At 41.9% G+C, this 127,284-nt stretch overlaps 3 protein-coding genes across 3 annotated transcripts; all 3 read right to left on the bottom strand.

Annotated features, from left to right (window-relative positions):
• Window positions 1-27,946: 27,946 nt before the first annotated feature.
• LOC308290275 (protein NLRC3-like) lies at window positions 27,947-67,068 on the bottom strand (the record flags this gene model as incomplete). Its single annotated transcript, XM_080732061.1, has 2 exons — window positions 27,947-29,629; window positions 67,027-67,068. 2 exons carry the CDS (start codon window positions 67,066-67,068, stop codon window positions 27,947-27,949), a joined length of 1,725 nt encoding a protein of 574 aa, XP_080588187.1.
• Window positions 67,069-71,759: 4,691 nt separating this feature from the next.
• LOC308290264 (protein NLRC3-like) lies at window positions 71,760-75,788 on the bottom strand (the record flags this gene model as incomplete). The annotated part of the gene is made up of 3 exons (XM_080732050.1): window positions 71,760-73,516; window positions 74,544-74,737; window positions 75,778-75,788. 3 exons carry the CDS (start codon window positions 75,786-75,788, stop codon window positions 71,760-71,762), a joined length of 1,962 nt encoding a protein of 653 aa, XP_080588176.1.
• Window positions 75,789-75,934: 146 nt separating this feature from the next.
• Window positions 75,935-80,182, bottom strand: LOC308290253 (uncharacterized protein; the record flags this gene model as incomplete). Its single annotated transcript, XM_080732039.1, has 4 exons — window positions 80,098-80,182; window positions 77,929-78,042; window positions 76,197-76,310; window positions 75,935-76,037 (listed from the first exon to the last, which is right to left on the bottom strand). The coding sequence occupies exons 1-4, from the start codon at window positions 80,163-80,165 to the stop codon at window positions 75,935-75,937; spliced, it is 399 nt and encodes a 132-aa protein (XP_080588165.1). The 5' UTR covers window positions 80,166-80,182.
• Between the last annotated feature and the right edge of the window lie 47,102 nt (window positions 80,183-127,284).

The raw sequence follows: 127,284 nt of genomic DNA, 5'->3' as shown, positions 1-127,284 counted from the left end.
CACACACACACACACACACACACACACACACACACACACACACACACAGTACAGTAAACAGTATACAGCAGGCTGTAAGTCATATTGAATCATTGTCTCACCTAGTGTAGAAGTAAACGCCTGTTCTTGCGTCCTGCACATACATCCACAATCTTCTCAGGCGACAACCTTGCTGTTAAGTCATCCTCAATGTTCAGAATGGCAAGTGTTGTTGAGCGCAGCCAACATGGAATCCTCCTCATGGCAGAGAAACTCCTCTCTGTGGTAGCAGATCCAATTGGCAGAGTCAGTGCCAACTGTAGCATCTTGAACAGATTGGGATAGCTGTCCTTTTTAACTGTCTTTTTAAGATGGTCAAGGTCAAGTGAAACTGTTGTGCTTGACGAGGCAGCCGAGGCTTTCACCAGATCCATCTCTGCTCCAAGCAGGACAGGATGGATTTTCAGTGGCTGTGCATATCTTTCTAGGAGAGGTTGGACTCCGTTCTTGTCACATTTAAACACTGCTACACATGCCTGTGCAAGTTCTATTGACTCCCCCGTGAACCGCCTGTCAAGTTCGGCGATCAGAGAATCCAATACGGGCAGATAAAGGTGTTGGTGTTCACACTCTGACTCACTTCTGTGACTGTCTCACTTTCATCATCCATTTGGCGTTGGCCCAAAGTAGACGTTATCAGGAAACCCGACAGGGAGGAGGGGGGTGGAGTCACTGGAGTGGTCTGCAGTTGGGCCAGGGGCAGGGGCTGCTGCTGCTTCAGCATCCTCCTCAGTTACAGTCACCGCCGCCACGTCTTTCACCTTGTCCTCGCTGAACCTTTTCTCTGATTCCCACACCGTGCTCCACGTATCAGTGTTTGCCTGCCTCAGAGATTTGAAGTGAGCTTTTAGATTTTCTGCAGCCTGGCAGAGCGTGGAGTTGCTGGACTGCAGGGCCTTGTGTGTAACGTGGATCACACGCAGTATATCCTCAGATAAAACCAGACATGCAATGAATGACATTCTTGTCATGTGTTCATTTAGGCCAGTGGCATCAACAGCCCATCTCCCTCCCTCATCACTAATGTCTTTTAGGCACCCAGTGATAGCAGAGTAGTGGGTTTTAACTGCATGCACGGCCCTCCACTTGCATGCCCATCTCGTCTCACTGGGCTGTACGATTTACTTTTTTTCATGTGCAGCTGTGATTTCTGGATTTCAATACATTTATGGTGATTTGACGGTTGTGCAAATACAGAGAACAGTTTATCAATAACGTTCAGGAATGTTTTCACGCTGCGATTGACAGTGCAACACTCTACAAGCACCAGATTTAGTTTGTGTGCCAAGCAGTGAATATAAGCTGCGTAGGGACAGGTCTCTTTGATGCGCTGCTGTACTCCTGACAGGTGCCCCGACATTACAAAGGCACCATCGTAACTCTGTGCAACAATTGGGATGTTTTTGAGACCACCCATCTCCAGTCCTGTGTTTATAGCGTCCACGATCCCAGCCGCATCACGAGATGCTGAACAGTCAAGGAAACACAGAAAACGCTCCTTGATTTCAAGCTGCTCTGTATATCTTAAACAAATCGACAACGGTTCCGTTTTGGAGGACCTGGCCTCGTCTGCCATAATAGAAAAAAAAAAACGTATCCTGCACAGTTTTTGCAATGTCTGCATGAACCAAATTAGCACATATTTCAATTATTTCATTCTGGAATTTTGGACTTTGTAGAATTAAAATAATTTGACTGCATGCTTTCAAAATCAGAATCATATTTAGAATACCAGCTGCAAAAATCACGAAAATTGCCCTGTGAGTCTGACTCTTTCCCCTCCCTGTGTCCACGGAAAGGCAATCCAAGTTTAGACAACAGACAACAGACATCAACCACTTTGCACAAATAAGATCTGTTCTTCTCAACAGTAGCTTTATGACTATCTGATAGTTTAGCTGCAATAGAGCCTGTAGATGCACTCTTTTTAAAGTTGTCCCATTTAATGATGCAGTTCTTATGGCCTTCAGATATTGCGTTTTTGTCCAGTTTAGAGCCCAGCTTACTCCAGTCACTCACTCCATCCTTACAAAATGAATCCTTGACGCTGCTGTCATTCTGGAACTGCCGGCAGGGAAAACAAAAGACGGCGTCCTTTGCAATAGAATATTCCATCCATGGGTGCTTATCTATCTATAAATGCGAGAAGTCTCTGTCTGTCTGTGTGAGTGTGTATGTATGTATGTAATCCGGGTATCTCGAGAACCGTTCAAAAATCTCTGTGAGTGTGTATGTATGTATGTAATCCGGGTATCTCGAGAACCGTTCGTCCCACGGGCACGCGCGTTCTCCATATATGGGCATAAAATGAATGCCCCCATATATGGGCATAAAATGGATTGCAGACAGACAGATACAGATACCTCCATATATGGACATAAATGGACAGAGGCAAACAGATGGTCAAAGATCTCCATATATGGGCATAAAATGGACGCAGACAGACAGATACAGATATCTCCATATATGGGCATAAATGGACACAGGCAAACAGATGTTCAAAACGGGTCCTATGACAACAGGTATAATGAGGTTTGCATTAAAGGGGGAACCGGCACTGTGTCTGCAACACAGTTGGAGGCACAGACAGATACTCCATATATGGGCATAAAATGGACGCAGATAGACAGATATCTCCATATATGGGCATAAAATGGACCCAGAACTATAACTGCAGTGATCTCCATATATGGACATAAAATGGACGCCGACAGACAGACAGACAGATACAGATATCTCCATATATAGTCAGGTTCACTATGTTAATAAAGGTTTATTCGTTGGAATTTTGTGGGGATTTGTAAAACTATACATTTTTGGAATCTTCAGAGCATGGGGAATCCAAAAATCTTTGTTTGCATTTGCACAGACACCTGCAAAGCCGCCATTTTGGACGTTCAAAATGGCCGACATGAAATACATCATTTGTGTTATCTTGGCTTCTAGACAACCTAGAAACCTAACTAGAAAAATATTGTTCCTTCGAAACAATTGTGGGCTCGCTTCAAGCCAGAAAAAAATGGCTATAAAAGCACAAAATGTCAAGATCGCAGGCAGTGCTCTCTTTGACGTTACTGACGTCAAAGATTGGTCCATTTTGTTCCAAAAATGTGTTGTGCAAAAGTTGACCCGCTGGTGGCGCTATAACAGGCCAATGTGAGAAGGTTGGTATCTGTTCCTTGACCTATTGGGAATGTGCTTGCAAGATTTCACGCACATCCCAGGCTGTGTTCATGATTTGAGGTGTTTTTGGCTTTGGCCACTTTATCGCTGCTTGCAGCTATATTTATTATTATTATTTTATAATTTTTTTGTGTGCACTTCATAGGCATGTTAGATAAAGGTCCTTAGATTGCGTGTAGAATGTTTCATGCAAATTGCAAAAAAAATCCTAGAATAAAAACGGGTTTAAGCGTTTTACAAACTGCTCAAAATTATATAGCGCCCCCCTTTGGCCATTTGGGGTAAGATTGGTTTCAGTGATATTTGAACTAAACCTCTACACTATTTTGTCATGAAAATGTGACTTTGCTTGTATGTTTTAGAGGCAGAAGAATAATTTGCATAAAAATGCAATATTGTTTGAATTATTTAAAATAGCATGTTTCAATGTTAAAGAAATCCGATCTGACAGATCTTTAGATATCGGTCCAAAGTTCACGTAAAAAAAGTTTTGTGCACGTGACGCGAAAATTCCAGAATAAAAGCGGGTTTACGCGTTTTACAAACTGCTCAAAGTGGCGGAAAATCGAAGGGCGGAGCTTACTTAACAACGACACAGATGTCTTCCGCTCGAGTCAAAGCACGCGTGTAACAAGTTGCATGTCTTCAAACGAAACGAGTCATGACTTATGCCCGTTTGAAGTTTGAATTTTCAAACGCTTCGTATAGCGCCCCCCTTTGGCCGATTGGAATAAAATTGGTTTCAGTGATACTTTGACTAACCCTCCACATCTTTGCCAAATGCCATGAACGTGTAACTTTGCATGTATGTTTTAGAGGCAGAAGAATAATTTGCATAAAACCGCAATATTGATAGAATTATTAAAAAATTATATTTCACTTTAAAAGAAATCCGCCGAGATAAATCTGACCGTATTGGTCCAAAGTTCATGTAAAAAAAGTTTTGTGCGCGTAACGAAAAAAACCCAGGAGGAGATAGATTTTTACTGTTTTTCATATTATTCTGAATTGTGGGAGACCTAAAGGTCAGAGGTCAAAAGTTAGAGGGTAAAAGTTGTTCGGCATGAGGAGACGCATAAGTGTATACAGGTTTCATGGCTGTACCTAAAACACAGCATGAGCTCTACCTGTTCAAAGTTCGCACTTTCGAAGGCTTCCTACAGCGCCACCATTTGGCCGATTGCTATAGAAAATAATAGCACACTTCGCCACTGTAAACTGAACACATTGATGTTTTTATTTTCATTTTCTCACTAAGCATGTAGGAGTAGAAAGGAACCGAAGTTTTTTGATACTTGCACTGACTGCCTGCCTAGTATAGAAATAACTAGAAAAATATTGTTCCTTCGAAACAATTGTGGGCTCGCTTCAAGCCGGAAAACAATGGCTATAAAAGCACAAAATGTCAAGATCGCAGGCAGTGCTCTCTTTGACGTTACTGACGTCAAAGATTGGTCCATTTTGTTCCAAAAATGTGTTGTGCAAAAGTTGACCCGCTGGTGGCGCTATAACAGGCCAATGTGAGAAGGTTGGTATCTGTTCCTTGACCTATTGGGAATGTGCTTGCAAGATTTCACGCACATCCCAGGCTGTGTTCATGATTTGAGGTGTTTTTGGCTTTGGACACTTTATCGCTGCTTGCAGCTATATTTATTATTATTATTTTATAATTTTTTTGTGTGCACTTCATAGGCATGTTAGATAAAGGTCCTTAGATTGCGTGTAGAATGTTTCATGCAAATTGCAAAAAAAATCCTAGAATAAAAACGTGTTTAAGCGTTTTACAAACTGCTCAAAATTATATAGCGCCCCCCTTTGGCCATTTGGGGTAAGATTGGTTTCAGTGATATTTGAACTAACCCTCTACACTATTTTGTCTTGAAAATGTGACTTTGCTTGTATGTTTTAGAGGCAGAAGAATAATTTGCATAAAACTGCAATATTGTTTGAATTATTTAAAAAAGCATGTTTCAATGTTAAAGAAATCCGATCTGACAGATCTTTAGATATCGGTCCAAAGTTCACGTAAAAAAAGTTTTGTGCACGTGACGCGAAAATTCCAGAATAAAAGCGGGTTTACGCGTTTTACAAACTGCTCAAAGTGGCGGAAAATCGAAGGGCGGAGCTTACTTAACAACGACACAGATGTCTTCCGCTCGAGTCAAAGCACACGTGTAACAAGTTGCGTGTCTTCAAACGAAACGAGTCATGACTTATGCCCGTTTGAAGTTTGAATTTTCAAACGCTTCGTATAGCGCCCCCCTTTGGCCGATTGGAATAAAATCGGTTTCAGTGATACTTTGACTAACCCTCCACATCTTTGCCAAATGCCATGAACGTGTAACTTTGCATGTATGATTTAGAGGGCGAAGAATAATTTGCATAAAACCGCAATATTGATTGAATTATTAAAAAATGATATTTCACTTTAAAAGAAATCCACCGAGATAAATCTGACCGTATTGGTCCAAAGTTCATGTGAAAAAAGTTTTGTGCGCGTAACAAAAAAAACCCAGGAGGAGATAGATTTTTACTGTTTTTCATATAATTCCGAATTGTGGGAGACCTAAAGGTCAGAGGTCAAAAGTTAGAGGGTAAAAGTTGTTCGGCATGAGGAGACGCATAAGTGTATACAGGTTTCATGGCTGTATGTATAACACAGCATGAGCTATACCTGTTCAAAGTTCGCACTTTCGAAGGCTTCCTACAGCGCCACCATTTGGCCGATTGCTGTAAAAAGTAATAGCACACTTCGCCACTGTAAACTGAACACATTGATGTTTTTATTTTCATTTTCTCACTAAGTATGTAGGAGTAGAAAGGAACCGAAGTTTTTTGATACTTGATATGCCTGCCTGATAGATAAATAAATAAATAAATAATGACAATATCTAAAGTGTGCTCGCCTTATAGGCGAGCCCACAATGACAATATCTAAAGTGTGCTCGCCTTATAGGCGAGCCCACAATTAAACATGCTAATCCTATGTTTTCTGGGTCAAGGAATCGACTGAGTAAATGATGGGTGTAAAATGTTCTGGACCCCCACCCCCTTTCTGGGGGTTATCTATTTTGAGACCTCCCAGAACAGTACGCCAGCCAGTTAATGTCTGATTTTCATAATATTTGAGTTATTTTGTGGGTTTTAAAACATCCTGAGTTCATTCATCAGACTTTTAAAGCAGCCAGAATAACCGTTCTGACTTTTGGTTGGGGTATTTCCTCACCTGGGACCCCCTATACAGACCCCTGAGCCTATCTCAGTAATCGCTCTGCTCCTGCTCCAGAACAATGTTAAATTAGATCATAATTGAAGCATAAAAGTTGTTGTAGCTGGGCTCTGAAAACAAAAATGAGTAGTAGCAAATACCAGGGGTCTTCCTCAGGGGGTCCGGGACCCCTGCTGGGTCCTCAGAGTTACTACAGGGGGCCCGCCAAATCTTGATGGGATCTTCTTTTTTTTCACATTTGAAACTGAAACGTTGAATTTTTTATGTATACTGGGTTTACTGGTCGCAGTTTGCGACCATACAGTAGGTCGCAGTTTACTATCACTCTGACATCCCGCTCTGACGTGATGTCAGGGGAACCAAATCCCCTTTATGCCCATATATGGAGATCCCTGTGATGCCAGGGGAACCAAATCCCTTTTATGGACAACTAGGTAGTCATCCGGCAACAGCTCACGGCTGTGAAGCCGGGAGGAGTTCAGATTTACAATCAGGCTCACAGGAGAGGAGGGCGCGAGCAAAGTGTGGTAGAACAGGGGAAGGGCAAGGGCCAGACCCAGAATTTGACATAATGATAGTATTGCACTCTTCTCACTTTGAGAGTACAGAACATCGTGTCCATTTATTGCACTGCACTCACACTGACAACACAACACACACACACACACACACACACCACACACACACACACACACACACACACACACACACACACACACACACACACACACACACACACACACACACACCTCTTTGTTATTGTCACCCCAAAACCCTAACCCTATGCTCTTAAAGAGCCCATGGTCAATTATGCCCAAAAAGATTCCCTACAATGCAGTCATTTCAGACATGCAGGATCTATTGTCTTCATCATTATCATCTTCATTGTCCAACCTAATAGTGTTGACACAGTCCACCATGGAGTGAAAGGCAGGTTATTTGAGCAGCTGCACAGTCCCTTGCAACCTGCTTTGCAGCCATATTTGATGAGCTCAAGTACTGCCTTTTGAGCAGGGAGGGCAAGACACCTGACTGGAACATACCCTTCACTCTCTTCACTCTCTGAAGTCGATCTATTTTCTTCGATTGGTGGAAGCTCAGGGCAATTTGTCAGGTATGATTTATCCCGCATTGTGACGTAGTTGGCGCAAAGGATATGTGGTAGCAGTGCAGCACGAGTTGGAGGTAGCATCTCACCCTCAAAGTTCTTTGACAGAAATAGTTCCCATCTGAGTAATCTCAGGGTTGTTGGACCTTTTGAACTGTAAACATGGCATGCAAAATGCTCCAATGAATGAATGAATTAATGCAATGTTGATGGAAGCTCACCAATAATAAGCTCAGGAGCAATGGAACGCTTGCCAAGGTCCTTGAAGTGGTTAATGACTTGGTCATTATCATCAGGCTTCAAGTAGGCATTGACCCATGTCTTTTTGGAGATTCCAACAAATGCTCTTCCCCAGCCAGCACCAGAAAAATTGTGTAGGCCAAGGAACCCTTGACATTTGTGACATCCAATAACTTGAACTTGCTTGAATATATCTATTTCCATCGGTGGAGGACATCGGTCTTGCAAAGCACCATAAGCCGCAGAGGCAAGGACCTGATGAGGAATCAGGGTATCAGCCTCTTCATGTGTGTGCACTTCCACAAAACCATGTCCCTTTATGAAGGTATCGTATTATGATGCCTACTTTGTCATACCTGACAAATTGCCCCAAGTTTACAGTTTACAGTTTAGGCATTTAGCAGACGCTTTTAATCCGAAAGCGACTTACAATAAGCAGATAATACATCACTATAATAAACAAGATAACATGTCAGAACATCATAAACAATATAGCAATTGCATATGAATATCAAAAAACAATATAAACAGTAAAGAAAAGGATGCTAAAAAAAACTAAAAACAAATAACTAGCTTCATGTATGGTCATTGAGTGTTTCGGTAGTGCTATGGGTTTAGGTGGAGTCTTCAGTCCACGGCGAAAGCTAGCGAGTGAGTCCGTTGTTCTAAGTGTGACAGGGAGTTTATTCCACAGCTTGGTGGCCAGGAGGGCAAACTGTCTCGGACAAGTGGATTTGTGTGTGTGTGTGTGTGTGTGTGTGTGTGTGTGTGTGTGTGTGTGTGTGTGTGTGTGTGTGTGTGTGTGTGTGTGTGTGCAGTGCAATAAATGGACATGTTAGTCTGCACACCCAAAGTGAGAAGTTGCAATACCTTAATCCCTGCAGTAACACCTGTCAACCATAACTGTCTAACACAAAAAATATATAAATAATACTGAGAATACTAATAAATCATCAAAGTACAATACATAAACCCAGAATACATAAACATAAAGTTTCAAATGTAAAAAAGAAAAACCTTTCCCATCAAGATTTGGTGGGCCCCTGTAGTAACTCTGAGGACCCCCCAGGGGTCCTGGACCCCCCGAGGAAGACCCCTGGTATTTTGCTTACTCATTTTTGTTTTCAGAGCCCAGCTACAACAACTTTTATGCTTCAATTATGATCTAATTTAACATTGTTCTGGAGCAGGAGCAGAGCGATTACTGAGATAGGCTCAGGGGTCTGTCTAGGGGGTCCCAGGTGAGGAAAGACCCCAACCAAAAGTCAGAATGGTTATTCTGGCTGCTTTAAAAGTCTGATGAATGAACTCAGGATGTTTTAAAACCCACAAAATAACTAAAATATTATGAAAATCAGACATTAACTGGCTGGCGTACTGTTCTGGGAGGTCCCAAAATAGATAACCCCCAGAAAGGGGGTGGGGGTCCGGAACATTTTACACCCATCATTTACTCAGTCGGTTCCTTGACCCAGAAAACATAGGATTAGCATGTTTAATTAGGTTTCTAGGTTGTCTAGAAGCCAAGATAGCACAAATTATGTATTTTATATCGGCCATTTTGAACGTCCAAAATGGTGGCTTTGCAGGTGTCTGTGCAAATGCAAACAAAGATTTTTGGATTCCCCATGCTCTGAAGATTCCAAAAATGTATAGTTTTACAAATCCCCACAAAATTCCAACAAAAATACATAGTGGACCTGACTAATATGGGCATAAATGGACACAGGCAGACAGATGGTCAAAACGGGTCCTATGAAAACAGGTATAATGGGGTTTGCATTAAAGGGCGGGGCATTCATTCCCTATTTACATTGTTCCGAGTTGGCCAGGTCGCCGACTAGACGCGCTTCTAGTTGTAATAAATGGTGGAAAAAGATCTTCTGCTTTTTCCAATCATTTTTTGGGGGAATTCAGATAGAACAGGTTGCTTGTGTTTTTCCCCAAGATCATCCACCGAAGGCCCCGCGGCCTCATCTGGGTGGTGGTTCTGGGGCCTCATCCACTCTAACTGATGGCCCCAGGCTGGGTGGTGGTTCTGGGGCCTCATCCACTCTAACTGACGGCCCCGGGCTGGGTGGTGGTTCTGGGGCCTCATCCACTCTAACTGATGGCCCCGGGCTGGGTGGTGGTTCTGGGGCCTCATCCACTCTAACTGATGGCCCCGGGCTGGGTGGTGGTTCTGGGGCCTCATCCACTCTAACTGATGGCCCCGGGCTGGGTGGTGGTTCTGGGGCCTCATCCACTCTTAAACACTTTGTAAGCCGTCCGCACTTGCCCGTACTTGTCTGGACCACCCAGTGCGCCAGGTCGTACATTCCCGTACTTTTGATATAAATGATAATAATCAAAAAAAAAAAAACGATCGGCCGTTCTTCTCTGTGTCTTTTTGGAGCCATCTGAAAGGGTTAACATCCCCTCTCACACATTTTCTGGACGTGGGTGTGCTACTCGTAGCATCCAGCAGGCCACGCCGTTCACTTACATTCTGGCTGCATGCATGCCTGCCTGCTTACTCCCTCACTCCACGGAGAAGACACTCAACAGCAACAGCAGACAAAATGGCTGGATTACAAGCATCTATGTTTCTGTACTTGGATCGCGGACTCAATCACGCTCGGGCACCGCTTCCCTATCGATGTTTTCCCCGTATCGCTCCATGTTAATGACCGGACGAGAACAGACTTCTGGACCATGAAAAAAGGTTGGCCAAACAAAAAAAACCCGTTTGCTGGCTTGCACGGAGCGATCCGATTGTGTTGTTATGATTACGTGCTTTACTTTTTTAAAACATGTTTATAAATAAATAGGATATTTGCTCGGCAGTACCATAGGTAAAGGGGGTTCTGGGGGGGCTGGCAAAGAGTTAACTGATGGCCCCGGGCTAGGTGGTGGTTCTGGGGCCTCATCCACTCTAACTGATGGCCCCGGGCTGGGTGGTGGTTCTGGGGCCTCATCCACTGTAACTGATGGCCCCGGGCTGGGTGGTGGTTCTGGGGCCTCATCCACTCTAACTGATGGCCCCGGGCTGGGTGGTGGTTCTGGGGCCTCATCCACTGTAACTGATGGCCCCGGGCTGGGTGGTGGTTCTGGGGCCTCATCCACTCTAACTGATGGCCCCGGGCTGGGTGGTGGTTCTGGGGCCTCATCCACTGTAACTGATGGCCCCGGGCTGGGTGGTGGTTCTGGGGCCTCATCCACTCTAACTGATGGCCCCAGGCTGGGTGGTGGTTCTGGGGCTGCTGCTAGCGGCTGCGGGCTTGGCGGCTCTGCTGGGGCCGCTGGTATCTCGGCAGAATCTGCTGCTATGGTCGGGACCGGCTGCTGTTGGCTGCCGTCGTCAGGCGGCTGCGGCTCCTGTGTTGGCGTTTTACGCTTCAGAAATGGACGGATATCCATGTTTGCTGCTGAATTTGTTTGAGCTATCAGTCACGCTACAGGTACACACCACAGATATAAAAAGCTAGATACCTCGTCCACCCACTGCAGTTGATTGGAGCGACCCGTCTCGCCTTGGTGGGCTCAAAAGAGGAAGTGTCGAGGGCAGGCTGCCACTCAAAAACACTACTGGCCAATCACAACGGGTCTTTTCCGGGACTTTTCCATTCAAACCTGCCCACCGACCTTACGCACACAGAAGCCTGTCAATCAAAAATGCCCACCAAGGCGAGACGGGTACCAGAGAGCCGGAAGAGGCGTCTACCTTTTTATGTCTGTGGGTTCAGGTAGGAAGAGGGCAGACTCACTTACTTCCGTCTTCCATTCCATCGCATGTGAATGCCAAAAGAAAATCATGTCACATGACATGACTAGGCCTACTCTTAAATTAAATTATTACAAAACAACTAAACATAATAGAATTCATATGTATTTCCCACAATTGTTTTATTTGTATTGATAGTTAAAAAGTGCACGCAAACAATATATATTTTATTGAACATGTTTTGTCTAAAGTGCACAAGTCTGCCCGCCTGTCCCCCTGGCCATTTGGAGTGCTCTCCTTTTTTTCATTGGTTGAACAAATGTATTTAATTTAAGGTATTTGTTTTGTAGAAAGCAATGTATTTTTTTCTAAATTAAGAGATGCTTATAAAATTTGGTATTTTTCCTTCTTTGATGTGATGCTATACACTATTAATATGAAGACTAATTTAGCTGTGGACCTCCTTGAACCCCCTCAAGGACCCCTGGGGGTCCTCGGAACCCCACTTTGAGAACCACTGGCCTTTAAATAAAGACAAAAAGTAGTAGGATGAAAGATTAGACCTGCACACTGCCTCTTGCTAGTTCAAGACAATCATGTATTAGAGCAACATTACAATTTACTGCAATCCCTAACTTTTTGTCTCCACCAGCCGAAAGGCATAGGGAGAGACTCAGTTTTCGACCCTGTCCGTCCGTCCGTGTGTGAGTGTCTGTGTGTCTGTGCGTCCGTCCATCAGGTTTGACCAGCTAATCTCTGGCGCCGTTGGCCTGGTCACTGCCAAACGGTGCACACACACTCCCTGGATACCAATTCAGAACCTCTGCCCCACGTTTTTAATTCACATGGGCCTGTTCTAGCGCCACCATGAAGCAGACCTTTGCGAAACTAACTTTTGCCAGTACTCCTGCAGATTTTGTCCAAAAATCACACAAATCGGTAGACAGTATCTCTACAGGCAGCTTGTGATTACAGAGACATTCTGCATGCACATTCCCACTAGCTCAAGGAACAGCCACTCTTTTCACATTGGCCTGTTATAGTGCCACCAGCAGGTCGACTTTTGCCAAACACATTTTTGGATCAAAATGTCTCAAATCATGCATGCAATCATGTCACATTGCCGTTAAAGGCCAAAGAAAACATGACACCCTTTTCACATTTAGCGACGCGGCGGACGCGCCACCAGGACCAACCTGACCTGGTGGAGACCTGTGCTCGGAAGAGCACTGCTTCTAGTTTTTTTCTTTTGTGAATAGGACATTATTTTGACCACTCTGGAGTAGAGAGTATGTTATGTTATGTTCCTGTGGTCAGGTAGGACACCTACAGGTTGAAGAGGGGTACTTATTATGTCCAACAATGTGGACTTTCTTATGATCACCGAGTCATGGATGAAGCCCCAGCACCTGGCCCCTCTTATAGAGGCCTGCCCGCCTGACTACTCCTATTTTAATCAACCAAGACTGACCCGTGGTGGCGGTCTTGCTGTTATTTATAGAAATAATTTTAAATGCTCCCAATTAAGTTTTGGCAGCTTTTCCTCCTTTGAAAGTTTTAGTTTCTTAATCAACGGTAAGTCCCCCCTCCTATGTGTATTAATCTATAGACCTCCTAACTACAACGCAAAGTTTATAGATGAATTTTCAGAACTTTTATCACTTATTATGCCTCAATATGACAGGGTTCAAATTCTCGGGGACTTCAACTTGCATGTCTGCTGTCCCTCTGAATCTGTGTTAGCTGCTGATTTTATCAAACTCTATGAATCTTTTAATCTTTTGCAATCGGTCACTGGTCCCACCCACATTAAGGGCCATACACTGGATCTGGTGCTTTCATTTGGCTTTTCTCTAAATAATGTGGTTATTAGAGAGTTTCCGCCATCTGATCACAAAGCAGTGATCTTTCAAACCCTGCTCCCCTGTCCCGCTCCTAAGCCCCTGTCATCCTCTTATTCCCGTGTTTTCAATGTGAACTCAGCCTCTCGATTCCAGCAGGCCTTCCTGGCTGCTCCCTCCATCTCCTCTCAGTCTCAACATTCTGTTGATGACCTTGTAGGGTATTTTAACAGTATTAGCACAAATATACTTAACAAAATTGCACCTTTTAAAACCAAATATCAAAAACCAAATGCCCTCCACTGGCTGAATGATCACACACGGGAAATTAAACAACAGTGTAGAAGAGCTGAACGGAGATGGCATAAAGATAAGCTAGATTCATCCCTGAACATACTTAGAAATTGCATGGCCACTTATCAGAATGCCGTCAAGGAGGCAAGAAACCTATATTTCTCTAAGTTAATCAGCTCTCAGAGTCACAACCCCAGAGTTCTATTTCAAACCATAGACTCAGCAATCGGCCCACCACCTAGTCAGCCTCTGGAAGCTTCACCAGAAAAATGTGAGGAACTACTCAACCACTTTATAACAAAATTGCAGTTATCAGACAACAGATAATTCCAGAGCCCAAAGTATTTGGATTTTGTCCTGCTCCCTCAGTTATTTTAACCACCTTTAATCAGGTCCCTTCACTCAGCCTAGAAAAAATAATTTCCCAGATGAAATCGTCGACCTGCGCTCTGGATACTATCCCCACCAGATTTTTTAAGGACATTTTACAGACAATTGGACCCAATATTTTAAACATTGTGAACTGCTCCCTGTCTAGTGGCATTTTTCCCTCCACCCTTAAAGCTGCTCTAGTTCAACCTCTCCTAAAGAAACCCTCTCTCGACCCCCTGATTTTAAGTAATTTTAGGCCTATCTCAAAACTGCCTTTTTTAGCAAAGATTTTAGAAAAGATTGTGTCCAATCAGCTGATATCTTTTATGAATTTTAACAGCATTTTTGATTACTTCCAATCCGGTTTCCGCGCATTCCACAGCACAGAAACAACCCTTTTAAAAGTTACCAACGACCTTTTACTTGCAGCTGATGTTGGTGACTGCTCTATTTTAATACTTTTAGATCTCAGCTCGGCTTTTGACACCATAGAACACTCTATTTTAATTGACCGCTTGGAAAAATGGGTGGGTGTCAGGGGCACAGCATTAAATTGGCTGCGCTCCTACCTTACTGACAGGAGCTTCTCAGTAGTGATTGGGGAGGCGTCATCTTCTCAGGTCCCTCTGTCCTGTGGTGTCCCCCAGGGATCAATTCTGGGCCCACTCCTCTTCTCAATATACATGCTCCCACTCGGCCATATTATCAGAAACCACAACATCAATTTCCACTGTTATGCAGACGACTCCCAATTATACATACCACTTAACCTGTTAACAATCCTGTATAATTTGCAAAAAACGCCTATACACAGCGTACCCAAAGTAAATTGATTGTTGTTTTTAAACCATTTGGAGTAATGCATTGGGCATGGTCTCATTTTGAAGAAAACATTTTGAAGTTTTACCCAGAAATAAATAATCACTCTGTGTGCAACTGACATTGAGTAATGCAAGTTTTAACTTACTGGAATAGCAGGTTTTTAATCCTCGCCTAAATATTTTCAGTAAATAGATGCCTGCATAACACTGTTATTATCATATAGGAGCTGAAAAACACAATGTGGACACATTTTGAAGCCTTACCTAGCCCAATTTCAAAGGACATGATAAAACTACAAAATATGAATATTTTACACATGTTTTACTAAGTGTATGTTTACGCGTTTTCATTTGGAGACATTTGCATATATCATATAAAAAGGTCAAAAAAGGGCTAATAGACTGGATTTTTTTTATTTATTTTTTTTATTTTTTTTATATATTTATTATTATTATTATTTAATTTATTTATTTTAATGACAGCCCTAACACTCTTGGTCTGACGTTCGGCGCGCTGCTGCGCATTTACGCACGTCCAGTAGAGCTGTTACGCAGGGGTTTTTGGGTATTGTAGTTCACATCAGCCATGGATTTTATCATGTTTACCCTTCCTCTACACAAGAACATCATTGTTGTGGAAATATATGATGTTGTTGGAGTACAATCCAACTCTAAACGTGAGTAGCAGCAGATTTATGAATATTTGTTTGTTTGTTTATGTCGGACTTCTGCGTTGTTTGCGGCGTGAGTTTCGGGGCTATAATCAAATGGTTTGCAGATTCGGAATCACAAGAATCTTAGCTTTAAAATGGTATACAGCTTGGCAATGCAAGTGAAACAGAGACTTGTCTAAACGTGATTGTTTGTCAAAATACGGCCGGGTTCGGCGCGCTGCTGCGCATTTACGCACGTCCAGTAGAGCTGTTACGCAGGGGTTTTTGGGTATTGTAGTTCACTTCAGCCATGGATTTTATCATGTTTACCCTTCCTCTACACAAGAACATCATTGTTGTGGAAATATATGATGTTGTTGGAGTACAATCCAACTCTAAACGTGAGTAGCAGCAGATTTATGAATATTTGTTTGTTTGTTTATGTCGGACTTCTGCGTTGTTTGCGGCGTGAGTTTTGGGGCTATAATCAAATGGTTTGCAGATTCGGAATCACAAGAATCTTAGCTTTAAAATGGTATACAGCTTGGCAATGCAAGTGAAACAGAGGCTTGTCTAAACGTGATTGTTTGTCAAAATACGGCAGGCGGGCCCGCCGGCGGGCCCAGACCTGTTAAGAGGTTAAACACAACGACGCAGGCAATATATCCAGGATCCTTGCCTGCCTTTCAGATATAAAGTGCTGGATGTCCCAAAACTTCCTCCAACTCAACGAGTCAAAATCTGAGATCCTCCTATTCGGCCCACCAGATTCCACCTCTCTCATTCAGACACAGCTGGGCAGCTTATCAAATAATGTCAAAAACACAGCCCGCAACCTGGGGGTGTGGTTCGATTCCGAACTGTCCTTCGATGGCCAAGTGACCAAAGTAGTTCAGTCCTGCTTCTTCCAGTTGAGAAACATCTCCAGAATTAAGTCATTCCTCACCTTCACAGACCTTGAAAAAGTAATCAATGCATTCATCACTTCACGTCTAGACTATTGTAACTCCCTGTATTCCGGACTCCCCAAAAAGACCATCTCTCGCCTCCAACGAATACAAAATTCAGCAGCTAGACTACTCACCAACACCAGGAGGCGTGACCACATCACACCAGTCCTGGCCTCCCTGCACTGGCTGCCAGTGAGTTTTAGAATTGATTTTAAAATTTTACTTACAACTTTTAAAGCCCTGCGAGGTTTGGCCCCCAGTTACATTTTAGACATGCTGAATCCATATGAGCCTGTGCGTCCTCTTAGGTCGTCGGATAGGGGTCTCCTGACCCCATACACTGCTAACCTCGTCACCAGGGGTGATCGGGCCTTCACAGCCCAGGCACCTCGCCTCTGGAATGCCCTACCCCAGGAACTGAGGGATGCAAACTCTATAGCATCTTTTAAAACACAAGGCCTTCCCTTAGACTACTTGTTTATTGTTTTTATTGTTATTTTTATTATTCTTTTGTTGTAATGATCTTATTGCTGCTTATTTGATGCACTGTATTTTTGCTACTGTAAAGCACTTTGTAACGTTGTTTTAAAAAAGCGCTTTATAAATAAAGTTTATTATTATTATTATTATTACTGCAGTAACTAAAAACAGAAGGTGATAAATCCATGCTGGAACATGAACGTTAATCTGATTGTATTGAATGTTTCCATTTCCCACAAAAGAATATTAAAAACTAAATGTGTTAGTAGGACAGTATGAGTCACCAGAAAAAAGGATGTTTTTGATGACTTTATCCTGGTTAAAATGGAGTTTGAAGTTACAATGGGCGTGTATGGGGACGGGCCCAGACAGCATAATGCATTTCATATTAATCACACAGCTGATTAGACTTAATGAGCTTGACCTGAGGATTTAAAGTACACCACTATAAAGGAAACTGCAAAGATTTGGTTGTATTCAACATTTATTTTTTTATAAAAGTAGAAAAAAGGTCCACAGTAAATTGGAATTGTCTGATGGATATAAACATATTTGGTAAAATAATTTGTGACTCTCCCTCTGGCAGAGTCACCTTCCTTTGTTGCAAAGAACAAAAACAAATCACGCAACAAATGCTCCACACAAAATTAAAATAATGCATAAGTAAAAGCAAAAACATAGCTATAATAATAATAAAAAACAGTAATAGACACATTTAATGATGTGTGTATTTGGCTTTGGACATTGGAACATTTAAATCAGACTTGCCTTTTAGGCTTTGTAAATAAAAGTTGCATAGAACATAAAAAGGTAAATGGTGCATTTATACAGCGCCACCTACTGCTCATCAGGAGCAACTGGGGGTTCAGAGTCTTGACTTAAATATACAAATAAATGACTGACAGTGACTGCGACCAATCATCAACATACATAATGGACTACGTCCAAAAATACAACAACCTCTTAACAGACACACGTCCATGAAGATGTCACATGACTCCTTACAGCAAGGGTCTTCAACAGGAGGTCTGGGACACGTAGGGGGTCCTCAGAGTTACTACAGGGGGTCCTCCAAATCTTTGTGTGATAGAAGCTTTTTTTTCTCCTTTTTTATATTAATCACTTCTTGAACCCTAGCGTACATATTCTGATAACTTTAGCCAAAAATAGCAGATCTACAAGCTCACAACGCCTCGCGCTGCGAGGCGTTGTGAGCTTGTAGATCGGCTATTTTCGGCAAAGAGCTTTGGTGTAGAAGAGAAAAAGAGCAGACTAAGTACAGAGCGAAAGGTCAAGTTTATTAAGTATTGACAGGTCAAGTGGTTAAATATCTGAAAACACAAATTGTCATGAAACCAAAACACACTGATGATTGTGCCGTCAAACAATGAAACTATATGGAATCTATGGGTTGTGGGGGTCCCTGCTTCATCTCTCTCTCAACTAAGGGGTCCTTGGCCTGAAAACGTTGAAGACCCCTGCCTTGCAGGGTATTGTTTGGACAAGAAATTGATTTGCCAGTGGATGTTATGCTAAACATAAGCAACAACGGCACATGCAATATAAACATGGAATGCATTTTTAAAGGTGAGTGCAGTGACCACTTATCCATTGCATCATATGGGCGGTGGGGTTCATTTGGTGCAGACCTGCGCCTGCATTGTTAAGGCATCTATAGAGACACACGGGAACCTACAAATTCACACCCACAATTGAGACAGTGACACCACTTGGGGTAAGGGAGAACGGTGCACTGCAAGCCAGCCCATAGAAGTCAAATTGCAATTCAACTGTAGTTAGCCTACTTTTAAAATAATCCTACATGAACTGAAGACAATATTGAAGTAAAAATATGTTTCCAAATGTATGGACTGTCTTAGTCAACATACCTTCTTGTTTTCTAAATAGATGAAGTGTTTAACATTTAATTTGATACTTGAATGTGTTAGCCATACAGAGCAGAGGGGAGACAGTAGACAGAGAACATGTCTAGAGCACCGCAGTGTGACATTACATTGCTTTGATAATGTAAACATATGTTTTCTCATGCCAATAAAGTTCTTTGAATTGAAATTGAACATTGATTCTATAGAGACACACGGACGCCTACACATTCCGGCCCACGATTGAGACACTGCCACCACTTTGGGTAAGGGAGAACTGTGTACTGCAGCTGCATCCTTATGAGACAGCCCCCCTACCCCCCATTTAGTTTGAGTCATATTTTTGTCATCTGATTTTATTTTAGTTTTAGTCGACTAAAATGTTATTTGGCGGCCATGATGGCATGCCTGATTTTATACTTGGTTGTGTGCTGAAAATAGCAGATCTACAAGCTCACAACCTGTCGCGCTGCATCACGTTGTGAGCTTGTAGATCGTCTATTTTCAGAGAGCAACACCCGAGCGCAACCAAACATAAAATGACTTGTCTTTTAGTTCTACTGGATCTCTTCTCCACTAATAGTCCCTCCCTGACATTTTACGAAATTGACAATTCTATATTTAGTCTTAGTTTTAGTCATCATAGCTCAGTGTTTGTTTAGCTTTTATTTAGTCAGTGAAAAAAGGAAGTCGACAGACATTTTTCATCATATTTTTAGTCGGTGAAATCAACACAACTTTAAGTACATTTTGATGCCAATACTTTTGCACTTTTACTTGGAATTCTGGACTTTTACTTTTATCAGAGTATTTCTATGTTGCAGTATTGACTGTACTGTAGACATATAAAATATAAATATATACATAAACTATGTTGCTGTTGGCTGGAAACCTTGGATGTCCAAAATGCTTCCTGTGTTCAAACACATCCATAACAACCATATTGGTTGATGTCAACTCATCAGAGACATTATCTGTCCTCACAAAGACACACTGAGGAGTAGGAGGAGGAGGAGGAGTCATAAGGAAGCCTAAACCCAGGGTAGAGTGGTTCAGTGAATGTGGACTGGAAGGTATAAAGGTGTTTCAGTGAGTCAGACGACACGTTATAGAAGGACAGAGTCCCAGCAGCATGGTCTACATACACTGCTACTCTGGCAGAGTGATCAACAGGGAGGAGAGTGAGCCTACTATTGTGAGACACAGTAACCGCCTACCCAACAGCGCAGACTCCAGGACAGATTAAGTCCATTAGGACCCTCTCCTCTCCTGCTGATTCCTCTGTAAGCCACTCCTATCTCAACCCTTCCACTCGTCTCTACCTCCCAGTAACAGCGTCCAGTCAGACCCTCTGTACACAGAACCTGATCACACTTATCATCAAATCTGTCCTGATGATCAGGGTATGACTGAAGCTCCCCCCCCCTTGTCCAAGTCACCTTCCTCTTGCTCTCAGACAGACAGAGTGTTCTGCTCGCTGTGTTTGGATCCAGTGTGAGACGATGGAAGTCTGATGAGAGAACAAGACAGGAAACATTACAAATATTTAATATTTAAAAAGTATTAAAATATTCACACAGAGAGAGAGAGAGAGAGAGAGAGAGAGAGAGAGAGAGAGAGAGAGAGAGAGAGAGAGACATTGGTTTACAGTAACTGAGTACACAATAAGTTAATGTTGTGTAGTTAAGGTACTAATACCTGAGTATTTGTATTACTGGATACTTGTGACTTTCACTACATTTCAAAGACACATATTGTACTTTTAACTCCACTACATTTGTAGGAAGAGAAAACATTTATTTATTATGAATTATTATGCCCTGTTTTTAAGTAAAAATTGCTCGTAAGAACGTCTATTTTCATTATGATTGATAGGCTATTAGTGTTGATTTTGTCTAAACTAAAACTATGACGAAAAATGGTCGTCAACTTTTTTCACTGTGGAAAACTAAATAAAAACTAAACACACATTTAAGATAATATGGCTAAAACTAAGACTAAATTTACTGACAATTTTGTAAAAATAAATAAAAGTAGACTAAAATGTTAGGGAGGGACTAGTGGAGACGAGATCCAGTAGAACTAAAAGACAAGTCATTTTATGTTTGGTTGCGCTCGGGTGTTGTGCTCTGAAAATAGCTACCATTTACCAGTAAGACTCCCTAATGTGGAGATAATTGACCGTCAGGTCACATATATACACCAGGGGCCGTGGAGTGGAGCAGTAGCTTGTAGATCGGCTACCTTAGACTATTTTCCCATATGTTTTTCCAAGCGGCGTGGGGGTCTGCGGGGTCCGCCTGGGTACCCCCTAGATGCCGGCCCCGTTTCTCGCTGGGGGCCCCGAGTTACGGCCTTTTTAGCGGGCTGCAGTGGCGGGGGTCCACAGGTAGGTGGCGGGGGTCTGCCGGTAGGTGGTGGGGGTCCGCCGGTAGGTGGTGGGGGTCCGCCGGTAGGTGGCGGGGGTCCACAGGTAGGTGGTGGGGGTCTACTGGTAGGTGGCGGGGGTCTACAGGTAGGTGGCGGGGGTCTACAGGTAGGTGGTGGGGGTCTACAGGTAGGTGTTGGGGGTCTACAGGTAGGTGGCGGTGGTCTACAGGTAGGTGGGGGGGTCTACAGGTAGATGGTGGGGGTCTACAGGTAGGTGTTGGGAGTCTACAGGTAGGTGTTGGGGGTCTACAGGTAGGTGGGGGGGTCTACAGGTAGGTGGGGGGGTCTACAGGTAGGTGGCGGGGGTCTACAGGTAGGTGGGGGGGGTCTACAGGTAGGTGTTGGGGGTCTACAGGTAGGTGTTGGGGGTCTACAGGTAGGTGTTGGGGGTCTACAGGTAGGTGTTGGGGGTCTACAGGTAGGTGGTGGGGGTCTACAGGTAGGTGGGGGGGTCTACAGGTAGGTGGCGGGGGTCTACAGGTAGGTGGGGGGGGTCTACAGGTAGGTGGGGGGGTCTACAGGTAGGTGGGGGGGGTCTACAGGTAGGTGGCGGGGGTCTACAGGTAGGTGGTGGGGGTCTACAGGTAGGTGGCGGCGGACGGCCCCGACTTTACGGCCAGAACAAGTGGAATACGTCCTAACAACAGGGCTCGGGCTGAATTTTTAAGCTCAAACACACACTCTCACACAGACACACACAAACACACACACACACACACACACACACACACACACACACACACACACACACACACACACACACACACACACACAACTAGGCTTGGAACAGCAGCATTTTGGTTTACACAGCAGTCTTTGACAGTGGGAATGTGGGATTAACCAACGCTACAATCTTTGACAAGGAGGCTATAGCACTGCAGCTGACATGAATGACACAAGTCACTGCCATGAATACTTTGGGATATTAATTTAAACCATATCCGTGCGCGTTCATTTGGTTACAAGCAATAATTCCCCATGGCCATGATCTCACAGGCTCGCCACATTAATGACAGATATCCTGGAAACTAAAGGTCATCTGAATGCAGTGGTTGCAGAATGAATGAGGCTCTAAGCATTGATGGATGAAGGCTGGCTGGTGTTGAGTGATCTCCAGGTGGCATAAATAAATCCACGGCGCCCACGGGGAAGATGGTGCGCTGTGGGCACAGGTGGAGCGTCGGGTTTCATCATTAACTCCAGCATAGTGTACAGTAGCTACTGTATACATTGAGAGACCCCACGGTTATGTTTGGATATAATTTAACCCAATATCGGCGACGACCGCAATGCACGTTTGAGAGCTTAAACTAGCAATCATGTACCGGTATATACATTTCCCGCACTGGCTGGCCATCTCCCCGGTGGGCCGTGGACCCTCAAATAAATCATCCACAGTGTGCACTGGGCTGGGCACAGCCAGGTTTGGACCTTCAGGTTTTATCCTTAATAAAGGATTCACGTCACTATAAATTGGAGGCTCACAGTTCCCGAAAATGCTCTCGCATGCGTTCGTATCTATGCTTGTTCTGAGCCAGATCTGCAATAGACTGTTAGTGTTAAAGCACTTAATGTAGATTGCTTCCATATCGCTAGATTTTGATTGCTTGTCATTGTAACTTGGAAATAAAATCAGCGTACATGTCCATGATGTAGCTGGTTATATATTTTTATAAAATGTTATATTTTCACAGGATTATTTATTAGTGTGTTAGATATGCATTTCCGAGTGAATACATGTGTCCATTGCCTGTCAGATAGTTAGACAATGCTGCCCTGCATGTCTACAATGGAATAAGAGGTGTAAGATGAATCCTACACCACCTCTGAACTTGATGTGAGATTTGATCCCGCCCTACACCAACGTCAAAGTCACATTGAAATGATAAATGCAGAGACTTGCCTAAATGTCGGTGTACGCCAACATTTTGATCTGCACCACGTTGATAAATGAGGGCCAGTGTGTTTGGGGGACATTAAGCAGAATGTGTGGCAGAAGGAGGGTTGAACATTGCAGAAGGTGTGTCAGGTAGAGGGAGTGTTTTGTAAACAAGCATCAGCTGGTGTGAAGGACCAGGCCAAGAGCAGAGAAACCTCCTGCATTCACTGGAAGCTCTACTGAAGAGCTTTCAGGACAGCATCCAGGGAGGGAGGGGCCAACAGAGGATAAGACACTGTATACAAATACAGACAGACAGACAGACAGACAGACAGACAGACAGACAGACAGACAGACAGACAGACAGACAGACTCACATCTTGTAAGGAGTTGAGGATTAGGGTTAGAATTCCAGAGTTCTCCTCCATGTTTCACTCTGTAGGAAGTAGAACAACAATGCATCAATGTCTGACTGTCTAACACAACGTCTCCACTACCTGACACTACAGTGTTTCTGCTACCAGTGAAATTATGGGAATTTGCTAAAATTGTGGGAACTTGCAAAAGAAAAATATGTGTTTTGATTAGAAAAGGTGATTGAAAAGGTGACTCACCCTTTCCTTACTAGGCTACTGTAGTATAACTTTATGAACGTGGCAAAGCTCAGTTTACAAGGAGTGCAATGAATGTTGCATCGAGGTGGATTAATTTAAATTGTCATTATTTGAATTTTAACGGAGCAAATAATATAGACATTATGTTTTATTGAGCAAGGGAAGAGATTATACCGTATCTTCTGCCCTGCACAGAGTCGGTGCGCGCACACACACACACGCACGCACGCACGCACGCACACACACACACACACACACACACACACACACACACACACACACACACACACACACACAGGAGCACTGTTTTCTTTTTTTTTCTTTTTTTGCGGCACGGCAGTTTTGCTTCTGTGTGAACGTGAACAACGGTTGAGGATGACTTCATAAGCTTTATGTGGAAAAATGCAGTGGTGGAAAAAGCACTCACATTTTCTACTTAAGTAAAAGTATCAATACTGCATTGTAGAAGTACTCTATTACAAGTAGCAGTCCAGAATTCAACATTTACTTGAGTAAAAGTACAAAAGTATTGGCATCAAAATGTACTTAAATACTAAAAGCAAAAGTCCAAAATGTTTGAAAATCTAAAAGTAAAAGTCCGAAATGTTTGAAAATAGCAGATCTACAAGCTCACAACACGTCGCGATGTGACGCGTTATGAGCTTGTAGCTTGTTTCAAATAGCCTTTGTATAAAATAGGGCTAAAGTGGTTTATGTATGTTTTAACATATTTAATTTAGATCAGCAAAGTAACTAGTAACTATAGTTTTAGTATTGGAATTTGGAAATACAAATACCTCAAAACTATAAATAAGAACAGTACTTAAGTAAAAGTACTTAGTTACTTTACACCACTGGTAAAATGCAGGGTTAATAAAATCATGCAAGCCCAGCTTATTTTGTGTATTTTTGCCTGGATATTTTACTGCAACAGATTATACACATACACATGAATCTTCAGCAGGTGTATGACTGTATAAATGGGGTGGGAGGAGGGGATTGTTGGGGCAGACTAGCACAATAGACGTTATGCCATTGGAACATGAAACAAGGGAATCACTGCACTAACCAACATGGACACAGTCCAAGTCTACTCACTGCAGAGACTCCAGTCCAGAGAAGTTCTTCAGTCCAGACACCGGCAACACGTTGAAGTTCAAGTCTAATTCTCTCAAATGAGAAGGATTAGATCTGAGAGCTGAGGCCAGAACTTCACAGCTTCTCTCTGACAACCAGCAGTTCATCAGTCTAAATGAGAAATAAAACACATAATGTTTGATTGTCTGCTATAAAATACATTATTCTAAGAACCTGCTTACAACCACCTATTAAAGGACCTGGTCTGGATGGACTGTCTGGGTTTTAGAGTAGAAAACCAGACAGTATGAACTAAATAATCTTTACTTAATCTCCCAACAGACAGGAAACAGCAACAGGTTGAAAACAGATGATCCAGCAAAGAGACTGAAAACAGAGTTTATAAAATGGTTAGTTCCAATACTTGATTCTGATTGGCTGGTTTCTGATTAAACCAGTGTCTAAATGACACAATAATCCACACCTTGAATCAGTTTATATCAAACCCAGGTGCGTTATTTCTTTCCACAGTGTTGTGAAGCTGAACTAGAGAAGGGAGCGCTTGATTTTCTCTCATATCCTGCCGTGCGGGGCTTCTAAGCACCGCCCACACACATAGGACAGTAACTGAGTGACTCTGGGCGGGGCTTTTTAAACTTTAGTAATTTACTTCAGATCTGATTTAGATTATTGCAATATACATAAACCAGCAAGTTTATCACCTATTATACACTTTTTTATTTCGACAAATTTTGAAAACATAAAAAGGGGGCATTCTGCCTAATGAGTATTTGGTAATAAAGTGTATTTATTACTTTTACTAGTAACAGAGCTGCATTGTGATATTGCCACTTTTTACCCTGATACAGACAGACAGTCTTTGAGTGGTTTGAGTGAATTTAGTGAACATGTTACTGTAGTTACTGTACCTCCTCATTATCCCAGTCAATGTGTTACTATGATATCAACATTATTCATGCCACAATATTCATATTATAATCACATGATAAATCACTGATGGAAATAATGATTGTAAATGAATCTCACCGTAGAGTCTCCAGTCTACAATGAGGACTTTTCAGTGCAGTACAGAGTAGATCCAGTAGATACTGGTGGTTCAGTGGGTTGGAACTTAAGTCCAGGTGTCTCAGATGGGATGGATTAGAACTGAGAGCTGAAGACACAACTTCCATGTCTTCCTTCTGGAGTTTAGCACCAAAGCCAACAAGTCTGTAATTAGAGGTGGTCAATCAGACCACACACACACACACACACACACACACACACACACACACACACACACACACACACACACACACACACACACACACACACACACACACACACACACAACACAACACAACACAACACAACACAACACACACACACACACACACACACACACACACAGTCAAGTCCATTTATTTATAAAGCACATTTAAAAACAACCAGGTTGACCAAAGTGCTGTACATCATGAGAACGCAGTAAAAACAAAAACAATACAAAGCAAAAACAATAGAAACATTTGTAAACATTTAAAACCTTGTAAGTACAGCTATAAAAACAAAACATTTAAGATATAAAACAATGACAGATAAAAGGCACAGGGAGGGAGGGGTCTAGGGCTCAAATGCTAGGGTGAAGAGGTGTGTTTTAAGTCGGATGGAATGCTGTTCCAGAGAGCTGGGCCAGCCACAGAAAAAGCTCTGTGGTCCCATCTATGGGTGCCAGTCAGCAGCTTTCTGTACCAGCTGAAGGCGGGAGAGGGTGGAGTTTGCAACCCCTATGTAAAGGGAGTTGCACTAATCCAGCCTTGACGAGACATGGGCATGGATTACTTTCTCTAGGTCGTGGGCCGAAAGAAAATATTTTATTTGTGCTACACACACAACCACACACACACACACACACACACACACACACACACACGCACGCACACACACACACACACACAGTTTGTATCAATTAAACGTTGAATTTATTCTAGCACTCTCTACCCAATATTCTACCCAGCCTGTGTGTGTGTGTGTGTGTGTGTGTGTGTGTGTGTGTGTGTGTGTGTGTGTGTGTGTGTGTGTGTGTGTTTGTGTGGGTGGGTGTTTGTGTGGGTGGGTGTTTGTTTGTGTGCGTGCGTGCGTGCGTGCGTGCGTGCGTATCACTGTAGGGCTGTAATCTAGCCCTGTTTTAGGGATTCGAACTTCGGGGGGATTTTCCGAACGAACCATCGAACCTTCGATGGTTCGTTCAATTGAATAAAAACAGAACGTTCGGACGTTCGAACCATCGAACGTACTGTACCTTTAACCAGCTAAAACAGTGTAGGAAATGTTTTAAATGCGCTGTTTTATCCATTGAAAACGCGTGGATGCGTGGCCGCATTAACACCTAGGCTAACACTTGGAAAATCCAACCCAATCGGAGAAAATGTTGCACAGTTTGTTGACGAACAGGCTCAATATATAGCAGAGTTGCACGGATGATGATTAGACTTGGTGACTGCGTCGGAGCACGTCGCATTCGGGCTAAACTGGTCTCGATGTAACAACCCCAGACATCGCATTATAGATCCTTTAGGGGGTTGCAATGAAATCCATCTTTGCTCATGCTTAGGAGAAAGGCTGTTTAATCTTTGGGTGCGTGGATGGCTGGGTGTTCGCTGTTCAAAGCACACACGTCTGTCTCTGCCCAGGTCAGCTGCTCTCACTCACTCTACTCAGTCTACTGTCAACAAGCGTGTGTCAGCGAGGCGCTGTAATGGTTCGCGGCCCCAAACAGGAGCGGAACGGTCCTTGATCGCTCCAAGCTGTTCTGGTGCATTTTATAACTACGGTCACCATTAACTGTTAGTGTTTACCGGTAGGCCTAACTTATTTCGTATTTGGCTATCTCTACTACTGTGATATTCTGAATATAGGCCTATCACTATCACATTCTGATAATTATTTTTTGTGTAAAAAAAAAGAAGAAAAAAAAAAGAAAAAAACCTGAACCCATTAATTTCGAACTTCGATTACCAACGTAACGAACGAACGTTCGAATCTCCGAAGGTTCGCTTGCAGCCCTATATCACTGTTGATTTAACTATCATGTTTAGTTATAGTGTAGTGGTGTGAAGGTACAGTACATTGTTTCTGTTCTAAGTTTTCTATTCACATGACTACTAACCGAGCCTTTCTGCTGTTCCTCACAGCTGGGATGAGTCTGCGTCGGCCCTGCTCTGATGTGTTGTATTTGTCCAGGTCCAACTCCTCCAGAACATCCTCTGACATCTGCAGCATGTGGGCCAGAACTGAACACTGGGTTGAAGACAGTTTTGTCTTTGATCTGTCCCCTGACTTCAGGTACTGTTGGATCTCCTGATGCACTGAGTGGTCGTTCATCTCCATCAAACAGTGGAAGATGTTGATACATCTGTCAGGAGAGGAAAAGGGATCATTCATCTTCTTCAGGTTGTTGATGGCTCTCTGGATGCTCTCTGGACTGTTCTGTGTCTGAACCAGTAGACCTCCTAACAGACTCTGGTTGGACGGCAGTGAGAGACCATGAAGGAAGCGGAGAAACAGGTCCAGGTGACCATTCTTACTCTTTATGGCTTTACGGTTGGCTGCGTCCAGGAAGTCCTCCAAGGACATGTCACTGGTGTAATCATTTCCCCTTCTGTCACGTCCCAGGAATGTCTTCAGTACCTCCATGTTCTTCTGTGTGAAACAGTGGAACAGGTAGACTGCAGCCAGAAACTCCTGGATGATCAGATGAACAAAGCAGTAGACTGCTCTCTGGAAGAGCACGCCCTCTCTTTTGAAGATCTCTGTGCACACTCCTGAGTACAGCGAGGCGTCTTTCACATCCAGACCACACTCTTCCAGGTCTTCTTGGTAGAACATGATGCTGCCTTTCTCCAGATGTTCAAACGCCAGCCTACCCAGCTTCAGAAGAACCTCCCTGTCCCTCTCCATGATCTGCTGTTGATTCTCTCTCTCTTTTCTGTTTCTTTGCTTGTTTATTTTTTTCCCCTCATGAGGCTCATCATACTTCAGCTCCTTCCTCTTTGTCTGGACCAACAGGAAGTGGCAGCACATGGCAGTCAGGGTCGTGGGCAGCTGTCCTGTCTCGTCTGTCTTCACCATGTCCTCCAGAACGGTAGCGCTGATCCAACAGAAGACTGGGATGTGACACATGATGTGGAGGCTCTTTGACGTCTTCATGTGTGAGATGATTCTGCTGGCCAGCTCCTCATCACTGAATCTCTTCCTGAAGTACTCCTCCTTCTGGGGGTCTGTGAACCCTCGTACTTCTGTCACCAGGTCAACGTATGCAGGAGGGATCTGATTGGCTGCTGCAGGTCTGGTGGTTATCCAGATGAGAGCCAATGGGAGCAGATTCCCCTCGATGAGGTTTGTCAACAGCCCGTCCACTGATGATGTCACTGTGACATCAGTGATGATGTCATTGTTGAAGTTGAAGGACAACCTGCTTTCATCCAAACCATCAAAGATGAGGCCAACCTTCCAGACAGCGAGCTGCTCTGCTGTGACCTTCTTCAACGTTGGATGGAAAACATGGATCAATGAGAGAAGACTGTGCTGCTCATCTCTGACCAAGTTCAGCTCCCGGAATGAGAAGGGAACCAGGAGAATGACATCTTGATTTTCCAAACCCTTTGCCCAGTCCAGAGCGACCTTACGCACAGAGAAGGTTTTTCCAATGCCAGCGACTCCCTTGGTCAGAACTCTTCTGATTGGTGTCTCTCTGCCAAGGAGGAGGGGCTTAAAGATGTCACGGCAGTTGATTGGTTGGTCTTGGAGGGTGTTCTTCTTGGAGAGTGTCTCAAGCTGGTAGACCTCATGTTGGTTATTAACCCCTTCACTCTCTCCCACTGTGATGTAGAGCGCTGTGAAGATGCTGCTGAGGGAGGGCACTTCAGTGACGTCTGTCACACCATCCAGACTGTTCAAAGTGATCTTATAAACCTTTAAATCCTCCTGCACACTGACACCTGCTATGAGAAGACAATGAAGACATTTTAAACATTCAGCTTCATTTATAACTTTACATTCTTACAACTGTTTAAACACATTATTAATGTGTTAAATATCATACATTAGGGAACAATAACCAATATAAAACAAGTAAGACTCCCTAATCGGGAGATAAGTGACCGTCAGGTCGCATACACAAACTTTAGAAGGCAATCGTAGCCAATCAGGAGGGAATATGGGAAATGGGACAGATCCTTTTTGATGACATGACTTTAGAGATACTGTGTACCCGCCGCTTTGCGTGAATTTAGGGCAGAATCTGTAGGAGCAGTGTTAAAAAAAATGTTTTGCAAAAATCGTCCTGATGGTGGCACTAGAAGAGGGTCATGTGAGAAATCAAAAGTGGCAAAAGTGTGACATGACGTTACAGCCTGACAGACAGAAAGACTGACAGCCGGTGGAGTTTTGATAGTAACTGCGACCTGACGGTCGCAATAATAATGTTGAATTGGGCGATTGATGTTCCCTTGTGAGATAATAAAGATATTTATCTGAATTGTTTTGGTACAGAGTTGATATTTGACAATGTTTATTTTATTTATTTGTATTTGTTGCTATTTAAATATTGTAAATTGTGTCCAGTCTTACTGTGTCCACTGTTGGTCTGAGTGGATGTCTTCAGTCCAGGTGTGGTTGTGAATGTCTCTCCTGAACATCTGGACGTCTGCTCAGTCCTCTTCCTCTCTCTGTGGAGATGAATAACTTTATTAGGACTATATGCCCCATCTTAGCTGCTCTCCGTAGTGGGACTGAGTTACCAGGGCCCAAGGTGGAGGGGCCTTCATTATTTTATACTTTAGCTATTGAAAAATAGCAGATATACAAGCTCACAGCGAGGCACCAAGTGCCGCGCTGCGAGCTTGTAGATCTGCTATTTTTGAAAAGTTGTGAACATGTGTGCAAATCTTTGAATATACTGTAAGTATTTTTAAGCGAACATTTGAAATAAAATGTAGCTTTTTTTGCTAAATATTTTTAGATGGGTGGTCCATGGCCAAATACATATCATTTTGGGGGTCCTTCACATGAAACAGTTTGAGCACCGCTGACAGAAACATAGTTTTTAAAGAAACTATTGACAGACTTGCACAAATGTTCATGATTATAAGAAAATAGAAGTTCTACAAGCTTGCAGCACGGCACTCTGTGCTGCACTTGAGCTTGTATACAGTATCTGCTATTTTTCAACAGTCAATAGCACAACATAACGTGTAATAATGTGTTCCCAGTCTAAATGGGTTAAACCCCCTCCCCTGAAGAACATTCATGGGGGGCCCACAGTGAATGCTTGAACCCAGGGCACAGGATGTGGTGCAACACCCCTGCTCACAGCACAGCTTGTCTCAAAGGGTGGCAGGGCTTTCACAGTCTGGGCCCCTCAGCTGTGGAACTCCCTACCTGTTGACCTACGACGTGTGAATTCAGTGTCATCTTTTAAAGCCCTTTAAAACCCACCTCTATGTTCAAACCTTTTCTAAAATTGTTCCTGCCATTTTTTATATATGTATATATATATATATATATATATATATATATATATATATATATATATATATATATATATATATATATCTGCATGTGTCTATTTTAAAATGTGTGCCTACTTTTTATTCACTGATCGTGTGTTGTAGATTGTCAATAAATGCATATCATGTTGTTCTTTTACCCTGCTCTGTAAATCACATTGTGATGTCTGGAAATATGCTTTATAAATACAATCATTATCAATTATCATAATCATTCTTCACTGATAGATGGATGTTTCTGTACTGTTTGGTGTTGCTATAAATATACAATAACAGGGTCCACTCTGTCATGTCCTTATATTATTGTGCAGTCTTTGTTTGACTGGTTTAGACATTTATGTTTTTGTTTATTGGTCTGTAACTGTAAGTTCTAACACCATCTTATAATCTCCAGACAATGAAGTCCTGTTTGTTCTTTTCATTGCTTATTGTTGGAATTCTGCCCAATTCTTGACCTTTTGTGCTTTTGGATAGTAGAGATGTATGAACAATAAGACCATCACATGCTTAGCACTCAGTAATAAATGACACTGATCATCCTCTGTATCAATAACTATATCAATAACACTGATCATCCTCTGTATCAATAACTATATCAGCAATTAATGGCACTGATCATCCTCTGTATCTCTACTTCCACCTCATACCATCAGGGTGAAGATACAGAACCCTGAAGTGGTACAAGGTTGGTTTATCATTAGTTTTGTTTCCTCAGCCATCGCTGCACTAAACAAACTGCTTCGCCCCTGTCGATAGGATGGTTTTCTGTGTACAGTGTGGACCTGATGATCTGTCTTGTGATATGTTTGTGTCGTGTTATGTGTTGTTTTTTTGTTTGAAAAGACAACGACAAATTTCACTTAGGGGACAATAAAGATTATTTGTATTATCATTAGTATAAAGTAGTAGTTACTGTGGTCACAGCAGTAACTTTATTTATTTATTGTTAAATAATATAAGAGGAAGGATTTTTTTTTTGTGTGTGTGTGTGTGTGTGTTAAATAGCCGATCTACAAGATCACAACAACCCACATCTCAAAGCGTTGTGAGCTTGTATATCTAAAATGAATGCCTCAACTACTATACATTCCAAGTGCTTGTCAGGATGGGGGGGTTCCCGATTCAAATATAATTATTTTGGGGGGTTCCCAGTTCAAATATGATTATTGTGGGGGTCAGGGCCTGAAAAGGATGAGAACAACTGCTATGAATAAAGCGTGAAAGGGGGGGATATTCTTATTAGACTGTGTATTGTTTTTATCCATTGTTTGCACATTATCATGATATTAGTTTGTTTTGTGTGTGTGTGTGTGTGTGTGTGTGTGTGTGTGTGTGTGTGTGTGTGTGTGTGTGTGTGTGTGTGTGTGTGTCGCGCGCACGCGCGCGTGTGTGTGTGTGTGTGTGTGTGTGTGTGTGTGTGTGTGTGTGTGTGTGTGTGTGTGTGTGTGTGTGTGTGTGTAATAGGAGGATTGACATACTGTGTGTGTGGAGGTCCAGGTTCACTGAAGACAGGAGGTATTCCCATAGACCGGTCACTCTTCATAGACACACAGCTGGGTGTTGGAGACTCTGCTCTGTGGTCAACACTTCTGGAATCACAACAATATTCATACAATGATCATTGTGAAGTCAATGTGTTCATGATCATTTATGTTTTTGTCCCGTTACAGAGCAATATCATAACACAACATCTCAGGGTTAATCTCCTCTACATTGTTGCATAGTTGAACTTTATTGTCAAAGGTTAACAGGGTTAAAAAAAATAATAATAATAAAGTATCTTTTCCAGTTTTCATGAAAGAAACTATCTATAGATTGTTGAGAAGACAGACAGCAAATCATATATATCTGAGCATAGATCAGAGTCCTGCTACGGGCCGGGTAGGGGAGAACGGGGTAAGTCATGAGTTGTCATTTGAGCTTAAAATAAGAACGCAAACATCATTTCCACCTGGCTGTGGAGTTGACAGACACATGGGCAAAGTGGAAAGCACATTTCTACCCCAAAAAGTGTGTTTTGCTGGTCGAAGTATTTTTTTTACTTTTATGGTATAATGATTTTTATGTTAAAGCAAATGTACTAAACTTATATATCATATACAACTGTGTGAATCATTTAGCTAAAGATGAGCCTGAAGTATTAAGCTAGACAGATTTTGTCAAAATGCGTTATTAAAATATTTCTGATAAGTAAATACATTCTTTGTTCAATTTTAAACTGTTAACGTTTAGAATATCATGTGGGTCAACTTAGGGTGTGTATTGTATAATAGGAGGATTGACATACTGTGTGTGTGGAGGTCCAGGTTCACTGAAGTCTGGAGGTATTCCCATAGACCAGTCACTCTTCATAGACACACAGCTGGGTGTTGGAGACTCTGCTCTGTGGTCAATACTTCTGGAATCACAACAATATTCATACAATGATCATGTGAATGAAAGAGTCTGTTTGTTATAGATTCTGCATTGTTACATTGCATTTGACAAGAGAGTAAAACTCCATGTTGAAGTAAATAGGAAAAACATTATGATTGATTATTTTATTAGACACAAATGGAGAACAGTAAAAGTATAGTCAATACAATATAAATGTAGTACAGTACAAGTACAGTTAAACACCCTGCCTAAAAGGAACATCTCAAATAAGACTTTTAACTGTCTTTTTAGGATGAAAGCCCTCTGTATTTAATTCATGGACATAATGAATAGCAAGCAAAGAAAACATTCAATAATATCACAGTTATAAAAACACTATATGTACAGGATTGGGGAAACAAGGGGGTGGGGCTAAGGTAAAGGTGGGGGTGCTCACTTCTGGCCTGTCTATGGGAGAAGTGACAACTACCTCCTTCTCTGGCCTCCTGAAAGGTGAGTTTTCACCTGTCTATGGGAGAAGTGACAACTACCTCCTTCTCTGGCCTCCTGAAAGGTGAGTTTTCACCTGTCTATGGGAGAAGTGATAACTACCTCCTTCTCTGGCCTCCTGAAAGGTGAGTTTTCACCTGTCTATGGGAGAAGTGACAACTACCTCCTTCTCTGGCCTCCTGAAAGGTGAGTTTTCAGGGCAGTTTTGAAGGATGCCAGCGAGCTACATGTTTTAAGGGAGGTAGTCAAGGAAGTCCACACCTGGGTGGCAGTGTTGTAGAAGGAGAATTTACCCATATTTGTCTTATGGGTTTGTGTTATCGGATCATTGTGTGCGCTCCCTCTGGTGTTGTGGTTGTGGGTGTCGCTAACCTTTTGGAGATGTTTGGTCAGATATGCAGGTACTTAGGGGATGGAGGGCAGATTTGCGTTGACTATTTTTAAAGTCACTCCCATTTTTAGTTGTTTAACTCTGTCTTCAACGCAGAGCCATCTTAGGCTAGCAAACTGTGTGGGAGAAACATGGGTCATGGGCCCCAGGTCGAGAAGTAGCCCAATCAGTTTGTTTTGGGAGGTTTGGAGCTTAGTCTTTAGTGATTCTTTGATGTTGGAGTACCATGAGGTGCAAGCGTAGTCAAAGTGGGACTGAATGAGGGCCCCAGCAAGAGTCCCGAGGGCACTTTTGTTGACAAAAGTGGAGATTCTGCCCAGGAATCTTGTTCTTGTTCTCTGATAAAATATCACTAGAAATGGGAGTGTTTCTCTTCACCCGCGGCTCCCACATACAGTAAGCTACAGTTTAAGAAGCTCAGGAGGATTGACATACTGTGTGTGTGGAGGTCCAGGTTCACTGAAGACAGGAGGTATTCCCATAGAAGCGTCACTCTTCATAGACACACAGCTGGGTGTTGGAGACTCTGCTCTGTGGTCAACACTTCTGGAATCACAACAATATTCATACAATGATCATGTGAATGAAAGAGTCTGTTTGTTATAGATTCTGTATTGTTACATTGTATTTTACAAGAGAGTAAAACTCCATGTTGAAGTAACAGGAAAAACATTGTGATAAAATATCACTAGAAAGCAGTAAAATGTACTAAAATGGAGCCGTAGATCAACATGGAACACTGAGTGTACATAATATCAGGGTTGTAGCCGAACGCGCTCATTGAACGATCGTTCATGAACATGTTCATATTTTGGGCGAATGTGAACTGAACGTTCTTTGTTTCCGTTTGATGAACGTTATTGTCATACGTGTTCATTCTGACGCTGTGAACGGTAATCAACAAACTATACAAAAAAGGAAGAAATGGTAAAATTAGCCAGATTGTCAAATAGAAGCAAAGATGTTGAAAACAGCCGATCTACAAGCTCACAACACCTCACATCTCAAGGCATTGTAAGCTTGTAGATCTTCTATGTTCACTCTATTTACCGTATATGGAACCAAGTGAAACTAAATGTAATGCCTCAACTACTTCATTCCAAGTCAGGGTATGGGGGTCCCCGATTCAAATACGATTATTTTGGGCGTCTCCAGTTCAAATATGATTATTTTGGGGGTCTCCAGTTCAAATATGATTATTTGGGGGGTCTCCAGTTCAAATATGATTATTTTGGGGGTCTCCAGTTCAAATATGATTATTTTGGGGGTCAAGGCCTGAAAAGGTTGAGAACCACTGCTATGAATACAGCATGAAAGGGGAGGATACTGTTATTAGACTCTGTGTCTTGTTTTTATCCATTATCGTGATATTACTTTGTTGTGTTATAGCGTTGTGTATATTGTATAGTCTTATAGTGTGTATTGTATAATAGGAGGATTGACATACTGTGTGTGTGGAGGTCCAGGTTCACAGAAGACAGGAGGTATTCCCATAGACGCGTCACTCTTCATAGACACACAGCTGGGTGTTGGAGACTCTGCTCTGTGGTGAAGACTTCTGGAATCACAACAATATTCATACAATGATCATGTGAATGAAAGAGTCTGTTTGTTATAGATTCTGTATTGTTACATTGCATTTTACAAGAGAGTAAAACTCCATGTTGAAGTAATAGGAAAAACATTATGATGATTATTTTATTAGACAAAAATGGAGAACAGTACAAGTATAGTCAATACAATATAAATGTAGTACAGTACAAGTACAGTTAAACACCCTGCCTAAAAGGAACATCTCAAATATGACCTCTTACGGTCTTTTTTAGGATGAAAGCCCTCTGTATTTAATTCATGGACATATGAATAGCAAGCAAAGAAAACATTCAATAATATCACAGTTATAAAAACACTATACGTACAGGATTGGGGAAACAACGGGGTGGGGCTAAGGTAAAGGTGGGGGTGCTCACTTCTGGCCTGTCTATGGGAGAAGTGATAACTACCTCCTTCTCTGGCCTCCTGAAGGTGAGTTTTCAGGGCAGTTTGGAAGGATGCCAGCGAGCTACATGTTTTAAGGGAGGTAGTCAAGGAAGTCCACACCTGGGTGGCAGTGTTGTAGAAGTAGAATTTACCCATATTTGTCTTATGGGTTTGTGTTATCAGATCATTGTGCGCGCTCCCTCTGGTGTTGTGGTTGTGGGTGTCAATAACGTTTTGGAGATGTTTGGTCAGATATGCGGGTACTTAGGGGATGGAGGGCAGATTTGCGTTTACTATTTTTTAAAGTCACTCCCATTTTTAATTGTTTAACTCTGTCTTCAACGCTGAGCCAACCTAGGGTAGCAAAATGTGTGGGAGAAACATGGGTCATGGGCCCCAGGTGGAGAAGTAGCCGAATCAGTTTGTTTTGGGAGGTTTGGAGCTTAGTCTTTAGTGATTCTTTGATGTTGGAGTACCATGAGGTGCAAGCGTAGTCAAAGTGGGACTGAATGAGGGCCCCAGCAAGAGTCCTGAGGGCACTTTTGTTGACAAAAGTGGAGATTCTGCCCAGGAATCGTGTTCTTGTTCTCTGATAAAATATCACTAGAAATGGGAGTGTTTCTCTTCACCCGCGGCTCCCACATACAGTAAGCTACAGTTTAAGAAGCTCAGGAGGATTGACATACTGTGTCTGTGGAGGTCCAGGTTCACTGAAGTGAGGAGGCATTCCCATAGACGCGTCACTCTTCATAGACACACAGCTGGGTGTTGGAGACTCTGCTCTGTGGTCAACACTTCTGGAATCACAACAATATTCATACAATGATCATGTGAATGAAAGAGTCTGTTTGTTATAGATTCTGTATTGTTACATTGTATTTTACAAGAGAGTAAAACTCCATGTTGAAGTAACAGGAAAAACATTGTGATAAAATATCACTGGAAAGCAGTAAAATGTACTAAAATGGATCCATACTGTAGATCTACATGGCAACACTGTGTGTACATATATTGTAGATTACACAACAGGTAGTTCTGACAAAGCAATCTGATTGGTTGAAATAGCTGTGATGATAATGAGCATTATGGAAACAACATGACTGAACATCAACATGAATGAAATAAAATCATATAAACAAAGTAACACGCAGTCAGTCTGTATACTGAACACATTGTGAATTGTACAATTCTTTCACAAACTGCACACATAGAAGCCTACTGTACATTGAATTCCATAGATTAGTGGTTCTCAACCTGTGTGTCGGGACCCCCAGGAGGGTCCCCGTATGAATGTTGGGGAGTCGCCAAATGACAGTGACAATTTTAGTAACCCTTTTCATACCAAAAAAGTTTAAAAAAGAAGAGACCTTTATAACTTCATTGAAAGTAATCAACAAACTATAAAAAAGGAAGAAATGGTTAAATTACCAAGATTGTCAAATAATATAAGAGAGAGGCAAAGATGTTGAAAATAGCCAATCTACAAGCTCACAACAACTCACATCTCAAGGTATTGTCAGCTTGTAGATCTTCTATGTTCACTCTATTTACTGTATATGGAACCAAGTGAAACTAAATGTAATGCCTCAACTACTACATTCCAAGTCAGGGTATGGGGGTCCCAGATTAAAATATGATTATGTCGGGGTCTCCAGTTCAAATATGATTATTTTAGGGTCTCTGATTCAAATATGATTATTTTGGGGGTCTCCGATTCAAATATGATAATTTTGGGGTTCACGGCCTGAAAAGGTTGAGAACCACTGCTATGAATACAGCATGAAAGGGGAGGATACTGTTATTAGACTCTGTGTCTTGTTTTTATCCATATTTGCCCATTATCGTGATATTACTTTGTTGTGTTATGGCGTTGTGTATATTGTATAGTCTTATAGTGTGTATTGTATAATAGGAGGATTGACATACTGTGTGTGTGGAGGTCCAGGTTCACTGAAGACAGGAGGTATTCTCATAGACCAGTCACTCTTCATAGACACACAGCTGGGTGTTGGAGACTCTGCTCTGTGGTCAACACTTCTGGAATCACAACAATATTCATACAATGATCATGTGAATGAAAGAGTCTGTTTGTTATAGATTCTGTATTGTTACATTGCATTTAATAAGAGAGTAAAACTCCATGTTGAAGTAACAGGAAAAACATTGTGATAAAATATCACTGGAAAGCAGTAAAATGTACTAAAATGGAGCCATACTGTAGATCTACATGGCAACACTGGGTGTACATACCGCATGATACCGGTATATTGTAGATTACATAACAGGTAGTTCTAACAAAGCAATCTGATTGGTTGAATTGGCTGTGATGATAATGAGCATTATGGAACAGTCTCGGATACATCATGATGGTTGAAATAAAATCATATAAACAAAGTAACACGCAGTCAGTCTGTATACTGAACACATTGTGAATTGTACACTTCTTTCACAAACAGCACACATAGTACCTTGAATTCTATATACATGTATACCCTCATACCCTGAGATCCTCAGTTACTGGAGTAAGAGAGGAAACATCTGTTTCCACTACCCAGGACGGAGGCGCGAGTGACTAGGAAAGTCCTTTGTGCCGGTCACTCTCAAGCAATACAATGAGACTCATAACGGACGTTTGCCAAGGCCTAATAGGATAACCTAGGATAACCTAGGACAACTGTTACCTTGCACTACTGGAACAAAAGTTGTACTGACTCTGACCTCTACGTACTTTCCCTGAGAGGGTTGCTTGTGGTGTCTTGCTGTAGCACCCTTTCTTGCTTTTTTTATTCTTGGTTTATTTACACTGACTATGGTCACTTATTGTTTGGCCCTGCACTGTTGGGTTGTGTTGGTTGAACTGAGTACTATTGCTGTGTTGATATGGCGGTGAGATACTTGTGTTGCACTGACTAGCATTGACTGTTATGAACACTTTTGTTTGACACTGTTAGACTGTTGGCTCTTTGTTAAACTGTGCTTTGAGTATTGCTTTTTTGTATGCGATGACACTAGTGTAATAGGAGGATTGACATACTGTTTGTGTGGAGGTCCAGGTTCACTGAAGTGAGGAGGTATTCCCATAGACCAGTCACTCTTCATAGACACACAGCTGGGTGTTGGAGACTCTGCTCTGTGGTCAACACTTCTGGAATCACAACAATATTCATACAATGATCATTGTGAAGTCAATGTGTTCATGATCATTTGTTGGCCCACTCAATTCTTTCACTCACAGTAAATTGTACAACAAGAAAGTACATTTGAAAATCGCCGATCTACCAGCTCACAACACCTCACATCTCAAGGCGTTGTGAGCTTGTAGATCTTGATCTATGTTCACTATTTATCTATGGAACGGAGTGAAACTAAATTGAATGCCTCAACTAATACATTCCAAGTCAGGGTGTGGGGGTCCCTGATTGAAATATGATTATTGTGGGGGTCAAGGCCTATAAAGGTTGAGAACCACTGCTATGAATAAAGCTTGAAAGGGGAGGATACTGTTATTAGACTCTGTGTTGTGTTATGATGTTGTGTATATTGTATAGTGTTAATAGGAGGATTGACATACTGTGTGTGTGGAGGTCCAGGTTCACTGAAGTGAGGAGGATTTCCCATAGACCAGTCACTCTTCATAGACACACAGCTGGGTGTTGGAGACTCTGCTCTGTGGTCAACACTTCTGGAATCACAACAATATTCATACAATGATCATTTGAATGAACACATAGACCCCTCTGCCCCCAATTCCCCTGTCCCCGTCTCTTGACCACAGTCCTCCACTTCCAACAATGTGACTGAGCCAAAGCAGAAATGTAAAAGACCTGCTACAGAGCATGCTTTGGAGGCAATGGGCTTTGCTTTGGACTTTCTTAAAAAGCCATAACTAAAATTGCCAAATTATTGTAGTGGAGTAAAAGTACAATATTTGGATCCGAGATGTAGTGGAGTAGAAGTAGAAGTACTGTAAATTGGAAATACGCATAAAGTACAAGTACAGTAGTTAAGTAAATGTACTTAGTTACTTTACACCACTGCCATTGTGTGTATATGGTACAGGAGGATTGTCTTACTTTAAGCGTGGAGGTCCAGGTTCATCTTTAGACCCACAGCTGGCTGTTGGAGACTCTGCTCTGTGGATGAGATGTTTGTCTCTTCCCTCCTCCTCCTCTCTCTCCACACACTCACTCATCTTTGGTCTTTATTTAACCTGTCAAGATTAGCAGAAAATAGGAAATGATTAATGAATGAATGTACAAAACACACACGCACGCACACACGCACGCGCGCACGCACGCACTGCAACGTGTTGTGAGTTTTCGGTGCTTGATACCACACTGAACTAAGCACAATCAAGTGAATACTGAAGATGTGGCATAACAGCATGGATTTCTACACAGATTTCACCATCATAATGCTGAGACTACAGTAGATGAACAACAATATCACCATCATAATGCTGAGACTACAGTAGATGAACAACAATATCACCATCATAATGCTGAGACTACAGTAGATGAACAACAATATCACCATCATAATGATGAGACTACAGTAGATGCAGATGCATGCAGTAGCTCTTGTCAACCAACAGGTGTCCTACTGTACCACAGAATTGAAATATCACAATAGAAGAACAGGGAGACACTCATGTTCCAACAGAACAAGGTAGACCTTTGAATATCATGTTAATAATACTATTGATTAACATACTTTACCCTGGTTAAAATAATGTTTCATTCACTAAACCAAGTCATGGACTGCTGGCAGCTTTGAGATGTCGGCTAGCTCAACAGTTCCTTTGTATTAAAATATTTAAAATATACAGTACATATTTTTCTTGATTGGATTACAATTATTTTGATTCTAAAACTGTTAATTGTAACATTGCTTACTACATTCACAAACACTAAATACTCAAAAGGAAACCAACCAAACCCCACCACACCCTTAAAACAACTTCTCCCTCACATAGTTTACAGTTTACAGTTTAGGCATTTAGCAGACGCTTTTAATCCAAAGCGACTTACAATAAGCAGATAATACATCACTATAATCAGTAAAGAAAAAAAGGATTCTAAAAAAAACCTAAAAACAATGCTAACTAGCTTCATGTATGGTCATTGAGTGTTTCAGTAGTGCTATGGGTTTAGGTAGAGTCTGAAAAGGTGAGTCATAGGCATAGGCAGACATAGGCAGCCTCCTCTTATATTCAAGCAGAGCAGTAGACCATAGAAACTGGGATCAAGTCTATCTGCATGAATTGCACATCTGGTCTGCAACGGAAACGCTCTGTGTTTGCATGTGTGCTCCATTCCACTAGCAGTGTGTGTGTGTGTGTGTGTGTGTGTGTGTGTGTGCGTGTGCGTGTGCGTGTGCGTGTGCGTGTGTGTGTGTGTGTGTGTGTATGTGTGTGTGTGTGTGTGTGTGTGTGTGTGTGTGTGTGTGTGTGTGTGCAAATAACAGGATACAGTAGGCGGGCTCTAGACCGGATGACACTGTTAACTCACAATGAAACCGACAAGGTTTCAGCCGAGTGGGAAAAGACTGCAGAGTGCAACGCTGAAGCAGCAGGTTTACCGTCATAAAAGGTCATAAATAATTATACCAAATGCATGCGTCACTTATATGGTTAAATAATCAACATAATTATGTAATAATGTTCTGCTCCGTCTAAATAAGTATTTTGCTGGTGACATCAATCATAAGATTCATAACCAGATTAACCACAGAGTACAGACAGGCAGACTAGACAACAGGGAGTGGTAGCTTTACTAGACACCAGAAGCATAAAGTAGCCTATAAACTGTTCCTGTGAGAACCAAGTGGTTCTAGTAGTGAATATTAAAACAACAACACTTACTTTACGTAAAGTTGGTTAAGTTTGGTCCATTCTGTTTTGTTTTGTCATCCGCAAAGGCTGTCAAGTTCACAGTTGTTGTCGTGTCTCAAAATGGTTCCCGAGCTGCGCACTTTAATTTCCTTTATAATGTGACTTTGACCCGCCTCTACAGCTCTAGGGCTACAGTCAGTTAGATGATATCTTTATAATGTGACTTTGACCCGCCTCTACAGCTCTAGGGCTACAGTCAGTTAGATGATATCTTTATAATGTGACTTTGACCCGCCTCTACAGCTCTAGGGCTACAGTCAGTTAGATGATATCTTTATAATGTGACTTTGACCCGCCTCTACAGCTCTAGGGCTACAGTCAGTTAGATGATATCGTCATACACAGGTGAACACATGATAGTCAGGGAACGAGTTGGGCAAGTCCCACCATGTCTCATTCCAACTCCAAGTTATTATGTTATGAGTAGCCTATGCTATGACTGTAGTCAGTGTTTAAACACACAATAGAAGATCATTGGGCTGACTGACGTGAGGACAGGGTTCACCCTGCATGAACACAAGCTGAAATACAATTGGCACAACAGCCTATTCACACAACAGACAGACACGGCCGTTTAAGAGCCATTTCGCCTACCCTCTGTCCATGTTTGCATATTATCCCTTTGTAATTTAAATTGACAGTGGTGACACCTGTCAAACCATGACCATTAGTAGGTCTGGTATACACACGGCTATCCTGACCTTATGAACTCCATAGTAATCACACTAATAGTTTTAGGTGAATTTGCCTGACACCAATAAAATAAACAGAAGAAGCAGATTTACAGTGGAAAGGGGAGGTGAGTGTGGGCTTAGATAGATTTTGTTCATATCCAGTCTATATTCTAATCTTATTGTATCTTTATCACTGGCTGTTGCTGCTGTTGTTATATGACACCCAGGTCTCTCTCTCTCTCTCTCTCTCTCTCTCTCTCTCTCTCTCTCTCTCTCTCTCTCTCTCTCTCTCTCTCATGGCCATTGGCCAACTGCTGCTGAAGACACGTGGTTTACAGTAAAGTAGAAAGAGGGATACCCATGTACCTGACAAACTAAAGGTCAAGGATGTCCACGATCACAACACCAGAGGCAGCTCCACTAATCATGTTCAACCTAGATTCATCACTAAACAAGGCTCTAATTCATTCTCCTGCTATACCACCAGCATGTGGAACACCCTACCTCAGGCCTTAAAGGAGAGCGAATCCCTTGCCTCCTTCAAAAATGGTCTGAAAAGTCACCTTCAGGCCTAAATACACTAGACCCATCTGTAGTTTTTATTGCCCTGTTTTTTTTTTTTTTTTTTTCTGCTTTTGTAATTTATGTTATCCTATGCATAGTACTATGTTCTCTCCGTCTGTCTTTCAGTGTTATATGAGATACATGAAGTGGTTCCTGTGTAAATAAGCCGTAAAGCTTATTTGGATCTCCTAATATGTAGTTGAACTTGTACCAGTCATTTGTGCTGTCATGAAACTGTATACTTTATTTCTATTGCAAACTGCTAATAAACTCTTCAATCAATCAAAACCATAGATAAAATAACAGCATTTTTGTTGTGAAAGTCAACATTTTGGAATTGACATGCTTTTGTGAATCCATTGTTAAAGGTTGTAGGTTGTCCCCTGACTGTTCAGATGCTGCTGATGTGCATGGCAGAAATACATGTGCAAAGAGTCCAGGAGGAGTGGCTTCATCTGATTTTATTTTTTTTCGAATGTAGGGTTTTGTTGGTAATGTGTGTTGTTTCTTGTTTACAGGAGGAATGATATAGTACTTGTATGTATGTTTTAAATGCCCTCTCCTAATGTAGGGTTACTGTTTGTTGGTATGTATTGTTTTGTCTTCATGTGGGGACTACGGATGAAATTTAGCATTCTTGCTAATTCCGGTGTATTTACATTGCATTTATGTAGTGTTCATTAATATGCATTGTCCCGTCTAAATAAACAAATAAAGTAAAGTAAAGAAAGGCATTGCTCATCATGAGGGTGAACCTGCATTCACACCACAGAAAGCCATTGCTCATCATGAGGGTGAAGCTGCATTCACACCACAGAAACAAACACACAGTCTAAGCTCATAGGAACTCATTCTGTACTCCTCCAGTCCACCACGGCTGTTGTTGATTGACAGTCACTCTGTGGCAAGGGTCTTCAACAGGGGGTCCGGGACCCCTAGGGGGTCCTCAGAGTTACTACAGGGTGTCCTCCAAATCTTTGTGTGATAGAAGCTTTTTTTCCTCCTTTTTTATATTAACCACTTGAACCCTAGCGTCCATATTCTGATAACTTTAGCCAAAAATAGCCGATCTGAAAGCTCACAACGCCTCGCAGCGCTATTTTTGGTAAAGAGCTTTGGTGTAGAGGAGAAAAAGAGCAGACTAAGTACAGCGTGAAAGGCCAAATGTATTATTGACGGTTCAAGTGGTTAAATATCTGAAAACACAAATTGACATGAATCCAAAATACACTGATGATTGTGCCGTCAAATGATGAAACTATATGGAATCTATGGGTTGTGGGGGTCCCTGCTTCATCTCTCTCTCAACTAAGGGGTCCTTAGCCTTAGAACGTTGAAGACCCCTGCTCTGTGGGATCACTTCCCTGTCATTCCTCACAGCCACACCTACACCTAGCCTCGTAGATGGGAGGAGTCAGTTTACAAGGCTAACCTACACCTGCTACACACAGAGCAGTGCTACTTTAATAAGCCGCTTTCCAATCCGAAGGGTTCAAACACTTTGAAGTGCGCATTTCAAGGGCTATGACATCACTGGTCACAGATCTACAAGCTCACAATGCGTCGCAACGCAACGCATTGTAAGCTTGTAGATTGCTATTTGGCCCAGTGACGTCATAGCCCTTTAAATGCGCACCTCAAAGTGTGAACCCTTCGGATTGGAAAGCGGCTATAGGGTCTGCTTGCTGGTGCCTGCTATATTTGCTTCAACGTACAATGGCCTCGTGCTGGGACAAAAAAGCTAACCTACAAGTCCACACCACGTTATGTCAGCGGTGCGTTGTGGGCTTGCAGATTGACTGGGGCGGAGCTAACTCAACTAAATGTTGTGGTCATAGACAGACGAGTGAAGAGAGCAGGCAGTGAGTCTGGAGTGAAACCAAACCAGTGAGTGACAGAGAGCAGCAGAGAACAGAGAAGCTGCTTACAGCTCCTTTACATTACAGACGGACAAATATTACATTACATTTTCACTGTTGTCATAATTATTACAGTTTCTTAAATGTTTCTTTCAAGAGAAGCTCATGGAGGGAACTTTAAGGAAGAGAGGAGAGCAGTCTTTTCCTGCCTCTCCTCTGTCTGCAGCTGAAACAACGGTGTCGGGTGTCACTAACATACACAGAGCAAAACACAACGTATAACTGTCTTTCTCTGTGTGCAGTCAGTGTGCATGCCCTGGCCACACACTCAATTATTATTAGATACAATTATTATATATATTATTTTAACATTTTGACAGTTCTCCTTTTTACAACTAGACACAAAGAGTCTGCTTTGTTCCCTATGGAGACACAAAGAGCCTGCTTTGTTCCCTATGGAGACACAAAGAGCCTGCTTTGTTCCCTATGGAGACACAAAGAGCCTGCTTTGTTCTCTATGGAGACAGAAAGAGCCTGCTTTGTTCCCTATGGAGAAACAAAGAGCCTGCTTTGTTCTCTATGGAGACACAAAGAGCCTGCTTTGTTCCCTATGGAGACACAAAGAGCCTGCTTTGTTCCCTATGGAGACACAAAGAGCCTGCTTTGTTCCCTATGGAGACACAAAGAGTGCTTTGTTCCCTATGGAGACACAAAGAGCCTGCTTTGTTCCCTATGGAGACACAAATAACCTGCTTTGTTCCCTATTGAGACACAAAGAGCCTGCTTTGTTCCCTATGGAGACACAAAGAGCCTGCTTTGTTCCCTATGGAGACACAAGGAGTCTGCAAAGAGTCTGCTTTGTTCCCTATAGAGACACAAAGAGCCTGCAAAGAGTCTGCTTTGTTCCCTATAGAGACACAAAGAGCCTGCAAAGAGTCTGCTTTGTTCCCTATAGAGACACAAAGAGCCTGCAAAGAGTCTGCTTTGTTCCCTATAGAGACACAAAGAGCCTGCAAAGAGTCTGATTTGTTCCCTATAGAGACACAAAGAGCCTCCTCAAATTATTGTCGCTGGAATGCGATAAAAACAAACAAAGACAAATGTCCATGAATTCATTCTCCATGGGGTGAGTAATGGATAGGAAAAAACACAATTCTGGGGATGAAAAATCCATTTAACACGGTAGTGATTAAAATCACTTACCCTGCAACAATCTTTACGCCTTGGACTCCATTTTGTTTTGCCAAGTAAAACGGATCAGACTCTTCAGGTGAATCAAACTAAATGGAGTCCAGTCTCTTCAGGTGAATCAAACTAAATGGAGTCCAGACTCTACAGGTGAATCAAACTAAATGGAGTCCAGACTCTTCAGGTGAATCAAACTAAATGGAGTCCAGACTCTTCAGGTGAATCAAACTAAATGGAGTCCAGACTCTTCAGGTGAATCAAACTAAATGGAGTCCAGTCTCTTCAGGTGAATCAAACTAAATGGAGTCCAGACTCTTCAGGTGAATCAAACTAAATGGAGTCCAGTCTCTTCAGGTGAACGTGAATCAACTCACTAACAGCTGTGTGTTGTTCTCAATCCTAGAGGACGGACTGCCCCGCCCCATTATGAAACAATGTGGTACATTGACCTGCAGCCATATCACATGCACGCACGCACGCACGCACGCACGCACGCACGCACGCACGCACGCACGCACGCACGCACGCACGCACGCACACACACACACACACACACACACACACACACACACACACACACACACACACACACACACACACACACACACACGGTCAATGTTTAACCATATTGTGTGACTGGTAAGATAAGACACCATGCTTGTTCTCTCTCAGTGATATATGGGTAGAAACAGAGCCAACCTGCAAAGCAAGTTTCAGGGTTCCATTCCAAGCCCCGCTATGTGTCACCATGTCTATGAATTATCTGACCCTCTAACTGTGATAGAGGTCACCTGGGTGGAGCTAAATATTTCCCCAGCAGGATCAACTAGATCTAATCATAATGAATGGGTGGGGGGTGTCTACATTTCAATGTTTTAAAGACAAATTCTTATACAGAATAATGGAGTGTTGGTCTGAATGAATCAGTCAGTTCAGAAAAAGCTGGTCCCATCCTATTTTACAGTACACTTTAAGACATAATAAGACAGAATATATATAATCTTTATTCAGGAAACACACAGGGGGTCCATATCAAAAACACCAATGACAACAACAGCAACAATACATTATACAAAAATACATAAAATACATAAAAGGCACATAACTACCATATGCTGTCAGTGCGCAACAAAAAGGCTTCTGCGCCAATGGCGCCACAGACTTGAGCTATACCTAAGAGAGCTTTTAGTAGGGTCCGTTAGTTTCATTAGAATGTCATTCTCAGATTCATTCAACCGACACATGAATCTGTACATCAAGTTTCTTAATAGAGCTTTAAAAGTAGGTAACCGCAGGCTAACAAATAATTGGCTGGCGCTGTGCCATCTAGGCACACGCAATAGCAGCCGCAGAGCATCATTGTAGGCTACATTCAGTCGCTGTAAGGATTTAGCCATGTACCTGCCCCACAGGTGAGCAGTGTATAAGGGTAAAGCCATAATAAGAAATAATGTGGTGGTAATTAGAGCTAATATATTTTATTAGACAGAAACAAAGACAGAATAGTAGAAAGAGCAAATACATTCTCTGGCACCGGCACCTGCCGCGGAACTGCAGCGGCAGACACTGCCGCACGACTGGCAGTTCGACCAGCAGTCGCACTGCATCACCGGCGATAGGACCAGCATTCCCGCCGCACGGACCAGCAGGTCCCGTAGAGGTAAACTTCCCGTCCGTGTGGTGGTGGCTGCAGCGGCTGTTACCAGCGATGCAGGTCCTACCTACCGTTCCGTGCGGCAGCCGTCGGTCCTACTGCCGGGACTGCTTTATTATCTTATAAAATAATATTAGTTCTAATTACCAACACATTATTTCTTATTATGGCTTTATTCTGTCTTATTATGTCTTATTATGTCTTAAAGTGTACTGTAAAATAGGATGGGACCAAAAGGTATGGCAACATGACTGGTGTCTTGCACACGCGTGAAGCACCAGTCATGTTGCCATACCTTAGCAACAGGTATGATACATTTTTTCCCCTGTTTCTACGGTTTCTTGGGCTGGATATGGCAGCCTGGAACGGTTGTTCAAGTGCAGCTATACAGGAGTGTATAAAACAGAACAGACAATACGGTATGTATTTAAACTAAACAGGAGTGTCTCCACTTTGACGAAATCAGGAGAGAAAGACAAACACAAGTGTGTGCTGTAACAACACCATCCCCACCCTGTGTGTGTGTGTGGGTCAGTGACGTGACGCCCCAAAAAATGTGTTTTTAAAAAAACTTTAAATTGCAGGCATAAAAGTTATTTACTTTTGTTCTACTCACTCTCAACCTTATGGAAATACATTTTGTTTTTAGATATTTTATTGGAATCAGACTTTATTCAGCAGTTTGTTGTACTTGTGCCTAAAATCGTCATATGGTGTGACATGAAAATAATTGTTCATAAAATGAAAATGGAGTACATCTTTCTTAAGTTACTCACTTTATCAAAGTCCTTTATCATAACTAACCAGTGATCCACTATAGTTTTTAGAAAATTAATTATATCTGTATATTTTTTTCATAATCGACACTCTGTGTGAGGCCCATGTTCATGATCTTACAACATATTTTAAATGTATTCTGTCAAAACTTTCTCTAAAATTACACAAATATTTGTGACTCTTCCTGATAATATTCTCTATGTAATCCATAAACATTTTTTTGGTTTAATCATTAATAAAGGTATGATTTTTCACTATTTGGAATGTCACACCAAATGATTTAGTGTCACACCGTATGATCATATCTTCATGTGTCAAAGCAAACTGTGTTTTAACCTACCTATTAGTGAGTACTGAACTTTACTGATTGATTAAACAATTACCCAGGATAACATGGCCTTAATATTTCTGAACAGGATATTATTGTAGGGCTTTAACATGGGATAAGAAAGAATTGTAGTAGTAGATGGATGATGAGGATGTGCACAGGAATGCTACGCACACCTAAGTCTTCTGCCGGCCCACAGCAGAAGGATCCTAAAGAGACAATAAGGCGCATAGCCACACTTGGAGCCAAGGCATTGAAGGCAACATTTTATTAACACCAATTAGTGGAAACAGAACTCAGCATTCAGGTAAATTGCTTTTTTCCGAAGTCTCCTGAACTTGAACACAGCATTTTGTGTTGAACAAATGTAATTAGGAATCATGACATTACACCACATCTCCACTAGCTAAAGAGTGCTGGGTTGCGCAACTCCGAAAATAGCTGATCTACAAGCTCTCGCAGCACAACGTGTTGAGAGCTTGTAGATCAGCTATTTTCGCTAGTTTTGTCTCGGGTCCTACCTTAACACTGTCCACTGTCCAGTCCAGTGAGTGAAAGTACAAAAGTATTAGATCAGATTAGATTATACATTTAGACTGTATTGTACATCAGCCAGTCGTATTTGGTGAGGGTAGCAAACCGGCTGCCTTGTTGCGGTTCTGCTATGCCACAGACAACCTCCTGCTCTTCATAGAAAATGCAGTCTCGCCCCTTTGGCTCCTCTCTCCTTGCTGGGTCATTGTTTAGTTTCTCCCTGTACTTTCTCGTTCTCTCAGCACTTGTCATGGAATGTATAGTTTAAAGGGACTACACCATGCTTTTAAAACTCTATTTTTTGTATAAATATATGCTCAAAATTGAGTCTTAGACAGGTCTTAAACCCCAACACACACCCTGACCATTCCTCTTGTTTCTTATAGCTGTGCAATAATGAGGCCTTCCAGCTGCAATACCAAAACGGCCTTTGTTTGCTCAGTGGCGCATATAGTGGAGTTTTTCCACCCTCCCCCTCCCCCCCCCCTCCCCTCCTCTCCTCCAACGTTGTCGACAACAAATAATGTAATATTGGGCCAATACAAAATAGGATAATGTTGCAGCTCTGATTATAGCCTACTGTAGGCCTATGTTGTATGATATAAGCCTACTGTCAAATGACACAGGGCGACCGTTGCTAGACCAGACATTAGAGAACGTTAATATACATTAGACAATCACCCCCACGCGCATTGTATTTATGTATAATGTATAAAAATGTATGAAATATAACAGCCCATAAGCGAATCACAAATGGGTCCCGACCCAGTGTTTGGGAAACAGAGGGAAGCATCCATTTCATATAATAGTAAAGTACGTTCAGAATCGGCGATCGCTGTTTGGGGACAGTGAGGGGAGAGGAGGCGCTCTCGGCGGCAGCACCCACCTGGCCACCGCGGCTCGGAACTGCTTGTCGCTGCCGGGACCGCGGCTCTGTCCACCGCCGGGTCGGAGCTGCTTGTCGCGGCCTACGTCGGGCACCTACGCTCGGTCTGGTCGCTCGACCCGCTCCTTTTCCTCCTGGTTGGAGCGTTTTCATCTGCAGCGCCGCGGGCAGCAGCGGCCCCGTGTAGCCGTGCTCTTTCTAGCCGGATATAGTGAAGGGAGAGGCGGGGTGGCCAGCTCTCTATAGCCGGGGACAGCGATAGAAGAGGCGGCGAGTAGCCGTGGAGAGAGGAGAGGCGGGGTGTGGAGCTCTTTCTAGCCGGGGACAGCGATAGGAGAGGCGGTCTATCACGGACACGGAGGAGGAGGATGCTTGTCTGCTTGAATCGCGGTGGATTCGGCCACCGTGACTCGCTCCCACCCGGCCACCGCGGAGCTCCCACCCGGCCACCGCGGAAAATTTAGGCCCAGGCTTCAGAAGGCCTCGGATCATTAAAAATAGGTCTTTTGTTTCCTTGGTAGAAGGGACGAAGCTTGGGTCCTCGCAGTCTATAACGTCACATTTATAGTGCAATCCAGGAACGTTAAGACTTCTCCTTGGACATGTTGATAGCAAAAATGTTGATAGAATAAAAGTGAGTGAGAGCACTGAGTGAGCAGCCCCAGAACAGTAAGCCAGCTGCAGATGCAGGTGGAGGCTAAGCAAATTAGAAACAAATGAGGGGGTGGGTTTAGAAGAGTAGCTCTGGTTTGTACCTGAAGGGCGGGGGGGGGGGGGGGGGGGGGGGGGGTTCTGAGAGTTGATCCGTGTGACGTCACACGGATCAACTCTCAGAACAGCACTGTTCTGAGAACCTGTGGAAAGCTTTTCATCTCTGTCTGCCCAAAACCAGAGAAAGACACAACGGTCAGAAATAGGACTTTGTGAAGATAGAAGGTGCCAGTGGGACCCCAAAAAAAGGTTTTAAAATAGAAAAAGTGAAAATTCATGGTGTAGGTCCTTTAAGACAAAGAGAAAATATTGTTTAGTTTGAAACAATATGTTAAGGTTTCTGTGAAGGGGTTTCTGCTCTGTCTGATGAATTTGAAGTATCACTGAATGAAGCTAAATTACATTTTATGTAAAAATGTTTAAAACAAATGTTTAAATGGACAAAAGAAAGATGGGACTTTGTTATTTATTGTTATATCCGTAGGAAAATACAGTATATATCATATGGTGTGACAGTCAAGTCATATGGTGTGACAAGCAGACATGTCACACCATATGATGGCGTGTCACACCATATTACTGTTTTCTCCATTTAGGTTTACCTTGAGGCTACTATGTACACATTAGCATGCTAACAGCATGCTAGCTATAACAAAGCAACCTAGATCTACATGGAAATATGACCAAAACTTCAAATAACTTAAGCTTTTTTTAAAGAAAAGGTGTCACACCAACAGACATCCAGAATGGTGAGTTTGTCAAAGTTTCAACGAGATGGCATTTCATGAAAATGTTAAAATCATAACTCACCTCAGACACCTGTCTTGCAGTTGTGCTGGGAGTGCTGAATAGCCTTACAGAAGAAGGACCTCTCTAGCCAATAGGTGTCCAAATAATTGCCTGTTTATTTTTTTTTTTTTAGTGTCACACCAAATGATTTTGGGTTGGGGGACAAAATGTTTTTGATCAGAAATGACTGAAAACATTATGCTTTGACTTTGAAAAGATATAGGCTCAAAATAGACTTTTTTTTTAGCCTAAATTCATTTTCAAATTATTTTTAGCAATTCTTTTTCTTAGTTTTATTCAAGTTCCCACTTTGAGAAACAAGGTCAGGACAGTCACACCATATGAGTTTTGCCATGTTTGGTTGAAAATTCTGAAGAAATGAGGAATGAAATGTTTTAATCTTGAGTAAGTTCACTTAAAGCTTAATGTCCTGCACAATATTCAGAAGGTTTTTAACAAATATATTTTTTATTTATACATGTTTGACACCGAGGACAGCGAAAACGTTACGTCACGTCACCCACCCGTGTGTGTGTGTGTGTGTGTGTGTGTGTGTGTGTGTGTGTGTGTGTGTGTGTGTGTGTGTGTGTGTGTGTGTGTGTGTGTGTGTGTGTGTGTGTGTGTGTGTGTGTGTGTGTGTGTGTGAGTGTGTGTGTATCCAAGGTGCTTTGCAGAGATTGTGCATTACATTACCATTCACACACTGACACACATTCATTACATTCCCCCATTCACACACACACACACACACACACACACACACACACACACACACACACACACACACACACACACACACACACACACACACCCCTTCTAAACGTCCTCAAGTGCTCTTGGCATGGTGCCAGACTGCACCCATCTCTCTCTGTGAGTCAAACCAGTCCAACAGCAACAGACCAGAGACAAACACACAGAAACACAGGACCAAACACACAGAGACAAACACACAGAAAGACAGGACCAAACACACAGAGACAAACACACAGAAAGACAGGACCAAACACACAGAGACAAACACACAGAAAGACAGGACCAAACACACAGAGACAAACACACAGAAACACAGGACCAAACACAACTCTCTCTAAGGCCTCCCATGCATGACATGGATTCTTGTATAAAAACATTTTACTGCAAAAGTGGTGAAATTGATATAAAGTCATAAGCTAAACCCAAATTAAAAAGGGTGATCACTGATCACTGGCAGAAGAGTGAGAAAATCCTAGTCCACTCACATCTACAGTTTATACAAATGACATCCTGTAAGATGAGGGATGTCCTTTAACCCTTGGATCTCTAACCTTTTCATGCCAAGGACCCCCAAATGTATGTTTGGCCGAGGACCCCCATCTGAAAATGATTTTGAACAGGGACCCCTAGAAGAGAGCATTTGTGTTAAACACTTTTCACAATTATTCTAAATATTCTAAACATTTTCGATATGTTTTTTTTTTTTTTTTTCAAATATTTTCAAACATGTACTGTACAAGCTGTGAGCTTGTAGCTCATGTTATTTTTGAATAGGCAACCTACCAATGGATAAAGTGGTTCAAATGATTATGATGCTATGTTGACTACTTTTCCTGGGGACCACCTGGAACCCCCCCCAAGGACCCCTGGGGGTCCCCAAACCTCACTTTGAGAACCAATGGCTTAGACCATCATTTTATGCCAAATACAGAGCCACAATAATTGTAACCTATTGTATACTTCTTCACAAATAGCAGATGTACACGCTCACAGCACATCAAAAGCGTGTACATGTGCTATGTATATGTGCTTTTTGTATTTTGAAGAACAAAAAAAAAAACATGCACAAACAGGCAAACTAAAAATAATGTTTTTTTGCTACATGATGCTGCACTGAGATGCCACCCTGTGGCCACATTGGGTAACTACACTTCACTGATCACAACAATAATCAGTCAATGATGAAAGTCATGCAAACACCAACACACTGACTGAACTGAGACGGTTGGTTCTGGAGAATGAATAAATGGAAACACATGGACCTGTAAGGGTCCATTTAGAACCCACTGGAGGAACCCTGGGGGTCCCTGGTGTTGTAAGCTTGTAGATCGGCTATTTTTGGCAAAGAGGTTTGTAGAGGGAAAAGAAGAGCAGACTAAAGTATTTGACGGTTCAAGTGGTTAAATGTCTGAAACACATTACTCCAACTAAGGGGTCCCTTGCCTGAAAACATTGAAGACTCCCATGTGGATTAAACCAGGAACAGTGACTTAGATTCATTCCTCGTGGATCTACTGGATCTACATGTGGATTAAAACCCTAACTCTAAGGGGCGGCATCGCTCAGGGGAAGAGAAACCGTTATTAGAGCACGAAGGGTTCCCGAAGGGTTCTCAGTTCGAATCCGGGCTCCCCCTGAGTTAATGTTGAAGAGTCCTTGAGCAAGACTCTGAACCCCTAACTGCTCCCAGTGAGCAGGTTGGTGCCTTGCATGGTTTCCTCCGCCACCGGTGTGAATGTGTGTTTGAATGGGTGAATGTAATGCACAATCTATGTAAAGCGCCTTGGATAAGAGCGCTATATAAATGCACCATTTACCATTTAACCCTAAACAGAAGCAGAACTTGTGTGATTCTAAACAAAACATTTACCTGACACCACTTGTCAGCAGGGTTGATGCGGTTCAGCACAGCCAATGAGAAAGCCGCGTTTTTTCCCCTAACCAGACTATGATTGGATGATCAGATTCTGACGTCTAGAAGTAAAATAAATGGACACATAGAGAAGAGAACATGTAAAAGTTAAAGCCTAAATTATACACAGTAGTTTGACCTGTCATTTGTCACCAATAAATCATTTTCAAGCTAACAACACTTTGCAATGTGAAACATTAAATTAAAGCTTAATACAGTATCTGATAAAGTGTGTAGTGAGTTATTGTAGAGTATTAGTGCTCTAGTTTAAGGGTCTTCAACAGGGGGTCCGGGACCCCTAGGGGGTCCTCAGAGTTACTACAGGGGGTCCTCCAAATCTTTGTGTGACAGAAACTCCTTTTTTATCGTTTTTTATATTAACCACTTGAACCATAGTGCCCATATTCTTTTAGCCGAAAATAGCAGATCTACAAGCTCACAACACCTCGCAGTGAGCTTGTAGATCTGCTATTTTTTTTTGTTAACAAGGTTTGGTGTAGAGGGGAAAAAGAGCAGACTAAGTACAGAGTGAAAGGTCAAGTTTATTAAGTATTGAAGGTTCAAGTGGTTAAATATCTGAAAACACAAATTGACATGAATCCAAAATACACTGATGATTGTGCTGTCAAACAATGAAACTATGGAATCTATGAACAGATTGTGGGGGTCCCTGCTTCATCTCTCTCTCAACTAAGGGGTCCTTGGCCTGAAAACGTTGAAGACCCCTGGTTCTAGCCCACACCGTCTGTAAGTAAGTTTATTACTAAGTTTATTATTACTAATAATCTATATTTTACCTATTGCTGACTGTGCATACCATATGTTATCATAGACTTGGCTAAATCTGGCAACACTGTGATTACCTGCATTACACCTGCAGCCCACTAGGGGGAGAAGGGAACTGAATGAAGCAGCCTTGATTTTTTATTTAAAAATAAACCTACTGTATTCCTGTGTGTGTGTGTGTGTGTGTGTGTGTGTGTGTGTGTGTGTGTGTGTGTGTGTGTGTGTGTGTGTGTGTGTGTGTGTGTGTGTGTGTGTGTGTGTGTGTGTATGTGTGTGTGTTCACATGTTGTGTTCAGATCAGCTATTATTAACAATGAGGCCAGTGAGTGTGGACAGTACAAAAACTTTTTTTGGAAGAAATACATCAACAAATGGAATCAAATCTTACAAGTTACAATGTGATCATTTATCCATCCATCCATCCATCCATCCATCCATCCATCCATCCATCCATCCATCTGATCTCACATTCATACACTGATGTCAGAGGAAACCATGCTTGGCACCAACCTGCTCATCAGGAGCAGTTAGGGGTTCAGAGTCTTGCTCAAGGACTCTTCAACACTAACCCTGGGGGAGCAAAGGATCGAACATCCAGCCACTCTACCCCTGAGCCACTGCTAAAAGGATAACACAAAAAGAACCCAGGGGGCTTGTTTCCACTGTGGTATATTGTACTCAATTCATCAATAATAGCCAGGCCTACATAATAGAAACAATACATACATACATGGAAATCTATGACAAAACATAAGCCTATGTGTAATATTAAATGAAAGAAACCGTGGTATAATTTGTATATTAATATTAGTTTGTTGTTTTTGTATAGACAGAAATGCAATAATGTCTGTATTGTGTCTGTTATTGTATAGGCCTATAAACACTAGTATTATGTCTGTTGTTATGTCTGGCAGTTGTTGACTCACTGCTCTGACGGTCACCAGAACCCTGCAGATGTGGTGTCGGTATGCCCCCTTGTGGACAAACTGTCACATTACAATACATATAGCCTGTATTACATGTTTTACATCATTTGAAATGGAATAGCCTGAATTTAAACCCTAAACACTATCCCAGCCTGTGTAAATAGACAGACAGACAGACAGACAGACAGACAGACAGACAGACAGACAGACAGACAGACAGATATGTATGCATGCACATATTCTGTAATGTAAACCACTGTGATTTTTATAGGCTATATGTTAGGCCAGGAAGGGTTGGTAATTATGATGCATAGAGAGTGGAGTTGGTTGAAAACACAAACCTTTACTGGAGCTTTAAACAGGAACAAAACATAAGACTGAAGGCCCCATTCCCACTGGATCAGATAACAGATTGAAGGCCCATTCCCACTGGGCCAGATAACAGATAACAGATTGAAGGCCCATTCCCACTGGGCCAGATAACAGATAACAGATTGAAGGCCCATTCCCACTGGGCCAGATAACAGATAAACATATCTTTCTCCATTCAAGTGGATGGTAAGACACTGATAAAAACCATTGCACCACTGCTAACCCTAACCCTAACTTGGGGGGCAGGGGCGTCACAAGGGGTAGGAAAGTGGGACTGAGTTACCAGGGCCCAAGGTGGAGGGGCCCTAGTAACTTTATCTATTGAAAAATAGCAGATATACAAGCTCACAGCGCGGCACCGAGTGCCGCGCTGCGAGCTTGTATAGATCTGCTATTTTTGAAAAGTCGTGAAAATGTGTGCAAATCTTTGAATATGTATTTTTTTAAGCGAACATTTGTAACTCAAATTTTGCTTCTGGGGGGGTCCCTGGAACTAAATATTTTGAGTTGGGGGTCCGTGGCCAAATTCATATCATTTTGGGGTCCTTCACATGAAAAGGTTTGTGCATCACTGACATGGAAACATAGGTTTCTTGCACACATTTTTTGAGGGAGGGCGAGTGGCCCTTACTGCATTTTTTCACGATTTTTCTAAAATAGCAGATCTACAAGCTCGCAGCGCGGCACTCAGTGCCACGCTGTGAGCTTGTATATCTGCTATTTTTCAATAGTTAACATTCATGGGGGAACCGCAGTGAATCCTTGTACCCAGGGCCCAGAATTTGGTGTGACGCCCCTGCTGGGGGGGTGCGAGACACCGGCTCAGAAAAGATATGGGTCGCCGGGGGCGCGCGACCCAAGACCACAGCAACACTGTTTGGAAGTGAAATATTTCTATAATGCTTTACCTTATCAAGTAAATTAATCATTTGATTCATACGATTATGATAATATTTTCACGTCAGTTCAAACCAGTGGTTCCCAAACTTTTTAGCTCAAGAGCCAAGCATTATTTTTTTATTTGTTTTATAATTTATCAAATTATTCTATGGGATATTTACTTGAGTTGTGACCCATAAAAACCCACAACTGGGTTAATTGATTTAAAACACTATAGCTTTGGATATGTTAGGACATCTAGTCACCCTTACTCACATATAATACGTTTATACTTCAGGATGCTTTATAATAAAATAAATAAATATTGACTATTTTATAAAAAAAAATCATAGTAGTGTTCATAGAGCATCATCATTAACATCATAATGCATTTATTAAGTAAACACATGATTAGACTTAATGAGCTTAACCTGAGGATTTAAAGTATACCACTATTAAGAAAACTGCAAAGATTCAGGTGTTCATATAAACATTTTATTTTATAGAAATAGAAAAGATTTCCACAGCAAAGGGGAAAAGTCTGATAAAAATATTTGGATGAAATAATTTGTTCTTACAGACTGGCAGCTCATATCTGATTTCAGACTTACATTATTCAGATAAAAGTTGGAGTGGTTTTATGACTGAGACACCGCCACCACTTAAGTATAAGGGAGAACTGAGTACTGCAGCTGCCAATGCAATCCTTATGAGCGACACCCCATTTGGGACACCAGTATACAGTGGCATATACAGTAACTGCCTGAGTATACAAGCTACATTTACACATTGGTATTGCTGGATTCAGTAGAACCACATGTTTCCTACAAGCCATGTGTGTTGTAATGATAATCCATCTCACAGTCACTACAAAGTAAACAATGGAAAGGCTTTATTTTTAGTTTGGGTTTAGCTTAGAACTTTATATCAATTTCACCACTTTTGCAGTAAAATGTTTTTTATAGAAGAATCCATGTCATGCATGGGAGGCCTTAGAGAGAGTTGTGTTTGGTCCTGTCTTTCTGTGTGTTTGTCTCTGTGTGTTTGCGTGGTCCTGTCTTTCTGTGTGTTTGTCTCTGTGTGTTTGGTCCTGTCTTTCTGTGTGTTTGTCTCTGTGTGTTTGGTCCTGTCTTTCTGTGTGTTTGTCTCTGTGTGTTTGGTCCTGTCTTTCTGTGTGTTTGTCTCTGTGTGTTTGGTCCTGTCTTTCTGTGTGTTTGTCTCTGGTCTGTTGCTGTTGGACTGGTTTGACTCACAGAGAGAGATGGGTGCAGTCTGGCACCATGCCAAGAGCACTTGAGGACGTTTAGAAAGTGTGTGTGTGTGTGTGTGTGCGTGTGCGTGTGCGTGTGCGCGTGTGCGTGTGCGTGCGTGCGTGGCCACCCTGTCACGTGTGTACAGGCATGAATGCAGGTCTGATAAAGCATGCTGTGTAGATAATTGTGTTACTGTCAGGCAGAAAACCTTTTCAGCCTGCCAGACTATGTACATTTCAGACATTTGAAAATAACTGAGCTCACAACCTGTCGCGTTGTGAGCTTGTAGATCGTCTATTTTCAGAGAGCAACGCCCGAGCGCGACCAAACATAAAATGACTTCTCCACTATAGTCCCTCCCTGACATTTTACGAAATTGACTATATATTTAGTCTTAGTTTTAGTCATCATAGCTCAGTGATTGTTTAGCTTTTATTTAGTCAGTGAAAAAAGGTAGTCGATGAAATTTTTAGTCGACAAATTCAACACTACTTTAAGTACATTTTGATGCCAATACTTTTGCACTTTTACTCAAGCAAATTTGGAATTCCAGACTTTTACTTTTATCAGAGTATTTCTACGTTGCAGTATTGACTGTACTGTGGACATATAAAATATACATGAACTATATACATAAATATACATACACTATATACATAAATATACATACACTATATACATAAATATACACTATATACATAAATATACATACACTATACATAAATATACATAAACTGTGTTGCTGTCTGCTGGAAACCTTGGATGTCCAAAATACTTCCTGTGTTCAAACACACATCCATAACAACCATATTGGTTGATGTCAACTCATCAGAGACATTATCTGTCCTCACAAAGACACACTGAGGAGGAGGAGTAATAAAACCTAAACCCAGGGTAGAGTGGTTCAGTGAATGTGGCCTGGAAGGTGTAAATGTGTGTCAGTGAATCAGAGGACACATTATAGAAGGACAGAGTACCAGCAGCATGGTCTACATACACTGCTACTCTGTTGGAGCCAGAGGAAGCACCAGGGGGGCAAGTGATCCTACTATTGTGAGAGACTGCATAAAAGCCTTCATCACAGTACAGACTCCAGGACAGATCATTGCCCCCAAGTCTATTAGGACCCTCTCCTCTCCTGCTGATTCCTCTGTAAGCCACTCCTATACTAACACCTCCACTCGTCTCTACCTCCCAGTAACAGCGTCCAGTCAGACCCTCTGTACACAGAACCTGATAACACTCATCATCAAATCTGTCCTGATGATCAGGGTATGACTGAAGCTCCTCCCCCTTTGGCCGAGTCACCTTCCTCTTGCTCTCAGACAGACAGATTGTTCTGCTCGCTGTGTTGGGATCCAGTGTGAGACGATGGACGTCTGATGAAAGAACAAGACAGGAAACAATACAAATATTTTAATATGTAAAATATAATAAAGTATTAAAAAAATATTCACACAGAGAGAGAGAGAGAGAGAGAGAGAGAGAGAGGGAGAGAGAGGGAGAGCGAGAGAGAGAGAGAGAGAGAGAGAGAGAGAGAGATTGGTTTACAGTAACTGAGTACACAATAAGTTAATGTTGTGTAGTTAAGGTACTAATACCTGAGTATTTGTATTACTGGATACTTGTGACTTTCACTACATTTCAAAGACACATATTGTACTTTTAACTCCACTACATTTGTAGGAAGAGAAAACATTTATTTATTATGAATTATTATGCCCTATGTTTTATAGTAAAAATGCTTGTAGATCGGCTATTTCTATTATGATCGATAGGCTATTAGTGTTGATTTTGTCAACTAAAACTGTCGAAAAAACTTTCTTCAATGTGGAAAACTAAATAAAAACTAAACACATTTAAGATAATATGACTAAAACTAAAACTAAATTTACTGACAATTTTGTAAAAATAAATAAAAGTAGACTAAAATGTTAGAGAGGGACTAGTGGAGACGAGATCTAGTAGAACTAAAAGACAAGTCATTTTATGTTTGGTTCTGCTCGGGTGTTGCGCTCTGAAAATAGCAGATCTACCAGTAAGACTCCCTAATCGGGAGATAAGCGACTGTCAGGTCACATGTATACACCAGGGGCCGTGGAGTGGAGCAGTAGCTTGTAGATCGGCTACCTTAGACTATTTTCCCATATTTATTCCCGGCGGCGTGGGGTCCGCCGGGGGCGGCCCTGGTGGTGGCTGGGCCCCCGGGGACCCCCTAGGTGCCGGCCCCGTCTCTCCCGATGGCTGGGGGGCCGAGTTACGGCCTTTTTCTTCTGGAGCACCGTTCTGGAGCACCAGGAGTCGATGGTCCCCGGGAATTCCCCGTGAGCTGCCCTGTTTGGGTGGTCATTTGGTCATTTTTGCACTTTTTGGCAGCGGCGCCAGGGGATCCCTGGAGCTCCGGGGGTCCTGGAGGTTGTGGTTTGGCAGGCAAGGAGTGTGTGTGCAAAGTTTGGCATGGATAGGGTGGCAGAGATATGAGTAGGGCAAAAGTGTGACGTGAAGTGACGTGACGTGACTGACAGCCGGTGGAGGTTTTGATAGTAACTGTGACCTGACGGTCGCAACAAGCTCACAACACGTCACACATGAGGCCAGAGGTGGAAGAACTATTCAAATGTTTTACTTACCAGTAAGACTCCCTAATCGGGAGATAAGCACCGTCAGGTCGCATACACAAACTTTAGAAGGTAATGGTAACCAATCAGGAAGGAATATGGGAAATGGGACAGATCCATGTTGATGACGTGACTTTAGACAGATTGAGTGTGATTTTAGGCCAAAATCTGTAGGAGCAGTGTAGAAAAGAATATACGACCTTATTCGGAGACAATGCAATATGACATCATGATGTGATACATGACATCACAATTGAATCTAAGAAGGACCTACTCTCTCAGACCAGATGAGTTTTGCATTAAACCATATTAGAGATCAGATCAGAGAGAGCTCAAGGAACCAGGCCTGGGCCCCCAAGCCTTATGTAGATGACTGTTGTTGAACGACACATGGCACATGGCTCTTTATTAATAATAATTCAACCTTGGCAGGCGAGTAGCGCGCCTATATTCAATTATAATAAGCCCTATATATTGAATACTTCGCTATAAGCAGTGTCCAAAAAAAATATTTTACAAAAATCTGCCTGATGGTGGCGCTAGAAGAGGTCCATATGAGGCTGGAGGTTGCGGTTTGCCATCCAAGGAGTGTGTGTGCAAAGTGTGGCATGGATAGGGCCAACGGTGGCAGAGATAAGAGTAGAGCCAAAAGTGTGACGTGACGTGTGACGTGAGCTTTTCATAGTAACTTGCGAGTAAACATTAAAAAATAAAAGGCCGTTATTCCGTTAAAAAGTAATGGAATCAAAATACTCGACAAAGTTTAAATATACCAACAAATTAAAAGCGCTAATGTTTTTAATTTTTCTTTCATAAATAGCATATCTACAAGCTCACAACGCACTGAGATGCAGCGCGTCGTGAGCTTGCAAATCTGCTATTTGTTTGAAAAGACAAATTATAGGCTTTTTAGTTTCTGTGTGTATGTTATTAATAATTTAAATCTGAAAAGTAACTATCAACTAACCCTGTCAAATAATTGTAGTGGAGTAAAAAGTACAATATTTGCCTCAGAAAGTATGGAGTATAAGTATAGGCTACAAAGTATTGAAGAAATGAAACAACCTGGTAAAGTACAAGTACCTCAATAATACCTGAGGACTGTGAGGAGGCTCTGTCTTAATAAACATTTCTGTTTGTGCATAAAAGCTGGTCTGATCCTCTAAACTGTATGTTTTATGTCAAGGTTCATAATAGCATGTTTGTGTTCAGTGCAACTTGCATAATACTGTACCAATTGAGCATAAGATGGTGCTGTTATCACTTTATTAAGGAATATGAGCTTGTTCAAAATAGGGCCTAAAAGTCTCCATTTCCAGGCTTATTTGCAGCTTGTTCCAGTCATGGTCTGTAGCCAACTGAAAGGAGGAGTGACCCAGAGACAGTGGCCCTCATTTATCAATGGAGTGTAAAAAACGTTTTTTTTTTTCCCGAAATTTTGCGAAGGCCAAGTTCAAGTGGTATTTATGAACACGTCCTAAACAGACACACCTGGCGTACATTTGATCTCAGCATTGATAAATTCACAGGCTGAAATTTAAATAACACGCCCTTAAATATTCTTGAAACGCCCGACTTTACGACCAGAACAAGCGGAATACGTCCTAACAACGAAAGGAAAGCTAATATGTTCCCTTCATGTCCGCGTCCCAAACAAACCCCCCCCCCCTCACTCCACTCCACGCACGCACGCACGCACGCACGCACGCACGCACGCGCGCGCGCGCACACACACACACACACACACACACACACACACACACACACACACACACACACACACACACACACACACACACACACACACACACACACACACACACACACACACACACACACACACACCACCTAGGCTTGGAACAGCAGCATTTTGGTTTACACAGAAGTCTTTGACAGTGGGAATGTGGGATTAACCAACGCTACAATCTTTGACAAGGAGGCTATAGCACTGCAGCCGACATGAATGACACAAGTCACTATATGAATACTTTGGGATATTAAGTTAAACCATAGCAATCATAATTCCCCATGATCTCACAGCTCGCCACATTAATGACAGATATCCTGGAAACTAAAGGTCATCTGAATGCAGTGGTTGCAGAATGAATGAGGCTCTAAGCATTGATGGATGAAGGCTGGCTGGTGTTGAGTGATCTCCAGGTGGCATAAATAAATCCACAGCGCCCACGGGGAAGATGGTGCGCTGTGGGCACAGGTGGAGCGTCGGGTTTCATCATTAACTCCAGCATAGTGTACAGTAGCTACTGTATACATTGAGACCCCACGGTTATGTTTGGATATAAATTTTAACCCAATATCGGCGACAAGCGCAATGCACCTTTGAGTGCTTAAACTATAGCAATCATGTACCGGTATATACATTTCCCGCACGGGCTGGCCATCTCCCCGGTGGGCCGTGGCCCCTCAAATAAATCATCCACAGCGTGTGCTGGGCTGGGCACAGCCAGGTTTGGACCTTCAGGTTTTATCCTTAATAAAGGACTCACGGCACTGTTTAAATTGGAGGCTCACAGTCCACGAAAATGTAAGATTACAGCGGCGCCGAGCTGGTCCCGAAAATGCTCTTGCATGCGTTCGTATCTGTGCTTGTTCTGAACCAGATCTGCAATAGACTGTTAGTGTTAAAGCACTTAATGTAGATTGCTGCCATATCACTAGATTTAAATTGCTTGTCATTGTAACTTGCACATAAAATCAGCATGCATGTCCATGACGTAGCCGGCTATATGCTTTTATAAAATGTTATATTTTCACAGGATTATTTATTAGTGTGTTAGATATACATTTTCGAGTGGATACATGTGTCCATTGCCTGTCAGATAGTTAGACAATGCTGCCCCACATGTCTACAATGGAATAAGAGGTGTAAGATGAATCCTACACCACCTCTGAACTTGACGTGAGATTTGATCCTACCCTACGCCAACGTCAAAGTCACATTGAAATGATAAATGAAGAGACTTGCCTAAATTTCGGTGTACGCCAACATTTTGATCTGCACCACGTTGATAAATGAGGGCCAGTGTGTTTTGGGGACATTAAGCAGAATGTGTGGCCAATGACGGCGCCAGGGGGGGGCTAGGGGGTGCTCTAGCCCCCTCTGGTGGAGGCTTAGCCCCTGCTCAGCCCCCCCTCCCCACAGACCCAATTGTAATGAAAAATATTTACAGAATAAATAAATAAAAGATAATAAATATGTGAAAGAAAATGGACTTGCTTCTATGTAAAATCATACAATAAAATGTATTTTCTATAAAGATAATTATTTGCTATTAACAGCCCTGTTCACTGATCAGAAGTGCATTCTCTCGGTAGAAGACGTGGTCTGCAACACAGCCACTTAATTCTCCCCCCTCCCGTTACACACAGACACACACACACACACACACACACACACACACACTGCACCGAGGAGAAGAGACAGAGCTGGCATCTCAAAAGACGTTTAAAAAAGTTTTTTTTAAACGTCTTGGATACAGTGCCACTGGAATAATTCATCATAGATCAGAATATAGGTACTTCTACCTTTGTAGCTGTTGTCATCTCAAAGTAAAATCCACGATTTTTTTCTCCAACTTGCTTGGTTTAGAATCAGGAGAACTTAAGTTATCACGGTGATCACGGTGAATGCAATACTAGATTGCCAGCCAGCTGTGTTGGGTTAACGAGGCTCGTTGAGAATGACCCTTATTTGACATACTGTAGATGAGCAACTAAGGCACTGTCTTTTATGGCAAGACATTTTAACTTTTTGTATTTTGTCTGTGCATGTGTGTCAACTGAGAATGGTTTCTCTGTAGCCTAGGTCAGGGGTTTTCAACAGGGGGTCCTCAGAATTACTACAGGGGGTCCTCCAAATCTTTGTGACCTCCAAACCTTTTTTCCTCCTTTTTTATATTAACCACTTGCCAAAAATAGCCGATCTACAAGCTCACAACTTCTCGTGCTGAAAGGCCTTGTGAGCTTGTAGATCGGCTATTTTCGGCAAAAATGACTTGTAATTTCCTGTTGTCCTCAAATGGGCAACTTTATTTTTCATCCTGCATAATATCAAGCCTAATTATAATAATGATAATAATGCATACTGTATGATAAATCTATGCCTTATTCCACCTATATCTTTCCATTCCCACAACAATATAGGCAAAGAAATGGCATATTTTGGACATATTTTGATTTGTGATTAATCATGATTAGTTCATTTTTAAGCTGTGATTAATCTGATAAAAAATAGTAATAATTTGAAAGCCCTAATATTAAAATGTGAAAGACGACTGACTTCTATGTAAATCATATACGACGGGTATCTTGTTTACAAACATTGAGACTAAATGCACAGCTGTCAAAAAATATAGCACAGCTATCAAAAAATAGTAATAATTTGAAAGCCCTAATATTAATATGTGAAAGACGACTGACTTCCATGTAAATCATATACGACGGGTATCTTGTTTACAAACATTGAGACTAAATGCACAGCTGTACACAACAGCACAACAGTTTGTTCCGCAATGTCGCCAGTGGAGCACCGTTCGTTAATTAAAACGGGAGCGTTCCGAGCGTTGTCGCTCGGCGCGCCCGGTGGAGCCGGGGGGTTAGCCCCCACTCTAAAAAAGCCAGCCCCCCCCAGTCACAATTTTCTGGAGCCGTCGCTGTGTGTGGCAGAAGGAGGGTTGAACATTGCAGAAGGTGTGTCAGGTAGAGGGAGTGTTTTGTAAACAAGCATCAGCTGGTGTGAAGGACCAGGCCAAGAGCAGAGAAACCTCCTGCATTCACTGGAAGCTCTACTGAAGAGCTTTCAGGACAGCATCCAGGGAGGGAGGGGCCAACAGAGGATAAGACACTGTATACAAATACAGACAGACAGACAGACAGACAGACAGACAGACAGGCAGGCAGGCAGGCAGGCAGGCAGGCAGGCAGACAGACAGACAGACAGACAGACAGACAGACAGACAGACAGGCAGGCAGGCAGGCAGGCAGGCAGGCAGGCAGGCAGGCAGGCAGGCAGACAGACAGACAGACAGACAGACAGACAGACAGATACTCACATCTTGAAAGGAGTTCAGGATTAGTCCAGAGTTCTCCTCCATGTTTCACTCTGAAGGAAGTAGAACAACAATGCATCAATGTCTGACTGTCTAACACAACGTCTCCACTACCTGACACTACAGGTTTCTGTTACTAGTGAAATTACAGGAATTTGCTAAAATTGTGGGAACTTGCAAAAGAAAAATATGTGTTTTGATTAAAAAAAGTGATAGATTTTTTTTTTACTAGGCTACTGTCGTATACCTTTATGAACGTGGCAAAGCTCAGTTTACAAGGAGTGCAATGAATGTTGCAATTTAAATAGTCAATATTTGACAGAGCAGATAATATAGACATTACGTTTTATTGAGCAAGGGAAGAGATTATATCTTCTGCCTGCACAGAGTCGATTCACACACACACACGCACGCACACACACACACACACACACGCACACACGCACACACGCACTGTTTTTTTTTTCAGTTTTGTGTTCTGTGTGAACGTGAACGACGGTTGAGGAGATGACTTTATAAACGTTATGTGTAAAAATGCAGTGGTGGAAAAAGTACTCACATTTTCTACTTAACTCTTATTGTGCCGATCCCGAACTAGTTCGGCTTTATTTGGACCTTATTAATGTTCGGGGTGCCGATCCCGAACTAGTTCGGCTTTTTTTTAAAAAGTTTTTTTTTTCCTTACCGAAGCACCAGGCTAAATTATCGAGCCGGGCCGCCGGCCGTCATCTGTTTACACGGCCCGCGAGAGCTTCGCGCCGCCGATATTTACCATCCACTCCAATGCAATCCAGGATCTTTAGAGCTAATTTTCTCTGTTTCCTTGCATATCCATGAGGTGTGCAAGGTTTAATCATGGCTAAATCGCCGAAAATAGGGCTTCTAAAATGCTTGGTAGCCAATAGCTAACTTCAAGCTAACTTCATCCTGTTTCTGTACCTGCACAAAGTAAAGTGTTCAGGCGCATCATGGCTGCGCACGGCTTGTGCATAGACCAGCGTATCTCTATGGTGTATTTTATGGCCATTGGGCGCCCTCTAGTGGTGAAAGCTGACATTGAAAGGGTTAAGTAAAAGTATCATTACTGCATTGTAGAAGTAAGGGGATTCCAGACGGTACGCGGTCACCGCCTGCTAGTAATTCATTTTCAATGAGACGCGGGCGGCTATTTCGTCCGCGCAGCGAAGTTTAGAGGCGGCGAGGCGAGCGGGCGCAGTCCCGTGAAAATCCCCGCGAGCGTGCTCGTTTGTGCATGCGTACGCGGGCGGTGAGAGATGGATTGTGTTCATCCTCATTCCTTGTGAAATACCGCGCAGCGTTTACTCAAAGAGCGAGTGTGTTTGTGTATCACCGCGGCGCGGTCCTCGCAGATCCAAGCGGGAGCCCCGGCGGCAACCGCTGTCCGTCTGTAGAGCGCCGTACTTTGTTACAAGTAGCAGTCATATTATAATTTAGATCAGCCAAAACATTTGGATCCCAGATGTAGTGGAGTAGAAGTAAAAGTATTGGAATTTGGAAATACTCAAGTAAAGTACAAATACCTCAAAACTGTACTTAAGAACAGTACTTAAGAAAACGTACTTAGTTACTTTACACCACTGTAAAATTGCAGGGTTAATGAAATCATGCAAGCCCAGCTTATTTTGTGTATTTTGCCTGGATATTTTACTGCAACAGATTATACACATAAACATGAATCTTCAGCAGGTGTATGACTGTATAAATGGGGTGGGAGGAGGGGATTGTTGGGGCAGACTAGCACAATAGACGTTATGCCATTGGAACATGAAACAAGGGAATCACTGCACTAACCAACATGGACACAGTCCAAGTCTACTCACTGCAGAGACTCCAGTCCAGAGAAGTTCTTCAGTCCAGACACCGGCAACACGTTGAAGTTCAAGTCTAATTCTCTCAAATGAGAAGGATTAGATCTGAGAGCTGAGGCCAGAACTTCACAGCTTCTCTCTGACAACCAGCAGTTCATGAGTCTAAATGAGAAATAAAACACACAATGTTTGATTGTCTGCTATAAAATACATTATTCTGAGAACCTGCTTACAACCACCTATTAAAAGACCTGGTCTGGATGGACTGTCTGGGTTTTAGAGTAGAAAACCAGACAGAGTAACATGAACTAAATAATCTTTACTTAATCTCGCAACAGACAGGAAACAGCAACATGTTGAAAACAGATGATCCAGCAAAGAGACTGAAAACAGAGTTTCTAAATGGTTAGTTCCAATACTTAATTCTGATTGGCTGGTTTCTGATTAAACCAGTGTCTAAATGACATGATAATCCACACCTTGAAACAGTTTATATCAAACCCAGGTGCATTATTTCTTTCCACAGTGTTGTGAAGCTGAACTAGAGAAGGGAGCGCTTGATTTTCTCTCAAATCCTGCCGTGCGGGGCTTATAAGCTCCACCCACACACATAGGACTGTAACTGAGTGCCTCTGGGCGGGGCTTGTAAAAACACCAAGCGCCCCCCCTATAACCCATTCTGATTGCAACAGGTGTTTCTGCAGCCTGGCCGGGAACTACTTTCTTGTAGCTGGGAATTACTTTCTTGTAGCTGGGAACTACTTTCTTGTAGCTGGGAACTACTTTCTTGTAGCTGGGAATTACTTTCTTGTAGCTGGGAACTACTTTCTTGTAGCTGGGAACTACTTTCTTGCAGACCTTGTAGTGAATTATTAGTGAAATAGAACAGTTTTAGTTGGTACATGTCTATGATTTATCATGTTGACATATTGTAACGGTTTTAGAAAAGCAAGAAGCCACGTGAGGCATGTGGTTACCTGTATTTTATAACGGCTGAGAGGGTTGGAGACACTCGGCTTCGCTTCGTGTCTCACCACGCCTTTCAGACGTTATAAAATACTGGGTAACCACATGCCTCTTGTGGCTTATTGCTTCATTATACACATAAGACCTAACAGGTCAAAGGTCAATTGATGGACAGTTTAAGACAAGTGAAGCTGATAACTGCTGATGTCACAGATACAGGAAGGACATCTGCTGGAGAAAGAGACGATACAGACCAGTGGTGGAATGGAACTAAGTACATTTACTCAACTTCTGTACTTAAGTACAAGTTTAGTTTACTTTATTTACTTTACTTGATTATGTCAACTTTGTATATTTTATACTTCTACTGCACTACATCTATAGAGGCAAATACTGTAATCTTTACTCATTAATTATTTGAAAACTTTAGTAACCATTTACTTCAGATCTGATTTAGATTATTGCAATATACATAAACCAGCTATTGTATCACCTATTATACACTTTTTTTTGACACATGTTGAAAACATAAAAAGGGGGTATTCTGCAGATTGAGTTTTTGGTAATAAAGTGTATTTATTACTTTTACTAGTAACAGAGCTGCATTGTGGTATTGCCACTTGGATTATTTTTTACCCTGATACAGACAGACAGTCTTTGAGTGGTTTGAGTGAATTTAGTAAACATGTACATACTGTAGTTACTGTACCTCCTCATTATCCCAGTTAATGTGTTACTATGATATCAACCTTATTCATGCCACAATATTCATATTATAATCACATGATAAATCACTGATGGAAATAATGATTGTAAATTAATCTCACCGTAGAGTCTCCAGTCTACAATGAGGACTTTTCAGTGCAGCACAGAGTAGATCCAGTAGATCCAGGTCATCCAGGTCCAGTGGGTTGTAACTTAAGTCCAGGTGTCTCAGATGGGATGGATTAGAACTGAGAGCTGAAGACACAACTTCCATGTGTTCCTTCTGGAGGGCAGCACCAAAGCCAACAAGTCTGTAATTAGAGGTGTTCAATCAGACCACAGTCACACACACACACACACACACACACACACACACACACACACACACACACACACACACACACACACACACACACACACACACACACACACACACGTCAAGTCCATTTATTTATGAAGCAGATTTAAAAACAACCAGGTTGACTAAAGTGCTGTACATCATGAGAACGCAGTAAAAACAAAAACAATACAAAGCAAAAACAATAGAAACATTTGTAAACATTTAAAACCCTGTAAGTACAGCTATAAAAACAAAACATTTAAGATATAAAACAATGACAGATAAAAGGCACAGGGAGGGAGGGGTCTAGGGCTCAAATGCTAGGGTGAAGAGGTGTGTTTTAAGTGGGATGGAAGGCTGTTCCAGAGAGCTGGGCCAGCCACAGAAAAAGCTCTGTGGTCCCGTCTATGGGTGCCAGTCAAGGCGGGAGAGGGTGGAGTTTGCAACCCCTATGTAAAGGGAGTTGAAGTAATCCAGCCTTGACGAGACAAGGGCATGGATTACTTTCTCTAGGTTCTGGGCCGAAAGAAAATATTTTATTTGTGCTACACACGCACACACACACACTCACACTCACACACACACACACACACGCGCGCGCACACACGCACGCACGCACGCACGCACGCACGCACGCACGCACGCACACACACACACACACACACACACACACACACACACACACACACACACACACACACACACACACACACACACACAGTTTGTATCAATTAAACGTTGAATTTATTCTAGCACTTTCTACCCAATATTGTGTGTGTGTGTGTGTGTGTGTGTGCGTACATGCGTGCGTGCGTTCATGCATGCACGCATGCACGCATGCGTGCGTGCATGCGTGCATACAATACAGTACATTGTTTCTGTTCTAAGTTTTCAATTCACATGACTACTAACCGAGCCTTTCTGCTGTTCCTCACAGCTGGGATGAGTCTGCGTCGGCCCCACTCGTCTGTGTTGTATTTGTCCAGGTCCAACTCCTCCAGAACATCCTCTGACATCTGCAGCATGTGGGCCAGAGCTGAACACTGGGTTGGAGACAGTTTTGTCTTTGATCTGTCCCCTGACTTCAGGTACTGTTGGATCTCCTGATGCACTGAGTGGTCGTTCATCTCCATCAAACAGTGAAAGATGTTGATACATCTGTCAGGAGAGGCATCGGGATCATTCATGTCCTTCAGGTTGTTGATGGCTCTCTGGATGCTCTCTGGACTGTACTGTGTCTGAACCAGTAGACCTCCTAACAGACTCTGGTTGGACGGCAGTGAGAGACCATGAAGGAAGCGGAGAAACAGGTCCAGGTGACCATTCTTACTCCATATGGCTTTACGGTTGGCTTTGTCCAGGAAGTTCTCCAAAGAACTGACACCGTCTCCCAGGAATGTCTTCAGGACCTCCATGTTCTTCTGTGTGAAACAGTGGAACAGGTAGACTGCAGCCAGAAACTCCTGGATGATCAGATGAACAAAGCAGTAGACTGCTCTCTGGAAGAGCACGCCCTCTCTTTTGAAGATCTCTGTGCACACTCCTGAGTACAGCGAGGCGTCTTTCACATCCAGACCACACTCTTCCAGGTCTTCTTGGTAGAACATGATGCTGCCTTTCTCCAGATGTTCAAACGCCAGCCTGCCCAGCTTCAGAAGAACCTCCCTGTCCTTCTCCATGATCTGATGTTGATTCTCTCTCTCTTTTCTGTTTCTTTTCTTGTTTCTTCTTTCCCCCTCATGAGGCTCATCATACTTCAGCTCCTTCCTCTTTGTCTGGACCAACAGGAAGTGGCAGCACATGGCAGTCAGGGTCGTGGGCAGCTGTCCTGTCTCGTCTGTCTTCACCATGTCCTCCAGAACGGTAGCGCTGATCCAACAGAAGACTGGGATGTGACACATGATGTGGAGGCTCTTTGACGTCTTCATGTGTGAGATGATTCTGCTGGCCAGCTCCTCATCACTGAATCTCTTCCTGAAATATTCCTCCTTCTGGGGATCTGTGAACCCTCGTACTTCTGTCACCAGGTCAACATATGCAGGAGGGATCTGATTGGCTGCTGCAGGTCTGGTGGTTATCCAGATGAGAGCCAATGGGAGCAGATTCCCCTCGATGAGGTTTGTCAACAGCCCGTCCACTGATGATGTCACTGTGACATCAGAGATGATGTCATTGTTGAAGTTGAAGGACAACCTGCTTTCATCTAAACCATCAAAGATGAAGCCAACCTTCCAGACAGCGAGCTGCTCTGCTGTGACCTTCTTCAACGTTGGATGGAAAACATGGATCAGTGAGAGAAGACTGTGCTGCTCATCTCTGACCAAGTTCAGCTCCCGGAATGAGAAGGGAACCAGGAGAATGACATCTTGATTTTCCAAACCCTTTGCCCAGTCCAGAGCGACCTTACGCACAGAGAAGGTTTTTCCAATGCCAGCGACTCCCTTGGTCAGAACTCTTCTGATTGGTGTCTCTCTGCCAAGGAGGAGGGGCTTAAAGATGTCACAGCAGTTGATTGGTTGGTCATGGAGGGTGTTCTTCTTGGAGAGCGTCTCAAGCTGGTAGACCTCATGTTGGTTATTAACCCCTTCACTCTCTCCCACTGTGATGTAGAGCGCTGTGAAGATGCTGCTGAGGGAGGGCACTTCAGTGACGTCTGTCACACCATCCAGACTGTTCAAAGTGATCTTATAAACCTTTAAATCCTCCTGCAAACTGACACCTGCTATGAGAAGACAATGAAGACATTTTAAACATTCAGCTTCATTTATAACTTTGCATTCTTACAGATGTGTACACACATTAGTGTTACATGTACTCCGTTAGAAAAACTAAAATACAAATAGAACCAGTTAGACTCCCTAAATTTGGGAGATAAGCAACCGTCAGGTCGCACAAACTTTAGAAGGCAATCAGGAGGGAATATGGGAAATGGGACAGATCCATGTCGATGACATGACTGTAGAGATACTGTGTACTGCTTTGCATTATTTTAGGGAAAAATCTGTAGGAGCAGTGTCCAAAAATGTGTTTTTCAAAAATCAGCCAGATGGTGTCGCTAGATGGGACAGATGCATTTTGATGACATGACTGTAGAGATACTGTGTACCGGTTTGTGTGATTTTAGGGCAAAATTTGTAGGAGTGTGGCGGAGAGAGTCGCAGCCCCAGCCTGAAGCCTCAAAAGTCAAGTATCTGCTCTCGTTCCATAGGGATGTCCCTTTGGAGTGATGGTTAAGATATTGGACTTTCACTTGACCCGGGTTCGAAGCCGGGTGGGGAGGTTCGGATAACCTCCGTTACAGGAGCAATGTCCAAAAATATGTCTTGCAAGAATCGGCCTCATGGTGGCGCTAGAAGAGGGCCATGTGGTTTGGCAGCCAAGGAGTGTGTGTGTAAAGTTTCGGGGCAACGGTGGCGGAGATATGAGTAGGGGAAAAGTGTGACGTCACGTGACGGAGGGACGGACTGACTAACTAACTGAGGTTTTGACCTGACGGTCGCAATAAGAAAATGAATGCCAGGAAAATAATATTGTGTGATATTTTTGTCTTTAGCTGAACTGTTTGAAAATGTCTTCTACCATCTAAATATTAAAGTAAATAACATGGAATGTTAATTAGTGTAAATTGTGTCCAGTCTTACTGTGTCCACTGCTGGTGTGACTGGGTGTCTTCAGTCTACGTCTGGTCCTGAAGATCTTTCCACACTGGGGACAGTCATGGTCTCCTGTTGGAGCAGACTGCTCCCAGTATGAGGTGATGCACTGTCTGCAGAACCAGTGTCCACAGCTGCTAGAGACTGGATCTGTCAGAACCTCCTCACACACTGAACACCTGGACGCCTGCTCTGTCACAACACACACCCTCTTCCTCTTCCTGTGGAGGAGAAGAATGATGTATTAGGACTAATAGTCCTGCTGGATAGAAGGATATTTATTTGTATTATTTATTATGACTATAGTCCTGCTGGATAGAAGGATATTTATTTATATTATTTATTATGACTTTAGTCCTGCTGGATAGAAGGATATTTATTAGTATTATTTATTATGACTATATTCCTGGAGGATAGAAGGATATTTATTTGTATTATTTATTATGCCTATATTCCTGACAAAAATACAGGTCTTTTTTTTTTACTTACATTTTTATCCCACGATTTTGTAACCCATTTTCACCCATTGCCAATTGCCTATGTAATCCTGGGATCCTGGTATCTACCCTAGGAGACACGGGGAAAACATGCAAACTCCACACAGAAAGGCCCTTTCGCTACACCCACCTATAGGTGTGGGCGCTGATGACGCGGAGGAGGAAACACGCCCCCAGCACTCACAGCCCCCCCCCCCCCAGCGGGAAAATAAGGCTATTTCTTTACTGCTTGGAGTTGTTATAATAGTGTCCACACTGTCATGCAATTATATAGACCGATTTATTGAGTGACACCCTGTAGAGAGCATTGCTGCCATTAGCTGTGGTGTAAACAGTAGTGTAAAGTAACTTTTAGCCTATACTTACTTAAGTACTGTACTTTAGTAAAAGTTTGAGTATTTGTACTTGACTTAAGTATTTCCCATTTTTTATCATTTTAATTCTACTCCAACACTGGCTGTGGTTTACACCACAGTAATGACAGCAGCGCCCTCTACAGGGAGCGTAGGGAAATCTGTCTATATTCATGATTCTTATTTGGCCTGTAAATTAAGTTAAGTTATTACACTCCTATAACCTGTCTGTCTGTCTGTCTGTCTGTCTGTCTGTCTGTCTGTCTGTCTGTCTGTCTGTCTGTCTGTCTGTCTGTCTGTCTGTATGTCTGTATCATTCTGAGAACTTGAATAACATTAAATCTATCTAATGTACTTTGGACAGTATGATGAGTAACAACTGAAAAGACACACTGTTAATACCATCATAACCTGATAACCATAACTACAACACTAACATTTTAAAGTATAATAAAGTACTAAACTATTAAGAGCCAGAGCATTTATGTATCTACTGCTGTCTACATTGTGAGCAGATACCAGACATTGTTTGTGTCTTTCCAGTTGAAGTTCACAGAGATCAGTGAGCTTACTGTGTGTGTGGAGGTCCAGGTTCATTACTGAAGTCGGGCCCAAGTCCTTTAGACCAGTCACTCTTCACAGACACACAGCTGGGTGTTGGAGACTCTGCTCTGTGGTCAACAGTCATAAATAAACATTATTAAAACGATCACAACCTATTCATAATTTAAAACTAAAGTAATAAGAGCCAGACCATTTATAAACCTGGTGATCTGTGCTCAGTAGAGTTTGATAACAACTAAATCATTCAGTGTGTTTTACATTCTGACCTGTGATCAGTAGAGTGGTGTCCATCTTTGAAGTTAATAGGTCTAATCATGGACCAGTCACTCTTCATGGAGACACAGCTGGGTGTTGGAGACTCTGCTCTGTGCTGATCAACCCTGGTAGAAAGAGAGGATGAACATTGTTTAATTTATTTATATTCAATCATACAATCCATGTGGAATCCACACACACTTCTAGTCAAACATCTCTTCTATGAACTCTTCTTAAAACACTTCAACGTCCTCAGAGTGATAGTGGTGCTGGTGCAGAAATGAACGGTACAAACAACCTGCCCAGTGCCAACCAGTTTCACCATCAGAAGGCAGGTTTGGAGATTTCAAACATAGTTGTATTTTAAATTCATACAAGGACAATGGCTTCCATTGAATTCTCATTATTTAACACTTGTAGATCGTCTATGTTTTATAAAGGAAGTCAGTATTTCAGTAGTATTTTCACTAGATACTTTTACTTCTACTCAAGTCATTATTTTAAAGTAACAATACTTTTCCTTGAGTACAGTCTAGTAGAGTTCTTCCCGGGGGCCCCGAACTCAAAATTACCTGAGGACCCGAGAAACCTGTACAGGGATCGGTCAGTGTTTTATCATAGTCACTCGGAGCCGGGTCGGAATGGCCGCATCTCCCTTGGAACACCGGACTGTAATCATCATGTGTGTTACCCGAGAGGACCCGTACTGTGTGTTTACTTTCTGCATTTTACGCAAACTGTAAAGCAATAAATCAATGTGTGTGTGCGTGCTGGCGTGCGCTATAAGGAACAAACTACTGGAGTTCTGTTTAATGTGTGTGCTCACTATGCTGTGTTTAAGCTGACCTAGGATCAGATCCGTTAGCCGCGTGGCAGCAAGATGAACGGCTGTGTAACTGTGAGATGATAATGCTGGTCTAGGATCAGTTTAACAGTGGGGGAAAAAGAGCTTGGTGTGTGCGTAATGCATGCGTGATGCGTAGCTACTCCTGCTGCCAGGCTGATGAGAAAGCACCCACGTACAACCATGACAAACAAACCGAAAATGACTTAAGTATTCCTTTGTCCCTTGCTTTTGTTTCGATCTTAATATTATAGATTCCTTGGCAGTCTTCTTCTGCCTGTCAATCAGTTAACAGCACACAGCACACGGCTGCAGTGAGTGAGGGATCTTGGTACATGAAAAGGGGTTTTAATATTGATTTAATGGTCTGGGACTCTGGGTCTCTCGCAACCTCGGAAATAAAAGGATTTCGGGAAAACATGTCACGCGTTACGGTCTGTAAAAAAGAAAGAAAGTCGGAAAGGGACGGAATCGGACGAGACTGTTACGGGGCCACTCGGGTTTGGTTTTGTAATTTGATTATTACTTCGGAACAGGTCGGAATAGGATGAAAATTGTCAGTCCATTTCGATTTCAGTTCATATTTTGGACCCGTGAAGAGCTCTACAGGCCTATGCTATGTTCAAGACAACCTAAAAATCAAAGATCACTACAGCTGACAGTGAGATACTCTACTACTGTCTGAATTTTCTCCTTTAGACCAGTCACTCTTCATAGACACACAGCTGGGTGTTGGACCACCTGGTCTGTGGTAAACAGTCATAAATAAACATTATTAAAACGATCACAACCTATTTGTGATTTAATACTATAAGAGCCAGACCATTTATAAACCTGGTGATCTGTGCTTAGTAGAGTTTGATAACAACTACATCATTCAGTGTGTTTTACATTCTGACCTGTGATCAGTAGAGTGGTGTCCATCTTTGAAGTTAATAGGTCTAATCATGGACCAGTCACTCTTCATGGAGACACAGCTGGGTGTTGGAGACTCTGCTCTGTGCTGATCAACCCTGGTAGAAAGAGAGAATAAACATTGTTTAATGTATTTATATTCAATCATACAATCCATGTGGAATCCACACACACTGACACTTCTAGTCAAACATCTCTTCTATGAACTGTCTACTCTGAAGTATAAAACACTTCAACATCCATAGAGTGATAGTGGTTCAGAAATGGACGGTACAAACAACCTGCCCAGTGAACCAGTTTCACAATCAGTAGGCAGGTTTGGAGATTTCAAACCTAGTTTTATTTTAAATTCATACAAGAACAATGGCTTCCATTTAATTCTCATTATTTAACACCTGTGTGAACATTCAGCAAAACTAGCAGATCTACAAGCTCACACCATGTCATGTAAGCTTGTAGATTGTCTAGTATTTCAGTAGTATTTTCACTAGATACTTTTACTTCTACTCGAGTCATTATTTTAGTAACAATACTTTTCCTTGAGTACCGTCGAGGGCAGTATGGACAGGGCCACTATATTTTCACATTCACTCCAGAGGACCACAATGCACATACTATACAGTAAAACATAGCAAAAATAGACGATCTACAAGCTCAAAACGCGTTACAGTGCGACGCGTCTTGAGCCTGTAGATCTGCTATTTTTGCTATCTTTGAATTGGAATCCTGAATTAATTTTAGCTATACTTGAAGTAACATTGTTATTTAATTTTAAATGCATTTATATGTTCTTATGTTAAAGGAATCATAGGTAAAATATATACATTTTTAGCAGTAATTTCCCTTCATCACATCAGTAACTATATTATTGTGCTGGGGTGTTTCCTTGCAGAAAGACACATCCCCTGGCTGTATTTCTGTTCTGTTCCACTCTTTATGTTGACATTAAATGTCAACAGAAACAGTGGAGGGACGTTTTTGTCAGGGGGAGCTCAGCCAGAGCTCTTACTTGCTCCCTTTGAACTTCAAAGGGGTTATGCACTAAGGTAATTGATTGGGCCATAAAATTGTCAAGTACTCGTCAGTGATCTATTTAATTAATGAAAGCAGTATTTTGCATACATTTTGTGTAGAGGCCAATTTGTGCTTTTACCTATAACCACCGATTAGTGTAAAACTTTGTATGCACACTTCCCAGAGGCCAAGGAAAAACCTGTGCCCTGCATTTTTCACATCTGCCATTTATAGCGCCACCAGAGGGCAGACTTACAGTATGTAAAACACATTCTTCGATATTATTCCTTCAGATTTTATCCGAAAATCACACAAATCAGTACACAGTATCTCTACAGTGATGTAATCATGACGGGTTTGCAGGATCGCTCCTTTTTGAACAAAATGTCTCAAACGCAGCCTGCTATGTGTGTGAGATTTTGTACACACATTCCCACTAGGCCAAGGAACAGATGCCACCCTTCCCACATTGGCCTGTTATAGCGCCACCAGCGGGTCAATTTTTGCAAAACACATTTTTGGAACAAAATGTCTCAAATCCCGCATGCAGCGTCCGATTGCCGTGAAAGGCCCAAGAACACGTGGTACCCTTTTCACTTTGGCCTATTATAGAGTCACCACTAGGCCAAACAAAAACAAAAACACCTGACCTGCCGGAGAACTGTTCGGAAGAACACTGCTTCTAGTTTTTCTTTGATTTCTTCTTTGCTTTCCCTTGATGCTTTTTTGCTTTCCTGCTTTTTCTGCCTTGGCCACTTTATCGCTGCTTGCAGCTATATTTTTATTTTAAATTCATCCAAGAACAATGGCTTCCATTTAATTCTCATTATTTAACACCTGTGTGAACATTCAGCAAAACTAGCAGATCTACAAGCTCACACCATGTCACGTAAGCTTGTAGATCGTCTAGTACAGTAGTATTTTCACTAGATACTTTTACTTCTACCCAAATCATTATTTTAAAGTAACAAGACTTTTCCCTGAGTACAGTCTAGGGCTAAGCTATGTCCAAGACAACCTAAAAATTAAAGATCACTACAGCTGACAGTGAGATACTCTACTACTGTCTATATTGTGAGCAGATACAACACATTGTTTGTGTCTTTCCAGTTGAAGTTCACAGAGATCAGTGATCTTACTGTGTGTGTGGAGGTCCAGGTTCATTACTGAAGACGGGCCCAAGTCCTTTAGAGCGGTCACTCTTCATAGATACACAGCTGGGTGTTGGAGACTCTACTCTGTGGTCAACACTTCTGGAATCATAAAGATAAACCACAATTAGCATATGGATGATTATTTTAGTTTTTTATTTTTATTATGCTACCTTAAAATTAAAACTAATCTTGAACACTGAGTCCATAGTTTTCATGTTTCCATAGTCTATATGTTAAAGGAATCATAGGTAAAATATATAAATTTTTAGCAGTCATTTCCCTTCATCAGTAACTATATTATTGTGCTGGGGTGTTTCCTTGTAGAAAGACACATCCCCTGGCTGTATTTCTGTTCTGTTCCACTCTTTATGTTGACATTAAATGTCAACAGAAACAGTGGAGGGAGGTTTTTGTCAGGGGGAGCTCAGCCAGAGCTCTTACTTGCTCCCTTTGAACTTCAAAGGGGTTGTGCACTAAGGTAATTGATTGGGCCATAAAAGTGTCAAGTACTCGTTAGTGATCTATTTAATTAATGAAAGCATCAAAGACAACTACCTGTTTGATGCCCGTCATAGAGGGGAGGGGGGAATGTTTTTGTGTACACTCAAGCTTGCATATTTTTCCTTCAACTTCATGAACTTGAATACAAATACATTGGGTATAAAAAAAGACTAGTTCATGACACAGTAGTCATTAAACTACTAATATTGACTAAAGCGGGTCATGTTTGCATGTTTGGAATTGTAACAGCTGAAATCAATACTATATCAGTATTCCGATGTTAACCAGTGGGCCGCATTAAGTGAAGGTGGAGGCCGCATGTGGCCCCCGGGCCGCCAGTTGCCCATGTTTGGTCTAGGGCTATGCTATGTCCAAGACAACCTAAAAAAGATAACTACAGCTGGCAGTGAGATACTCTACTACTGTCTACATTGTGAGCAGATACAACACATTGTTTGTGTCTTTCCAGTTGAAGTTCACAGAGATCAGTGATCTTACTGTGTGTGTGGAGGTCCAGGTTCATTACTGAAGACGGGCCCAAGTCCTTTAGAGCGGTCACTCTTCATAGATACACAGCTGGGTGTTGGAGACTCTGCTCTGTGGTCAACACTTCTGGAATCATAAAGATACACCACAATTAGCATATGGATAATTATTTTAGTTTCTTATTTTTTATTATTATGCTACATTATAAGTCAAACTAATCTTGAACACTGAGTCCATAGTTTTCATATGCATTTATTCATCAAATACAAATAATTGTCAACATTGAAACCTTGCACATTGAGTCTGATGAGTCAGTCTTATTACTGTATTGATTGTGGACATTTCCCAGACCTAAAAAAGTAAATGTAATCATAAATTGCTTTTGCTCTCCATTGTTTTGAAGATCCTCAGTAGGTGAAATACCAGACTTTAGGCTTGCTTCACAGATCAGCTGAGTAGCAACCTTTGACAGGTACATTGTATTCTCAACACTGATGCTAAATCAGAGGCGTAATTTCAGAAAGAAATGGGGAAGGCAAAAAAAAAAGAGACAAAATTGCCACTTAGGCCCCACTTCTAAAATAGTGGATCTACAAGCTGAGCGTTGAGAGCTTGTAGAACAAATATATTCGCAATTTGTTTGGGTGGTTGAAACTTTAAAAAGGACGTGTCTGTACGTGCGTGAGCGTGCTTGTGTGTTGAATTACCAAGACCAGTGACACAAGTATTATTATTAGGTAGTCCCCCCAGGAATCCGCGATTCTGCGATCACGGAATTTTTCGCGGAAATCAAAGCCCTCCGCGGATATCAGAGCCTCCCGCGGATATCATAGCAGTCCGCAGAATATTACATTTTACATGTAGTTTGCATCCCGGCCGCTAGATGTCGCGGTCATATAGACAGACAAGGCTCACAGTCTAGCCGGTCTTCGTGCCGGATACGGAAACGGAAATGGCTTTGTTTGCAGTTGCATACATTCATGTGCTATGTCTTGTGTGTGTGGTGACGATACCAGAGCGGATGGTGCTGATTTTTAATGGAACTAGGCACATCGTCTGACTGTTTATATTGACTCACAGTGAGAAAGACGCACATGGAGTAATGGAGCGATTTCTCCGACCTCCGGCTACGAGGCCGGGTCCGATTCAGAGTAGGCAGGGGAATATATTATGCTGAAAGAGCTAAATCATACACAGAATTACGGGAGGAGAATACAGTCCTTGATCACCGCCGCAACTCAACGATCAAAGACCACTTGGCTGCTTTAATCAGAAGAGAAAACAAGCAACACCCGCAGACACTGTCTTAAAAAGACAAAAAAACATCACAACCACAATCGCCAGCAAAACCGTGGCTGCAGAGGAACGAGAGAAGGTATGCTATCGTTTTAGTAATGTATTCTTGACTTGTGCTCCAGTGGTTTTCAACCAGTGGTCCTTGAGTGTTGTTAACCAAATGGACGCTATATTTAACTATAAATGAAACCCATAAGGGTCCATTTGGTTTAATCATGGGTCCATTTGTTTTCATTTTACACTCTCAAGAGTTAAATTGTTGTTAAAAATCTGCATTCATTAATTTACAATATCCAAAGTCTATACAATTAGAGAATGTAGAAGAGTTGCTATTTTTATCAACGTGTTGCCTGTTTATCTCTTCTATCTATGGCACCAACATCAAATCAATACAGCATAGAATTGTGAACAAAATGTTATCCAACAATAACAAAATATTCTATGTTTTGGGTCTGAGTGAGAGGATAAATGTCATTAAATAATGAATAAATATTGGACCTTGATATGAAAAAGTATGAATTAGTCAAGGTAGATAAATAAATCATTTTAGTTTAGCTCCATTGTATAATCATATAACTGTACTATTTGATCAAAATATGTACAATCAATGTATTGTGTTTTGTATTCTGTTTTGGCAGGCTTTTTGTCAGGCTTGTACATCAGGCTTGTACATCACCACTGTCCAGGTCTGACAGTCCCTTGATGAGAAGTTTCTAATTGCAAAACAGAGAAATTAATGTGGGCCATCCCTGGACATACACAACTGCAAGAGAGGTAAGAGGTTCCCTTTCTTGATGTACCTTGCTCTTTACTGTACTCTGTTCTTGTTTTTATTTTATTTTTTTCATACTTCTTTGTAACTTTGTAAATAACCTTACACTGCTGTGCTGCCTCTGGGCAACTGATTTTCCCCCTTGGGATAATAAAGGTCTCTCTCTCTCTCTTTCTCTCTCTCTCTCTCTGATTCAGAAGGACGCTGCATGCTCAACATAATGGTGTCTCCACTCATCAAGGATGAATCTGGTGAAATCCGCAGCTACCTGGTTGACACGGTTTTCTTAGACAAATGCAGTCATTCAACAGTGGCAAATGCAGCAGACTCTAAATGACTTTGGAGTGAAACAAGAGGATGTGATTTCTTTTGATACTGACAATGCTGCATATACTGTATGCTTAAGGCCTACAAGTCTGCCCTCAAATCCCTGTTTCCCAATTCCATCCACGTGACATGCCTGGCACATATAAATAAATCTGCCCAAGAGGGACAAAGAGAATATTGATGTTGATTATTTGACAACCACAATGTTTCACAGTGTTTTGGTATTGCAATTCATTTCATAAGTTCATTTCTACTTCATTATTACATAAAAAAAAATATTTGCTTCATAACTGGTCATTTTAAGTAGTTTTTTAATGCCCGCGGAATATTAACTTTCAAGCCGCGGAAATCAAGAATTGCTCTCCGCAGAATCAGGATTGTTCACCGCGGAATCAGAACTTTTTCTCCGCGGATTCCTGGGGGGACTAATTAGGGCCCGAGCACACACAGTGTGTGAGGACCCTATTGTAATTGCAAAGATTATTATTTTCCCGAAAGTAAATCGCGTTTTTGAGGCGCCAAACATACTCCAAAAGTTGTGCAACTTTGCACGCACATCAGAATTGGCGAAAAATTTCGTATTTACAAAAAATTTAAAGGGGGCGTGGCCTAATGGTGTAACAGCGCCCCCTAGAAAATTTCTACAGCGCAGCCCCACTATACGGTATCACCTACACATACGAAAATCGGTACACACCTGTAACATGTCCAGACTCACAAAAAAGTCTCTTGGCGCCACGTCCGAAACCAAACAGGAAGTCAGCCATTTTGACTAATTAGTGGCGTTTTGGCGCATTTTTGGCCATTTTCACAGGTCGCACTCTAACAAACTCCTCATAGGGGGTTAATCGGATCAACTTCAAGTTCGCTCGGCATAATCAAGACACCTTAACGATGAAAAGTTGTACGAATCGTGAGTTTTCGTAAAACGGCGTGCCCGTGGCGAAGCATCAAACTTCCTTCGCCAAACAGGAAGTGCCCTTCGCCAAAAAGGAAGTGCCTCTATAAATCATGAACCGTTTGTCGTAGAGACTCGTGGCTGGTGTCATTTGACTTGATTAAGAGTCCTTAACCATATTTGGCTTCCTTTAACCTCAAGGACATCATTTGCTACTACAGCAACCCAGACAATGACGAACTGGAGTTTATTTTTAATTTCATTACTCTTTATGCCAAATTTTTTATTCACAAGCAAAAATTTGCCAAATCCCCACCTATTTTCACCCACTTCAAATTGGAATTCAATCTTAATCAAATCACTAGATCTAGTAAATAACAAAAAAATGTAAAACTCTTAACTTTGTATAATCTTCATTTTCCCGATTTCTCTGTTTAATATTACCAGATAATATGCTTGTATTGTTGTTTTTTGTCTTTTTTCTTTCCTGTATGTCATGTTTTTATGGTCTATTACCTGTGCTATTTGAATACCTGAATATTTTGTAAATTGTATATTGTTCAATAAAAAAAAAATAAAAAAAAGAGAAAAAAAAAACATATTTGGAACTTCCTTCGCCAAACAGGAAGTGACCTTCGCCAAACAGGAAGTGGCTCTTTATCTCATGAACCGTTTGTCGTACAGAAGTGTGGGTGGCATCATATGACTTCATTAAGAGTCCTTAACCTTAATTGGGACTTCCTTTGCCAAACAGGAAATGCCCTTCGCCAAATAGGAAGTGCCTCCATAAATCATGAACCGTTGGTCGTACAGACTCATGGCTGGTGTCATATGACTTGATTAAGAGTCCTTAACCACATTTGGCGCTTCCTTCGCCAAACAGGAAGTGCCCTTCCCCAAACAGGAAGTGCATCTTTATCTCATGAACCGTTTGTCGTACAGACGTGTGGTTGGCATCAAATGACTTGATTAAGAGTCCTTAACCATAATCGGGGCCTATTTCGCCAAACAGGAAGTGCCTCTCGCCAAACAGGAAGTGCCTCTTTATCTCATGAACCGTTTGTCGTACAGACATGTGGGTGGTGTCATATGACTTGATTAAGAGTCCTTCAGCTTAATTGGTTTAACTAGCCCCGCCCCCTCTTCCGATTGGCTGCTGCCCCTTGTGACGTGGGTAGAGCTGCGAGGGCCCGGTCATTGCTGCTTGCAGCTTTAATTATTATTACCCTTATATGTATTTTTGCAATGTTATTCTCACTATATACTTTTATTCTCAAGCCATTATTATTTTAAAGTAATAACATTTTTACTTGAGTACAGTTTATGTTTTACTCTACCTCGGTGCATGTACAAGACAACCTAAGAATAACTGGATTAAAGATCACTACAGATGACAGTGAGATACTCTACTACTGTCTACTTTGTGAGCAGATACAACACATTGTTTGTGTCTTTCCAGTTGAAGTTCACAGAGATCAGTGATCTTACTGTGTGTGTGGAGGTCCAGGTTCATTACTGAAGACGGGCCCAAGTCCTTTAGAGCGGTCACTCTTCATAGACACACAGCTGGGTGTTGGAGACTCTGCTCTGTGGTCAACACTTCTGGAATTAAAAACACACACACACACACACACACACACACACACACACACACACACACACACACACACACACACACACACACACACACAAAAGAAAAACACAATTCAACACGATTAAATTGTCAAAGTTCCCCACTGACCATGAAGTGATTTGATACATTACTGTAGGTTTGACAATAGAACATTATTATTGTTTTACTAGTCCTCTAGCGTGGTTGTGTTGTGTATTGAGGTGAAAGTAGGAGGTGAAAAGTCTTGTAGGATAGTAGGATTTAACACACGGGTGACTACCGGTCTCTTAGGCCGATTTTGAGATTGCAAAGTGCAATAACTCTCCCCGTGAAGGTCTCAGAAATCCTTAGCGTTTATATAGTGTCATTTTCCCAAGCCTGTTTTTTCTGCTAAACCATGAAGTTAACATTGAAAGCGAGAGTATTTGAGAGGTCAATTGAAATGCTAATTCACATTTGGAAGACAATAGAACCCCCGCTGGCAGCAGGGGGAAGAGGTGTTGCGCTCCTGGGCCAAAAGGAAGAGAATTAAACGGTCAAAATGAACGATAAATGCAGGCGGAGTGGTAGTTTTTCATTTTCAGTCACCCAAGTGTTATATATGACTCCCATTGTAAGAATGGATTCAATGTTTGGAACAATCTAGAATGAGTGTGTCACAACTCTCTTCTTCTATGGTTCTGGGTGCAACTAGTGGACTTTCTGCTGATATCCTACTTCCCAGAATGCATCTGGCAACAGGACATAAACACTCTCACAGGAAGGCTTAATAAAACATGTATGTTTGTTAATACAGCATTTATCATGAGCGATGTTCTCTTTTTATAGGTTAAATATTTATATAACCTAGAGACAGACATAACCATTTGAACCTGAATGGATTTGGACACAGGTGTTCTTTGCAGTGGTATTCTCACTAGATACTTTTATTCTCAAGCCATTATTATTTTAAAGTAATAACATTTTTACTTGAGTACAGTTTATTTTTTACTCTACCTCGGTGCATGTCCAAGACAACCTAAGAATAACTATTTAGGCCTAACCTATAGTTAAGCCTAAATCAGAAATTAGCCTACAAAAACAAATATGTTGCTACATACTGTACATGTACTGTAAGCCCCTCCCAAACACAAAATGTGTTCCCGGCCTGAATGGGTTAAAGATCACTACAGCTGACAGTGAGATACTCTACTACTTTCTACATTGTGAGCAGATACAACAGATTGTTGGTGTCTTTCCAGTTGCATTTCGCAGAGATCAGTGATCTTACTGTGTGTGTGGAGGTCCAGGTTCATTACTGAAGACGGGCCCAAGTCCTTTAGAGCGGTCACTCTTCATAGACACACAGCTGGGTGTTGGAGACTCTGCTCTGTGGTCAACACTTCTGGAATCATAAATATACACCACAATTAGCATATGGATAATTATTTTAGTTTCTTATTTTTTATTATTATGCTACATTATAAGTAAAACTAATCTTGAACACTGAGTCCATAGTTTTCGTATGCATTTATTCATCAAATACAAATAATTGTCAACATTGAAACCTTGCACATTGAGTCTGATGAGTCTTATGACTGTATTGATTGTGGACATTTCCCAGACCTAAAATAGTAAATGTAATCATAAATTGCTTTTGCTCTCCATTGTTTTGAGGGTCCTCAGTAGGCGAAATACCAGACTTTAGGCTTGCTTCACAGATCAGCTGTGTAGCAAACTTTGACAGGTACATTGTATTCTCAAATGCTGACGAGATATCAGAGGCGTAATTTCAGAAAGAAATGGGGATGGCAAAAAAAAAAAAGAGACAAAATTGCCACTTAGGCCCCACTTCTAAAATAGTGGATCTACAAGCTGAGCGTTGAGAGCTTGTAGAACAAATATATTCGCTATTTGTTTGGGTGGTTGAAACTTTAAAAAGGACGTGTCTGTACGTGCGTGAGCGTGCTTGTGTGTTGAATTACCAAGACCAGTGACACAAGTATTATTATTATTATTATTATATGTATTTTTGCAATGGGATTCTCACTATATACTTTTATTCTCAAGCCATTATTATTTTAAATTAATAACATTTTTACTTGAGTACAGTTTATGTGTTACTCTACCTCGGTGCATGTCCAAGACAACCTAAGAATAACTGGATTAAAGTTAACTACAGATGACAGTGAAGATACTCTACTGCTGTCTACTTTGTGAGCAGATACAACACATTGTTTGTGTCTTTCCAGTTGAAGTTCACAGAGATCAGTGATCTTACTGTGTGTGTGGAGGTCCAGGTTCATTACTGAAGACGGGCCCAAGTCCTTTAGAGCGGTCACTCTTCATAGACACACAGCTGGGTGTTGGAGACCTTGCTCTGTGGTCAACACTTCTGGAATTAAAAACACACACACACACACACACACACACACACACACACACACACACACACACACACACACACACACACACACACACACACACACACACACACACACACACAAAAGAAAAACACAATTCAACACGATTAAATTGTCAAAGTTCCCCACTGACCATGAAGTGATTTGATACATTACTGTAGGTTTGACAATAGAACATTATTATTGTTTTACTAGTCCTTTAGCGTGGTTGTGTTGTGTATTGAGGTGAAAGTAGGAGGTGAAAAGTCTTGTAGGATAGTAGGATTTAACACACGGGTGACTACCGGTCTCTTAGGCCGATTTTGAGATTGCAAAGTGCAATAACTCTCCCCGTGAAGGTCTCAGAAATCCTTAGCGTTTATATAGTGTCATTTTCCCAAGCCTGTTTTTTCTGCTAAACCATGAAGTTAACATTGAAAGCGAGAGTATTTGAGAGGTCAATTGAAATGCTAATTCACATTTGGAAGACAATAGAACCCCCGCTGGCAGCAGGGGGAAGAGGTGTTGCGCTACTGGGCCAAAAGGGAGAGAATTAAACGGTCAAAATGAACGATAAATGCAGGCGGAGTGGTAGTTTTTCATTTTCAGTCACCCAAATGTTAAGACGTATATGACTCCCATTGTAAGAATGGATTCAATGTTTGGAACAATCCAGAACGAGCGTGTCACAACTCTCTTCTTCTATGGTTCTGGGTGCAACTAGCAGGGTTGTTAAGTAACGGATTACATGTAACGGGATTACGTAATCAGATTACAAAAAACAGGTAACTTGTAAAGTCTCAGGTTACATTTTAAAATGTGTAATCTGGATTACAGTAACGGATCTGAATGATGGGGGTTACATGCTGGAGTACATTCTCCCCTTGCCCTCATCAATTTTACAAATAAGTTATAACGCCAAACAATAAAATAATCAAATCGAATCAGCGTAAAGTACTGCCACTTCGCTTAAGTAAAATTCTGTTGTCCTTTTCCTAATTTCATTGGCTCAATATTCTTGTCTAGTTATCAATGGTAAAACATGTTTTATTTAATTAGAGAGTTTTTCTAAACGGTAATCCAAAAGTAACTGAAAGTAACTAGTAGTTACTTTTTAAATTGTGATAATCAGATTACGTTACTGACTACATTTTCTTTGCAAGTAACTTGTAACTGTAGGGGATTCCTTTTTAAAAGTAACCCTAACAACCCTGGCAACTAGTGAACTTTCTGCTGATATCCTACTTCCCAGAATGCATCTGGCACCAGGACATAAACACTCTCATAGGAAGGCATAATAAAACATGTATGTTCGTTAATACAGCATTTATCATGAGCGATGTTCTCTTTTTATAGGTTAAATATTTATATAACCTATAGACAGACATAACCATTTGAACCTGAATGGATTTGGACACAGGTGTTCTTTGCAGTGGTATTGTCACTAGATACTTTTATTCTCAAGCCATTATTATTTTAAAGTAATACAATTTTTACTTGAGTACAGTTTATTTTTTACTCTACCTCGGTGCATGTCCAAGACAACCTAAGAATAACTATTTAGGGCTAACCTATAGTTAAGCCTAAATCAGAAATTAGCCTACAAAAACAAATATGTTGCTACATACTGTACATGTACTGTAAGCCCCTCCCAAACACAAAATGTGTTCCCGGCCTGAATGGGTTAAAGATCACTACAGCTGACAGTGAGATACTCCACTACTGTCTACATTGTGAGCAGATACAACTGTGTATTTCCAGTTGAAGTTCACAGAGATCAGTGATCTTACTGTGTGTGTGGAGGTCCAGGTTCATTACTGAAGACGGGCCCAAGTCCTTTAGAGCGGTCACTCTTCATAGACACACAGCTGGGTGTTGGAGACTCTGCTCTGTGGTCAACACTTCTGGAATCATAAAGATACACCACAATTAGTATATGGATGATTATTCTAGTTTCTTATTTTTTATTATTATGCTACATTATAAGTAAAACTAATCTTGAACACTGAGTCCATAGTTTTCGTATGCATTTATTCATCAAATACAAATAATTGTCAACATTGAAACCTTGCACATTGAGTCTGATGAGTCTTATGACTGTATTGATTGTGGACATTTCCCAGACCTAAAATAGTAAATGTAATCATAAATTGCTTTTGCTCTCCATTGTTTTGAGGGTCCTCAGTAGGCGAAATACCAGACTTTAGGCTTGCTTCACAGATCAGCTGTGTAGCAAACTTTGACAGGTACATTGTATTCTCAAATGCTGACGAGATATCAGAGGCGTAATTTCAGAAAGAAATGGGGATGGCAAAAAAAAAAAAGAGACAAAATTGCCACTTAGGCCCCACTTCTAAAATAGTGGATCTACAAGCTGAGCGTTGAGAGCTTGTAGAACAAATATATTCGCTATTTGTTTGGGAGGTTGAAACTTTAAAAAGGACGTGTCTGTACATAATAACAGTCCTGGTAACCTCCAACATCATAGCTGTAAGAGCCATTTGAGGCATCTTGTTATTGGTGTTGCCAGTGGCAGAGGAAAACATTTAAGGGGCTGTGTTCGTGTGTAGCGTTTGACCGTTCATTTATTTACTTATTTATTGTATGTCAAAGTAAAGGACTTAATAGGCTAATAAATATTATAATTTATGCTCACAAGGAAACGTTTGGACTTCAGTTATTATGAGCACATGTCTGAACTCCCTCAGTAAGCAGCAGCACCAAGTATAGGACTTGGGCTCTACATTAGCTCACAAACTGACTCGCTTCAAGTTGACTGTTTTATTGGGAAGCAGTCAAACCAGGGCTCGTTTTGGACACACAGAGATCAGTGGTCTTACTGTGTGTGTGGAGGTCCAGGTTCATTACTGAAGTCTGGAGGATGTTGTTTAGACCAGTCACAATATTGATATTCATACAATGATCATTTGAATGAACACATAGACTCCTCTCCTCCCAATTCCCCTGTCCCCGTCTCTTGACCATAATTATGTCCTCCACTTCCAACAATGCGACTGAGCCAAACCTGCTACAGACCATGCTTTGGAGGCAATGGGCTTTGCTTTGGACTTTCTTAAAAAGCCATAACTAAGATTGCCAAATTATTGTAGTGGAGTAAAAGTAAAATATTTGGATCCGAGATGTAGCAGTGGAGTAGACGTAAAAAGTACTGTAAACTGGAAATACCCATAAATTACAGTAGTTAAGTACTACTTAGTTACTTTACACCACTGCCATTGTGTGTATCACAGATCGCGTTAGACCGGTAATTGCCGGTTTTGACCGTTTTTTTATGGCCAAGACCGGAAAATAAAATTCCTCCCGGACATTCTGACCGATTGAAAAACCAATGGTCATTTATCATTATCGCCGTCTGCTCCTCATGCGCAGGCTGCCTCTCTCTCTCTCTCTCTCTCTCTCTCTCTCTCTCTCTCTCTCTCTCTCTCTCTCTCTCTCTCTCTCTCTCTCTCTCTCTCTCTCTCTCTCTCTCCTCTCGCTCGCCCGCCCTCCCTCTCTCTCTCTCTCTCTCTCTCTCTCTCTCGCTCGCTCGCTCTCCCTCTCTCTCTCTCTCTCTCTCTCTCTCGCTCACTCGCTCGCTCATTTCAGTGTAAGTTTGCGACACGCACTGCATGTAAAGCCATGGGAATTAAGGAATGCAAGCACGGTCAGCAATCAACCCATATGAACAAACATTATACACTTGTTTGAAGTTCTTTATGAGGAGATGGAGTGGAGACAGTAGGAAGAGCCTTTTCAACTCTCCTAAAGTTGCATAACATGCGCACGGACGCACTGTCTGTCTGTGTCACCACTCGACAGTGAGTAGGCTATTGGATTCATTGCTGGTCAGATCAGATGAATCTATCAACCTTTCCTTATGAAGCAAATGCTATTTTTCAATATTCTTAAGTCAAGACATGGTATTGTAGGCCTACTGTTGGCATGAAAGATGATGACAGAAAGACCTTGTTGTGAAAGCAGTGTGCCACATGCAGACAGCCTGCGCGATTAGTCCAATAATTAATTCCCTTATGCGAGATTGAAGCGTTTTTTTTTTTCTTTCTTTCTTTTTAGCCTACTTTTTCATTCAATTCGTTTTCAGTCCCAACTATGCAGTGAGTAGGCCTAATAGACTACTTTAACTGTTGCTATTGGCTGTTTGTACACCTGCTTGTAATTTATGCATTAAAATGATTATGTCCGGTATTTTCGTCAGATGTCCGGTAAATTTTTATCATGCCGGTCACGGTGACTGGCTGTTAAAAATCCTAGCGCGACCTCTGGTGTGTATATGGTACAGGAGGATTGTCTTACTTTAAGCGTGGAGGTCCAGGTTCATCTTTAGACCCACAGCTGGCTGTTGGAGACTCTGCTCTGTGGATGAGATGTTTGTCTCTTCCCTCCTCCTCCTCTCTCTCCACACACTCACTCATCTTTGGTCTTTATTTAACCTGTCAAGGTTAGCAGGAAATAGTAAATGATTAATGAATGAATGTACAAAACACACACACACACACACACACACACACACACACACACACACACACACACACACACACACACACACACACACACACACACACACACACACACACACAGAGCAACGTGCTGTGAGCTTGGAGGTCGGCTATTTTCGGAGCTCGATACCACACTGAACTTAGCATAATCAAGTGAATACTGGAGATGTGGCGTAACGGCATGGATTTCTACACAGAGAGGGCAATTCTTTCAACATAAGATGCTGCATTCAAGTTCAGGAGAGTTTGGACAAGACAATTCTCTTGAATGCTGCCTTCAGGTATGGCATGGAAAGATGCTGCCTTCAGGTATGGCATGGAAAGATGCTGCCTTCAGGTATGGCATGGAAAGATGCTGCCTTCAGGTATGACATGGAAAGATGCTGCCTTCAGGTATGACATGGAAAGATGCTGCCTTCAGGTATGACATGGAAAGATGCTGCCTTCAGGTATGGCATGGAAAGATGCTGCCTTCAGGTATGACATGGAAAGATGCTGCCTTCAGGTATGACATGGAAAGATGCTGCCTTCAGGTATGACATGGAAAGATGCTGCCTTCAGGTATGACATGGAAAGATGCTGCCTTCAGGTATGACATGGAAAGATGCTGCCTTAAGGTATGACATGGAAAGATGCTGCCTTCAGGTATGACATGGAAAGATGCTGCCTTCAGGTATGACATGGAAAGATGCTGCCTTCAGGTATGACATGGAAAGATGCTGCCTTCAGGCCTGCACACGGACACGCACGCACGCGCACACACACACACACACACACACACACACACACACACACACACACACACACACACACACACACACACACACACACACACACACACACACACACACACACACACAGAGCAGCCACATTTCTAGAACAGTGTCAGTAATATTTTCAATATCATTCTGTATTATCAATATGCCACTGACATATATTAACAATATTAACTGTGAGCTGCTTTGAGGCAACAATATCACCATCATAATGCTGAGACTACAGTAGATGCAGATGCATGCAGTAGCTCTTGTCAACCAACAGGTGTCCTACTGCACCACAGAATTGAAATATCACAATAGAAGAACAGGGAGACACTCATGTTCCAACAGAACTGGTAGACCTTTGAATATCATGTTAATAATACTATTGATTAACATACTGTACCCTGGTTAAAATAATGTGTCATTCACTAAACCAAGTCATGGACTGCTGGCAGCTTTGAGATGTCGGATAGTTCAGCAATTCCTTTGTATTAAAATATTTATTTTTCTTGATTGGATTGTTTTGATTGTAAATATGTTAATTGTACAATACCTTACTACATTCACAAACATTAAATAGTCAAAAGGAAACTAGTCTCGCGTGGCCAGACGGTTGCCTCCGCGATTTGGTCAAATGCTCCCAGCATACAGTCTGGCAGACCGGGGAAGAAATGATGAGTGCGAAGATGAAGCGGAAGTGAAGCCCCCACGTCACTTCCGTTTCCGTCTCAAATCACACACATTTATCATTATATAAATAAAAATCATATAAGCATGTTTAGCTTGCTGCTTAGCAGAAATGACATTTTAAAATATATTTTTTTGAACGTTAATGCCCGTTTTCGATACTCGCCGTTCGGGAGCTGTTCTACTGAACTATTCCACAACAATGTTGTGGAATAGTTGTCTGGCTACGCGAGACTAAAAGGAAACCAAACCACATCCTTAAAACAGCTTCCCCTCAACCATGTGGTTTATATTCAAGAGAAGCAGGGAGCAAGCAGCAGCCTGCTCTCTGCATGTTGCACATGTGGTCTGCAACGGAAACACTGTGTGTGTGTGTGTGTGTGTGTGTGTGTGTGTGTGTGTGTGTGTGTGTGTGTGTGTGTGTGTGTGTGTGTGTCTACACTACAGAATAACAGGATACAGTAGGCGGGATCTAGACTGGATGACACTGTTAACTAACAATGAAAACGAGTGGGAAAAGACTGCAGAGTGCAACTCTGAAGCAGCAGGTTTACCGTCATAAAAGGTCATAAATAATTATACCAAATACACGTGTCACTTATAGGGTTAAATAATCAACATAATTATGTAATAATGTTCTGCTGTGTCTAAATAAGTATTTTGCTGGTGACATCAATCATAAGATTCATAACCAGATTAACCACAGAGAACAAGTACAGACAGGCAGACTAGACAACAGGGAGTGGTAGCTTTAGTAGAAACCAGAAGCATAAAGTAGCCTATAAACTGTTCCTGTGAGAACCAAGTGGTTCTAGTAGTGAATATTAAAACAACAACACCTACTTTACGTTAGCTTTTGGTCCTTATTGTGTTTTGTTTTGTCTTCCTCACATGTTGTCCTCACTGTCAAGTTCACAGTTGTTGTCGTGTCTCAAAATGGCTCCCTGAGATACGCTGTGCACTTTCATTTCCTTATAATGTGACTTTGACCCGCCTCTACAGCTCTAGGGCTACAGTCAGTTAGATCAGTGGTTCTCAACCTGCGGGTCGGGACCCCCCCAAATTATTTGGGGGGGTCCCCAGACGTTTAGCTAAATGTTAACATTGTTTTCTCTCTCAACAGTTAACAGACCAACATACATCATAACTTATAATGTATGTTGGTCTTATAATTTATAAGTGTATCTCACATTTATAAAGTGACAATTTAAAGACTTTAAAGACCTTTTTAGTACCTCTGGTCAAACATTGGTCAAATTGTCAAATATTAGAGGCAGACATTGTGAAAATAGCAGATCTACATGCTCACAGAGCATGTAGATCTGCTATTTTCACAATGGAACAGATCGGGTCAAACCAAATGGGTAACACTTTACTATAAGGTACAAAGTAATACACTTAGTTAATGCTTAACTAACACTTTATTACTGATTAACTAATAGATTGGTTAATCATGAATTAATCATGAGAAATCATCAAGTAATGTTGGAATAGCTATTACTTAACTAACTTAATCTATCAGTAGTTAAGACTAAGTTAGTTAATAGTTAGTTAACATCAACCATATTATGGATGGTTTGTAGATCTGTTTTTTCTGGTCCAATATGGGAGACCCCTGGAAGTTTTAGACCAACCAGTATCACCGGGTCAACGCACTAATCCTACCCGCCTATGAAGCACTCATCCTGGGCATAGAATTGACCAGAAATAAACAGATCTACAAACCACCCATAATATGGTTGATGTTAACTAACTATTAACTAATATAGTCTTAACTACTGATAGATTACGTTAGTTAAGACAAGTAATAGCTATTCCAACATTACTTGATGATTTCTCATGATTAATTCATGATTTACCGATCCATTAGTTAATCAGTAATAAAGTGTTAGTTAAGCATTAACTAAGTGTATTACTTTGTACCTTATAGTAAAGTGTTACCACTAAGGTAAATGCCAACTGCCAACTCCTATAATTCCAAGTGCTTGTGCAGGGGGGTCCCCAGTTCAAATATGATTATTTGGGGGGTTGCTGCCTGAAAAGTTTGAGAACCACTGAATTAGATGATATCATGTCATCTATTCTACACAGAGGAACCAACACATAATAGTCAGGGAACGAGTTGGGCAAGTCCCACCATGTCTCATACAGTCATACTCTCATTCCAACCCCCAAGTTATTATGTTATGAGTAGCCTATGCTATGACTGTAGTCAGTGTTTAAACACGCAATAGAAGATCATTGGGCTGACTGACGTGAGGACAGGGTTCACCCTGCATGAAAACAAGCTCAAATACAACGCCATGCATTTGTTGTCTTTTTACTGTAGGAACACTATAGCCCAGTGGTTCTCAACCTTTTCAGACCGCGACCCCCCAAATAATCATATTTTAACTGGGGACCCCCCCACCCTGAACCGTTACATTTTGTATAACACGGTTTGATTGGGACAACAGCAGATCTACATGCTCACAACGCCTCGCAACGAAACATTGTGAGCATGTAGATCTGCTATTTTCACAATTTCTGCCTTTAAAATTTGACAATTTGGCCAATGTTTAATTTGTCATTTTAGAAGCATTAAAAAGTCCTTAAATTGTCACTTTAGAAGTGTGCAGATACCCTCTCCTTATGTTGGTTTGTTTACTGTTGAGAGAGAAAACAATGTTTCACATTAAGTTAATCATCTGGGGACCCCCCTAAAATAATTTGGGCCCCCCCTGGGGGTCCCGACCCACAGGTTGAGAACCACTGCACTAGCCTGTTCACACAATAGACAGACAGACTGGCAGACAGACAGACAGACAGACAGACAGACAGACAGACAGACAGGCATGTCAGACACACAGACAAGAGAGTCTTTTCACCGTAGTTAATGACTCATTTCGCCTACCCCCAATTCTGCTGTCAGACTGTCCATGTTTGCATATTATCTCTTTGTCATTTAAATATTATAGTGACTGTGAAAGTGGTGTTACCTGGCTGTCAAACGGTGACCATTAGTCCTACACGGCTATGCACTCCATAGTAACCACATCAATAGTTTTAGGCGAATCTGCCTGACACCAATAAAATAAACAGAAGCAGATTTACAGTGGAAAGGGGAGGTGAGGATGGGCTTAGATAGATGTCGTTCATAACCAGTCTATATTCTTAATCGTATTTACGGTGTTATAGCCATATTTTGAGCGGTGCCACCGTTTGCCACGTACGGTCTCCTCTCCTCAGCATGTTACTAGGACAACGACCGACGCCGTCTCGAGATAAACTGTTCTCGAGATAAACTATAACCGGCATGTATCTTTCTCACTGACTGCTACTACTGCTGCTGCTGCTACTACTGCTGCTGCTGCTGCTGCTGCTCCTGCTGCTGTTGTTGTTAATATATTTCCGCCCCTGCCCAGGTTTTGAAGATGCATTCAAAACGGTCGTGAAGTTCTATTAACAACTCGGCCATAATTATGATTAGGCTAGATATCGTTCCTGGCCAAGGTTTAGCCTAAACGTCTATCTCTGACATTCTCTGTCGCTATACTCTCCCAAAACTATAACTGACATTCCAAAGTGCAATTCTCCTCCTCCAACAACATGGCTGTAGCCTACCAACTAAAACATAAAGTGAAGTGCAGTCAGTGATTACACTAAACTAAAACATAAATATAAAGTACAGTCAGTGATTACCCTAAACAGGTAGCAGTCCCTCCGTAACGTCGCGGGTGTTCCATAATATTCCATAGGCATGTAAAGACGAGTTGTTGGGTTATCCAGTCTGTGCGTGTTTCCTTTCTGCTCCGACTCTGCGACAAGCACTTTAAACACCTCCCTCCCTCTCTCTCTCTCACTCTCTCTCTCTCTCTCTCTCTCTCTCTCTCTCTCTGTGTGTGTGTGTGTGTGTGTGTGTGTGTGTGTGTGTGTGTGTGTCTCTCTCTCTCTCATGGCCATTGGCCAACTGCTGCTGAAGACACGTGATTTACAGTAAAGTAGAGAGAGGGAGGGAGGCAGGGAGATTTGGCACATCAAAGCATTATGATTATGAATACCACAAAATAATAAACTAATGACAGAGTACAGCATCTTGCAATGGGCCTGGTGTACAAGATACACTACACCTCCAAGATACCCTTGTACCTGACAAACTACTTCTTAAAGGTCAAGGATGTTCACGATCACAACACCAGAGGCAGCTCCACTAATCATGATCAACCTAAATTTACCACTAAACAAGGCTCTAATTTGTTCTTCTGCTATACCACCAACATGTGGAACGCCCTACCGCAGGCCTTAAAGGAGAGCAAATCCCTAGCCTCCTTCAAATTGTTCTGAAAAGTCACCTTCAGGCCTGCATGACTAAGCCCCCATCTGTTGTTTTTATTGCCCCGTTTGCCTTGGCATGACAGGGGTGAAAACAGACCCATCCCAAGGGAGGATAACACGGGAATCGGCTGTTTTTTTTTTGTTTTTTTTTTCTTTTCTGCTTTTGTAATTGATGTTATCCTAAGCAAAGTAGGCCTACTCTGTTCTATCCTTCTGTCTTTCAATGTTATATGAGATACATAAAGCGGTTCCTGTGGAAATAAGCCATAAAGCTTACTAGGATCTCCTTTTACGTAATTTACCTTGTACCAGTGATTTGTGCTGTCATGAAACTGTACTTTTTTTCTATTGCAAACTGCTAATAAACCCTTCAATCAATCAATACCGTAGATAAAATAACACAGCATTTTTGTAGTGAAAGTCAACATTTTGGAATTGACATGACTTTGTGAATCCATTGTTAAAGGTTGTAGGTTGTCCCCTGACTGTTCAGATGCTGCTGATGTGCATGGCAGTAGTGGTCAAGGCGCGTACCACATACTAGGCTATGATGCCTGCTGGCGTCGCTGGTTCGATTCCCGATCCGGACGACCTTTGCCACATGTCATTCCCTATCTCTCTCCCCATTTCCTGTCAGTCTACTGTCCTATCAAATAAAGCCCTCCCCCCAAAAAAAAATCACACCCGTGTGAACTGAGCGGTGGTCGTGGAGGCTGCACAACAGCAAAACAAATATATATATATATATATATATATATATATATATATATATATATATATATATATATATATATGGGTAATAATAATAATAGTAATAATAATAATTTAAAAAAAAATATCCGTAAAACTCCCCGTGTTTGTGTGTGTGTGTGTGTGTGTGTGTGTGTGACCCCCCCCCCCTCCCTGTGTGTGTGTGTGTGTGTGTGTGTGTGTGTGTGTGTGTGTGTGTGTGTGTGTGTGTGTGTGTGTGTGTGTGTGTGTGTGTGTGCGTGCGTGCGTGCGTGTGTTGCAGTTGATTTTCAGGCTAGACACAACAGCACCCTCTTTGGTCAACCAGTGCCACTCCAGGCTACAGACCCACACACAGACCCACACACAGACATACATACATACATACATACACTGATACACACATGGCCGTGCGTGCGTGTGTGTGTGTGCGTGCGCCGTGCGTGTTTGTTGCAATTGATGCTCAGGCTAGACTCAACATCAGGCTACAGACACATATACGGATACACACTCCTGCATACACCTCAGGCTACAGACACACACACACGGCCATTCTAAGGAACGGCGTCACCACCGCTCAAAAAAAAAAAAAAAAAAAAGAAATACATGTGCAAAGAGTTGAGGAGGAGTGGCTTATTGTCTGAAACCCATTGCTCATGAGGGTGAGGAGTGGACATGTGTGTGTGTGTGTGTGTGTGTGTGTGTGTGTGTGTGTGTGTGTGTGTGTGTGTGTGTGTGTGTGATAATTAAACAAAGTAAAGTTGATCAATCTAAAATCAAACCTCCAGTTTTAACCAAACAGACAATAATGAGTTGTCTCCTATACAGCAAGTTGACTAGAAGTTATTAGATATTAGTAGTAATTATAGGCTAAGTACGTACTTATACTTACTTTACTTATAAATTATTAAGTACTTATACTTACTTACTAGTAAGACACCTAAGTCTATATAACTTCTAGACTAAAAATGTCAGTGCAGTGTGGCTGGTTCTACAGACAGGGACCTCCATACATGGGCATAAAAGGCATTGTATGTAGCCGATGTGGCATCCATATATGGGTATGCCCATATCAAGTAGGGGAACCACACTAACATAATCCCTATTAGAACCAGCCACACTGGTTAGACTGACATGTATAGTCTAGTAGGTTAGACTGACAAGTCTGACATATACATATTGGCATTCACAGAGTATCAATATTAAAAATGCTATATTTGATATTGACTTGGATTGTCATTGTTGACTAAATCCACAAGGAAACGTTTTTATTTAACTAACAAGTGACTGTGGAACTGAATTATTACACACTATTAATTTCTGATCCAAACTTAAATAATTAGTAGTGAAAATAGCCGACCTACAAGCTCTGTCTGCTCCTTTACATTACAGACAGACAAATATTACATTACATTTTCATTGTTGTCATAATTATTACAGTTTCTTAAATGTTTCTTTCAAGAGAAGCTCATGGAGGGAACTTTAAGGAAGAGAGGAGAGCAGTCTTTTCCTGCCTCTCCTCTGTCTGCAGCTGAAACAACGGTGTCGGGTGTCACTAACATGTGAGGCACTGCAGAGCAAAACACAACGTAGGCCTATGGCATAACTTTCTTACTCTGTGTGCAGTTATTGTGCATGCCATGGCCACGCACTCAATTATTATTATATACAATTATTATATTGTTTTAACATTTTAACATTTTGACAGTTTTTACAACTATGCCTAAACCTAATCTTAAAGGAGTATTTCACCCCTAACATGACTTTTTTTTTTTGGTTGTTGCACACACTTCTCACGTAAAATCTCAAAGCATCAACCTATAACATACAGATGTCAATTACACATCACCTTGTCGAAACACTACACAATGTTCAGTTGTTGCACACACTTCTCACGTAAAATCTCAAAGTATCAACACACAACACACAACTATTCAAAACTCTACACATTCAAGTCTGATGTCAATTACACAAGCACCTTGTTGTATAAACACTATTGCACAACTGAACATTGAGACAGGAACCAGAGACAGTGATGGGCACAAAATACAAAAATTATTTGAAATACAAAGATACTATCTTGGTGACACTATCCTGGTCAATATTAGACCAAGTACTGACCAAGTATTTAGATTTTTTTCAAAATACTTTTTTATATTTTTCCTCTCTGACCGGAGGCATGATGCCTAAATCTACTCTAGGCTAAATCATGTACCCAAATAAAACTTTTTGGATGCATATTTGTGTGCTGTTTTATGTTTGACTATATAAAAAAAGTAGGCCAACGCTGAGTCATTTTACAAAAGGAGAAATAGCTCATTCTCCAGAGTCAATGTCATTCATATGGTGTGTTCCAATTCAATGGTGTGTTTTCAATTTTGCACTCCAGTGTGCTGTACATGCTTGGTAGTGTGCAGCAAATGCTTAGTTGTGTGTACTGAATGAATGGTATGTGTCATTTGAAAATATGGCGTGTGTACCAAATGAAAACACAAGTCCATTTTGTGAACACAGTTACACTAAGACACCATGCTTGTCCTCTCCTCTCCTCTCCTCTTCTCTTCTCTCCTCTCCTCTCCTCTCCTCTCCTCTCCTCTCCTCTCCTCTCCTCTTCTCTCCTCTGTGATATATTGGTAGAGAGCCCACCTGCAAAGCAGAAGTTTCAGGGTTCCATTCCAGGCCCTGCTACTGTGTCACCATGAACCTCCAACTGTGATAGAGGTCACATAGGAGGAGCTAAGTTTTCCCCAGGATCAACTATATCTAATCATAATTAATGGGTGGGGGTGTCTACAAAGTTTTAAAGACAAATTCTTATAAAGAATAATGGAGTGTTGGTCTGAATTAATCAGTGGTTCTCAAGCAATCCACATAGGTAGAAGAATAAAAGTCTGCACACCGATTTATGCTCCCAATGATAAAAGTTTACTTGTGGTAACGTTTCGAGCCTAACGGCTCTTCATCAGACCTTCACAATAGCAGTGTAGACATGCATTTATCTAGTCAGTGTCATCCCACACCTGTGGGCCATAGACCAATCAGTCCCCAATCAGTGTCCCATGTTCAATGTCACCAATACATATTACATGTCTTGTATTTGTACCTCATACATCGTATACATTATATACATACATATACATAACCAATTCTGTTCCCAAGAATTACAAATATACAAATACAAAAGGACTCAGGCCCTTAGGTCATCATAATGCTACCTAAAAGAGGCGCCTCTTGTCTATTGTAGAGATTAGTAAACATGGGACAAAAACACCTTAATATACTAGTAAGACACCTCAGGGTGACATGCGACCTCGCCCTAAAGGGCGAGGTCGCGCCAATTCTTGACTATCTGGCCAACCACAGTGTTTCTCTGACGATTCTAGTTGTTATCATTCTGGGGGGAGTTTGTTCATGTTTTTGTGAGGGTATCAACCCTAGGAGACACGGGGAGAACATGCAAACTCCACACAGAAAGGCCCTATCGCCAACCCTACCGAGGGTGTGAGCGATGGGGCCTAAACATGGAAATGTGGAGAACACTATATATGGAGATAGTCCAGTCCATCATGTCATAATGGGACTACCGTCATAGACAGTAGCCATTGTTAGGCCGGAGTCAATGGCTGTGTCTATGACGGTAGTTCCATATGACTTATTGGACTAGACTATCTCCATATATAGTGTTATCCACATCTCCATGTTAGGACTCATATATGGGCATAAAAAGTATGTCATGTGACATCACTTCCTGTACAGACAGTCAGCCATTGACTCCGGATTAACAATGGCTACTGTCTATGACGGTAGTCCCATATGACATATTGGACTAGACTATCTCCATATATAGTGTTATCCACATCTCCATGTTTAGACAGCCAATGACTCCGGCCTAACAATGGCTACTTTCTATGACGGTAGTCCCATATGACATGATGGACTGGACTATCTCCATATATAGTGTTATCCACATTTCGTGTAGCCGCCCTGTACAGGAAGTGATGTCACAACTCGCTGACATCACACTGACATCACAGAGGATACGGAAGGACGGTCACGAGGATACGGAAGGAAGGAAGGAAGGAAGGACACTCAAGCGACACGATTCTTCAGAGTATATGCGACCTTCGGTCGCAATTACAATATACACAGGAGAGACTGTTATACTAGAGGAAATAAACAAACAGGGCAGTACTTCAATTGAAAAAAGAAAACACCAGATGTATATGAACATCAGAAATAGACAACAAACACAAACACTGTGTCTGTCAGTACCCAGATCCATATAGGCCCAAATCCAGCAGAGACCCCCTATAGGAAGGGTCTAATATCGTAGTCCTCATTAAGGCCCTTAGGAGCTAGAGTCTGCAATGTGTGAATCCAAAAAAGTTCCCGTTTTAACAGCATGTTATTAATGTTTCCCCCTCTGCGTGGTAGTTGTATTGATTCGATACCTGTGTATCTAAGCATAGAGACAGTGTGTCCTGCTTTAGAGAAGTGTACAGCCACAGGGCTAGTGATAACATTGTTTCTAATTGTACTGCGATGTTCTGCAATGCGGGTTTTTCAATGGTCGTGAGGTTTTCCCAATATACGCCAGCCCACAAGGGCACTTCAACATATATATCACATTGGCTGTTGAGCATGAAATTATGCCTTTGATTTTGAATTTCTTCCCTGTATGGGGATGGTTAAACGAGTTAGATTTGCGTGTTAAGTTACACTGTTGACATTGGCCACAGGGGTAATTTCCAGCTGGGTTGTCACTAAGAAAGTGTGAGGGTGCTGGGGGGGGGGGGGGGGGGGGGCAAATCAGCCCTCACCAGCATGTTACGCAGATTGGGGGCCCTCTTGTGTACCACCCGGGGAGATTGGGGTAAACATTTTTTTAGCACGGGATCTGTGTCGATAATATACCAATGTTTCTTTATGGCCTTTTCTATATTGTTGGATACAGGTGAGTAGTCAAGAGCACAGAACACTCTGGGTTCGGTCTGCTTAGGCCACTTACTGGTAAGGCACTCAGCCTGTGTAGTGCCAGAGAACCGTGATGCTGCATTCTTTATCCAGACTTCTTTATAACCTCTCTTCCGGAAGCGTTCCTCCAAGTCCTTGGCCTGGGTATTGTAGTCTTCGTTGGCACTGCAGATCCGTCTGATGCGGTTGAACTGGGAGATGGGGAGATTCCTTTTGAGAGGGAGAGGATGATATGAGTCACCATGTAAAAGAGAGTTCCTGTCTGTGGGTTTTCTGTATAAATTCGTTTTCAGGCCATTGTTTTCCTTGATTATTAGAATGTCCAAAAAATTCATTTCCTTGACACTTGCATCCATAGTAAATTGTAGATGTCTATTTTGAGCGTTCATAAATTCATGGAATTCCTTTAGCAGGGGCTCTGTTCCTGACCAGATAAGGAAAATATCATCCAGGTATCTCCTCCAATTGGAGATGTATCTTAAATATGGATTTACCTGGTGATTAAAGATGATGTCCTGCTCATAGAGTCCCACATATAGGGAGGCAAAGCTAGGGGACATCCTGGATCCCATGGCCACGCCTGACGTCTGTAAATAGAAGGAATCGCCAAATAAGAAATAGTTGGATATTAGGACATCTTTAATGAGACCCAGTAAGCAGTCTGTGCTTGGGTTGCAGTCAGCTCTCAGATCTAAAAAAGTCTTAGTAGCCTGTAGGCCCCCTTCAAGGGGTACATTCGTATACAGGGACTCAATGTCCATTGTTACCAAAATGTCTGTTTCCTCCACCTGTTGGATTGATTTTATCATATTAATAAAATCCATGGAGTCTCGGGTATACGAGGGCAAAGTGGTTACTAGAGGTTGGAGGAAAAAGTCCACAAAGGCTGACATATTTTCAGTCAGGGAGCCTATATGGCCGAAATGATGGGTCTGCCTGGAGGGATCTCTGTGATTTTTTTATGTACCTTGGGAAGGGTATAGAAAACCGGCGTAATGGGAAAATCCACCTTCATAAATTCATGTTCAGCTTTGGTGATGATTCCTTGTTCTAATAAGTTATTCAGACCATCGTGGATAGATTTCTTGGTGTCTGCAATAGGGTTATTCTCCAATTTCTTATAGAATTTTTTATTTGCCAGTTGTCTCAATATTTCCCCCTCATAGTCATCCCTCTTAAGAATCACTATGGCACCCCCCTTATCGGCACTCTGGATAACTAATGTTTTATCCTTTTTTAAGTTATTTAGTTCCTCCAGTTCCTCTTTTGTCATGTTGTCAGCCAATTTGTATTATTTTCTCTTACTGCAGATGGCAGCGACATCCCTTTCTACCAACTGGCAGTAGGTGTCTAGAGAAGAGTTTCTGAATTTATGAGGTATAAATTTAGATTTACCTCTCAACCAATCCACAACATCATCATATTAGAACTGGGAGTGGGGCGAAATCAGGAGAGAAAGACAAACACAAGTGTGTGCTGTAACGTAACACCATCCCCACCCTGTGTGTGTGTGTGTGTGTGTGTGTGTGTGTGTGTGTGTGTGTGTGTGTGTGTGTGTGTGTGTGTGTGTATCCAAGGCGCTTTACAAAGATTGTGCATTACATTCACCCATTCACACACTGACACACATTCATTACATTCACCCATTCACACACACACACACACACACACACACACACACACACACACACACACACACACACACACACACACACACACACACACCTAAACGTCCTCAAGTGCTCTTGGCATGGTGCCAGACTGCACCCATCTCTCTGTGAGTCAAACCAGTCCAACAGCAACAGACCAGAGACAAACACACAGAAAGACAGGACCAAACACACAGAGACAAACACACAGAAAGACAGGACCAAACACACAGAGACAAACACACAGAAAGACAGGACCAAACACACAGAGACAAACACACAGAGACAAACACACAGAAAGACAGGACCAAACACACAGAGACAAACACACAGAAAGACAGGACAAACACACAGAGACAAACACACAGAAACACAGGACCAAACACAACACAGCTTTTCCTCCTCTCTAAGGCCTCCCATACATGACATGGATTCTAGTATAAAAACATTTTACTGCAAAAGTGCTGAAATTGATATAAAGTTATAAGCTAAACCCAAACTAAAAATAAGCCTTGGAGGCTGATCACTGATCACTGGCACACTGGTAGAAGAGGGAGAAAATCCTAGTCCACTCACATCTACAGTTTATACAAATGACATCCTGTAAGATGAGGGATGTCCTTTAAGCCTTGGTTCTCTAACCTTTACATGCCAAGGACCCCTAAATGTATGTTTGGCCGAGGACCCCCATCTGAAAATGATTTTGAACAGGGACCCCCAGAAGAGAGCATTTGTGTTAAACAATTTTCACAATTATTCTAAATATTCTAAATATTTTCGATATTTTTTTCAAATATCTTCAAACACCTACAAGCTGTGGTGAGCTTGTAGATCTGCTATTTTTGGATAGCCAACATAACAATGGATAAAGTGGTTCAATTGATTGTGATGCTATGTTAACTACTTTTCCTGGGGACCCTCCCAAGGACCCCTGGGGGTCCCCAGACCTCACTTTGAGAACCAATGGCTTAGAACATTAGAGCCACAATAATTGTAACCTATTGTATAATTCACAAATAGCAGATGTACAAGCTCACAGCACATCACAAGCTTGTACATGTGCTATTTTTTAAGTAATTTCAAGAACAAAAAACATGCACAAACAGGCAAAATAAATATAATGTTTTTTTTTTTTTTGGTTTTTTTTTTGCTACATGATGCTGCACTGAGATGCCACCCTGTGGTCACATTGGGTAACAACACTTCAGTGATAACAACAATAATCAGTCAATGATGAAAGTCATGCAAACACCAACACACTGACTGAACTGAGACGGTTGGTTCCCAGTTTGAGAAACACCGTACTGAGCTCATTTCCTATGTTCCCCAGGTTCTATGTTCCCTATTTACCCCCGCAAAAAAAGGTTCTATGTTCCCCAGGTTCTATGTTCCCCACTTACCCCCACCTACTGAATGAAAAATACACGTACCCCTGGGTACTTTGAAAACCACTGGCCTTGCGTATAGTTCATAGAGAAAAGAATGAAAACAAACGTGCCTCGATCTTGTAAGTTCAAGAGAATAATTTATTAGATCAAGGTTTGGGTCATGAGACCTTCCCCTTTCTTATGTTGTGTTAATAGGATATTATTTTGACCACTCTGAGTATAATAGTTGTTATGTTATGTTCCTGTGGTCTGGTAGGACACCTACAGGTTGACAAAGGTACTGCAGTAAAACAGGCTGATGTTAAATCAGAACATTAATCTTCTTTTACATGTTTGGACGATATACAGTATTATAATACAGTATGACGTTGTATGACATCATGTATTGATCATTGTGTTTATGGCAGAAGAATAGCACAGAGTTTCCTGATGACAGTACAATATAATATCTTAGTATTCTGTAATATTGCATACTTTTGAATGACAGTCTATTATGGCAAGATTATGGCAAATAATGTCCTATTATTAACATCATAATGCATTTATTAATCACAGACTGAGCTAAAGATTTAATTAAAGTTTACATCTATTAAGACAGAGTACGATTAGGATGTTTACAAAGCATTTTATTTTATGAAAATAGAAAAAGTTCATATCAATCAGGCACAGTCAGATACATATAAAAAGCCATAAGTGTTTAAAATAGGTTGTTCTTACATAAATAATTAGTTCTTGGTCTTCAGCAGCCAAGAACTCTTTGGTCCAAACGAGAAACATCCACAACTACTGAACACTTCTAGGAGTGACTCCATCATTACATTTTAGTTGCTGATTCATTATCATACAAATAATGATATTGTTTAGTATTTGGCTTTGAACGTTGGAACAATAGAATAGAAATTACATTTCTGTCGTTGACCTTTTAGACTTTGTTACCAAACATTGCACTAGAAGAAAGATATGATGACTTAAATACACAAATTAATGACAATGACAATGTCCGTTAACAATAATCTTAATACATCATTTGTAGGGCAATATTACGTTTTTAATACTTTAAATATGCTTTTATAGTGCAAATAGTTTATAGTGCAAGTGAGCTTGTGACCTTGTGGACTTTTAGAAACCAATTTTGACCAAAACCAATTTTAAACAAAACCAATGTTGTTTTTCAACAGATTAATTCATACAGATGAAGGGAAAGGATTCTGAGGAATATGTAAAATAATTGTGATTATCTTATAGTGATCAGTGTCTTTAAGAGATAACCTCGCGTCACCTGGCTTTCTGGGGAAAGCCTGGTATTCGTTTACTAAAAAGGTCGGTTGATCCGGTCTAGACCGGATGATATCCTACGTTATTTTGTAGTAAAAACGGACTACATTTTGGCCGGAACTACCAAACCGGAATCAGTTTTAACCCAAAACTAAATTACTTGTGCATGCGCTAACTACTTGTGCTTGCGATGACAGGGTTAAAACTGATTCCAGTAGGCAGGCTTTGTAATACATTAATCTCAATTAATCACATTTTAATCACACAATGATATTTGACATACCTGGAAACAGTGCGATTTTTTTTATATATAACTATATATACCTTCGACTTTCGACTTTCTCTGGTGGGAGTTGACTTGTGTAATGAAGTCGACAGAGTCGACTTGTCGACTTTTTCGTTATGCCCTAGTGTGGACAAGACAAATCTTGGCTCTGAGAGGCTAAATCTCATAATGGTGGTCCGTGGCTCAAATGCAGAACAATGAATGGACCTTGTGTGAGGGGGAGATAGCGATGCCTTGCCTGATGTGATGTGCGGGGGGTGTTTAATAAAACGTGAGAATGACACAACTGTCCTTTTTTATGATCCCATTCATTTTATTACAGTTTTTAGAGGTGTTTCTGCAGGCATTGTATAACATAGTTGCTCAACGTATGTACATCAGTACAGGTGGCTTAAAATTCTCTGAAACAAGAGTTTCAAGGTAGTAGTCGGGGACCCACATGGCCAAAAGCTCAAAGAAAAGAGGGGTACCTGTGATTTTCTGCCGTACTTTTTATTTCTGTTTAATTAGTTTGGTCATTAAGGTCCACAGAATGAGAGGCCTGCTCTGCCGGAAAGTTCGCGAAAAAAAGTTAGAGGCATTTTTGTGTAACAAACAAAGCCTTCATTTTTTGACCCTGTGATATGAACTAGGTTTCCTTTCTTAAAGTGCTCATTAAGTTGTGTAAAATGTCAATAAATCATTCCCAGATACACAGAACACAATGTGTGAACAACACCAAGTCAAGAAATAATCTCCCAAAGCCTTTCCAAATGATTTATAGCCATTTTATGTACAAAAATGTACCCGTTTCTTGCATTTTTCCCAATAATTTTATCTTTACTTCAATTGTAATCAACTTTGCCATGGCTTATGACATCAGGCAATGTTTCATCCTTTTCAGCAATCTTTATAGTTATTCCACACAAAATATTATTAAAATCAACCCTAAATTAAAGGAACTGTGGTGATTTTATAACCCTTATGCTCCGAATTCATATAGCCTTTTTCTGGCAGAAAACAAAACCTTTAAGCTGGTTGCACACTGCTGCGTTTTTCGTTGCGAAATGCGTTTTTCAGGGCAAGGAGAGAGAGAGAGATAGAGAGAGCAAGGGACCGAGTGGTGCGCGAAACGGGCGGCAGTGTGCAAACGTGACTGACATAACGTGAGGTTGATTTTTTTATTCACGTGCTCCGAAAATCACTCCGATATTCGGCCCGAAAAACGCAGCAGTGTGCAACCACCTTTACCCCCTCAAAAAACAAAACAAACATGTAACACAACAAATTCAAGTATTGTTTTATCATAAACAGCTGTTATCTTATACAGTATATGAATTGATAAAACAGGAAATTAAACATTTAGCTGAATAAAATCTAATATCACGAAAATGAAAATAACTAACGATTAACTCATTCACTGTCACTGTCCTCAAGTATGAGTTCAACTCGTGAACATTTGTTGTATGAGTTCAACTCGTGAACATTTGTTGGGGTCCCCAGTGCAGAGACATGCAATTACACACTTGGCCCCGGCTCTTGCACATGAGCATCCTCTGGTACACTTGCTCTTCTTATTTGGTGCGTTTATATTCTGCAGGTTTGGCATCCTTCAGCATCATGGTTGCCACTAGCTTACCACTGACAAGCTCTCTCCCAAAGTTGGTTGCAACAGGGTATGTTGGCTGAGACGTGTGCTCGTTTACATACAGCCAACTGATGCAGGGCTCTGTAAAGGTGTAATTGGAAGGCATCTTCAGTAGGTGGAAGACAACGCATGTCTCCTTTGATGTTGCCAAAAAGATGAGCTCGCAGTGCATCCAGATTACCACTGAAATCACTCCTCTCATACAGTGAAACCATGTATCGTCTAGCCACCGTCACAACATCTTCTGTAACTTCCAGACTTTCCCCAGAGTCTCCATATCGGCACAGAGGCAGAAGGACTTTTGGGTGCTCAACAGCAGTTTTGTAGGCACGCCTTTTTCCTCTTCTGTAAAGATAGCTCACTGTGTCACATCCAGTCAGTATGTAGCTGCTGAGGAGTATGCATGAAAGATCTAAAGCTTCAACATCATACTTCACTGCCAGGGCATCCACAATTGCATGAGCAGGTAGGTAAGTGTCCATCTTCTTTACCCATAACTCATGTAGGCCATCCATGTGTGTGATGTAGTATATGCACATCATGATCACATCTGTGTCAGTAGCCACAACAACTACAGCCCGTTCGTGGTGCAGATGTTGTACTGCGAGCACTGCGAGCTCATCTTTTTGGCAACATCAAAGGAGACATACGTTGTCTTCCACCTACTGAAGATGCCTTCCAATTACACCTTTACAGAGCCCTGCATCAGTTGGCTGTATGTAAACGAGCACACGTCTCAGCCAACTTACCCTGTTGCAACCAACTTTGGGAGAGAGCTTGTCAGTGGTAAGCTAGTGGCAACCATGATGCTGAAGGATGCCAAACCTGCAGAATATAAACGCACCAAATACTGCCACTGCAAGAAGAGCAAGTGTACCAGAGGATGCTCATGTGCAAGAGCCGGGGTCAAGTGTGTAATTACATGTCTCTGCACTGGGGACCCAAACAAATGTTCACGAGTTGAACTCATACTTGAGGACAGTGACAGTGAATGAGTTAATCGTTATTTTCGTGATATTAGATATCATAATCTTGATTTTATTCAGCTAAATGTTTAATTTCCTGTTTTATCAATTCATATACTGTATAAGATAACAGCTGTTTATGATAAAAAAAAATACTTGAATTTGTTGTGTTACATGTTTGTTTTGTTTTTTGAGGGGGTACAGGTTTTTTTCTGCCAAAAAAAAGGCTAAATGAATTCGGAGCATAAGGGTAATAAAATCCCCACAGTTCCTTTAATTTAGGGTTGATTTTAATAATATTTTGTGTGGAATAACTATAAAGATTGCTGAAAAGGATGAAACATTGCCTGATGTCATAAGCCATGGCAAAGTTGATTACAATTGAAGTAAAGATAGAATTATTGGGAAAAATGCAAGAAACGGGTACATGTTTGTACATAAAATGGCTATAAATCATTTGGAAAGGCTTTGGGAGATTATTTCTTGACTTGGTGTTGTTCACACATGTGTTCTGTGTATCTGGGAATGATTTATTGACATTCTACACAACTTAATGAGCACTTTAAGAAAGGAAACCTAGTTCATATCACAGGGTCAAAAAATGAAGGCTTTATTACACAAAAATGCCTCTAACTTTTTTTCGCGAACTTCCCGGCAGAGCAGGCCTCTCATTCTGTGGACCTTAATTGCCAAACTAATAGATAAAACAGAAATAAAAAGTACGGCAGAACATCACAGGTCCTCTCCATTTTTGGGGACTGGGTCCCCGACTAGTAGGGCATTAACGAAAAAGTCGACAAGTCGACTCAGTCAACTTCATTACACAAGTCGACTCCCACCAGAGAAAGTCGAAGTTGCCAAAAAAAAAAAAAAAAAAAAAAAAAAACGTTCTATTGTGAAAATAGCAGATCTACATGCATGTAGATCTGCTATTTTCACAATTTCTGGCTCTATATATTTGACAATTTTGACAATGTTTAATCTGTCATTTTAGAGGTATTAAAAAGTCCTTAAATTGTCACTTTAGAAATGTGAAGATACCCTCTATACACTTAAACTTTATGTTGGTTTGTTTACAGCTGAGTGAGAAAACAATGTCTCACATTAAGTTAATCATCTGGGGACCCCCCCAAAATAATTGGGGGGTCCTGTGTGATGTGATGTCGTCAGACTTCAACTCAACTTTTTACTGAGTCGAGTCGACTTGCAAAAATCACAGTTCATTAATGCCCTAGTTCAAGGTCCATAAATTAATTGTGAAAAAAATACAATAATTCATCCATTAATACATGTGCTCTTACTCTTAGGCCTGAATGGGTTAAAAACATGAACTCTTGAATACTTACATTTAAAATCAATTTTACTCTTACTCAAGTAACATTTGACTGAGCTACTTTTACTTGTTGTGTAGAGTGTCTGTACTCTTACTCCTTATTCCTATCCACCTCTTTCCGCAGGAATTTACTGGAGAATGTTTTGCACCACACTGCACCACACTTTAACAGCAGACATACAAGCTCACGTCGCGTCGCAGATGCAGCCGTTGTGAGCTTGTAGATCACACTCGGCTGCGGTGCAGCAAGCTCCGTCCAATAGAGGGTATGCATGTCCACTGGGACCCGCCCCCCTAATCTAGACTGAGTGGCAAAACATTGAGCAGCCTGGAGCATTGGAGTTTTGGAAGTGCTAGTTGCAAATCACTCAATGGCCCTGCATACCACCTGTTTCTAATTTGCACATAATGCAGGAGGCAGCAGGATGTTGTGTTGTAGAAAACGAGTGCTTCCAAACTCTGACACTTGGAAAAATAAAAACCTGCACAGAAGGTCTTGACAGAAAGTAGCTCATAACATGCCTATGGTGGATTTTTATGAAACAAAAACTTTGCAGATAGAAATAGGATAATTCAAGCTTTCAGTACAGCCACAATGTTGGTGAGTTAACTTTGTTTAATACAATTCAGATAGGACTTTTCTGTTTGGATGTATGAAATTAGTGTTTTGCCACTCAGTAGGCGTGTTCCCACATAACTTCCAGCAACAGTGATGTCACGCGCATACCCTCTATTTCTGCGCAATGCACGATGGGATCTTGGAAACTTGTGGATATATATTTTCTTTTGTTTTAATAACGTTGAATACGTTCATAATGTTCTTGTTTTGGTCCATTTCATGTTTCTATGTGTCTTTGTTTTCCTCCTGTGTACTGAGGTTTTACCACCCAGGTCACACTGACTTCGTGACAGCTGATTCAGATCTGTTGATGAGCAAGGGTGGTTTAAGGATCTCTGTTAATTAGAGCTGAGGTAGAGGCAGTTCACAGTTCTGAACAGAGCACTCTGAGGCCACACACACACTCTCAAAACAGCAATAAAACATCAGCAGTGCTCTCTCTGCTGATCTTTTTTATTGCTGTTTTGAGAGTCAAGAGAGATATATGATGATTAAGAGTCAAATGAAGATCAAGGAAGAGTTGAGGTTACAGAAGATTTCAAGATGTATTTCCCCAGAGTTGATGTGGCCAATGAGTTCTCATGGCGTTTGATGCATTGGATGGCATGGTGCTAATACATGCCTGTACAACATAAAGAACACCTTGTGTGCATACATATCAGCTGGAGGGAAGAAATCAAAGTTGAAACACAAACAAGCATCAAAAACTTGTCTAACAAGCACTGAATAATAGGATCTGACAGTGTTACACAAAGGTAAAATGAAATTTAAAGAACAAAAACTGTACATAAGAACAGTACTGGTAATAATGGTATTAAGTTGACTAATATTAGTGACTATCTAAAAGCTCACAACATGTTGCGATGTGTTGTGAGCTTGTACAGTAGATTTGCTGTTGTCCAAAAAGTCTCGACCCAAAGGTGGAATAGTTTTTATTTATTGCGACCGAAGGTTGCATATACTCTGAAGAACCGTGTCACTTGAGTGTCCTTCCTTCCTTCCGTATCCTCGTGACCGTCCGTATCCTCTGTGATGTCAGTGTGATGTCAGCGAGTTGTGACATCACTTCCTGTACAGGGCGGCTACACGAAATGTGGATAACACTATATATGGAGATAGTCCAGTCCATCATGTCATATGGGACTACCGTCATAGAAAGTAGCCATTGTTAGGCCGGAGTCATTGGCTGTCTAAACATGGAGATGTGGATAACACTATATATGGAGATAGTCTAGTCCAATATGTCATATGGGACTACCGTCATAGACAGTAGCCATTGTTAATCCGGAGTCAATGGCTGACTGTCTGTACAGGAAGTGATGTCACATGACATACTTTTTATGCCCATATATGAGTCCTAACATGGAGGTGTGGATAACACTATATATGGAGATAGTCTAGTCCAATATGTCATATGGAACTACCGTCATAGACAGTAGCTATTGTTAGGTCGGAGTCAATGGCTGTCTGTCTGACTGTCTGTACAGGAAGTGATGTCACATGACATACTTTTTATGCCCATATATGAGTCCTTCTGTACCACATCTCCATGTTTAGGCAAACTCCACACAGAAAGGCCCTATCGCCAACCCAACCTAGGGTGTGAGCGATAGGGCCTTTCTGTGTGGAGTTTGCATGTTCTCCCCGTGTCTCCTAGGGTTGATACCCTCACAAAAACATGAACAAACTCCCCCCAGAATGGCAACAACTAGAATCGTCAGAGAAACGCTGTGGTTGGCCAGATGGTCAAGAATTGGCGCGACCTCGCCCTTTAGGGCGAGGTCATTTGGACCTATACATGGAGAAATGGAGCAAACCTGTTTGGCCTAAACATGGAGATGTGGTACAGAATGACTCATATATGGGCATAAAAAGTATGTCATGTGACATCACTTCCTGTACAGACAGTCAGACAGACAGACAGCCATTGACTCCGGCCTAACAATGGCTACTGTCTATGACGGTAGTCCCATATGACATGATGGACTGGACTATCTTTATATATAGTGTTCTCCACATCTCCATGTTTAGGCCCTATCGCTCACACCCTAGGTGGGGTTGGCGATAGGGCCTTTCTGTGTGGAGTTTGCATGTTCTCCCCGTGTCTCCTAGGGTTGATACCCTCACAAAAACATGAACAAACTCCCCCCAGAATGATAACAACTAGAATCGTCAGAGAAACGCTGTGGTTGGCCAGATAGTCAAGAATTGGCGCGACGCATGTCACCCTGAGGTCGCATTCCACCCTCAGGTGTCTTACTAGTTTTTAGGTTTTGTAAACAATGTGTCAGCTTGGGAGCTTGTGGTTGGCTGTTTTCTTTATTTAACATTTAACATGTTTAAATTCTAAATACCATAAATAGGCACACAAGATAGTTAAAAGAGCATGGACAATGCTGTTAGTGCAGAGCCTTAAGGGGAGAAAATGCAAATTTCATGCAAATCAGTCTAAAAGTGCCAAATTTTGCACAGATGAGGCCCAGCTCTTGCTCTAATGATTTAGCTAGGGTGCCCGAGTTTGCAACCTTCGTGGTCGCCACAGCGGCCAAATCAAATTGGGCTCCCATCGACTTTCTATACAGAAGGAACATACACAGGAAAAAAAACTGCTTTAAGTAGGATGTGAGGGGGTCTATCTAGGGGTTTGTCATTATTCTGAATCCATTGCAAAAGAAAAACATTCCTTGGGCTAAAAATGGTCCCACAAAATGCCCACAAAACTGTGAAAAGTGATGACTCATCACTAAACCATTGTTTTGTCAGGCCATTTTTAGCCTAAGGAATCCATGTTAACTCCAGTGTGATATAGACCAGGGGTTTTCAAAGTGGGTGACGGGGCACCCCGGGGTGCCTCGAGATAATTTGATAAGATTTGGAATTCATCAATATCACTTAATACTGTATGCTTAGTAAAAAAGCTACAAGGTCACAACGCGGTTCCCCCCAGAATAGGCATGCTGGGGTTCAAGTGGTTAAACGTCAAGTATAAAGTTATTTTCAGTCAGTTCTAATGGAAACGGATATTTCTCCAATAGGATGTAACATTCTAAACATTAACAGTGTAACTCAGGGGTGCCATGGATGAAAAAGCTATTTACAGGGGTGCCAGTTTAAAACCCCTGATATAGACTACCATGTCAGCCAGGCTAGTGCACGCACATTTCCATTGTCCACTCACGAGCTTAATCTCACAGACACTGAGTGGTCCTTCTGGTATGTGTGGACATGACAAAAAAAGTATAGTAGCCTACTGATCACACTCACAGCTCCTTGTTACACCATTGTGCGGGGAATACACACGTAACTGTAATGGGGCTTTTAAGCCGTGACATCATTTCGTAGTCAGACCTCCAAGCAGATTTATTATCAATATCTGTCCCTCGCTATTTCAACAGATCCGTGACAAAAATAACGACTAAAGTACAGTATAATTCTATCACTTTCCTTTCAACAACAAAGAGAAGAAAAAATAGTAAATAGTAAAAAGATTCACGGGCGCTGTGGCCCTTTGGCCCCAAAAGTTCTCCTCTGCCTACAAAATGATGTCAGACTTAACAGCCCCATAAAATAAAACCCAAAACCGGATAAAACCACGAGGTTGCAACACCCTATACATATTGCTGAAATAGGCTACACAATATTCATCTCTTCAGTACAAAAGGACTCAACATTAGTGGGTTCAACCCATTCAAAGGACGGACACATATTGAAACTACAAATATTGTTCCTCCGAAACAATAGTGGTCTCGTTTCACGCCAAAAAATAATGTCCATAAAAGTACAAACTGTCAAGATCGCAGGCACTGCTCTCTTTGAGCGTTACTGACGTAAAATGGTAATCAAACTACAATGCAGACAAGCAGTGTTATACATGAACTGAACAATTAAAGGCAAATCTAAATGTGTATTAATGTACAGTATGCATGAGTGGATTAGGCTATATGGTGTGTCATCATCATCACCTTTATTCATAATCGAAGTACAGTTGAGGGCAAGCCCTCATTTTCAATGTATGTGCAGGGTGCATAGCAAAGCTAACAAAAAGGGCACATTGAATCGCGTATCTCCCCAAAGTTTTAAGGAGATACCGACCTATAAATAATGAAGATAACATACGTGTGCTCGCCTTCAGCGAGCCCGCAATTAACCCTATACCTTAAGAACAATTTGCACAGAGGAAAGGTTTTGCTTCCACTAGGCCTACTGCAATGAAGAAATGAAATATAATAAAAAGTCTGGTAATTAAAATGTGAAAAGGGCCGTTACTGTTCCTTGTACAGTTATAGACATCAGCCCGTACACATTGGCACAATTGGATATTTAAAAAAAAAAAAAAAAAAAAGGTTTAGGCCTAGGCCGACTAACATTTTTAGGCCTACTTGTAGTGAAATAAAAGTACAATATTTTCCTCACAGAATAGAAATACATTTTTAGTGGCCAAGGCCACGAAGTGGCAAAAGGCCACTCATTGATATTGGACTTCATCATTACTATTATTCTTCCGCCACTTTTTCTCTAGCGGCTAGACCGTGCAGTCGCTTTTTACGAAACTCGGCAATATGGCAGAGGACTATGCCAAACGGCTAAAACGCGAAGCTCGCAACAATCGGCCAAAGGGTGGCGCTGTAGGAAGCCTTTGAAAAATGCCAACTTTGAACTGGTGTAGCTCATGCCCTGTTTCAGGTACAGCAATGAAACCTGTATACACTTATGCGTCTCCTCATGCCGAACAACTTTTACGCTCTGACTTTTGACCTCTGACCTTTACTTCTCCCACAATTTTGAATTATATGAAAAACAGTAAAAATGTATCTCCTCCTGGGATTTTCGCGTAACGTGCGCGAAACTTTTTTTACATGAACTTTGGACCAATACGGTCTGAAAACTTAGGCGGATTTTCTTTAAAGCGAAACATTATTTTTTAATAATTCACTCAATGTTGCAGTTTTATGCAAATTATTCTTCTGCCTCTAAATCATACATGCAAAGTCACACGTTCATGGCATTTGGCAAATATGTAGAGGGTTAGTCCAAATATCACTGAAAGCAATCTTACTCCAATTGGCCAAAGGGGGGCGCTATACGAAGCGTTTGAAAACTCAAACTTTAAAGGGGCATAAGTCATGCCTCGTTTCGTTTGAAGACATGCAACTTGCTTACACGCGTGCCTTGACTCAAGCGGAAGACATCTGTGTCTTTGTTAAGTAAGCTCCGCCCTTAGATTTTCCGCCAATTTGAGCAGTTTGTAAAACACTTAAACCCGCTTTTATTCCGGAACTTTTGCGTCACATGCACAGAACTTTGTTTACATGAACTTTGGACCAATATCTAAAGATCTGTCAAATCGGATTTTTTAAACATTGAAACATGCTTTTTTAATAATTCAATAAACATTGCAAGTTTTATGCAAATTATTCTTTTGCCTCTAAAATACATGCAAAGTAACATTTTCATGATGAACTACTGTAGAGGGTAAGTCCAAATATCACTGAAACCAAAAAGAATCATATTTGAACTGGGGACCCCCCACCCTGACGTGAGTAGGGTTTTCCCATGATCTGGGCCTTAGGCTAGATGCAGAATAGAGCTGGGACGTTCGCGAACGAATCAAATCTTTTGAGCGGCTCTTTGAAGTGAACGTTGGGATCCGGTTCGCGCAGTAGAGAGCCATTCATTTGGGGGGGAGACCCCCTCCCCCCCAATTCAACATCTCCTTGCTACTCCACTGAGTACTGACTGAGTACAGTGAGTGAGTGAGAGAGAGAGAACAAGTGGAGGAGCGAGTTCATTGTTGCCTGCTTGTTTTTTTTAGGTGTTTTATGAATAACAAAAGTCAAGGTAGCTTAATTTACACACACATTTTATGAAAAGGGTAAATACTAAATTGTGATCTCAACTGTCAGCAGAGGAATGTGGTGCCACCTTGTGGATTCATGTTTAAACAAATTCTTCTTAAAAATATATAAATATACAAGGAGACAAATGAGCCAGTCTTTTGAACGGCTCTTTTTAGTGAGCCAGATCGATGGTACTGTCTCACTTCAAATAGCCATAAATCCCACCTCTAATGCAGAATGGTTAGGCACAGGTGTGTGTGTGTGTGTGTGTGTGTGTGTGTGTGTGTGTGTGTGTGTGTGTGTGTGTGTGTGTGTGTGTGTGTGTGTGTGTGTGCGTGCGTGCGTGCGTGCGTGCGTGCGTGCGTGCGTGCGTGCGTGCGTGCGTGCGTGCGTGCGTGCGTGCGTGCGTGCGTGCGTGCGTGCGTGCGTGCGTGCGTGCGTGCGTGCGTGCGTGCGTGCGTGCGTGCGTGCGTGCGTGCGTGCGTGCGCGCGTGCGTTATTCTTCTGCCTCTAAAACATACATTCGTGCGTGCGTGCGTGCGTGCGTGCGTGCGTGCGTGCGTTATTCTTCTGCCTCTAAAACATACATTCAAAGTCACATTTAAATCACACTTTGCAATAATGTAGGTTAGTGCACTGTGCACTTGTGCACTTGTAACCCACGGTTCAGCGGGAATTACAGTCATTTTATTTTATTTTTCAAATGGAATATATTCTTATTTTTCACATGCAATGTTTTGACCACGGTCCCTGAGTCACAGCTGCCGAGCATTCGTAATCACCACACCCTGTATAAAGCCAGTCTTTTTTCAGTTTGTTCAGTAACCTCATTGGAGCTGCTGCAGGTTTGTACACATTTCATTTCAAGACTATTCCAATTTCTAACAGCATTACTCCATTTATATTTAACCCACACTATATTGCTTTTAGATCCACCTGACCAACTCTGATATTGACACTGAGGCTGCGTGACTAAGATAATTGGTAAGTGAACATGTGGCTCGGAAATGTTTGTTTCTGGTTTTGGGATTGGAATGTAAAAAGATTCATTTCGGGAATGTAATTATTGCTTGTAGATAAGCAGATTTGTCGACTTCATTTTGTTTTAAGCTTGTAGATCGGCTGATTAGTTGATTTTTTTAGTTTTTTTGCCTGTGAACTGAATCTTAATTGTTTGGTTTTCAGAAAAACTACATTTCCCAGAATGCAGCAGCTAAGATGGTTGCTTGTTGGGCGTCGGCCGATTGAATCCATCTGAACAGTTTGAACAAAACACTGCTGAGTTGAGGAGTGTGTGCTGCTCTGTTAACCGGTAAGACTGTTTGCTTGTATTTTGTATGGTCTCTTTTACCGTTTTACTGTGTTATTTTGGTTCTATCGTTTACAGTGAGTATGTGTTTTATATTGTCAGGAGTGTGCAGTTGTGGATTATTGCCTGTGTCCACTATTGTTTGGGGTGTGGCCTCATCTCTTTCTTCAATGTAAGCATTTAACTAAAGAGATGTGAGTATTATTGCGACTGTTAGGTCGCAGTTACTATCGAAACCTCCACCGGCTGTCACTCTGTCCGTGTGACATCATACTTTTGCCCTATTCATATCTCCGTTACCATTGCCCCTATCCATGCCAAACTTTGCACACACTCCTTGGCTGCCTGATTTCTCACATGGCCCTCCAGCGCCACCATGAGGCCGATTCTTGCAAAACATTTGTGAACACTGCTCCTACAGATTTTGGCCTAAAATCACGCAAATTGATTGTCAAATCACAACCTCCGTCCCTGATTTCACACATGCCCCTCTCTAGCGCCACCATCAGACAGATTTTTGCAAAACACATTTTACAACACTGCTCCTACAGATTTTGGCCTAAAATCACGCAAATTGGATGGCAAATCACAACCTCCAAATCAGCAGATCTGTTGACTTTATTTTGTTTTAACCTTGTAGATCGGCTGATTAGTTGATTTTTCTTATTTTTTTTATCCAGGCCCTGTTTTTTGCATGTGAACTGAATCTAACTGATGGCTTTGTTTGGTTTTCAGAAAAACTACATTTCCCAGAATGCAGCAGCTAAGATGGCTGCTTGTTGCAATCAGTTTGATTTGTCAGCACCTGGCCGCAACACAGCTTCTCCGAGTCAGGCAATCCAAATGTTTTTGCTCTTAACCACCGAGCTCTGCTTCAGTGTGTAGCTGGCTCTCGAAGGGACTCTTCCATCGAGCAGTAAGCAAAACTCCACTATGTTCTCCTCTGTCTCACATTTGCTCTGTATTTTGCCACATTGCTAATGGTGGTTCTATCTGTTCCCATTGTAGGCAAATTAGGAGCTGCATCTGAGTCTTGGAAGAGAAATGGCATGTGTTAATGGAAGCAACGGCATACTGTGAAACATATGTTTCGAATGTAACCCCTGTTTGTTAAGTTCTGGAAAGAAGCATATTTTGAGTTAAAAGCCCCGGTTTTGGGAAGAACTTTATTTCATGTTTTAGGGGAACGCCCCATTGAATAAAACAACGCTTATTGCGTTTTCACCTTGAGAACTGTTTCCATGTGCTGGTTTGGGTTCAGACTTCACAATACTTAATGTTTAAAAACTTTATTTGAAGACCTGTTAAAAGCCCCGGTTTTGGGAATAACTTTATTTCATGTTTTAGGGGAACGCCCCATTGAATAAAACAACGCTTATTGCGTTTTCACCTTGAGAACTGTTTCCGTGTGCTGGTTTGGGTTCAGACTTCACAATACTTAATGTTTAAAAACTTTATTTGAAGACGTTTACTACTTGAATTATTTGAAAACATTGTGATTTAAAAGACATGCCTGAAAATGGCTAGGTTGTTAACCCTCTGTTTTGAAGGTTTACAACCTGATGACCAACTCTTCAACAAAGACAATGAAACAAACTAATGAAAAAGTTGGAAAATAAAGATATTGAGTTAAAACCTTGAGGAGTTCTTTGGAACTATTTTATGTCTGTTGCATATAGTCTTTTGCATACATGTTGTGTAGAGGTCAATTTGTGCTTTCACCAATAACTATGCCGATTAGTGTAAAATCGGCAGAGTCTCTGTCATTTATAGCGCCACCAGAAGGCCGAAAACGCATTCTTCGATATTACTCCTTCAGATTTTATCCGATAATCACACAAATGGGCACACAGTATCTCTACAGTGATGTAATCATGACGGATTTGTCCAATATCATATTCTATCTAATTGGCTAACATTGAATTCCTAGGTTTGCAGGATTGCTCCTTTTTGAACAAAATGTCTCAAACGCAGCCTGCTATTTGTGTGAGATTTTGCACACACATTCCCACTAGGCCAAGGAACAGATGCCACCCTTCTCACATTGGCCTGTTATAGAGTCACCAGTAGGCCAAAAAAAACACCTGACCTGTTCGGAAGAACACTGCTTCTAGTTTCTCTTTGATGTCTTCTTTGCTTTCCCTTGATGCTTTTGCCTTGGCCACTTTATCGCTGCTTGCAGCTATATTTTTAATTAAAATAATAATAAAATAAAATAAACAACATGTAATGTTTGATACTGATCACAACATAAGCTCTTATTGTGAAGTTTGAGATACACGTTATGAGACACTTTATTGTGACAAGCACTAGACCGGAAGTTAGTTGATCCCCGGTACTCCTAGAGGACGTTGAATAAACAAGAGCTCCCGCGTTAAGCTGAAAGTTATATCTTGTACCTGTGTCTATTATTATATAGTTGGCTATAGTACACGTTGTATATAGACCATCACAACACAACACACAGTTATGGATGCAGTGCCGGACTGCATTCCAGTACTGGTTGAGGGTTCTTGTCCCTCGGCGGTAGGCCTACTGGCGTCGGAGCATCTGAAGCCTGTTGGAGAAAATAATTAGTTCATTAACATCATTAATACATGAACGGGTGAACACATTTTGGTGTGCACAATAAGTGCACTGTAGTCCACTGTATTTCAGCTTCACGTGGTCACACTCCCCTGCTACCCTGTGGGAGCTCCTCTAATGACCAAGCCTCCACCTGCTCCTTGGACCCCCATGCCCTCAGCCTTTTATTATTACATTTTCCTTAGTATGAATAAACTCTCGAACCTCTTCTCCAACCTGCGCCACTTCAGTCACTGGGGGGGTTGGTGGCCGATCCCCGCGCTCAGCCTGGGCGCACACCGTCTCCACCAGCCTCTGTTCGCCCTTGATTTGTGGGATGAACACCCAGATGGAGGGGTGGCGCCTGCCTACACGGGCATTCCATCTGTGATGGAAACCTGAAATCATCATAGATTTATTACAACTATAGGATACATGCAGGACACATGGCACATGGCCCGCATTAACATTTCATTCACATGTTGCTTAGAGATATTGAAGCAAATACAACAGATTTGGAACGAAAAATTATTATTAATAATAATTACCCCTATCGATATTTGCGTACACGACAACCAGTGCTATTGCTGGTGTACGGCACCAAATTTCCATGGCCCACCATATGGATCCTGTGGGCGTGAAAAATAAGGGGGTGGGCTTTGCATGTTCTCTGGGACCCCATCTACGTATGGACGCCACTTGATCGCCCATCAGCTCTCTGGATGATCTTTTATTCCTTTTTATGTGTTCCTTATTATAACTGCTAGGAATCTTGCAGTTCAAGCACATTTCCACAGTGTGGCAGGCTATTTTCAAAGCTATTGGAACAGCCCACCGTGTACAGACAGAATCACAATCTATTGCCCGTGTACAGTGCATGATCCAAACTTGTGAGGGGCATAAAATCTGTAATAAATCGCTCCAAACATATTGTAAAAATCTATATTCAAAGTAAGCCCCATGTAGGCAGTTGTCCTTCACGTATTCATATATATTTAATGTATTTATTCCATAAATATGTTTTGGGTGAGGGGGGCTCAACCCAATACAGCAGATCTACAAGCACCTCGCAGATCTACAAGCACCTGCCAGGGACACAGTTTGGTTGGCCTGTATAAGCCTTGCTGTCAACACACTACTACACCAACCATCACCTGCCTACCAATCAGGTCACCAAGCCAGGTGTGGTCAATTAGTGCCTGTCTTTTGATCAGTGCCTCCTGCCAAGTGGCCTCAGTCTTTCTTTGGAGTTCACTAGGAGAGAAGCATGTTTGAGCTCAGAGCAAAGTGTGTTTGTTTTCCATTTGGACTTACTGTGTTTTGTTGGTGTGTTTGCAACCAAGACCAAAGGAATAGCATATGCACATCGCCTAACTTACAGGGCAGTACTGTAGTATAGCCTAGGCATGTTCATGTAAAACTATTGGCCGTGTACACTAAGGCATGTAGAAACTAGGGTACACAGTGGATAATCCCATCAACGAGGAGCTACAGGACTGGCGGGAGCCTTGAGCAGCCTGGTGGGGACCCCGGGTTTCCAGGGGGTCCCTGGCTGGTTCCCAAAGTGTGGTTTGGGGACCCCCAGGGTTTCCATGGGTGGTTCACAACAGCCTAGTACATTCATGGCTGGTTCCCAAAGTGTGGTTCGGGGACCTCTGGGGGGCCTTACAGGGTTTCAAAGGGGTCCTTGGCTGGTTCCCAAAGTGTGGTTCGGGGACCTCTCTGGGTCCCTGAGGGGTTTCTGGGGCCTTGGCCTCGGACTGCAGAGTCCGGGGACTACCGATCAGGGACCACCTCCGCTCCTGTCCGACTTTGGGGCCTCGGCCTGGGACTGCAGAGTAGCCAGGGACCCCCTGGAGTTCCGGGGACCCCCGGGGACCACCGCCAAAAAGCTAAAAAATGACCAAATGATCCCCCCAAAGGGGCTGCTCACAGGGAATTCCCGGGGACCACGACTCCTGGTGCTCCGGAACGACGCACCAGGTCGCGCCCCTAGTGGAGGACCCCCTGCCACTGCAGCGCAAATAAAATGCTGTAACTCGATCTAGGAACGACCGGGAGAGCTGGGGCCGGTACCCACACGTCCGCCTCGGCGGCCCGGAGACGGCCGTTCATAGAGCGCCACCTAGTGGCAGACCCCTGCAACTGCAGTCTGCTAAAAAGGCTTTAACTCGGCCCCGGAGCGACCGGGAGAGACGGGGACGGCACCCAGGGGGTCCCCGGCGGCAGGGCCACCGCCTGGGCACCGAGGGACCCCTGGAGCTCCAGGGACCCCCAGGGACCCCAGCGCCACCGGGAAAAGAAATATGGAAAATACTCAATTAGCCGATCTACAAGCTATTGCTCCGGATCCAGCCTACTGTAGGCTAGTGAAGCCATCTAAACTCTCCACTTCCCTAATCTATTCTCCCACTGTGCTGGACTTGGATGTGCTGGGCTGTGCTGGACTCTATCAGGCTCTGGTGGGCTGTTTTTGGCTCTGGTGGGCTGGGCTGGGCTCTGGTAGGCTATACAGGGCAGTACTGTAGTATAGCCTAGGCATGTTCTGGTGTAGATGGACACTAATATGGGTATAAGTAACTCAGAGTGTACTAATGGAACCAAATGGACCCTACTAATGGAACCAAATGGACCCTAATATGGGTATATGTAACTCAGAGTGTACTAATGGAACCAAATGGACCCTAATATGGGTATATGTAACTCAGAGTATACTAATGGAACCAAATGGAGCGGCCCTGCCATGAACTAGAAACACCACATAGTGTTGTCTTGTATGCCTGTTTACATCTGCCCACACTCATAATAGTATGTTGGTCCGTCTTTAGAACACGAAGGGTTCCCAGTTCGATCCCGGGCTCCCCCTGAGTTAATGTCGAAGAGTCCTTGAGCAAGACTCTGAACCAGGTGGCCAAGCATGGTTTCCTCTGCCATCGCTGTATGAATGTGTGTGTGTGAATGGGTGAATGTAATGAATGTGTGTGTGAATGGGTGAATGTAATGAATGTGTGTGTGAATGGGTGAATGTAGTGCACAATCTATGTAAAGTGCCTTGGATAAAAGTGCTATATAAATGCACCATTTACCATTTATGGGATAGGTCAGGGGTCTTCAATAGGGGGTCCGGCACCCCTAGGGGGTCCTCATAGCTACTGCAGGGGGCCCTGTTGTAACAGAATGTGTGATAGGAACGTCTTTAGTTCTGTTGTAACAGAATCTTTGTGTGACGGGAACGGTGTACATTACACCCCTATTCTGAGGGAAATAGCAGATCTACAAGCTTGAGCTTGCAGTCCGGCTATTTTAGGCAAAGAGGTTTGATGTAGAAGTAAAACATAAGTGGAGACCAAGTATAGCCTTGTTAAGCATTTCATGTCATGAAAGGTGCTCTACAAATAATGTTTATTACTAGTAAGACGCCTCAGGGCGACATGCGACCTTGCCAAGGTCGCGCCAATTCTTGGCCATTTGGCCAGTGATGTATATCGGACCAGTTACCCATATATGGAGATCCATGTACTGTATATAGTACATCCCTTTTATGCCCATACATGGAGATCCCTGTCTGAACCAGCCACACAGATATGGGCCATGTCTTGGCCATCTGGCCAGTGATATAGTATATATCAATGACATCAGGGATCTTCATACATGGGCATAAAAGGGATTCTGAGAATACCCATATATGGACTTTTAAATAGGTGATGTCACCTATGATATCACCTGTGATGTCACAGTGATGTGTCTGGTGTAGTGCTGTGCACCCTGGTCTGGCCTATTCAAGCCAGGTCCAGCCTGTAATGGCCTGGTGGAGACATCTAACTACCCCCCTTCCCTGGTCTATACTCCTACTTGGCAGGACTGGGCTGGACTTAGGTGTGCTGGAGCTCTATTGGGCTCCTGTGGGCTGTATTGGGCTCTGGTGGGCTGTGCTGTGCTTTGCTGGGCTCTGTTAGGCTGTATGGGGCAGTACTGTACTATAGCTTAGAAATATTCATGTAAAACTATTGGCTGTGGCGTGCACACAAAATCATGTGGTAACTCAATATGGTTATTGTGAGGCT

This window comes from Nannobrachium achirus (genome assembly GCF_963921795.1).
Source record: "Nannobrachium achirus genome assembly, chromosome: 1".
Lineage (NCBI taxonomy): Eukaryota > Metazoa > Chordata > Actinopteri > Myctophiformes > Myctophidae > Nannobrachium > Nannobrachium achirus.
Note: the sequence above shows the minus strand (reverse complement) of the source record. Positions and strands in the feature narration are given on the sequence as shown.